The 143,770-nt window shown below is 44.0% G+C and overlaps 3 protein-coding genes and 1 pseudogene across 3 annotated transcripts; 2 read left to right on the top strand and 2 right to left on the bottom strand.

Annotated features, from left to right (window-relative positions):
* Positions 1–17,172: 17,172 nt before the first annotated feature.
* On the bottom strand, positions 17,173–17,749 carry LOC117028516 (60S ribosomal protein L9-like; annotated as a pseudogene).
* Positions 17,750–53,948: 36,199 nt separating this feature from the next.
* On the top strand, positions 53,949–82,819 carry CCND2 (cyclin D2). Its single transcript, XM_033117208.1, has 5 exons — positions 53,949–54,416; positions 56,194–56,409; positions 58,893–59,052; positions 68,284–68,432; positions 77,435–82,819. The coding sequence occupies exons 1-5, from the start codon at positions 54,222–54,224 to the stop codon at positions 77,582–77,584; spliced, it is 870 nt and encodes a 289-aa protein (XP_032973099.1). The 5' UTR covers positions 53,949–54,221; the 3' UTR covers positions 77,585–82,819.
* A 15,572-nt stretch (positions 82,820–98,391) lies between these two features.
* Positions 98,392–120,288, top strand: TIGAR (TP53 induced glycolysis regulatory phosphatase). Its single transcript, XM_033118172.1, has 6 exons — positions 98,392–98,539; positions 106,864–106,901; positions 110,982–111,103; positions 115,088–115,165; positions 117,558–117,668; positions 118,602–120,288. Exons 1-6 carry the CDS (start codon positions 98,508–98,510, stop codon positions 119,031–119,033), a joined length of 813 nt encoding a protein of 270 aa, XP_032974063.1. The 5' UTR covers positions 98,392–98,507; the 3' UTR covers positions 119,034–120,288.
* Positions 120,289–130,536: 10,248 nt separating this feature from the next.
* FGF23 (fibroblast growth factor 23) lies at positions 130,537–140,106 on the bottom strand. Its single transcript, XM_033117515.1, has 3 exons — positions 139,800–140,106; positions 133,948–134,051; positions 130,537–132,497 (listed from the first exon to the last, which is right to left on the bottom strand). The coding sequence occupies exons 1-3, from the start codon at positions 139,993–139,995 to the stop codon at positions 132,054–132,056; spliced, it is 744 nt and encodes a 247-aa protein (XP_032973406.1). The 5' UTR covers positions 139,996–140,106; the 3' UTR covers positions 130,537–132,053.
* Between the last annotated feature and the right edge of the window lie 3,664 nt (positions 140,107–143,770).

The following is a 143,770-nucleotide window of genomic DNA, read 5'->3' as shown; positions in this document are numbered from 1 at the left end:
ACACTTTACAAAGTACTTTTACACAGATATTTCCCTAATTTCGTGCACTATTACTTGGGAGATAGGTGTTAGTATTTTCGTTTTACAAAGGATACTGACATTCTGAGAGTTCACCTGGCGTGTGCAAAGTCATGGTGTTTACGTAAGCGGAGCCCAGGTCAGTGCGCTCCTAGCAGCGTTCCACCACTCCACGTTATCCATTATCCGTGAACACAGAAAGGACACTGTGTGTATTTGTTTAAATAAAGTATACTTCCTCACCTGCTTACCCCTCCCCTCCTGCCCCTGCATCATTTCCTTCACTCCATGCAGCTTCCAATTTTCAAATCCTTGCTCCACTGTGAAGCAGCCTCGATTCATACCTTCCTTTCAGACATCAAGGTATCCTGATCCGTTCTTTTCCTCACCTTTGTGCTCCTGACACTTAGCGCATGAGATGTGAGGTATGCACTTGTAGATTTCTATTTTATCATCTGACTTTAAAACCCAGTCCTCCGTGAATGATAGTCCCAGTTTTGCGGACTTTGAAGCTATAACAATTGGGGGGCGGGGGTCCTCTCTAGGAAAGAAAAACAAAATTCGGCACAGAGCCTTGGAAGGAGCCCATCTAAGTGAGGGGCCCTTAAAGCTCACGTTTCATAACCTCATAGCAGACTGATGGACTCCACCTCTGCTCTCAGGTAAGACACAACTCCAGGCTGGCTATCCTTTAGTGAGTCTACTTGGGGCCAAATGCTGAGCTTGCAGGCTTAGCCCACTTCACTCTCCAACACAGCAAAGAAGGTATGATGGGTCCCATTTTATAATTCAACTCCTCTGCAGCTTATTGTTTCCAACTCAAGTTTGAGTTTCTTGAACTCGGGGATCCTGCTTTCTATTTCTTGGTAGTATCCTCACTGAGCTCAACACTATTCTAAGTTCATAAATGTTTTATGAATGAATAGATGTTTGAACAAATGAATGAATAAAGAGTACATGCTCCATAGCTACCTGTTAAATTCATAGCAGAAAATCTAATGATTATAATAACTACCATTTATTGAATGTCTATTATAATCCAGTCCCTCCCCATACATTATCTTTAATCATAGCAAGCTTGCAGGGTGGGAATTATTATCTCTAATTTACAGCTGAGGAAATCGAGGCTCTTAGTGGTTAAGTCACTTGCCCGAGGTCAGGCTTGGAGAAGTTAAGGCAAAGCCAAATTCAGTTAGCTCTAAAGCCCAAGTTCTTTCCACTTCACACTGCATCTCAGAAGGAAGAACCAGGATATTTCAGTCAGGCGGACTGTGTCCTGCTTGGCTGGGCACCTGCTCACGGTGTCCACCTCACCTGTAAATGAGGAGGTGAAGGGAAGTCCCTTCCTGCCTTACCAGGCAGGCCTTGTTTTCTCCTGGTTCCCCTGTTCCCTGAGAACCTGGGACATGCTCTGCCCACATAATATACGAGTTGCATGAATTTGAACCATGGACGAAATTCTCCTAGTGTATCTGCAGTAGGAAGTAGAATTAAATAAAAGTTAGCGTGGCATACAGAGTAGCAAGCCAAGGAGACCAGGGCGCTGGGGACCGACCACACTGGGAACCACCACCTGGGCCTCAGAGAGGAGGAGGCAAGAGAGATACCTGGGGCTTTGCCTCTGCCCCAGGCTGCTTTGCAGATAAATCAGCAGAAAGGTGCCCTTTGTGGTCTCTTTGGACCCACAAGACTCTATGATCATAGGGGAATGTGAAGATAAATGCCAGATTCTCATCAAGTGCTGATAATGAGGAGATCTCTCTTGGGCAATTTTTATATGATGAAAATGTGATGGTGCTTTCAAGAGGTTTCAAGAGCCTTAGGCAAAAGATGCTCTGATAACTTTGGAATGAGGCGCTCAAAGGCTGGCTTTCCCCTCCATTATCTCCCTGAAGTCTCTCTGGGCCTCTAGGGCTAGGAGGCTGCAGTCCTAGTAATTCCCTTTTTATAGAGGGGAAATTGGAAACCAGGACTGTAGAGGCCAAAAAGCACTATATTTATTCTACATTTGGCTTAGCATGTGACTGCCCCAAATATAAGAAGTTTCTAGAGGACAGGGAAAACTAAAACGTTTCCTTTTCATTGCAGTATAGTTCAATCTGACATCACAGAGAATTTGGTATTTTAAGAATGCTGTTTGACGCTGAAAGATGATTATGTTGAAGAAGCCATGATGACAGTGACGCCTATGAGCACCCCCAGAAATCTGAATTCATTCGTGAATAACAGCACGAAGAACCCTGGAGTAGCTTGACTCTTCCCAAGTCCTGGGTACCGAGGCCCAAAGACTTTTCAGAGTCTTCCCAGATTGGTGACAAACCACTCCTGACATGAGCTGCAAAAATCGAAGGGGAAAGTGGGGGTACGGTGGGGGGAAGGGAGGTCAGAATCCACTTTCTCTTTAGTTATCGTGAGCTCTACAGTCTGCGGTTCTGGAATTCCAGGTGATTCCCTGAGCCAGCTCGTCAGTAACTGATCCCTATAAGGATGTCTGACTTTGTCTGGGGCACTGGCGGAGGAGGACATGTGCTGCTCAGACCCTCGTTTAAGAAAAGATGTGGGGTGTGACTAGCTGATAAGTTCCAGCTTTTAGCTCCCTCGGGGTCCACATCAATTTCCTTGGAGGGGGCAGGTGGGAGCAAGGAACAAGTACAGGAATCTGGAGATTTCTCTACCCTGGGGACCCCTGTGTAGGACAGGCTTCACTCTGCTGCTTCCTGCTGGCCTGGCAGACTTGGTTAGGTGTGCATCGTGGTCTTTTGGGTCCCTCTGCCCAATTTTGCTTTCTCCCTTTTTCTCTCCTAGGTCTTGCTCCCCCCAAAGCCTTTTGCACTCCTCGCTCTACCTCAGCTTGTACTTCCTGGAGAATCTTCGAGCCAACACACTTGCCTTAACCTCCGAAGCAAGAGGTACTTAGTGCCTGAACGAAACTAGCAACATCAAGATCTTGCATCTGATAGGAGGAAAAGGAAGAACACGGCCCACAGGTCACCTGGGGAAGAGGATGACTAAGTGGCTAGAGACCTGGATGGCAGCAGCTGGCCCCAGAGCTAAATCTGGCCTCTCTGGACCAAGCCATCAGGGTCCCTGCCAAGGCACCAAGCTTTCACCCCACCTTCCAAAGAGAAGCTTTTTGCAGTCTAAGTTACTTTGTTGAAGCTCGGGTAAATTGTTTTACTACTCTAAGCCTCAGATGTCCCATATGTAAAGTAGGACAAGTAACATGTGTTGGTAGGGTGTACTTTTCACTTGATCCAGAGATGATTCTCTGCACAAGGCCCATGTCTGGATCAAGTATCTCGGTCTTCTTGTCCCGGACTCTGTGCCTTGATGAAGAGACAAAGACTTAAGTGGGTCAAAAATGTCCCGTGCCACACATGATCTTTCAGATAGCTAACCCAAGTCTGAATATTAACCTTCCCCTCCATTCCACAACCTGAGTTTACCCTGAGTGCACGGAGGAAAATATACACCTACACACAGGTACACTCAGCACCCCTCAGTGTTCGACCCAGGGGAATTGCCAGGCTGGGAAGGAAAGCAGCTCCACTCTAGCTTGGAATCAAAAAGGCTTGGTGAACCCCAGAGGTGAACCCAACATGCGAAATACAGAATCTCCAGCACCCAGAAGTTCTGGTTTCTGTACTTTCAGGGCCGAGCAACTGTTATAGATACCAAGGATCAAGAACTGAGTGTTTGTTTAAAAACTCTGTTTTTATTTAAGAATGATGTATATTAAGAAAGTCCATAAATCTCAATATTCAACATCATTAGTTATCCGGGAAATGCAAATGAAAACCACAATAACGAGATACCACTTCTCACCCACTAGGATGGCTAGAATCAAAAAGTCAGATAACAGCAAGTTTTGGTGAAGATTTGGAGAAATGAAAAATCTCATACACTCCTAGTGGAAATGTAAAATGGTGCAGCCACTTTGGAAAACAAGGCTGGCTGTTCCTCAAACTGTTAATCAGAGAGTTATCATGTGACTCAGCAATTGCACTCCTAGGTATTTATTTGCACAAGAGAAATGGAAGCCTGTCTACACAAAAACTTGCACATGAATACTTATAGCAACATTATTCATAATAGCCATAAGGTGGAAACAACCAAAATGTCCATCAACTAAGGAATGGAGAAACAAAAGTGGTATATCGATACAATGGGGTATTATTTGGCCACTAAAAAAGGGGTGAAATACGGATACATGCCACAACATGGATGAGCCTTGAAAACATTATGCTAAACGAAAGAAATCAGTCACAAAAGTCTAGATATCACATGATTTCATTTACACAAAATGTCTAGAATAGGCAAATCTATGGAGACAGGAAGTAGATTAGTAGATGATTAGGGTTGAGGAGAATGGGGTACAGAGGAATGACAACTAAAATAGCTTTCTTCCTGAGGTGATGAAAAGGTTCTAAAATTAACTGCGGCGATAATTGCATATATTTGTGACGAGACCAAAACCCATTGAATTGTACGCTTTAAACGGGTAAATTGTGTTATATGGGAATTGTATATCAATAAAGATCAAGAAGTTGATCTCAAAAAAATTGAAAAATCGGGCTGCCCGGTGGCTCAGATTGTTGGAGCGCGGTGATTCTAACGTCAAAATCTCTGGTTCGATTCCCACATGGGCCAGTGAGCTGCGCCCTCTACAGCTAAGACTGTGAACAACGGCTCTCCCTGGAGCTGGGCTGCCCTGTGCTGCTGTGGGCTACCGTGAGCTGCTGTGAGTGGACCGGCGATGGGCAACCAACTGCCTTGGCCCCGGGGAGCCAAAGGCTCATAACACCAGCATGGGCCAGGGAGCTGTGTCCTACACAACTAGACTGAGAAACAGCGGCTTGAACCGGAGTGTGGGTGGCGGGGGGCGGGGAGGCAGGCTGAAAAAGGGGGGAAAATTTTAAAATGCTCGGCTCAACGAATTATTTAAAAATGAATAACTCATGTAACCATCACCTAGGTCGAGAAACAGAACATTCTAGAATCCCAGAGGTCTCCTTACCTCTTGTGAGGATAGGTATTTTTGTTTGTTTGTTTGTTTAGTCCTCTAGCTCCAGAAATCTTACTGCAAATCTCTGGAATTGGCCATTTGGTGTGATTGGTATTAGCTTCCATTGGGTTTGTAATAAAACAAGGTGGCTTCTCTGTTGAGTTTTCTCATGAAGCACAAAATTAAGCTCCTTGTGTTCCATTTTAAAAGGGCTACTGACAAACTTGGACTTACTCCAAAGGAGTACGGACAGCATTAGAGAGAACTAAGTCATTGGAGGAGCAGCTGAGGACCCAGGTCACTTAGCCTGGAAAAACACATCTCTGGGGGACCTAATTGTCTTCCCACATTAAAGAGTTGTCATGTGGAGGCAAAGTCACCTGTGCTGTCACCTATAGGGGAGACCTAAGAAGAGAGGAGGTAGTGTCAGTCCCAATATGTATAGCGTCCAGCACCACAAATGGCACTTGACACACAAACACCACCAAAATCAGTTATCGAGGGCCTAGTATGTGTCAGACACTGTGTGTTATCTCTACATCCTCACAAAGACCTTGTCAGATGGGCACAATTACCCACATTTTGCAAATGAGGACTAAATTGGGAGGAGGACTTGGTGATGGGGATAGATGGCACTAAGCGGACCTCTCAGTCCCCAATATCTTCATCCCACTCTAAGTGAACGCGCAGCATTGCCCCCAAAAGAGTCATAATAGGCCATCTAGAAGACGAGGGAAGAGAAACCCAGAGGGAGCAGGGAGCTTCCCCAGCTGGTTGTAGCTGTGGATTTTAGAGCTGCAGGGGCCCTTGGCCTGTCCTTGACCGCTCCCCAAACCCCCACACCCAAGCTCCAGACACTTTGAGCTCCACAGGACATTTCACCCCAAACACAAAGCCAGAATGCCCATGACACGGAGCAGGGGAGACTCAGGGAGACTGGTGGCTGCCAGGAAGGAAGGAGCTGGTGAAGGAGGAAGACGGAGCATACAGCGTGGCACAGAGAGCTTTCCCAGTGGGTGTCCCCCGTCCTAGGAATTCAGATTTCAGATTCTATTTGTCCTGAAAGCCTATGCACTAGGCCCTGAGCCGGATACTTTCCTCTGTGGTGACCTCCTTGGATCCCCATAGCGCCCCTGTGAAATAAGCAATATGTTGTCGGTTATAGTTTGGGATTTACTTTTGCACCAAGTATGAGACCACAGAGCTTCATCCTTATTTTGTGGTACCGCGGTTCATTAATTTTGAACACTGTGTAATATTCCATAGTGTGAAATAGTCATCTTTTAATCCATTCTCTTATTATTGCTATTGTGAGCAATGCTGCCATGAGACATTTTTTGGTGTGTGTGAAAAGTTTATGTAACACGGAGTGGAATTGCTGTGTTATAGAGGATGTGAAGATTTTCTAGTGTCGTCGTAACAATTTCCGCACCTATGAGCAATGAGAGATGTGTGGGCCTACATCCTCTCCAACACTGGGTTTGGTCAGACTTTAATTTTCCAGTTAAAGGGATGCATTTTTCTGAGCACTTATGAGGTTGGGTATCTCTTTGTTTGTTAGCTGTATTTGATTCCTCTTCTATGAATGCCTGTCCATGTCTCTTACCCATTTTTCTACTGGGCTCTGAATGCTTTTCTTACTGACTTGTGGGAGTTCTGTATATATTCTTTAACCCAATCTGTTTGTAACCTGCCTTTTGAATTTCTTAAAGGTATCATTTGATGTTCTTTGCTTTAATACCTCCAAGATTAATACTTTCCGTGTTTTGTTTAAGAAATCTTTCCCTGCTCCAAGGTCTGAAAGATATCCACCTATATTTTCCATTAAGTTTAGAATTTGAAATCGAAGCTTAAAATTTTTTAACTTTTCTTTTTGATAGTTAAGTCACATTGGAGTTGTTTATTTTTATATGGTGTGCGATAGGGAACAAATTTCCTGTTTTTCCCACATGTATAACCATTTTCTCAGCTTTGTTTGTTGAAGAGTCCTCTTTTCCCCTCAATCAGCGATGCCACCTCTGTCACATTTCAAAGTTCCAAATATGCACAGGTCTGTTTCTGTGTTCTGTGTTCTGTTCCCTCAGTCAGTGTGTCCATCCTGAGGCGCTGCCACAATGTCTTAATTACTCAAGCAGTATGACACTGGCCTCTTCCGGCTCCACTGCCCCCAGCCTTAGAAATAGCATCATTTCTCTCTAGAATCTTCTAGTCCCGATGAACTTCCTTTTCTCTGTAATCTGCTCAGTCACAGTCGGAGACCTGTTACACTCAAAGAGCCTCTACACGCAGGAGTTGGCAAGCCAAGAACTTGATTTTATCAGGCGCCACCCCTGGACGCTGCTCCCTGGCTCTCCCTACGGTGACCAGGGCCCAGAATTGTACCTGCTCGTCTCCAGCACCAAGCACTTCTGTCTAGATAACCCGACAACTTCTGTCACCTGTGGGAGCTCTTACATTGTCCCAGCTGGGCAGAGTCCCCATCTCCAGTTTTACTAAAACCCAGGGAAATGTGTGATGGAAAGATTAAAACTCCACAGCCTCTGGGATTGGCTCTGTTTCGTGGATGAGTGGGCCCTGCCTTCCTAAAATCTGATCCAACCTAAATTAAAAAAAAAATAAAACAGGAATGTCAGAGTTTCTTTGGCTGTTTGTGTACCTAATGGTGGAATACCTGGGGTTTGGGGAAACTCCTCAAAAGTATTTTCAGATGTGCAAAGAGAGATCTCAGAGCTCAGTGTGAAGTGGAGGCTAAAAGCAAAATTGCTCTGTGAGTTGCTTAACGGACAGTTTGAAGTTATACAGGGTTGACACCCTAGAAGAGAGGAGATGGGTACAAGTGTCTTCAGAAAAGGGATCCCCAGCAACCTGGAGGAAACATAGAGCTAAGTGGGGGCATGGCCAGTGAAAAGTGTTCCGTGTCAGGGAAGGGCCAATGAGTGTCTAGAAACGGTGGTATCTGACCTCCAATTTGTAGTTTTTTCCTGCGCTGTGCCACTCAGCCAGCTATTCCCGACCCTTGGGAAAGTCTGTTAAACACAATAGCTTTTGTGTTAATGTTGCTCTGGGAAGGAGAACGGGCCCTAGTCTGAACTCTGGACAAGAAAAGAATGAAAAAGAACAGCTGCCCCAGGGTGGGGGTAGGGAGTGGTAACCAAAATGTAAGGGAGAATCAAGAATTTCATCGGGGCAAGAAATAGAAGGCAAATACAACCATGAGAAGATAAGTCCCCAAGCAGAATCCTAGGAAATGTTGGAGAGGGCTCCGGGAAAGACTCTGGACTTCCATGGTACTGGAATGAATGCTCAATCCATATTATTTGGATATTAAACAAAGGTATCAACAGAAGACCAGAGGATGTGAATTCATTTAGTGATTCAGGGACAGCGGGGCTTCCCGGGACGTGAGGGTCTTGAAAACTTATCGGGCTTCTTTAAGTTTGGCCTGAGCCCCTCGTTTCACAGTTGCTTTGTAGAAGGAGCAAAAACAGCTAAGTGGGCAACCCCAGAAGTTGAAGGATTAACTTAATAGGGTTGAAAGACAAAAATCCATCCTTTAGGGGCTCCTATGTCTTAACCACAGGCCCTTTTCTGGAGCCAGCCAGAGTCAGATGTTGGTGGAGATCTTTCTTTCTCCCTCCTTCTTCTCTATTGCCCACAGTGTGATGACCAGAGAGCATTTGTCAAGTGTTAAGTCATCGGAGGGTAGGCTGTACCAAGTAAGCTTGGATGAAGGAAACAGTGGCACTGAGTCAGGGGCCCTCTAGCCATTCAACACTAATTACTGAATCTCTCTCTCTCTCTCTCTCTCTCCCCCTCTCCTTCTCCCTCTCCCTCTCCCTCTCCCTCTCTCTCACTTGTTTTTCTATTGTAATAAAATATACATTTTAACTATTTTAAATGTGTAGTTGAATGGCATTCATTATATTCACAAGGTTGAGCAACCAACACACTGTCTATTTCCAAAACTTTCATTATCCCAGACAGAAAATCTGTACCCGTTAAATAATAAACCCCCATAATCAATTAACAAGTAAATAAATAATAAATCTTCCCCCCCCACCCCCGCAACCCCCTGGTAACCGCTAATCTGCTTTCTGTCTCTATGAATTTGACTACTCTAAGTATTTCATCTAAGTGAAGTCATACAATACTTGTCCTTTTGTGTCTGGCTTACTTTACATAGCATAATGCCTTCAAGGTTCATTCACGTTATAACTTGTATCAGAACTTCATTCCTTTTTGTGGCTGAATAATAATCCCTTGTAGGTATACACCACACTTTGTTTATCTATTCTCTGTTGACGTAGACTCGCATTGTTTCTAGCTTTTGGCTATTGTGAATAATGTTCTTAGGAACACTGAGGTACCAGTATATGTTAGCGTCCCTGCTTTCAGGTCCTTTGGGTATTTAGCTAGGAGTGGTATTGCTTGGTCATATAGTAACTTTATGTTTAGTTTTTTGAGGGGCCACTAAATTGTTTTCCATAGCAGCTAGACCATTTTACATGCAATGCATGAGTGTTCCAAAAGCTTCATATCTTCTCCATCATTTGTTATTTTCCATTTTAAAAATAATAGCCATCCTCATGGATCTGGAGTGGTATCTCATTGTGGTTTAGATTTGCATTTACCCAATGACTAATGATGTGGAGCAACTTTTGATGTGCTTATTGGTCATTTGTATATGTTTTTAGAGAAATGTCTATTCAAGGCTTTTGTCCATTTTTTAATTGGACCGTTTTGTTGTTGATTTTTAGGAGTTCTTTATATAGTCTGGACATTAAGCCCTTATCTGATATATGATAGGCAAATATTTTCCCCCATTCTGTGGGTTGTCTTTTTCACTCTCTTGATAGTATCCTTTGATGGATAAAAGTTTTTAATTTTGAGGAAGTTCAATTAATCTATTTTTTTTCTTTTTGTTGCCTGTGCTTTTAATGTTATAGCCAAGAAACCAATGCCAAATCCAGTGTCATGAAGCTTTTCCCCTATGTTTTCTTCTGAGAGCTTTATAATTTTAGCTCTTATATTTAGGTCTTTGATTGTTTTGAGTTAATTTTTTTTTTAATATGGTGCAAGGTAAAGTTCTAACTGCATTCTTTTGGGTGTGGAAATCCAGTTTCTCCAGCATTATTTGTTGAAAAGACTGTCCTTTCCCTATTGAATGATCTTGGCTCCCTTTCCAAATATCATATGACCATACATTTGAAGGTTTATTTCTGGAGTCTCTATTTTGTTCCATTGGTCTATATATTGGTCTTTTTGTCAGTACCATACCATTTTGATTACTGTAGCTTTGTAGTAAGTTTTGAAATCAAGAAGTACCAGTCCTTCAACTATGTTCTTTTTCAAGATTGTTTTGGCTATTCAGGGTACCTTGAGATTCCATATGCATTTTATAATGTTTTTTTTCTATTTCTACAAAAAAGAAAAATCGTTGGGGTTTTGACAGAAATTACATTAAATTCTACAACTTTGCTGAATTTTGGGTTTTTTCCTTTAACAATTTTTTTTGTGGAATGTTTCATTTTTTACATATAATAAAATCTTGTCATTTGCAAGCAAATATCATTTTACTTCTTCTTTTCCAATATGTATGTCTTTTATTTCTTTTTCTTGCCTAATTGCTCTGGCTAGAACATCCAATAATATGTTAAATAGAAATGGTGAAAACGAACATCTTTGTCTTATTCCTGATCTTAGGAGTGAATCTCTTTTTTACTAGAGATGGGGTCCTTTCACTCTGCTATTAGTAACGAAGTTTTAAATACATCTGGGAAGGAACTTGGGGGCTAAATTCATGGTAACAAGTAAATGATTAATATTAAATCCTTGCTTTGGACCAGATTTTAGATTAGAATGTATGGGAACCTTGGGAAACATTGTAGCTAAATGCCCAGAAAGATGAAGTGACTTGCTTAAGCCCATGTAGCAAATTGGATACCAAGCCAGGACCAGAAGTCAGGACTTTGTCGAGTGTTATTTACATTATTGCATACAGCCAAAACACAAAAGATAGCTCCCTGCTGCTTTATAAATGAGAGAAGGGTCTCAAGAGAAGCAGTAGAGGCACAGAAAAGGGGTGAAGCTTCCGGGAGCCAGATTGGTTTTGAAGACAAGTCCTCACCACTTCACAATTTAGAATGTACCTAGGAACAAACTAAGTTGTACAATCCCAACCTGTTTGAGGCTTAGGTTAATAAATTCATTCATTCATTTAAAAAACATACTGAGGCCTACTTTGTGCCAAGTATCAGGGATATAGCATCAAACAAAACACACAACGTTCCTGCCCTCAGGAAGCTGACATTCCCAATCCCCTTTTTGACAATTTCCTTTCTTCTTCTAATTCTCCATGGGGTGAGCCATGACACACAAAGTAGGAAAATCCATCTGAGGTCAGAGAGCATATTAAAGGGTGGAACATGGAAATAGTAGCAACAGGGATAGCAGCTTTTAGGATTCTTTGGGGATGAAGAATGTGGTGGCCCCTGTCTTTGCCAAGGTCAATAAAGACTTGATGGTAAACCCATCCCGGGTACTGAGCAGTGGCTGATAACAGTGGCAGCAGTCCTTCAGCTCTATTTTTAGGAGACCTTTGGAGCTCACTCTCCCTCCTCAGGTTGAAGGTCCCACACCAAACTCCAGCTGAACCTGGGACACTAGTCTTTTTTCTGAGAAAGATGTGGCATGGATCTGAATGCCAGAAAATCCTGTTGTAGAGCTCATTCCTAGAAGCTACAACGAAACAATCACAGGAACCTTTGCCTGGCCACAGCCTAGTCTGCATCATCAGCATTCTTAGGGTTGCTCCTTCTTACAGCTGGTTCTCTCCACTCTGCCTGCTTCCATCTTGCTGGCCAATCTCTGCCCGAGTCTCAGCTCTGGAAGACAAAGAGAAAGAGAAGGGAGCAGACAAGGTAACAAAGCCCTCAGAGGACATGAGGTGCGTCCCTACTGAGGTTCAGGGGGTGGTCAACAGCAAGAGTTGGAAGACTTGGATTCTAGTTCCATTTTTTTCTTTAGCTAGTTTATGCTCCAAGAAAAATCACTTTACTGTTTGTGACCTCGGCTTGCTCATCTGAAAAATGGGTACATGTATTAGTTCAGCTAGCACTAGGTTCTATAGTGAGAGCCCCAAATCTCAGTGGCTTAAGATGAGAAGTTTATTATTCACTTGATGTCCACCTGGAATTGGGGGTGAGGAGCTTTGTCACAACATCGTTCAGGAACCCAGGCTGGCAAAGGTTCTGCCATCTTCAATGTGGCTTCCAAGAATACCTGGCTGTCAACATGCAGCTGCCAGACAGGGGAAGAGAAGAGTGGAGTGAGGATTTTCTGGGGGGTGTCTATGGACCAGGCTGCAAATAGCATAATCCCTCTGTGTGCATTCAATGCAGACATCTCACAGCAAGGTAGAGTGGGAAGCATAGATAAGCCATGTTCCCAGGAGGTAAGGGAAGCAAACAAATACCCTGCACTGATGGGGCTCACCTTCTAGGGCCTCACGGCTCAAAGTGTGGTCCATGGACAACCAGCATCAGCATGTCCCTGGAACGTATTAGAAATGCAGAATCTCAGGGCGGCTGGATGGCTCAGTTGGTTAGAGTGCAAGCACTTGACAACAGGGTTGCTGGTTGGATTCCCACATGGGCCAGTAGGCTGCGGCCTCCACAACTAGATTGAAGACAACAAGGGCGAGCTCTTAACAACAAGGTTGCCAGTTCAATTCCCACATGGGATTGTGGGCTGCGCCCCCTGCAACTAAAGATTGAAAACGGCGACTGGACTTGGGGCTGAGCTGCGCCCTCCACAACTAGACTGAAAGACAACGACTTGACCTGGAGCTGATGGGCCCTGGAAAAACACTGTTCCCCAACATTCCCCAATTAAAAAAAAAAAAAAGTTTAAAAAAGAGATGCAGAATCTTAGATCTCACCCCAGATGTACTCAACAGAATCTGCATCTTAACAAGAGCCATAGGTGGTTTGTGTGCATGTTTCAAGTTGGAGAAGAATGTCCTAGTGAGGAGAAATGAAGATGTTAGTCCAGCACCCCAATAACTTAGGGAACAGGGGCTGTGGAATGCGATGAGCCAGACTGAATCCTGTCTCTTCCACTTGCTAGCTGCTAGTTACTTCAGTCAGTCTCAGTTACTCCAATGGGAGTAATAACAGTACTTACCTCTCAGGTTTATTGAGACTGTCAAACGAGACAATTCACATACAATCCCCATTGCAGTTCCTGGTATATAATTTGTGCTTGATAGATGTTAACTAGTATTAATCTTCTTATGGCTGTTATTGTTCCCACAGTGCTGGTGCCTTTACCTTCCCTAAACCAATCCCAGCACAGGGATAGCAAGTACACAGCATGCATCTCATTAGTCTACCCCTCAGTGTCCTTGACAGACTTGCCAATCAATCAAGACAGTCCTTCTCCCAGAGCCCAGACTTGCCTGAGCGCCCGGCTCACACAAGGCTCCACATTTAGCTCCAATAGCTCTTACTATTAATCGACATAAATTTGCAAGATTCAAACCATTTGCCATGTCTGGTTGCCTGGGGCATTCCCAAAGACCAAATCTCCCCTTTATTTTCAGCTGCACAGGTATTCTTATTAATGATTGATATGGATGCAAGGGAAGGGAAGAGAGCAAACCGGCAGGACGTACCCAGCCTCGAAGACTGTGAGAATGGTGGAATCATTACAAAGGAGAGGACTGAGAGAAGGAGAAGGGGCTCAACTGGAGGTGTGTAAATCTGAGGTGTCTTTAAAACATCTAAATGAAACTATCAGAAGGTAGTTGAAAACACAGGATTAAAGTTAGGAGAAACATCTGGGCTGGAGACAAAGTTCTGGCTACCATCTGTGGCAGACACTGTTGATTACCCAATAACCATTTTCCCCTTCTTCTTTCCCACTTTTGTTCACACGTACAGTCGTCATGTTTTCAGAGGTTGGTGGACTCTAATTCAGCCTCAGACCCTCTCTCCCATTATGGGTGATTTTGATTACCCCGATACAATCATAGATAATTCCAGTGGTTAAGATAAGGAAAATATAATTCTGGACAATGAAATGAGAGGAGATGTCTACAAAAAGAACTCTAGAAAATTCTAAGATTTATCTTTCTTTTTTAAAAAGAGATGAAAAAAAGAATCTTCCTTTTGCCTGGCTCTAGATGTGTCTCTGTGAAGAGGCATTGCCTGAAGCTACTGAAGCCATTTTGTGACCATGAGGGGACAAGCCCGAGGGTAAGAACCGACATGCTAAAGACAGCACAGCAGAGAGGTGGACAGAAACTGGGTCTCTGATGATATCACGGGGCCATCAAATTATCCAATCCCAGAAATGACCTCAAGACTCCTTGCTACGTGCCAATGACTGTCCTCTTAGTTGAGTTAGTTGAGTCAAGCTCTGCTGTTTGCTGCCAAAAGCATTTCAACCAACACACCATCTATGCAGGTAAATGTCTGCATGAGAGAGGTGATCACAAAAGCCATGAGAATGTCTGTAACAATCAACAGAGTGTGCAGGGAAGAAAACAGCAATGACGAACGGCGATAGTGGTGTCAGAGAAAAAAAGAAAGAGCAAAGGAGACAGAGAAAGAGCATCATCAAGGGCAGGGACAGAATCAGAGCACCTGACGTCTTGCAAGTTCCTAGAAAGAGAGGTTTAACAAAGAATACATGACAAGTGGAACGAAATCCTGTACAGAAACCAAACAGCATTAGTACCAATAGAGTGGTGCAGAAGCCAGTGGGGAGAAGGGAGAGGAGATCATCGTTTGTTGGTTGACTGACTACCTGCACGATGGACGGCTTGTTTGAAAGCTCTGCTCACCGTCACCAGCTCCTCCATGGTGGCCGGCATGACCCCTCTGTCTAGGACTTGGGAAGCTTTGACCCTTGGGTGAGAAAGAAGCATCCCTCTGCAGATATGAAAGCCACATGCCCAGGGCTTCCGGGACGGAGGGGTTTACAGAATGCTGCCCATTGTCAGACCATGAGCGCTGACACCTGGCCCTGACCCTATCTGCTGCAGACAGAACTTGAAACACAGAGTTATGACAACATGCTTATCAGTTGCAACATGAGGGAAGTCACTTTGTTGCATTCTCGTTACCAGTGCAGGGAATAGCCCTTCCTGGTACTGTTCTCCCTCCTTCCTTCCTCCTTGCCCTTCAGTATACTCTATGCTTCCTGCCTTTAATCACGGAGTTCCCTCGCCATGATGCCCTTCCTCCTCAGCCCATCTCTACTTGTTAAGTCTCTCTTCCTGGCCTTCAAGACTGGCAACTCCTTCGTGAAGCCCTCCCTAGTCTCCCCAGGTAGAAAGCATCGCTGGCACTTAAGTGTTCCCATTGCACTTGGCTTGAAGCTCTGTTCTCCGAAGCACTAGGAGGAAAAGTATTTGGGGTGTTTGTGGTCCCTTGGAAGACAAGAACATAGGCCCAAAAAGAAAGTCACCTATATAAATAAACCCAAGGCCTACACAAAGTCTGTCCCATGTGTGTGCAGAGGGTGGGCACAGGGAAAGTGGGAAAGTGAGCAGAGAAGTGACCGGACCCTCTCCTCCTACCTACAAAAGACCCCTTCCTCTCTTGCCTTCTCAGATGCCATCTTGGGCAGAACAACCTTGGCAAAGCAGGCTGGGTAAGTGCCCAGATATCTGCTAGGAGCAGTGCTCCCAGGCCAGCCTGTGCACTACTTGCTTTCCCCACCTTCAGAGGGTCACGTGACCTCACAGGCCCCCAGATAAATGTCCGCTTCCTTTTGAGCCAGGCTCACTCTTTGGGCCTCCCCTCTGCTTGGCCCCTCTCCACCTCTGCAGCCTTCTCTCCTGGGCTCCAGGCCCAATGTCCAGCCACTCTCTTTCTGCTTATCTCTCTTTCTCCTTCTTTATCTGGCATTGTTTCTTTTCTCCGTCTGCCCATGTTTCTCAGACACTGCCCTTGTCCTGCCTCACCCCTCTTCCTCACTCTCTATCCTCCCTGACTGTCGTGAGGATCCTCCAAGAAAAACAAATAGGCTTCTTGCACACAAGGAGGTGTAGACTGATCCGGGGGCTAGGACACAGGTCCTAAAGAGAAGACGCTTTGGTGTGTCTGGTACGGAGCAGCTGAGAAACTTATACATGTTTGTCACACTTAATTGGATCTTGGAGTAAAATCACTGGTCAGGGTTCAAAAAGCCTGAGCCAGAAATGCACCCTGTCTCCTCGCCAGTGTTTTAAACTAGTGGCCGAAATGTCTTTGATTGTGTGCCTGTATCAGTTTAAAAAAGTTGAGCAGTGACCTCAATATATGCATATCTACCTATTTCTAAGTCATAAATTTAAAAAATTGTCAATTTTGACAACGAACGCTAGCTGCTTCCCTTTTCCATTCTTCTACAGTGTTAAACTCCGCACATTTGAGCTGGACCCATAGCCATCCAAAATGAAGACTATATTTTCCATGACCGAACACGGTAGAGACATTTGCATTAAGTTCTGGCCAATGGTATTTAAGGGGAAGTGATGTGTGAATTCTGGCCTCTCCCTCGCATCCCTCATGCTGCCCCCACCCACCCCCAGCATGGACTTGGTAGCAAGCCATCTTAGACTCCACGGAGCAGGATCTAAGATCTAGCTGTGGCGAGATGACAGGAGAGGAGGAGCTGGGTCTCTGGACAGCTTGATGAACAGAGACTTCGTACCATCCTGGGCTATCTGCCTGTAGACGCTTCTGTCTCATTAGAGTCCTGCTGTCATGCAGCTGAACCTATATTTTAACTATGTTGTACTTTTACGATAACGTGTGTCCATCATAAAGCATGTAAAATATAGACTATGAAAAGGATGACATTTTTAAAATAAACTTTTTATTTTAGAAGAAGTTGAGATGTACCGAGAATTTGTAAAGATAGTTTAGACAGTTTGTATACACCCCACACCTAGGCTCCCATATTATTAACATCTTAATTCAGTACGGAAAATTTGTCACAATTAATGAACCAATACAGACACATTGTTATTAAAAAGCCCCTGCTTTATGTATTTTTCCCCCCCGAATAATGACTTTTATTGCATCTTTAAAATATCACAAATAAGTCTGAGGAATCAGCTGACATCCTGGTGTTTCTGTAGCTGAACAACTTATACCTTATTCATCAGCCTGCTGAACTGTGCCTTGTTCAGAAACACAGATACCATCCAAAAATTTTCTGATACCCTTGTTTTTAACTGTTGTGGCTTGTGGAATCAAAGCAGCTGAATTTGATACAAGTTCAATATCATTTCCTTTAAGAATTAACTCATCTTTCTGGGCTTGAGATACTGAACAAGCAACACCTGACCTCATCCAAACCCTGCCGATGTATTTTTCACCCCAGAAATTTCGAATTTTAACAAGAGAACCATTCTCCTGAATAATGACGTTGATGGGGAAGTGAGCACACACAGACCTCATCATGTAATGAAAGCCCAACGTAACAGCCTTGGTCACGTTCTGTATGTGACGAGAGAGTGCAGACAGGAGCCAGTTCTGTCCTATTTCCCCACCACTGGCCAACCCGGAGCCTCTTCTTTTTCTTCCCATGGAGACTGAGTTCTGCATTGATGTGATTGAAGTCCCTCCACAGGGTGCCCTTGGGGCCCTTCTCAATACCAGTGTGTACCTGCAGAGTGATGTCCATATCTTCTGGGATGTCCACTGTCTGATTTCTGAGAACGGTCTTCATCCTCGCAGTAGATGCAGCAAAGAGACTACGTATTTTTTAAATCAATAGAAGTTTACCATTTTCTTCCTAACCCCATGCATCTTGAACACCCTCTGTGGATGTGTACCCCAAGGGGGACCATTGCTTTAGATGGTTCCCCGCCAGTTAGTTCTCTTGCTAGTCACATAGCACAGGAATGAGGCACTGAGATGAGAGGGGACACCAGGTGAAGGGAGATCAAAGAGTCTAAGTATGAGGGAGTATTGAGAAATAGGGGAACTGGTACCACCAAAAATGAATCCAGAAAGCTTCTTGGAAGTCAGGTTTTGCTAGGAGAAAGAGACAGGGACTGATGGAAAGAAGGGTCTGGCATTTCCAAGGTGGAGACTACCTGTGTGCAGACCCCAGGAGTGGGCAGGAGCAGAGACAAGGTAGGGGGTCGGGCGGTGAGGTGGGCTCTGGTTTGCATCGGGTGTGTGTGCAGGGAAGCCGCACAGAGCAAGGCTGAGTCAGGGCGGCGGTGGGCGGCTTCTGCCTTGGGTCCTGGCTACTTTCCTTGTTGCAGAGCTGTTTTTTGTTTGTTTGTTTGTTTTTTGATTGAGCCCAAGGCACAATCTGCTTTGCTGGGCTCTGTGTGTCCTGGCTTCTCATTAAAACAGTGGGATTTTCCTTGGCCCTTGGGAGCCCGTGTATCTGGAGGGCAGCCATAATCTTGGTGAAAATTCAGGACCGACCAAGAGATAAGAGCTTGCCTCAGGAGAATCAAGGCCTTTTCTGTCATATACAAGGAAGGCGCCTACTGCATACACTGCACATCCCTCGCTGGCCTTCTGTTCAAATTCTGATTCCCAGCAAGGAGCAAGCACCAGGTTTTACCTGGCAGTGCAGGGAAGATACCTATGGATTGAAGTTCAGGAAGCAGGGAAGCTGCGATCACCTACACTTTTTCTCATTTGGAGTGAAGCGAGCCCAGGGAGTCATGTCCAAAGTCCCAGCACCCTGGCCATAATCAAGGTCTGGCTTGTGGACACAGAGGTACAGAACAAGGAGATCACAGACACGGGTAGAAGGAATGTAAGGACATTTATGAAATGGTATTGAAGCAATCTGTTTATTTGCCTAACCTGTGGGCGTCCCTGAGGATAGGGAGTGGGCCTTATTCCTTTTTGATTTCCGTGTCTTGCTCAGTGCCTGGCCTGCTATAGGTGCTCAGTAAATGAATGTCGAATGAGTTGTCTGTCTAAACATGCTTACCTCATTTGTGACAGAACCGATAGTTAGAGCCTTGGGTCCTCCTGTTCCTTTCACTACACCATGTTACCAAATTGCTTCCGGGCCTCGGTCTGGTTAAGCAGAAGTTCAGGCTATTTTTTGGTTCTGCCTGCCACCTTGCTACTCCAACCCAAGTATGTCCACTCCTCAACTAGGCTAATTAGAGCCTCAAGCTAATGGACACACTTGCAGTCACAAGGTCATTGCTTGTCTGGGCAGGTTAGCTTTGATTCAGCTGAGCTCCTGGGTCCTGGCAGTCTTTCTGTAGATGGTAAGGTACAAAGAAGTACAGAGAGTTTTGTTCAAATCCGTAACACTCAGTGGGTCCATAGTGCATAAAGAATAAAATCCAGAACGTTAAGGTAAAATTCGGGCCCTCCATACTTTAGCTAGAATCCCACTGTATTTCCAACAACATCTTTCATACTCTCAGTTGAATCTTAACTCTACTCACCACTTCCTCCAAATACAGATGGTTCAGTCACATTTAATATTTGCCATTCCTTACACACAACATTTCTTGTTCCCAAGACTTTGCTCAAGTCTTCCTTTGCCTGGTAGTGCCACCACCCTTATATGCCTGCCCAAATGCTACTATCCTCCAAATTCTACATCACATCCCACCTCCTCTCAGCTTCCTGTTCCGCTGGCCACCTGTTGGGATGTGATGGAAATCTCCCATCCTCTATATGCTCAGAGCCACATTTACTTCCTAGTATCACCATGAGTTTTATATCCTTATGTGTCTCGCTGTGCAGAACACGCCTGCTGGCCCCTTGGTTTTCAGTCTCTCTTACCCTCATCTTCAGCACTGAATCCAGGAGGGACTCCTGGTACATCCTATGCTGAGGACAGGGAGAGTGGTCAGTAACATTTCCTCTGGTTGGAAGAGCAGAGCTTTCGTATTTGTCCACACTCTGAAGCAGAACATCCCAAATAGACCATCCTTCCTTAAGTTGATGAGGCCATTAGTGTGTGAGACGCGGTGTTGTACCTTGGAACCGTGAGATGAAGCAGGGATCAGATGAATTAGCCTGTCCAATGGCAGGAGGAGGAGCCTGAACTGGGAGAAATCGCTGGCCCTGTCCTTGGGAAAGGTCACTCACATCCCCCAAATGGGCAGCAGCCCTGGGTTATAGATTCCCAGGAGGCCCAGTGGACCCAAAAGAGGAGAGGGAGCAAGTCCGGACATGGCAAGGAACCACCCAGCCCCTCTTCCTGCTCCCTCCTCCTCCCGTATCCCATTGTTCTGCTTTTCCTGCCTCAAGGAGGAACGCAGAGGCAGGAGTGACAGCAAAAGGAAAAGATCATGGGCAGGAGGGTCTTCCTTTTTTGGAATCTTCTTCAATACCCTTGTCAAGATGGGCTCCAAATTTACCACCAGAAATTTTAGTTTTAATCCAGGGCAACACATACAAAGCTAATATTCTTTATAAACTATCTGCACCTAACCCAAATGAATGGTTTGTTAAATGAATGTTTAAAATTGTTTCCTCTGTGGAAAGGTCTACTGTAGCAGGCCATAAAGACTCTTGTTAGGTCAGCCATCCTATCAGGCAGGGTTCAGGGTCATAGTCCATGATCATCACTTCCCACCTGTCTACCTCTTCGCTCTTCAGGTCTCCAGAGAAATACCCGGGAATTCACTAGCCCAGAGCTTCAGCAGAGCTAGTTCCCGTCAGTGGCCTTTTCCCAACATCCTCCATGCCACCCCTCCCCCATTCTCCTCTGTGCCTTTTCCCTCCAAATGCCGCTGGGATCCTTGGATGAAAGGCGCTTGGCAGCTCCATGGGTTTCCCAGGCAGCTGCTACTCTCCTAGACTCAGTACTGGTAACCTTCGCCCCGATGCAGCCATGACCTTTGGGCTTGGAAGCAGAGTCATTAAATTCATCTCCCTCTTACTCTCCAAAGAGTGGGGGTGGGGGGCTGGCTTCTGGGAAGCAACCAGACTCCTCACCACCCTGTGCAACGCTCAACTTCTGACTCTGGGCAAGAGAAAGAAAACGGCCTGGGATTAAGCTCTCCATGCTTCCCTGAGGAGGGCCAGCTCACCTGCCTGTGAAATACATCCAGCTTTTCCTCTGTCATTTGTCAGGTTACCCACACTCCCAGATAAAAGTATGGGATCATTCATGCTATCGTACGGAAGAACTGGCCCAGATAATGCAAAATCATAAGGAACCTCAAACCAATTTTGTCTGGCTTTGGAGAACCTTATGATTTCTTTTTCTTTTCCTGCAGCTGACTTTTCTGACTCTGTTGAATATTAAAATCCATGCATTCCCTGGACAAGGATGGGGGAAGGTGATTCCTGATGAGACCTGGCCACAGATTCGTCTCAGAAGAGACAATCTGCACAGAAATGTCTGACGGGCTGTTCTCGAGTTTTTCAAAAGTCACAGGAATCAAAAAGAGTCTAAGCGCTTTATATGTTCAGTATTATCTCTGCTTTGAAAACAAAGTCAGAGTCATAAAGTATCGGTGCTGGAAGGAGACTTTGAGACCATTGCATCTTACCCCCACTTTATGTACATGAGGAAACTGGAACACATGTGGTGGGTAGGCTGCAGCTTAATATGGCAGCCTGTGTCCTCCTCTTCATCAAAACTCATTCCCTTTTTCCCAGAAACCAACCTTCTTAACCAGCTCCCCTCACCCAACAGCTGTTCAACTCCACGTAGAGATTTCTGCCCAATTGCTGGGTGTGTCCTTTTTGTAAGTGCCGTGTACATTTTAATGAGTTATTTCCCCTGTTAACCTATAAGCTAGAAAAAATTGAGTCCTTGGGTTTGTTCTTGTAAACTCCATGTTAACGACTCATTCATTGCCTCCTGACTTCTAACTAAGCACCTCCTGGTGGCGGTTCAGGTTCTCCAGCAGCTTTCCAGGGCTCAGGCCCTGACTCTGCTCATCTCCAGCCATGTGATCTTGGGTAAATGACTTAATTTCCCTCTAGAAGTGGCACCAAGGGAGGGCTTTAGCCACCCCCAAAACACAATGTGTAAAGTAAAAACAATGCATAGCAAAACCCAGCTTCAGGACAAAGCTCCTGGTACCCCCAGAACCTGATTATAACCCATAAATTAAATTGATTAAAATTCTGGAGCTGCCAGTGTCCCCTCCCTCTCAATTTCCTCATCTCGAAAAGGGAGAAGATACTATCTTACAGGTTTATAAGGAAAGTTAAATAAGATTTAACTGAAGTCTATGTAAAGCACTCAGCATTTTGAAAAACTGCTTAATACAAGTTAGGCCCAGGTACTATAACTGGGGTTAAGGAACCAATGACAAATAAAACCTGGTGCCTACCCAGAAATGCTCACAGGTCCATAGAGGAGACAGACGGATTGTTCAATGATGACTGCAATGCACGATGGATGGAGTAATAGCAGGATGAAAAAGACAGTGTTGACCACAGAAAGGAACAACTATCTCGGGCTGTTCAGGGAGGTCTGGGAAGATTTCACAAGAGATAAAATGCTTCAGCAAGAATCTGGAGCATGAATAGGAGTGTCCTGGGCAGGCATGTGAGTATGTCACTAGCCAGAAGGAACACCCTGCAAAAAAAGCAGAGGCTTTAAATGTCATAGCACCTTCAAGGTTTGTGAAAAATCAAATAAGGGAAGTGAGAAGTAGTAAGCAGTGTGGCTGGAAAGAGAGGCAGTGTGGAATGGAAGAAAGGGCATTGGAATCAACAAGACTGGGATTCCACTCATGGCTCCTTCACTAACCAGCTGTACGAGCAGATTCCTTTATCTCTAGGAGCCTCAGTTTTCTCATCCGCAAAAACGGCATGATAACTACAGCAGTTCCCCTTTATTTATGGGGAGTATATCTCAAGACCTCCAGTGGATGTCTGAAACCATAGATAGCACTGAATCGTATGCATACCATGGTTTTCCTATGCATATCTATAATAAAATTTAATTTATAAACTAGGCACAGTAAGAGATAAACAATAACTAATAATAAAATAGAACACCTATAACAAAATACTGTAATACAAGTTATATGGAGGTGGTCTCTCTCTCCAAATATCTTATTGCACTGCACTCAGCCTTCTTCTTGAGATGATGGGAGGTGATACAACGCCTACGTGATGAGAGGAGGTGAGGCGAACGACGGAACAACCTCAGTATACAATTTATTTTTCCTTAGGAAGTCAAGAACTTATACCTTTTCACTCACTTTACGGCTCCTCTTTGGCATATCTGAATTACCAGCATCACTACTCTTGCGCTTTGGGGCCATTATTAAGTAAAATAAGAGTTACTTGGACCTACGCACTGTGATACCATGACAGTCAATCTGATAATGGGAGGGAACCGGCTACTAAGTGGCTAAACGGCAGAGAGCGTCTACAGCGTGGCGACACTGGACAAAGGTACAGTTCATGTCCTGGGCGGGACGAAGCCGGACACTGAGACATTTCATCATGCTGCTCAGAATGGCACGCAATTTGAAATTTACAAATTGTTTATTTCTGGAATTTTCTGTGTAATAGTTTTGGGCCATGGTTGACTGCGGGTAACTGAAACCACAGAAAGTGAAACCGTGGATAAGAGGACTGCTGTATTACCAGTAACCAACCGCTGTTACTTAGTGGGTGGTACATAAACGGTGGCTTCTGTACAACCTCTCATGGTGGGCCTCAGGCTTCATCAGGCAGCCTGGACTTTGTCTGGAAGGCTAAGGAGTTTCAGGCTGGGCGAATGTGGGTCCCACAAAGAACCATTTGGGTGCAGTTCGCAGCAGTCAAGGGGTCATCCTTCAATGGCTTCAAAATTCCAGGGAAACACTGATGCAGGGGCTGAACGACTATTAGCGGTGGTGTGAATCCCAACAACAGGAGAGGGTCAAGAGATTTGTGAGCGGGGAGGCAAAATCAACAGTTCGGTGAAACTTAAATGAGGTGAGTGACAGAAAGGAGAAACTGAGGGCGAAGCCCTTACAAACTACAATCACATGGTTTTTTTGGTGAGGGTTAAAGGGAAAACGGGAGGGTACATAGTAAGATACACAGAGTCAGCATAGTTATTTTTGTTATTATTGAGTTTTCCTTTTGAACGGAAACCTGGCCCACCCCCTCCTTTTCAAGACGGAAAGCTGAGGTCCCGAGAGGCAAAATTACTTTCCCAAGATCATGGGTGGGGTTGGGGGTGCGGGTGGGAATGACCGCAGTGGGACTGAAACAAATATTGGGGATTCCTTGGGCCAGGAAACCAACAACATTGGTTCAATAGTCTCATGTAGCAATAACTGTACATTTTAGTTTTTAAAACCATGCTATGTGCAATTTAAATTAGTCTTACAATATTGTGCCCTGCAGTAGGGGACATGGATCCTTTTACGAGATGCCAGTGGAAGTCAGGGGCCAGGCTATAAAAACTGCTATTGGTGTCTAGGAGGATGAAACTGTCTGGAAGGCCGACCTGACAAGCTGAGAGCCTTGAGTGACAGCAGTCACATCTCAGGCAGACTTTTCTGTCAACTTCATGTCACTGGCCTGGGTGCTGGGAGCCGTCCTGCTCGGCTAGGTGGCCAGGCAGGTGGGAGAAGTGAGAGAGCAGGCACACGCGTGTGCCCACAGGAGCAACTTGGAAAGTCCTCTCCATTGGGGTGCCTTCCAGAGCTCCAGGGGCTGGAACTGTATGCGTGTGTCGGGAGGGAGGAGTGGGGGTGGGGGTTGTATGTCGGGCGGGGGGAGTGCGGGTGGGGGGAAGGGACACAGGGGACCCTTGTACACCAGGAGCAACAGGAGCATCCCTGTTTTTCACGTGATCCCAGCCAAGGAGAAGCCTCCTTTATTGGAGGGAGAGCCAGCCATGCACTGCCAGGCGGGACTTGGTCCCTCCTCTGGTTTCGACGGGCAGTGTGTGCCTTATGCCCTGCCTGCTGGCGCCACACCTCTCCAGCATCCCACACACAGGCTCCCCAAGCCTCATCCTGCCAGAGCCACCCACATTTGCCTACGCTGATTGTAGGTGGCAGTCCCCAGGCCTAGCACGGGCTGGCAGGAGAAGGGCTCTGACCCCCTCCAGCTTGGTACCCTCCAGCTGTCACTTCCCCTCCATGCCCACCATTTGGCAGAGTGCAGCCCCCACCCCCACCCCAGTCTGGTACAGCAGGCACAGCTTAAATTTCCACAGAAACTCTGACTTTCCTGGGGTTTGGAGAAGGCCAGGCAAGGAGGGAGGTCGGGTGGTTTCAGCTGGCCACAGTTCCAACTGCTGCTGGCTTCTGGAGCCCCTCTCCTCCCACAGCTTCTGGCAGGGTCTGGTCACTGCCACTACAGAGGCCTGGCAAATTCTGGAAGAGAAGGGTGGAGGACACTGCAGCACGTTCCTCGTCCTCCACTTCCCAATATCCAGAAGTACAACAATCACACTTCAATGTCATTTTTAAGCTTTCAAAGAGCTTTCCAAATTTTATTTCACTTGACTCGATCCTCATGATTTGCCTGTAAGGCAAGAGGGATAATTAGGATTTAGCCCTTTGGGCCAAAGGAGAAACAGAGCCCAGAGGAGTGACACGACTTGCCCAAGGTCCCGTGGCTAGCAAGTGGCATGGAACCCAGGGAGCCTTCCTTGGGCCCTATTGCCACCACCACACCCTCTTCAGGTGGCACTTCAGAGGTGACCTCTTCAGAGGTCACTGCAAAAGTGTCTTTGCACTTTTCATAGCCTCCCTTTGCATACAAGAACCGGGAGGTGCCCCATTTAAGGTGGGACAGCCTCACCACGTCTGGGCCCCAGCACCTGCCTTCCCTTCTCCCCCAAAGAATGAAGCCCGTCCCAGCCTTTCTGCAAACACGTGCTTTGTGATGATCTCTATGTCCTGGGGAAGTCTTTTTCTTTACCAATGTGAAAACCCCTGCAGGAAAGATACTTTGTCTGTGCTTTTCCATAGGGGTAAGGGGAAGCTTCAAAGGGTAAAGGAAATTAGAAAAGATTGGGAAGGATGAGGGCAGAGGAGGAAAAGGTGCTCACCATGTGTATGGCTGGAGGCAGAAGGATCTGGAGCTTGCTCGTATATGCCGCCCTCTCGGCAGATTCTCAGTGTGGACTTACTGACTTAACCCTAGTCTGGCTGGAGAAGGGGTGCTTCCAAGGGTAACCCGTGACTGCTCACTCCTAAGTGCACAGGACCCAAATCAAGGAGCCCGCGCCTCTCACTCGGCGCCAGCCCCTCCCTAAGCCCCTCCCCCCACCCCTCCAGCCCCAGTGATGAGTCTGAACCCTAGTCTTAAACACTTCCAGACATGGAGATGCCTCGCTGATCTTTTCCTACGGATCCAGGCTCCCGTGGTTTCGATGTGCTTCCTTGGGTCTAGCCTCAATTATTCCTGCTGCATTTTTGAAAGACCTCTTCTTTGGCTCTGTAGAGGAGAGCAGGCATGGTGCCAACAGGCAGGAAATGAAATCACAAATCACGCTGTTGGTCATTTCTCCCTCTTCTTTCCTCTTCTTTCCTCCCTCCTCCTCCCATCACCCCTCTGCCCTGCCCCCCTTGGGGCTGCTTGTCAGATGTTTTCGCAGTGATGAGCAAAGCCTGTGTGTACAGTGCCTTTATGTGTTATAGATTTTTGCCGTAAGCCTTCAGGCTTCTCCTTGCAGCTCTGACAAGGGAAATCCCATAATGAAGGATTTCACGGAGCTCCACAGGCTGGGAGAGGCTTTTCTTTCCATCTGTCATTTTACTTCAAGCCTTGACCTTTCTGTTCCCACGTAAGGCAGGACCAGGAAGAAGCTTGGACTGTGGAGCCAATGTCTGGGTTGGGATGGTGAACTGGGCAGTGAGGGAACCAAAGGCACGGGTCTAGGTGGCTTTAAAATGGGGAGTTAAGGATGACAGGCCCACTTCAGAGGGTGTGGATGAAAGGCAGGCTGGGGGTGAGGGAAAGAGTTTAAAGAAAGGAGAGCCTCTCGGGTTTAGAAGAAGGTCCTCCGTACAAGTGGGACACAGAACAGCCCAGGAGTCCTCCGTCTGGCCATACCTCACCAGACACTCAGGGGTGCCATTTTTACCAAAGAATGCAGAGGCTTCGGCCTCCCCCAAATCTGGGTTTAGATAGTGGCTCCACCCACTTCCTTGCTATGACCTTGGGCCAGTCACTTAAACTCCTTAAGCGCCGGTTTCCTCCTTTGAAAGTTAGAGGCCCTAACACAGACTTCACAGGATGGAATAGGATACTGTCTGGTGCTCAGCGTTGCACCTGCAGACAGGTAGCCCGACTCAAGGATGGCAGTCCTTTCAGATGTTGGGAAGGTAACGGGAACCAGAATGCCAGCCTTGTCCTCTCCTGCCGACCAAACTCCCCGAAACCCTGTAAAGGGGCCTCACCCCAGGACAAACAGCAGCTGGGAAAGCCAGCTCGGGGCTTTGATGCCAGCAAAGGGCCATCTTCTGACCAACTTTCCCATGTCAGGTCGATAGGGAGACTGAAAAAAAATCCCAGTCTCCAAGGCTCCACGACCAAATACCCGCCCGGCACGACTGTGAAAGGGCAAAGCCGCCGAGATGCACAAGGATTGTGATTGTTTGAAATGTTGGTAACATTTCATCTTCCCAGAGACCTTGTTCATTTATCAGGGTTCTTAAAACCCTTTTGTTCATAAGCTTGTGGTGAGCACAGAAAACATTCTATCTAATATCAGAGCACAGCTGTTCCGCGACAGAAAGACTTAGGGAGAAAGCCCTTAAAACAAGGAAGGGGGGAAATCCCACCAGCGATACAAACATGGGAAAAGCGACCGGGGGCAGAAAGAAGACCTCGCAAGCAACAGCTGCCTAACAAGAATATGCTGTTTGGGGAAGTGTGAGAAAAAGCACTGCCACACTGACAGTGGGCCTCCGAGCTCTCAGTAAACACTGTGACCAAGGCAAGCCCCAGAGCTGGGCTCCTCCTCTCTGTAGGGTTCCTGGCAATCAAGCAAGAGGCCCCACCAGGGCCCTAAAAATGTTTGAAGTAGGTGTGGAGCCCTGAGTAATATCTTCTTAGGGCCAGTGTGGCTGGAAAAAAAAAAGCCTTGTGGAAAACTGTCCATCCAAGGCCACAGAAGACCAGGAAATATTTTCTAAAAGGGCTTTGATTGCTCCTGAAAGCACAAGACAGCGTGAGCAGGGCCAGGCCAAGGCGGGGACTGTGTGACGCTCGCCATTGGCTGTGTGAGGTTGGGGCAGACAGGTCCGGAGTCTAGGATTTATTTGCACCTCTTAATTATTTAGTTGAGAGCTATATAGAACTTCCCAAATTCGGATAAACGATAACGATGCCAGTGTTTACGAGATGTCTGAATAGAGGAAAACCACATCCACGGTGACGAAGTAATCTGAAGGGTAGAGATTGTTTTAAATGTAATTTCATTTCATATGTAAAGCCGAATTCTAAAAGAGAAAAAAGCTAAGTCAGTCAAGGTAAATTTTCAACACCGAAAATTACAGTTGCCTTATAGTATGACACTAGTGTATTGCAGAAGTTGTGAGCATGAGCTCTGGAATCAGAAAGGCCTGGATTTACATGCTGGGGCTGGGTGACCTTGAGAAAACACTTCAACCTCTCTGTGCCTTGGTTTCCTCATCAGCAAAAGAAGAATAAAGGCAACTACTTCATAGGGTTGCTCTGAAGGTTACATGAGCTACTGGAAAATTTTTAGAAAGGGGTGGGAACCTATCCAGCCCCCATAAAAGTAGAAGCTATGATTGTAATAAGACAGGGGTTATAATGATACTTTGTTGCAATAAGAAGAAGGAAATTTGGGTGATCTCAGCTTGACCACTGATTGGATCCTGTAACACTTCCCGGCCTCAGTTTCCTCTGTCAGAGGCAAATGATACCTGTGCGCCCTACCTGACATGAATGTTGTGGGTCAAAGATGCGTATGAAATGGAAAGGCATATAAAATGTGATCTATGATTATTATAAAATATCCTTCTTATGCAATTTATTTCCCCACACTTGGCAAGCACTCTAATGCAAAAACTCTGAATGATCAGCTAATCATTCTACCTGACACCAGAAACCCCATCTCCAGCTTTGTTTGGATCCTGATTCTAAGAAATCAATTTTTGAGAAAGAGAAAAAGAGAGAGCGAGAGCGAGAGAGACAGAAAGAGAGAGAGAGAGAGAATCAGAGAAATTTGATGATATTAAGGAATTATTAATTTTTGTTAGTAGTGATAATCATATATCTGAGGGTTCTTACATGGTTCCACATGGAATATTTATAGCTGAAATTACCTGATGTTTGGATTTGCTTTAAAATCATCTCTGTGGGACGGGGATAAGGATAGGTATAGATAAAAGAAGATTGGCCATATGTTAATAATTGTAGAAGCTGAGTGAGGAGCACATGGGAATTATTTATATTATATCCTCTACCTTTATGTTTGAAAATTTTCCATAATAAAACGAAAAAATAAAAAAAAAAATCCAAGAGGGGGATCAATGATTAACTATCCGTGACGGCAGCTGATGACAAGGTAGAGAGCCCTAACGAAGGACAATCAGATATTTCGGATACAAGGGAGATGCACAGTAATGGGAGAAAGCTGGAAATTGGACAGCTTGCCACAGACAAAGCCTTGGGATGTGACCAAGTCACTTAATTACTCCAGGCTGCTGTTTCCTTCTCTTTAAAGTGAGAAGGTTAAGACTCAAATGCCTCTTTCAGTCTTAACATGATATGACTTTTAAGGATTTCAAAATCAAGCACACTATGCCTATTTTCTGAATGGAATATATACATCTCACTTTCAAGTGAATGAAATCATTTAAAATGTACCAGACATGCTCTCAATTTAAAGAAGCACTGTGAGAGAGCGTCTATCTGGCTTAAGCAACAAATCTTTCGGTGAAGTCTCTATCTTCTTCCCCCAATTTATTTGTAGCTTCTGATTCACTTGTTAGAGTAAAAGATCAATTATCAGAAACATAGAGTTTGGAGACGTTTTCCCAAAGTCCATTTTTATGAGCTGAATGTTAACTTGAAAAAAAATCCTTTGTGTTTCAATTCTTGATATAAAGAAATCTCTCAAAAACAGGAATCTACTTTCCCATCTTAGCAAGCACAGAAAAGAGACGCAACCTTCTTGGTGATGTGAGTGGGTCCGGGGTTTATTCTGGCTCGAGGTCACCCTGGGCAGCACGTCCTACTGCGCAGGACAGGAGAGGTACACAGAGGGGGTGGAGAGCGAGTTGGGTCCAGACTGCCGCCTTGGCATCTTCTGGAAGGAACATTGTTTTCAACATCAATCCTTGTAAGAGCCAGTTTTATATTGTCCAGCGAGTGAAGGACAGAAAAAGAAGAGCAGTTAATGAAGTGTTTGTGGTTGTCTGAGTCAATTAATCAAGATTTACTGAAATGGGTTGTCTCCCTGAACCCGTCATGCCCACCTACTTCTCATGTGTCTCTTTGCTACTATGAACTGTGCTTACTCATAAAACACTTCTGTGTGGGCTTTTTCACCACACCAACCAATTCTCCAACCCCCTGGACAGTGACTGGGTGTCCTAGCATTCAATTCAATCCTGACACTAAATACCTGGAGTTAGCATAGACCACACAGATTATGGGCTCAGTCCCCAAGGCTGACCCACCCTGGATGCCAGTCACAAGTCCCATGTTGCCACCTGGACTCCTGACTGACCAGCTACGAATTCAGGAGCTCCCAGGACCCCCTCCTAGGTTTGACAATTTGTTAGACTGGCTCACAGAACACAGGAACAGTTCACTATCCCCTGTTTATTGAAAGGATATTATAAAGGACACAGATAAACAGGACAAGAGGTACACAGCGTGATGTGTGGAAGGACCCCAAGAACCGGCACTTGTGTCCCACCCTCCCAGGCATGGTTGTCTCATCGTCGGCCACTGGTGATGAACTCAACCTCCAGCTCCTCTTCCCTCCGCAGAGGCTGGGGGGCGGGGCTCCAAGTCCCAACCCTTTCATCACAGAATGGTCTTTTTGGTGACCAGCCCCACCCTGAAGCTACCAGCAAGAATGGCCTCATTAGAACAAAAGATCCTCCTATCACCCAGGAAATTCCAAGGGGTTTTAGGAGCTCTGTGTCGGGAACTAGGGACAAAAACCAAAAAGATACCTTTTTATTATATCACAGCTACCCTAAAGGCTTGGAATCAAATTTGCTAGGACACTGCCTGCAAATCTCAACTCTTCTAAGAAGTACATGATTTTGTCTAGCAAAGATTCAACATGATTTTGCCCTCTCAAAAGCACCCTCACTGATGGCTGAAAAAGCAGAACATGTCTTTGGACATTGACCAAGCCAGCATTTATTGAACAACTACTATGTACCGGCACTTGCTAGGAGCTCTAAGAGGAGGCAGAAGGTCCCTGACTTCTTTATGTTGAGGACAAGAAACAACTCCCAGACTTCGATGCTTGAGGTTTCAACACTGTGTTCAAGTCCCAGCTTGCACCTTAGCTGCTGAGGACTTGGTCCTCTCTTTCCTTCTCTGTAATATGGTGATAATAATAACATCGACTCATGGGTCGTTGGGAGGATTAAATGAGATAATCCCAGAACAGCAGTTACAATAGTGCTTGATACATGGTAAGTGCTCAGTGTTGTCAGAGCACCTGAGAGACGCATTCATGCCAAAACTGCTGACACCAGAAGGCGCCATATCAGAGCGGACAAGACATCAAGCACCCAAGGCCAAATGAAGAGTAGGATGGGATTATTTGGGGAGAGTGCCTGGAACTGACTGGGCTGGCTTTCAGAGTGCCTGAGGCCTCTATCAGTCGAGTCACCACTTTTAGCCTCAGCTTACTGGGGACCCTTCCCCTGAATGAACATGGACTAGCCGGGACCTCAGAGTACCTCGGGTTTCTGTCCTCTGAACAGAACTGTGAGTTCAATGGATGTGTGGAAAATGGTAAGTCAGAACGGGCTTCATGGAGGAGGTGGCATTGGAGCCAAGGTTTCCGAGATGGATAGGGTTTCAGAAGGCCGGGGGCAGAGAAAATGAAGAGGTCAGCTTAAGGATGGCCATCTCCTCTCACTAGAGGTACAGGTCCGAGGCCACCTCTCCCTGAGTGAACACTGACTGTACTCTGTTGGGAATGTGCCTCTCCTTCTCCCTGAAATCTCGTTGCTGCCCAAACAGAAACCTACTTTTTCTTGCCTGGCTCTTGGGAGAGCTGCTACCTACATCCCCTAGGCCACAAAACACTCCTTCTCAGATCTGAGGGCTGAGGTTGTGCCAGCCCTTCCCTCTGGTTTTCTCCTCTCCCAAGAACCATGTTGGGTTCTTCTCCTAGAAGCCACGACTTGTCACTGTGAGCTGCCCTGCATGGGATGCCAACCCGCGAGGGAGCTTTGAGGCCTTCCCTGGCAAAAGCCCAGGCTTGTGGCTGCCGTCTCATCACCCTCTCCACCTCCCTTCATCTCCAGAGCTGCAGGGACGTGGTCACTGGAACCCCTTCCCAGTTCAGAACCCCTTCCTTTCTCTCTTCTCAGTAACCTGGCACCCACTCTGGGTCACCACAGGAGATTTCAAGTGAAAAATAAGACAAAAGCTGAGAAATGTTTTCCTCTTTTATCAGAAAACATAAGCAGTAAAAGATAATCCCAGCTCTGCCACTTACCAACTTGGCGAGCTTGGGCAAATTACCTAACCTGTCTGTGTCTCAGTTTCCCCCTCCGTTAGACAGAGATAACAGGGGTCCCTATCATAGCGTTATTGTAAGGACTGAATGAGTTGCTGTCAAAGAAGTATTTGAAACAGTGCCTTGTACAGAATGAGCATATCATTAGTATTACGTTGTCTTTGTTATTGTGGTTAGCAGGGCAGGCCACTGAATCAGTGGATACAGGAGACACCACTTAACCTCTCTGAGCTTCAGTTTCTTCATCTTAAAATGGAAAGACTAATCATACCCACTTCATTCAATCGTTGGACGACCAAAGAGATGTTGCTTGCTCACCATTTTATGTTAATGATTCAGCACCATACTTGACATGTAGTTAAGTCAAAAAAGGTTTACATTAGAAAAAAATCTTGAAAGAAAGAAAGAGAGAGAGGGAGGGAGAGAGGAAGGAAGGAAGGAAGGAAGGAAGGAAGGAAGGAAGGAAGGAAGGAAGGAAGGAAGAAAGGAAGGAAAGAAAGAAGGAAGGAAGGAAGGAGGGCAGGCCCTGGCTAGAAAGTAATGACCAAACTCATTAGAGATCTAAGACCTCGCAAACGCAGGTGGCTGCAACATTGCCTGCAGCCTGCAGCCCTCCCCCCCACCCCCCTGGGGCATCCTTGCTTCCCTGTCTGTGCCTAGCCAGGAGCCCTGCACCCCATAATCACTGAGGTAAACCAGAGTTGAATGAATAGCATGTTTAAACATGCCTACCCAACCCCCAGGAAACCAGGAGAGTAAAAAGAATCTCTTAGAATTTTCCTCTACTGGCTCAACCCACAGCGTCCCACCATCTGGGAGGCTGGCCGCTGGGGTGGCCGGCCCAGTTTGCATGAATGAGCCACATGACTTTGAGTGCGGGGGTCTGAAGTCCAGGCTTTGGCTTCTGAAAGACGGTGGTTCAAGTCCCTGCCAGTTACTGGCTGTGGGATTCAGGTACATTTCTTACTCCTTCCTAGCCTCATTTTCCTCCTTCGTGAAATGGGAATTGTTAAAAGCCCCTCACCGTGGAGTTGTGAGCATCAAATGAATTATTTGTAAGATGCTTAGCACAGTGTCTGCTCAATCGAAGTGCTCAATAAATTTCGGCCACTATTACCAACTCTGGATTTCTCAAAGCCCTGAAGACAACAGGGCATTGGGTTCAGGAAATAGTTTTAGGGAAACATCTGGTATCTGATTAATTTATCTGATTGGAGGTCGGGAGGAAAAGCATGTGGCCACGGCCTGAGCCCCTGCAATGCTTCTGCCCAGCGGCCCAGCACCACGGACCTGTGCCCATCCTGCTTTGGGGTCAGTGTCCTCCTCTGGCTGCAATTGTCATTCCCACTCCCATTCACACCCCTCCTTCTGCAGAGATGTGAACACTCTTGCATTGTTTGTTCCAGCCAATGGCTTTCTTTTCTCTGGCCTGTGATTGGTACCCCTGAGATTCCATCGCAATCCAGGCATGCCAGCTATGTCAGCGTGACTCAAGTTGTGTGTGGCTGACATCCACATGGCCCCGTAGAAGGCAGGCTCCAGCATAAGGTTATTTGGAATGCTGTTGAATGTTTGATGTGTGCCGAGTTATCTTTTTGGGGTTAGGCCATTACAGTCGCATCTGATGTTTTATGGAACAAACAAGATAAACTGCATGTTGAAATTCATGGGGCATGAAAAGAATTTTTATGGATATAGACACAGTGGTAGCTAAACGTAGGTGGGTTTTTTCCCCCCTAAAACTGTGTTGTTTTTCTTCCGCATGGATATTTCACTTGAATTCAAAGCGTAAACAACCCCTAAAAGTGAAGTATAGAAACTGCCACAGGAATAGATTCAGGAAAACACAGAGCTGCTGGGTCAACTCTAGAGAACATGGATCCATCTATCTGGCTCATATCATCTCAATCAGAGAGCTGTCTGCTCTGTTCTTAAATTCTGTACTCAACCCTGGTCACATACCCTGAAGAAAAATTCTTTTCCAGACAAATCTGAATCCCCCCTGGTGCTTTTCACTACAAGCCCCTGGCATCCTCTCCGCCCCCACCCCCGGCCAATGCCCTGAGGTGAGCGGTGCTCCAGGTACCCCAGCCATACCAGCCAGCTCCTGGCTGAGCATACTGTGCACGCCCCACTTTTCTTCCTGAACTGTGTCGCCTTTGCCAAGAGCATCCTTCCTTTCCATCTTTGTCACTATTCATCCAACCAAATGGTCTGAGTCCAAACAAATAACAGGCACATTGCCAGGCAATGAAGTGCCCCCTTCATGCAGACTTCTTAGTCATCCACTCAGCTGAACCCTCAGCCGCCCTCTTCCTGCACTCCCATAATATTAAGGGGACCTGATCACCCCCTCTCCTATATTAAAGTGGAAGCTATGTGTGTATGTGTTTGTTCCCTATAGACTATACGGTTTTTGAAGATGGGGACCTCAAGATGTTCATTTTCTATCTTGGACCACTTAATTTATAGAATCAAGACCTCAATATTTTTCTCCTACAGACACTCAAATGCACAAAGAAGCAAAGTACAATGATGTTTAATGGAACATTATTTAGAAAAGCAAAAAATTGGTGAGGTAGGGCACCCAAGTGCTATTAATTATAGGAAGTGGTTAAATCATGATGCACTCTTACTATTGAAAAACATTCTGTACTTACAATGAATGAAATAGATCTATATGTACTGGCATAGAAAGACCCCAAGAGATTATATTGTTAACCGAAAAAAATCAATTTACAGAACAGTGTGTTCGGCATGATCTTGTTCAGGTTTTTTAACTCTTATTAAAACAAAACAAAACAAAACCCAAAGTAGAGATCTCTCTGATGTGATTGAGAAGGTGGTGGGTTATCTGAAAATGTTGGGAAACTGAGAACTCATTTTGAAAAAGGCATACAAATTTTAAACGTTTCTTTGAGGTTAACATATATTTATTTACCGATTTCTTGATGTCAGTCCAAAGTCTATTTTTTAGCATGGGTCTGAAGATTCGAGTGCTAAGTCATCTTTTACGTGTAAGCCACACCCATAAGGCATTGTTTAAGAGTTCTAGCTTTATTTTCTGAAAAGTGGAATGAGAACTTAAAGACACGGATACAGTACTTTGAGCTCAGGATCTGAACGATGCTATGTAGAAGTTGTGTGACCTATACAACTTCAAGAACCCCTCTAAGCATCAGTTTCTCATCTATAACAAAGGGCATAGTCATAGCAGCCATACAGAACTCAAAGGGAAGAAGACGATTGTGTGTGTACAAAGCCCAATGCTCAGTAAAGCTTACAGCTGATTTACAAAGGCTTTTACTTCCTATTATTATAGCACAGTAAGAAGATGAAGAAGCAGGAGAGGACTACCTACCTGCTTTTAGCCACCTTTTCTCCCTGCCTCAAAGATGCTCACGTCCATGATCCTAGGGAGAAATGAGTATCGTAGTTTGAAGTGCAGGTGAATGAGAACCTGCCATGTGACAGGACTGGACTGGGTAGCGTGGCAACATAGAACTCAGTGAGTTAGTTTCTGTCCCAAAGGACACTACAATCGAAGGACAAAGGGCTGGACATACGTGGGAAAGTAATAGTAATAATAATGTAGAGTATCAATTATGATATTTTCAGTTGCAAATGAAGAAAAAAACAACAAAGTAGTTTAAATACTACATGTTTTAATTGGCTCAAGCCGTGGAAAATTCCAGAAGTCAGAGGAACTTCAGGAGATACTTGATCAGCCCTCTGGTTCTAGTTTTCTTCGATTTTTCTCAGCTCTGCCTTACTACATCTGTCAGCTTTGTTCTCAGCCTGGCTTTCTGCTAGTTAAAAAAAAAAAAAAAAAAAAAAAAATTGGCTCTAGTAATTCCAGGCTTCACATCTGAGACTACGTCATCAAAATCAAACTGCAGCCTGAAAGTCACTCTGGATTAGTCAAATTCATATACCTATCTATAACTCAGTCAGTCTGGCAAGATAATTGGAAGTATGTTGATCAGGTTGGGCCAGCGGGGGCTTACCCCTAGATCTGGTGATGGAGTCAATTTATTGAGTGCTTCTTTCATTTGTCAGGCACTGTGCTACTTGCTTTTACACATTTATCCTCACAACAACCCTATGAGATAAGTGCTACTAGCATTTTCAGTTTGTAGTTGAGGAAACTGAGGTCCAGAGAGGTTAAGTAATTTTCCCAAGGTTGTAGAGCTAATATGCATTAGACTCAGATTAATACTTTGGCCCTCTGACTCCAGACCACTAAACCATAGTCTCTCAAGGCATCAGTCCCATGGGGGTGCCTGATGTGAACTGCAGATGACACTTGCTGGGTAAATTGAGAGGGAAGAGAACTTAGCCAGGCTGAGGTGATGAGGGAAAAGGCAGGGCTTGTGGTAGGTCTTAAGCAAGTATGTGAAAATCAGATCAAGTGAACTTTCAGGCACAAGAATCACATTAGAGCAGAAATAAAGGCAGTGGGATCAGATAGCTAGTTACGTATGAACTGAGTGAGCTTTTCCAAATTACGAGTATTTGACTTCTCTGAACCCACATGTGAAATAAGGAGCCATCAGAGTGAATCAAAGGGCCATGGGGAGACTCTAAAGAGAGAAGAAGGCCGAGAATACACTCCTGGAAACCCTGAAAGGGACCAGTAAGAGTCAAGCCAAATCCTATGGAAAATGGAAAGTCTTTTGGGAGGTTAGAGAGTAGGAAGCCACAACCCATGGCCTCACTATAGTGACAAGTCTAGAACAATTCTACAGCAACATTCCCACTGCCAGCTAAGAAATAGGAAAGAGGGGGACAAAGAAGAAGCCTCAGGAGATATACGCATATCCTAAGATAGCTCCTTACAATCACCCAATTCTAGAGCTGGATGGGACGATGGACAACATGTAGCACAACCTGCTTATTTCACTGATGAGAAAGAACACATCTGATAGAGACACATCTGATGCATTATATACAGAGGCTGATAAGTAAAATGCCTAGCACAATGCCGGAAAACAGTAGGTGCTCAGTAGATACTAGTTCTTATTTTTCGAAGTGACTTATCCAAGGTCTCAGAAGTTGGTTAGTGACCAAAACACGTAAGAATCCGTGTCTTTTAATGTCCAGTGTAGACTTTTTTCCTCGTAGCTTTTTTCTTCTATGGCAAATTCAAGATGAAGAATGCCAAATACTCACTAAAAGGAGGAAGAAAGAAGAGTTATTTAGTCTCTCTCTCACCCTCAGTCAGCAACCCTCGTTAGTACCCAAAGTAGGGGAAACTAGGATAGAAGAAAACAGTTGGGATAAACACTACACAAGGCACTTGGAAACCAAGATGATGGATATTGGTCTGCCATTAACCAGCTCAATCATCTGTCCAGCATGGGAGCCAGCTTACTCATTCATATAATTAGAGATTTGGAAAAACAATGTCAGTTTCTTTCCAACTCTGGAATTCTATGAAAGTAGCTTCTGCTCTTAACACCACAGTAGCTTTCTTTATAAGAGAACATAATTGAATTCTAGGAAAAATTTTATAAAGATCACATAAAAAACTGAAAGTGAGAATAGGCATGAGAGTTGGCTTCAAATATTTGAAAAACTCTCTATTCACATAGCAGTGAGACCTATTTTGTGTGGAGCTCTACAGGGCAGAAATAAGACCAAGAAATGAAAGCAACAGAGTCAGGTTTCTGCTCACTACAAAACAGATTTTTTTCATGTATTTTGGGGGCTCTTTTATTAGGTGTATATATGTTTATAACTGTTAGGTGTTCCAGATGAATTGACCCTCTTATCATTATAAAGTGTTCTTTTTAACCTTAGTAACAATTTTTGTCTTAAAGTCTATTTTGTCTGGTATTAGTATAGCCACTTCAGCTCTCTTTTGGTTAGTGTTTGCATAATATATATATATATTTTTCATCTTTTTACTTTCAACTTATTTGTATAGTCTTTCAATCTAAAGTTTGTCTCTTGTAGATAGATCTAGTTGAATCATGTTTTTAGAATCTATTCTGTCAATCACTTCTCTTTGATTGGAGTGTTTAACCCACTTGTATTTAATATGTTACTGATAAGATAGGACTTACATCTGCCATTTTGCTATTTGTGTTTTATATGTATTATGTCTTTTTAGTTTTTCTTTTTTCCATTAATATCTGCTTTTTATTAAATAGTATTATCTAGTGTGCCATTGAAATTCTCTTATTGTTTCATATCCTTTTTTAAAAACTATTGTTTTCTTAGTGGGTGTCCTGTGGATTACAATTAACATCTTAACTTAAAACAGTGTAGTTTGGATTCATACCAACTTAACTTCAATAATATACAACATTTTGACTCCAGTGCGTACTGTTCCTCTCACTCCTTTGTGCTATTATTGTCAATCAACTTACATTGTTATACATTATAAGCCTATCAACCCAGTTTTATAATGATTGATTTAAGTAGTTGGCTTTTAAATTAGATAGAAGAAAATTGTTACCAAAAAACCCCCACTACATCTATATTGTCTTTATATTTACCTATGTAGTTACATTTATCAGTGCTTTTTATTTATTTGTGTGGATTTGAGTTACTGTGTAGTGCTCTTTCATTTAAACCACAAGAACTCCCTTTAGTATTTTTTACAGAGGTCTGCTAGCAACAAATTCACTCAGTTTTTGTTTATCTGAAAATGTCTTAATTGCTCTTTCATTTTTGAAGGATAATTTTTGTATATAGAATTCTTGGCATATAGATAATTTTGGATAATATAGAATTCTTGGTTGACAGTCTTTTTCTTTCAGTACTTTTAATACTACCTTCTGGCTGCCACAATTTTTGATGAGAAGTCAGCTGTTAAACCTATTGAAGAATACTTGTATATGATGAGTTGCTTTTCTTCTTGCTGTTCTCAAGATTCTCTCTATCTTGTGAAAGTTTGACTCCAATGTGTGTAAGTGTGACTGTCCTTGAGTTTATTCTATTAGAGTTTGTTGAGCTTCCTGAATTAAAAGATTAATGGTCTAAAATAAATTTGAGGAGTTTTCAGCTATTATTTCTGCAGATATTCTTTCTGCCTCTTGTTCTCTCTCCTCTCCTTCTGGGATTCCCATTATGTGTGCGTTAGTATGCTTGATGGTGTCCCCAGGTCTCTGAGACGGCTCATATTTCTTCATTCTTTTTTCTTTCTCTTTCTCAGACTGGAAAATTTCCATTGACTCACCTTCAAGTTAGCTGATTCTTTCTTCTGCTAGTTTAAATCTTCTATTGAGACCCCTATGAATTTTTCATTTTTCTACTCCAGAATTTGTATTTGGTTGTTTTTAATAATTTGTCCCTTTTTTTTATATTCTCTATTTTTTCATACTTTAATTCTTTAGAGATGGTTTTCTTCAGTGCTTCAAACATCTCTACATTTTAAATAACTGATTTAAAGTCTTCATTTAGTAATTGCAATATCTGGGCTGCCTCAGGGATGGTTTCTGTTGATTGTTTTTTTTCCTGTGTATAGGCTGTGCTCTGTGTGTCTCATAATGTTTTGTTGAAGACTCGACATCTTAAATAATATAAGGTACTATCTCTGCAAATCAGATCCCCCCACACTTTGCCAGGTTTATTGTTGTTTGTTTACTTAGTAATTTTCCTGCACTGATTCCATAAAGTCTGTATTCCTGCTCATGTGCAACCCCTGAAGTCTCTGTGAAGTTTGTTTCATTCAGCTAATGATTAGACAGAGATATCCTTAAATGCCTTCAACCAGTACATCTCCTAGCCTTTGCCAAAGGACTCTAGGTGTATGTGCATGCCTTCAGCAATCTGGAAGGCAGTTTACAACTCTGCCTTAACTATCACTTTCTTTTTTGACAGATACTCAAGGACAGTTGGTAGTGAGCAATCAGGGCTTTATCAGGTCTTTCCTGGGCACATGTACATGCATGCCGCCTTCTAGATTCCCAAGAACACATGGGAGCTTTTCAAAGTCCTTACGGACAGCACATTTCCCAATGTTTCAGTTTAATTTTTTTAGACAGCCTCTTGTTAACCCCAATGGTCTTGCCATCTCATGTAGTTGAAATGTTAAACACTTGCTGCTGATTGTTTTGGACAAACATGCTGGGGATAGGGATATTCTCAGAGAGCAAGCTATGAGTCAGGTCAAATAATAACAAGCTATGAGTCAGGTCAAATAATAACAAGCCACAGAGAACGGAGCTTTTCCAGAGAACTGCTAGATAAGTCAGATAAGGACATTTCTCTGCCTTTAAAAAGGCATAAAGTTTGGAAAGGCAAGTCATAGGCAGTGGTACCGTACTTCCTCGAAAATAAGACCTAGCCAGACAATCAGCTCTAATGCATCTTTTGGAGCAAAAATTAATATAAGACCCGGTCTTAATTTACTATAAGACTGGGTCTATAATATAATATAATATAATATAATATAACATAACATAAAACTGGGCCTTATATTAATTTTTGCTCCAAAAGATGCATTAGAGCTGATTGTCCAGCTAGATTTTATTTTCAGGGAAACAGGGTAGTCTGGTAAAACGCAAGGCACCCAGTCCAATAGTCCACAGTAGGAAAAATTGTTAAAACAGAAATGAGCAATAACAAGTATTGAAGGCTATTCAGGGAACAGAATGTATTTGTGAAATAGAAGAATATAATATTGACAGAAGGAACAGGAATAATGTGCAAATTGTGACAATATAGTTTAAATGAAAAGAATCCATGCCAAGTCTTAACTTCTTTAGTTTTAGGAGTGAGGAGTACTACTTTCATCCCAGCACTGCCACTGCCAAACTCTGTGTGATTGTGAGCTGTTGTTCCTTAGTCTTCTAAGGAAGAATTGAAGTTTATTTCCCAAATTTTAATTATTTGCATAAAACCTTCCTGATTTTTAAAACCCATATTTACCAAGGGTGCCAAAAAAATGTATACACCTTTAAGAGATGTTAACTACGTATTTCTTTTCTAAGTTGAATTGAATTACGGTAGCAATATGTAGTATGACTTTCACTCAAAAGATGGCATTAATCAAATGAATGCTAGCGTCACCATGCGACAGGCAGAACAGTCAAAGAAAATGGTGGAAGCACAGTTGTCATTCGAGGAGCGCAAATACCATTTTGAAGTGGTATTTGAAATTCGGGAACGTTGTGGAAGTACAACCACAATGGAGATGAGAGTATGCTACAGAGCCTCCAACATGCCTAACAGCTGCATGCATTCGTGGTAAGTTTGAGACTCATGGTATTGTGTGAAAAAATAGAAATGGCATGAGCAGCGATACAAGTGGACACTTTTGGTCAGCGTTGCTCACGCAGTAGTTCGCCATATTCAGAAGTGTCTGGACGCTGATGGGAACCACTTTGAGCACCTCTTGTAATTGCAGAAGTCAAACGTGACTTATATTCATCTTTTGTTATTGGTATATATTGAGTAGTACAATTTTAATACAGTTTTCCCTTTCTTAAAATGTGTATACATTTTTTTTGGCACCCTCTGTATATGTCACTTCTTAACTTAATTAAAAAAATTAATTCCTTTTTGAAACTTAAATACCATTATATTTGTAAAATTATGTTTGATATCTTACTTTTTTTCCTAATACTCATTAAAATAAACCTCATACCATTAAAATACAAAATACTCCTCCATGTACCAACTACCTCACTTTGGTTAACAATGGAGTCAATGTGTAAGGTTTCTTTCACTTCTGGAATTGTGTGGATGGGTTTTCCCCTGTTCCTTTTTCTCAGTTTACCTCTTAGTATGTGTCTCTCTAAGGACAAAGTAATCTGGAGGTTAGAAAGGACTGGTTTGAGATTAAACCAGCAGACACTGAGTAACTGACCCATGGTGGTGGTAAAGAGTGGGTAAGGACAACCCAGAGCTGAGATCTGGTACAAACATGTCAATACTTTCATAGACTGTCTGAAATACATTAATAATCCCATGAACTCCTAGAGTTCAACTCATTGTGAGAGAACAGAACAAATAGAGATTAACAATAATACTAAAACCCACTTAGCTTTCTCTTAGTGCTTACTGTATGTTAGGGCACTGTCTGAACACACAACAAACATTTACTCCTTACAACCACTCTGCTCGGTAGATATCATTGCCATCTTACAGATGTGAAAACCAAGGCTTCAGAGAAAAGAAATAACTCATCAGTCCCCTCATACACATCCCGAATGAGTTACCATGGTCTTTTATTTTATCACAAAGGTAACTCTTGCCGTGTTAGGATGGACTGCAGAGGAAACTCTTATATGGGCAGAAATAAACCTCCTTCTAAAGTTTTATCAGAGACACTAGTTCTGTTTCCTGAGGTCCCAGAACACAGGTAAGGTAAGACCATCCATAGTTTAATTCAATTTATAGATGAGAAAATGGAGTGCAATGGGTTTTATTAATAAGAGCCGCCTCTAGAAGATAGGGACCATTTTGTCTTCCCTGTCCAGCCTAGTGGACCCTCAGTGGTACTGGGAGTGCTCGCTTCAGGAAAACGGGGCGAGGGGAGACAAATGGCCGTCCGTGCGCCTAGTGTGTTTTGCTGTAATCACCTTGATTGTCTGCAGGTTTTGAAGTTGTTCCAAGTTGCTTTCTCGTTAGCCACAGTAAGAATACCACACTTTGATTAAGGATACCATACTGTAAGTTGGATAGCCATGCACTCGTCGGGATCCAGAAGTGGGTAGCCTTCTAGTGAGGAGCTAGTGCCCCACTGAGTATCTGAAGAGAAAAGGTAGTCCTAGCCTGGGGGAGAATGGAGGAGGGGATAGCATCCTCAAATATCTGACCAACTCTCAGCATAAATGAGGGAAATGGCTAATTCTGCTGTTTCAGCGGCCAGAAACAGCATTGGAGGGCAAAAATTACCAGGAAGCAGGAAGTTTGGGACTCCTAACTAACTGAGTGCCCGTCATTAAGTTACTAACCTGTCTATCCTTCAGGATCCTAATAGCACGTGATTCTTGGGAAGATGCTGTAAGGCAATGGATCTGGCTCAAGGCCCAACAACAGTCAGCAGACACCAGCGTTGCTAAGTTTAGATGCTGATAAAGCATCCAGTTCAACCAAGAAAGCAACATATAAACAGAATTGATAGACAATGGGGTTGCGTTAGAGGACATGAGTTCCTTATCGGAGAAACGTTTGAGCGAAGGCACCCTCTCTATCTGTCAGGAATGCTCTAAAGGGGTTCCTCTGTGATAGATGGGGGGTATGGGCTTGGAGACCCATGGGATCCCTTACTACCCTAAAATGTTGTATTCTTATGCAAGTCTTGCCCCCCATTACACAGCTTGTGACATACCGGGGACTAGAACCCACCTCCTCCAATCCTAAATCCAGTGCTCTCTATATGACACCATACATGATACATTTAAAACAATTATATGGAATACTGTCCAGAACCCATCCCAAATGTAATTGCTTATTAATCACTACAATTTTCTTCAGCCCCACTTTAAGAAGGCAACGTGTTTACAAATATATATATTTGTAAAGTAAATAATTAATATCTAAGTGGATTTTATTGGAGTACAAAGAACCCTGATGCATGAAGTTTCTCACATGTTCAAAGAAATGAAAAGTGAGAAAGAAAAGTGAGTCACAGCAGAAAGCTTTGCTTGCTGGTTCCTACGTAGTTACTAGGACATGCCAGAAAGCAAGCAGGGATGTCTTGTCTAATGGAGCAACTCTGGGAAATGTGCTTTATTCCCTTTTCACTGAAGGAGCCACCTGATGTCCCATGAGTTCCATGTAACTCCGAATGAGCCTCTTTTATAGAGTCCCACAGTGGCTCTGAGCTGTCGCTTAGTCACCTAAAGAAGGATCTGCAAATTAGGGTCTATGCAAAACTATATGTCAATATGTGCTCCAATGGGGGCTGTGTTTGAACTGTAGGAATAAGCATTAGGTGAGTTTAACTTACGTGCTGGGATTGCCTTAAGCACCCTGGAACAGTGCTATAGTCTATATATTTTTACAGTCCATATATTTTTGAAGACTGCCATCCTATTCTATTGACTTAGGATAAGGAAAACAGCACTCTCCATCAGCTGGCATACATGCCCACCTATCCAAGGAACTGGATTTTAAATGGGATTTCAACCCATGATGGGTTCTTATCTCTCAGATACCTAGAGTGAGAATATACCTACATCCGCAATTTAAGAATCGTTACGTAAAACATAAAATATATAAAAGATGCTAAAGATATGAGTATTTTTATGATGATGATGATGATAACGCTATTGGAACTTTAGAAATCTAGAGCTGAAATGGAACTCAATGTCATCTACTACAGCTAGCTAATTTTGTAGATGAGAACTTTAGAGATGGAAACATTTACGCTATCCTCAAGTCACCGTGCTGGTTGGGGGCAGAGTAGGAACCAGAATGCAAGTATTCTAACCTCTAGCCTGGTGCCATTTCATCAACGTGATGCCAACGACAAGGGCACTATTTTCTGCATCAGTTTAGGAGACATTCATGCTAATAATCAGATATATTCTGCTCTGTCAATGTTTGGGTGACCCAGGACAAGTAAAGGAGCTATTCTGACATCAGCTTCCCTAACCAAAGGAGTGAAACACCAACCAATACCCTGTCAGATTCAGGGTGGGTTCATTCAGACAAGAAACAGATGCTCTGGGAAATACAGCTACTCAGAGAAAGGAATGCGCCATCATTCTGAAGTGATGGACCAAGAAAGCTGCTCTATCTTCGGCTGCTTTAAAAGGACGAATAACTAAATCCCAAATGTGTGACCCAGACATCCAATCAAGTAGTAGTTTCAAGAGATGATAAACAAATTAAGAACATAATTTAAGAACATAATAAAAAATACTATGCAATTCAAGTGATTACTTGATTAGGTTGAGTTTTAAAGAGAAGGTAAATTTCCATGTCCCTGGTTTAAGGTAGGTTTTGTAAGATGGATAAAACATGGCATCTCGTTCTTTGGTTTTATTATGTTTTGAATGCATTCGGTTATGGGATATCAATACTTTCCCATTCTTAATCACCAGAAAATGTGCTGCTCTGGGACAGAGACTGTATTACTCAACTCTTTTTCCTTCCTGCCTGCCTTTCAAAACATTTATTGAGTATATAATTACTTGTCCACTACATCCCCCATGCTTAGCACACTGTTTGGTACGTGGTAAGGACTCAGTTTTTACCAAATGAATGAATGAATAAATCACAAAAGCCAAAGTCATGACCAAAGCACACAAATCTCAGCGTGTTTGACTCCTCCATTAAAACCATTTAAATTCTACCTTACAAATCTGAAGTGTGCCCCCAGCATGCTCTGATGTATCTGTGCACAGACCTGTGATGTTATCAGTTTAACACATATGTGATCGCTCAGCATGAATAACCTTGATGAATACTATATAGAATTTCAATCGCAGACTCCCAGACACAAAAGACATATTCTGTGACTTGCCAAAATGGCACGAGGTTCTACAGGCGATTGCCCTGTTTCCAAACAAGACTGCATCTAATCTATGGTAGAGAACAAGGCTTTCCTAGATCTGACCGATTTCCACTCGTGAAACTTATAGGTAGCTTAGGTAAAGTCTTAAGAGTCTAAACGGAAGGTCAGACTGATTTCTTGAAGTAAGTATGGTTTTCATCCCAAGTGTAGCAAATTTCACTGGCGTTCCATTACCGACTTACTTAAATCATTTGCTAGATGACATAAAATTGTTGGTAATTACACTACAAAGAGTAATTATATGAACTTTTCTTGTACAAAGGCAAGTAAATTTAAGTCTTACTTAATATTATGTTAGGGAAATTTTACATTAGATGTACCATTTTATTTAAAAAGAGAAACATTAGAAGAATATTTATTCAGAAGTACGGGATAGGAAAATTTGCTATTTACCAGTTAATTGGAATCACAAAATAGAGATCTCATGTGCCGCTACTTGATAAAACCAAATTTCCTGAGTTTAAATGATTTCAGGAATACTCACACACAAAACGGCCTGCACACATCTTGTCCATGATCTAGATTCCCCTCTCTCAAAATATGTTTTAAAATAATGTTTTATGATCCTGAAAGAATTGGTGTTCGATGCCAGATGTGTGACATTTCATCTGAAATCTTATGTAAACTAACCCGAACCACTCCATTACAGAACATCTTCCTTGACACCAGGAGAGAAAATTCTGGTCCTAGATTTGCATTTGCCCGATTGACTGACTAGCTGCTTTCAAAAACCGAAACATGTAGGCATGATGAAGGAAAAGAATTTGAAAGTTAGGCAAAGGAATTTTCTTATTTCTTTTTAATCCTGTTTTTTTTTTCCTTCCCCTAAGCAATAGGTACACTAAATTTTGGTGACTTTTTATTTTCAAAAGAGGGAAATTGAGTGCTTTTGATGTTATTTCCCAGGACAAAAACCTAACTTCAGTGTCCATAATTTTTTTACCATTTGATGATGATTTTTTAAAAAAAATAAAGTGAAGGCTCAAAGGTACATTCATTGAAAGAAGGAAGAGACAGAGGAATTATCATCATCATTACTAAATAGGCTTGAAGGAACTTACCTCTATACATTACAAGGAAAGAATTATTTTGCTTATGGCTGATGGGACCACAATGAAAGTGTTATTTGAGATGACTAACTGCAGAAATAAATTAGAATTTTTTTGCTCTAATTTCACCTTCCACATAAAACCCTCTGCTCTGGATTTGTGTTTCTCTAAGTTGTTTACATAATGCATAGGCACACACTTTGTTTCAAGTTCATGTTAAGAGCAGATGCCCTTACTTTAGGCTGAACAAAGAAGAAATGCATTCTTCCTAAGAGTCTAAATCCAACCTAGTTTGGACAGTCTAGCATACTTATACAAAATGCTTGCTTTCAGATCAATCCCAAAATAGAAAGAACGTATCTCTCTAGAAGTGCACATTTTGAAGATTATAAACATTTAAAAACAACCTGTTTCACATTTCAAGACTCATTCCTCTTAATGCCAACAAAAGACCACCAAGCAAATAATTTTAGAAAAATTTTCAATTTGACTCCTGATGTTTGCCACGAGGGAACAAAAAAAGCCTCAACAAGAAAACTGTTTCTTTGGTTTTTATTAATTAGTTTTTTAAAGTTTGGAGACTATGAATTCAGCATGTTGTAGAATGGGAATGTTATAAACTGTGCTAACAGATGCTGGTAATCCTTGAAAAATAAAACATGAAATGAGGAATATTTATTAGAAATATTTTCTATTGCTTGTAACTAACACACAGCTGAATAAAAGCAAAAGAATGTTCAATCATACTGAGAAAGTGGACATTTTTAAGGGAAATTACTGTTTCAACTTTGACAAAATCAAAGTGTTTAGAAAAATAAAAATGACTATTGCTCAAAAAAATTATTGACACTTTATTAAGAATTTAGATCTACAAAGTGCTTAAACTTAACTTCCTATAACTTAAATGTCTGAAATTAAGCAGGAGCAAAATTTAAAGAACATTTGTCTTTTGGGTTTTTTAAATACTTCCTTTGGCTCCTACTCCTACGCCCCCTTTCCAATAGTTTATCCTATTTTTCTACCTTTGTACACACAAACCAAGTGTCCATCAAATCAGGCACCAAAAAGCAAGCATTCTTAAATACAGTTCACTCAGGCTGAGCATCCACAGCAAGTATTGATATTTTATTGATAAAAAAAAGTCACTTGAGTCAGATTAGCAACCATCAAACGAAAAATAAATAAATAATAAGTTTAAAATGGAGGGACCATGTTAAAACGAAGGAAGAAAGTACTGCTCATAACCAAACTCTTGTCATTTTAAAAAAGAAACATTTCTACACTTGATATCTGATTCAAACAGCAAGCTTCTCTTTTACATTTGAAACAAATAATTCCACCTCAAATCCACATTTTCAAAGAAACCCCTAGCTTTCTGCATCTGATTCCTGCAAGTTTCTTTACTTCATTGAGGTAAAAGCCAGTTCACATTTACTATTTTTCTCCCAACATTTCCCACTGAAGCTCCTTGTAAATTTCAGCATCATCTCAGAATTGTCACCGTGGGTTTAGAAATGACATATTTCGCATATCACTTCCCAGATTGAAAGATTAAAAAACTGCGCAAATTTAGGGGAAATCAAGGTGCGTGGGTTCACTCCGAAGTTGCAGTTTTCAGCCCCTGCAGTTTAGAAGGTTCTCCATGAGTACAGATACCACGTGGACATCCAGCAAGTGGAAGGATGTCGCCCCTGCCCTTTTTTGCCCATCTATTTGTGGAAATCTTTTGACAAATATATTTTTACACGAGCTTGCTCCTAATACAGCCAAGTTGATCCAATGTTGCTCACATCCATCCTCCGAAGATAGATTTTATATTAATTATCACAGTATCAACCAATCTAGTTGGTATTTAAATAGTGAGTGGGGAGAGAAGCAGAGGAATAGGTCGCGCGTGAAACACTCCTGGTGTAAAAGTAAATGCAGAACTCATGACCCGAGGAACAGAAAAACACATTCACGTCTCCCTCACTGGAGACAGGGTAGAAAGCTAAGAGACACTGCGTCGCGACCAGCAATCGCGATATTCAGGCTGAGGTAGCTATCGAGCGGAACTGGACCACAACCCAAAGAAATAAGCCTTTTCCGGAGTTAAGAGCTGCTCCCGATTTTAAAGTAAAAAGTAAAATAAAATAAACTCTTTGCGGGGGGGGGGGGGGTGGTGAAAGATGGCGGGGGCCGGGAAGGTCGGGGGCAGGGCCACCACTTCGACTCGCGGGCGAGCGAGCACAGCAGCCTCCTCCAGCCCGCGGGCCGGCTGAGCCAGCGACACTGCCGGGTCCGCGGCTTGTGCGCCCACCGCGCGGGGCCGGACACGCAGCCGCCGCCCTGCGTCGCTCCCCGCCCGCCGGCCCCCTCCCCCGCCGCTTCCTCTAGCTCTCCCAGCCCCTTCCCCCACGTGTGGATGACGTCAAAATTCCGCGAAAAAGCCGCGTGGTGGCTCCCCGAGCGGAGGCGCGATTCAGCCGCCCAGCGGCCCCCTCCCCGGGCGCCTGGGGGAGGGCGAGGGACCCACAAGGCCCGTTCCTTTTCCTCCCGGGGGGGCAGGGCCCAGCCGACGCCGGGAGCCAGACGCCCCCCGCCCCAAATCATATTGGAAAATTCACTTTTATAAAGCTAATGCATTTCCAGAGCTATTTTCGGCCTCGTGAGGCGTGTCCTGCAGCTGAATCAGACAGGAAGAGGGGGAAGTTCGGGTCTTTTTACGTTTTTTTTTTTCCAAGGGAGGGGCGTAAGATGCTAGGTGGGTGAACAGACGGCAGGCGCAGTTCTTCCTAACCCACGCCTATCGCATCTGCCGCCCCAGGCACACAGCCCCGGCGCAAGCTGCAGCGCGCCGCAGGGGCAGTCTGAATGCGCAGGCCAGGCCGGCCTGTGCCCCCGGCTGGAGCCCCAGGACGGGCGGGGGGGGCGGCGGCGAGAGGGCCCCGGAAGCTTATTCACACCTGGAATCGCAATGCCCAGGCTTCTGGGAGACTCCTGTCGGCTTGTTCCTACCCACTCCCGTTCCCTGTGTTCTCCAGTTGCCGATCTTTCCTTTTCCTTTCGCACATTTTTCTAGTTTGCTCTTATTCCCTTCCTATTGACCCCCAATTCCTCTTTCTGTACCTCCTTCTGTTCCTTTCTGATATTCCGGGAGCTCGCAGCCAAGACTGGGACACTTAGACATCCACTTTCAAGTAACTGTCGGGTTTTCGGTTTTGGTTGTCTGACCATTCATCCCTCAGTGGAGAAACATATACATAGTTCTACGCTTTGGAGGATGTAGGGGGAGGGCAATGGCCCCCATTCCTGAGCCTAAACTCACTCCCCTCCCCCAACACGGCCTGAGTGCTGGGACGCGGAGGGAGCCGGGCTCGAACTCGCGCGGCTCCAAGGTTTGGAGCCGACGGCGCGATCACCTGGCTGGCCGGCATCCGCCAGGTGAGCTTGGGAGTATGTATGCTTAGCGTTGCAGGTTCTTGCAGAAATGTACCTATAAACACACAACACCCGGCTGCACCCTGCACCTACAGGGTTTTGTACACTTTCCAACCGAAACTCCAGAACGCGGGGAGTAGGGGTGGGGAGCCGGCAAAGGAGGGAATAAAAGTCCAATAAAACTTGCGTTCGCTCAAGTTTATCACTGATCCTACAAAGGACAGGATAGTGTGGGGTGTTTTTTTTGCCTTGAGGGGTGCAAAGGGGATAAGAAAGAACTAACAGTCTTCTTTCTCCCTTCTCCCCCCCCCCCCAACAATGACCAGTTTTGACTTAAAAGCCAGAGCACAGGCTCTTCTTGGTTTTTCTCCATACCTAAGTCTACTCTCAAAGAAAACGCGCACTTTTGCCCAGAAGGCAACGTGCGTTTACCCGCGTGGCTCCGGGAGTGCTTTTTACCCAGCAAAATTAAGGATTTAACACACAGTCGGAGTGGCGACCGAAAGGGAAAACTCGGTTCCCAGTCCAAATCTCCCAGAGACATTCCTGCCAACCTCCGCACCCTTTCGCTCCCCACCCCGCGTGTTGGAGACTGAAACACGACTGGGGGACCGATTCGTGGCGAAGTTGATGTTCGGGAGCATTCCGTAATAGGAAGGGGAAGTGAACGGGGGAACTTGCAAAGGCCAGCCTGCCACGCGGGAAGCGTCCGAACTCGCGGATCTGGGTAAATTGAGACAGGGACATCCGCCCGCTCCCCTCCCCTACGCCGGCACCTCTGCCCCCCAACCCGCCGGAATTTCTCCGCGAAGCCTGACGGGGGTAAGGGTAGGAGTGGAAGGGGCTAGAGGGCCAGGGACTTGAGCGTTCGCCACCCAGGCTTTCTTCCCAGGGTGGGCGAGGCCCCGAGGACGACCACCCGCCTCTTCCCCGCCCTCCTCTCCCCTCGAGGAGACCCAGGGCTGGGGATGCTTTCCCTGCAGGGAGGTGGAGAGGAGACCGCGCTCGATTAGTTATCAAGTGATGTCAAGAGGCTGGAAGCCCTCGCCGGCTCTGTCCTTGCCTGTCGGGGTAGATTTATACTTTAAAAACACCTCTCCCCCCTAACCCCCCAGCAGCTTGCTTTGATCCATTCAAAGGTGGCTGAGGTGAAGTTTGAGTGATTCTTTTATGGGGGTCTTAAAATGTAACAATGTATTTACCCGCAGTGACTCAAAAGCTTGAGTCGGGAAGTCTGAGTAAAATCAATAGGTGATTGTCAGGGACCGACTCTATTCCGAGGAACACCGTACTCAGCTGGAGTGTCATCACTTTTGAGTTTGTCATCGCCGAGTGTTTCATTTTGAGTTTGCAACTTGGGTTTTTCAGTGAGCTTTTTTCCTTCCCGAAAGCTAATGGCTTCTACAGCAATTAGACATTTTCCTCGCCCGCCCCTTCCCTCCCCTTTCTATACAGGAGATTGGACACTAATTCCCGCGGCTATTGATAAGGTCGGAGGCGCCCGGCCGCTCCCCAGCCTCGCCCGCGGGTCCCTGTTCTCCCTCCGCCCAGCCTAGGCTTCCTTTTGATGTAGCGGGGAACACTACCAACTGAAAAAAAAAAAAAAAAAAAAAAAAAAAAAAACCCAACAAAAAAAAAAAACCAGAAAAAAAAAGAAAAGAAAAAAAAGTAATCTGCCCGGTAACAATCAGCGCGCAGTAGCAGGAGCCCCAGAGCCATTGGCTATGCAAATAGAGGGAGGGGAGACGGCGCCCCAAACTCTTACTCACCCTTTTAAAGCGATATCCCCTCCCCCCACCCCTTCCGCCCCACCCTCGTTTAAAGGGGCTGGCCCCCGGGCCTGAGTTAATCGCTAGCACCTCTGGTTTATTCACTGCCCGCCTTGTCTATTCCACCTCCCCCCTCCTTTCAAGGGAACAGAGTGAGCAGCTCACTCAGCCCGCGCCTCCCCCGCCCCGCTTGCTCTCGGGCCCCCTTTTTCGGAGAAGGAGGCACTCTGCGGACCTCGGTGTGTCCAGAGCCCGGACCCACGCCATGCTCACTGCACGTGTCAGCTCCACCAACACGCGGGGGTTCTGGGCTCACTCCCCTTCCTCCCAAAGTGAAATAATTCTGAAAGGCAGGGTGGGGGGGTGGCGGGAGGAAGGAGGTAAGGAAACGCCACCATATCCCCTGTGAAAGCAGCCTTGACCCGAGGATGCATTTGAGCACGTGTCATAGCCAACTGCGCGGGCAGCGTCTCCACCGCAGTCCCGCTCCGGGGGAGAAAGCCTGGCTGGCAAGTGAGGCGTGAACCCAGAGGGGTCGGCGAGGATGCAGGCGAAGGACCGGGGGGTGGAATTCAGGGGCCTTGGGGTAAAGGAAGGAGTGGTGTTGTTTGCGCAGGGGGGGTGAGGGGGAGCCAAACCTAATCCCTCCTTCGCCCCCCTCCCCTCCCCCTCCAGGGCTATTTCCTAGAAAGCTGTATCAGTGGCCACGCTCGCGGCAGACACCTCGGGCGGCTTGTCAGCAGATGCAGGGGCGAGGAAGCGGGTTTTTCCTGCGTGGCCGCTGGCCGCGAAGGAACCGCTGGCAGCCCTGCCCCCGGCCGCTGCAGCTCAGGGCGCCTCGCCTTGTCTCCCAATGGCGCCGTAGCGCCCCCAAGTACAGGACGGTTCTGCTCAGGGTCACATTCTACCACGTCGGAGAAGCCGCCCCCTCCCTCCTATCGCCCTCCCTTTCCTCGCCACACACTCTGCGGAGCGGGGGGGCGGTGTAGGGGGGACATTGTTCTGGTTCCTTTGATTGGGCTTTTGAAACAGCTTTGAAATGATCAGGAACATAAATATCAGGAACACAACCTTTATATCTGGGTATGCGAGGTTGCAATTTTCTAAAATCGCCCTCCTTGTTTTTCACTGAAGGGATCTATTTCTAAATTGTCTGAGCCCACCCCATCAAGTATTCTACCCATCATTCCTGAATCTTCAATACGTGGGCAGGAGTGATAGGATGGGTTTTGAAGAAGCCAAAGTTGGAGGGTCGTATTTTGGCACGATACATTACAGAGTGCGAAATTAGAGGGAATAAGTAGGAATCGGTGGGTTTTTTGTGGGTTCCCCTATCAGGGGCCCCTGGCATGCGGGGCTGGATGGAGGGAGAGGGCCTCGGAGAGCTAAGGAGAAGGGTGGGGGGGCGGGGGACCGCGTTTGAAGTTAGGTCGGGCCAGCTGCTGTTCTCCTTAATAACAAGAGGGGAAAGGAGGGAGGGAGGGAGAGATTGAAAGGAGGGGAGGCACAGGAGGGGAGGAAAGGGGGAGGAGGAACCAGAGAAGGGAGCGGGGCGAGAGGGAGGAGAACTGCCCAGCCAGTTTGCGTCACTGCCTCGGAGAGCAGAAGAGGAGAGGGAGCTGGGGAGAACGAGACAAGTTTGGAGGGGAGGGCAGGCAGAGTCGGCAGCCCCCGAGGCTCTCCTCTCCCACCGCCCATCCCTTTCCTCTCTTCTCCCCCAGCTCCTCTCTCTGCCCTAAACTTCCCCCCCCCCCCGAAAACCCCTATTAGCCAAAGGAAGGAGGTAAGGGGAACTCTCTCTCCTCCTTCCTCCCAAAAAACTTTTCCATTCCGGAGAGAGCAGGGACCGAGTGGGCACCCGGCTGGCCATGGAGCTGCTGTGCTGCGAGGTGGACCGGGTCCGCAGGGCCGTGCCGGACGCCAACCTGCTCTACGACGACCGCGTTTTGCAGAACTTGCTCACCATCGAGGAGCGCTACCTTCCCCAGTGCTCCTACTTCAAATGCGTGCAGAAGGACATCCAGCCCTACATGCGCAGGATGGTGGCTACCTGGATGCTGGAGGTAGGTCAGCAGACTGACGCTCGGTCTGTCCCCACCCGCATTCTCGGCCCCCACTCACGTAGGGACCCTAAAACTGAGGGAGGACAGCCTCCGCGCCCGCCTCCCGGCTCCCGTGTGCGAGGTTACCTCGCGCTCTTTGGCGAGACGCGTGGCTGCTTTTCTGTTCTTTGCAGGATGCGAGATTAACTGGGGGAGGGGAAGAGGAGGGAAGAGGAAAATCTGGGAGAAACGAGGCTGTCCTGGGGCGGGGGTGGGGGAGCATCCCGAGCGCGTGTGCCCGCATGTGGCTGCCTCTTCTTCCCACCCCCATCCCGACCTGCCCTCTGCGAAGCCCGGGTTGCTTTCTGTGCAGTGAAGAAGGGAGTAGGACCGTGAAATCGGTACCCAGAAGTAAAAGGCAGCCTCCCCAAAAGCCAGAACAAATTCGTCCTAGCCTCAGGTTCCCGCATGTGGTCGCGACTCCGCGTTGGCACTAAGGGGGGAGGGGGAAGGAGGAGGGAGGAGGAGAGAAACGGGGAATTCAGGAGCCCCGGAAGTCACATTGAAGAAATGTGTGTTTTAGGAGAACCCAAAAGAAATACTTCTTTACCCTTGCTCCAAATCTTTGCCGAGAGCAAGCCGTGTGCCCACGTATGCACAGCTCTGGACCTGCCGCGGTTTCGCCATGTTGCTTTGCAAAACTCTGGTTGGAAAGGCTGGAAAACGTCGCCCGCTCCCCTTCGCACCCCATTATCTCGGCCACCCCACTTCTAATAGTGCCCTCTCCCCCAACCCCCACTTCACAATGGTTACTTACAGTTTGGCTTTCCAGTTTCCTCGGTGCGGAGATTTGGGTGGGGTAGGAAGGGGGGGAGGAGGTGTGTGTAGGGGGAATATCGGGGCACCCCTAAAGGAGAGATCAGAGCCCCCGTGCCTCTCTCCGGCGGCTCCCGGGTCCTCATCTTTCCCTCAGCTCGTCACCACGTCCCCTAGTTTTCTGCCCTTGTGGGCCGCAGCCGGACACTCCCGCCGCGGCGCTCACCCCTCCAAGTTTCCCCTCGGGATCTAAAGCCCCAGGGGTCAAGATACAGACCTTTCTGGCACCCGAAACCTCCGTTTCGGGAAGCCTGGATCCTCCTTGGGGTTTTCACGCCAAAAGGGCTTTTCTAGGATATTTCCTCGATTTTTAATTATTTTTTGAAACCGTCCCCCCTTGCTCCGACTCCAGCCGCCGCGGCTGCGGCGCTCTTCCTCCTCTGCGCCCTCCCCCTCCCTTCTCCACCTCTCCCCACCCACCCCCCCAATAGCGGCGCCTGGGCCGCAGGGACCCCCCCGGACATTTTTTCTAATTGTCGGGAATGATAGAGCAGAGTCTGGGGGTCCGGATGGGGCCAAGAAGGAGACCCTCGGAGCTTCCAGAATATTTTTATTGATTTTTTGAAAAGATGACGAAATCCAAAAAAGAGAGTGAGTGAGTTAGAGTGAGCGAAAAAATGAGTAGGCAAAGGGAGCGGCGTGGGGCTGCGCTGCTACTGCGCATTTCTTTGCCTCTCGGTTTTGGATCTTTAATTCACCTCTTATTTTAGTTTCCTGGGGAATAAATACCACTAAACAGAGAAGCTATTTAGATTTACCCCAATTTCCTCATCTTTATTCTTACCACATATTCTACTCCCCTCCCCCTCCCTATAAAAATTAAATATTTTTATTTCCATAGATTGTGCTTTTTCACTTTTTTCTCTTTTCCTGATACTATTTTCTCTCCCTCCCCCCCCCCCAACTCTTTCCCACATTGTAGGTCTGTGAGGAACAGAAGTGTGAGGAGGAGGTCTTCCCTTTGGCCATGAATTACCTGGACCGCTTCTTGGCTGGGGTTCCGACTCCCAAGACCCACCTGCAGCTCCTGGGTGCTGTCTGCATGTTCCTGGCCTCCAAACTCAAGGAGACCATCCCTCTGACTGCAGAGAAATTGTGCATTTACACCGACAACTCCATCAAGCCTCAGGAGCTGCTGGTAACGACTGTCCCCTTTCTGCCTTTCATCTTGTCTCTCTTCACGCTGTCTCCTGGCCTCTTCTGCTTTTACCCACTGCTCTCCAAACAAATTCTTGGGATGCAAAATTACCCACCACTGGAATTTTCACATTTGTGGGAGATATCTCTTTTAAACTGAGGTTTTTTGTGTGTGTTCCTACTGTGTGCCAGACACTATGCTAAGAAGTACTGACTGAGGCTACATCCACGAATGAATAAGCTCTTCATGGAGATAACATTTTAATAAAATTGCAAATTTTCCATCACTGAATTCTGAGAAAACAGTTCCACTTTCCACATGACAGGAATGTGTTCACATGATAGGAATGTGTTGTGGTGTGTCCCCTAAGAACCCGGAGGTCAAAGGTAGTGACTTACATATTTATAAAGTCTAAAGATACCTGCACGTAGATAGCCATTCACTAAAGATCAGCTCACTGACTTTTGCACAAAGTCAAAATGTGGCCCTCATTGGAGGAAGCTGAGGCTTGGACTCCTGCCTCCAGTGGGGCTGTGACCTCTGTACAACCACAGGGGTCCTCTCTTGACTGGTTTCATGACAGCAAACCCTTTCCCCACCCAATCTAACTCTTTTTCCCTGCAGCTTCACACTTAGGACGTCCATGTTGCAGCAGTGGAATGGTAGAGCGGCTCAGCGGCCCACCTTCAGTGGTCTGCATACCTTTCTCTGCACTGTTCGGAAAAGGGGCCCCCCCCCCCGCTTACCGTCCTTTCCTCCTCTTTACTGACAAGGCCTCCACTGAGTCCGCAGGGCTGACTGGCTGCTAGTAGGACCGAGCTCTTTGTGAAAGGCCTTCCTTTCTGGAGCTGTGCTGCCATCTAGTGGCAGACATGTGCAAGGACGGGGGAGAATTGCCTAGAATGTAGCGGGGCATGAATGACTTCACCTTTGAACCGCTGCCAGATTTCGGCTGCTTCTGGTTTGCTCCGAGAGGCCCAGAAAGGTGCTTTCTTCTGGGAGATCTGCTTCCTTTAATAATGGTACAAGACGAGTGGTTTATACTCACATTCCGCTGTGAGAAGGAAGGGCTGGAATTTCAAGACATCTTAGAAAACACGGGTTGTTCAGTAGTCTACCTGGATTTTTTTTTTTTTTTAAACCCCAATCTTCTGTGAAAAGCAAAGACAGTCTTTAAAGCTTGTCAAAAAAAAAATTGTTAGAATTGACACAAAGTTTATTTTTCTCACGGGAGACCAGGAAAACGAATCTTCCATGTGGTTCGTTCATTTGTTTCAATGTAGTGGTGGACAGAGGAGTTCTTCAGGACACTCCAGTTTTCCTTGAACCAGCCAGGCTAATTTATGGTACCCCAAACAAACCTGCCTTTTTCCACTCCCTGTCTCTTGATCCCAGAAGGCCCTGGGAAGGGAATCCTCCCTGGCCACAAAAGTCAGTGCTGCAGGAGGGCTGGGGCCCAGGTCCAGCCTAGCAAATGTCCGGGAGTCAGCTTCCTTGGGGAGTGGGACAGCAGGTTACACTGAGGAGCCGCGCTCTGCCTCTCATGCTTCTGAAGATAATTGAGTGAGAGGCCGATTTTTCCCTCTGATTACATGTTCTTAAGGTTTTCTTTTTTGGCTTGTTTCACTTTGAACACAATTCCCCAGAAGTATCTCAACAAGGGAGAGAAGCAAGGTTTTTTCCTATGTGGGCTGCTGGTGAAAGGCCCAAAAGAGATGGGGTTCTATTGGCCCCCCTCAGCATTTGCACAAAGGGATTCTGTGACCCTGGACAAGCAGCTTCACCCTGCCCTGAGTCACCTCCAGCTACATACACGGTGGGGTCGCTAATACCATCCTGGTCTTTCAAGTCGTGATGGCGAAGGCCTGTGGAACACTTAGGTGAAAGGCTGCCCCAGGATTTCTGTATTATGTATCAAGGGGAAAGTTTTAACAGCAGAGAGAAAAATGGCACTGTTTGGCACCAACTACAAGCAAACTAATTGGTTTGCCAAGGATTTGGGCCAAGGAACCTTATTTTGAGCTTGATCTGTGTGCATCATTTTTCCATGAGGATTAAAAAGACTATTAATCCAGTGATGGAGACATATACAATAAATTACTCCCAAAGGGCCACAATGACCTTGGCAGTATCTTACTGTAGGTTCAACTTTCTGGGTGGGCAGGTTAACAGCATTGCATGGAAGTCAGGGTTGGGTGGGGGTGGGGGAGCTGGAGAGGAAAAGAAATAGAAGAAAGTAGAATCTTGGCAACCGCTACCTGGGCTCATTATTTTCAGTGGAGCTTGACATTTGAAGCATAAGAAGAGCCGTCAGCAACTTCAAAGCTTTAGGGGCACTTTGACAAATAGGCCGCCTTACAATCTCGTAGCTTCCTAATGAGCGCCATTAAAACTGGTCTGGATCCCAACCGTTCCCCCGCCCCCCAGTGCCAGCAACGCCCAGTCAGCCTGTGGGTTTTATACTCTTCTCCCTTCCCCACCAGGAGTGGGAGCTGGTGGTGCTGGGGAAGTTGAAGTGGAACCTGGCAGCTGTCACTCCTCACGACTTCATCGAGCACATCCTGCGCAAGCTGCCCCAGCCCAGTGAGAAGTTGCCTTTGATCCGCAAGCACGCCCAGACCTTCATTGCTCTGTGTGCCACTGGTAGGAGCTGGCTGGATGGGGTGGGGGGTGGGCAGGGCTGAAGAGCCCCTGTGCCCTTTGGGGGTAGTGGGGGGCAGACTGAGGTACCACCTTCCATGGGTTTGGGGTTTAGGGGCGGGGTGGTCTCCAATAATCTAGAGTCCAGGGTTTCATTCGTGGGCTGTTTTTTCTTTATCTCAGCTGGTATATTCTCTTCGGTGAACTCATAAATGGTTTATGAGGACAGGTGCGTAAGAGAAAAAAATAGTGCCTGTTAAAATACTCTTTATGATGTCTAAAGTGCTCTTTGAAGATTATGTATACTGCTCTCTGGTTGTGTTTAAATCTTTAATCTTGAGGAAAGGGATGGCTTGGAGATAAGCCCAAGAGGAAATTTGGGGGGTGGGGACGAATACAGGTGAAAGGAACACTGTCAAGATAAATATACTGCCTGCCCTGATAAGTAGTGAGGAAGGCCAAAGGAATTCCTTTTACTCTAGGGCACTCATTGCCTGCTTCCTAGCTGTTCCCTCTGCTGGATGGGGGGATGAACCTGGCTGGCTCTCTTGGGGTTCTGATGCCCCCCATATGCTGCTGCACCAGTTGTACCAGTTGCACCTTTCATACAGCTTTAAAATAGCAACTAGTAACAGGCTTTTTCATGTTAAAACCTTTCCACCCACTATGTTTATTCCACAATTGATACGTAGTTCTTATGGGCCCATTTGCTTTGCGTTTTTCTAATAAACTAAAGGCGATGTGGTTTGATACTGTCTCATGAAACTGAACATTGGCCAATTTCTTTTCTTTTCGGTAGTGGCCATGGGAGACAACCTGGAACCTTAATCATCCAGGGGAGAGATTCAGGAGTTCATATTTTCACAGTCAGAGTATTAGGTAAAAGATCTGACAGATCTTTTGTGGGGTGGGGATGCGTGAGGAGGTCTGGGGGAGGGGTGTAAGTGGGGCAAAGAGTTCAGCTCAAGTTTGCCAAGAGTAGTACAAATTGTATAGGTGATACTTAACTTTTTCAGTATCTGTTATATGTTATTTGTGAGTATGTACAGATGATCTTACAATATGCAACAGTGTATATGCTTAGTGTTCACGGTCAAAATGGTCAAAAGGCCAGGCTTTGCTACTTATCATTGGGTGACCTTGGACAGGCTGCTTAACCTCTCTGAATCTCAGCTTCTTCATGTGCAAAGCGTGCCTGTTGATACACGATGCTACAGCCTTTTCAGGGTACTTAGGAAGATGAAAATCAGAAAGACAGGATATGCAAGGAGGTCCTTTGTAAACCAAGGAATGTGTATGTGGTTCAATGTGCCGTGGTACTAATTGTGAAAATGCTACCACCTCCAATTTTAACTGTTCCAGCTGAGATGGATATGATTACATTTCCAGCTGCCCTCATCCAATTCCTGTGGAACCCCTGTGCTTTGCCCTCGCTGGTTTGAATAGAGGATTCCATGCCATCCACATCTGATTCGAGGGCTCATGATTCCTCTTTAGTCCTTCCCTTCCAGGTCCAGAACGGCCTCGGGCCTCGTGGTGTGTGTGTGCCCTGTGCCCCCTGGTGGGAGAGTTAGCCGCCCTTCCTGCAGCCCTGTGGGCCATTCTTTAGAGCCTTTGTGGATCCTTGCTTCCTTTAGACAGTAGCCATTCTTTTGCTTCCCCCTTCTCCTGCTGTCTGGCCTGGGCCCTAGAGGTCAGGTCTCATTGACTTGTCATTTTGTCTCCCAGGCCCGGCTGTCCCTTTCCTCTCCCTTGTCATGATTCACTGTGTTGGGGGGAGGGGGTCCACCAATCCTTTTTTTCTCTGGCCCTAGGACAGCTGACCCCGACCCTAAGCTCCCCCATTGCCCAGCTGTTGATAGCCAGAGTTCTGCTTTGACCTTGTCTCTTGACTGCCAGATCTTTTGGGGTCTGTCTACCCGTTCCTCCTCTCTCTGATCTCTGATTGGGGTAGGGCTGGTGGGTGGAATTATCCAGGCATGGGTAGATTCCCCAGATTCTGTAAAGGCCCACTCTCTAAAAGTGGAGATCCCATCCCCCACACCTGGTCTCCTTGCCCAGATCCTTGGGTTAGCTGCCAACTTTGGGGCCAGAGTAGGGAGCCTGGGATTCAGGGTCTGAGAGGAGGCAGAGGAAGTCATGAAGATTGCCTTTTGGAAGGCTTAAGCTGTCTTTGGGCAGGGGGGTGGGGACGGATAGGAGAAAGAACACCTCTCAGCAAATGAAAAACCATGTGCCAAGTACTAAGTGTCAGGTGTGGAGTGGCCAGAGCAGAGGGAGGTTCTCAGAAGTGTCCTGGGTCTAGAAAGGATGTGCCTGTCTTGTGAGGCATTTCTTTCCCCATTGCCCTCGAGTTGGTATGAACGACTGCATCATACAGAATCCCCATGAGTGGAGGTTTATGCAGTCAGCCTGACAGTATAAAAGCCAAGGGCTGCTTTTCTTGTAGGAAACACACTCCAGGTAGATGACATTCCACATTCCGGGGCAATGGTGTGACGGGTGGGTGAGTGCTCAGGACTATGTGGCCCTTAACTGAGAACCACAGGTAGGTGACACCAAGCCCCTGCAACCTGTTCCTTACACTCACACCTCCCTCCCCCCAGTCCTGGATCTTCTACCCTGGAGCTGAAGAAGCACCTGCAGTCAAGGTCTGGAGGCCCACAGGTGTCCAGACGAGATGGCAGCCAACCCTCAGGCTGTGTGGCTACTTTATGGGAAAAGCTGGTTGTGAAAGAGCTGGCAGTGGTTGTGCAGTCTGTGGAGAACGTGTGTGTGTGTGTGTGTGTGTGTGTGTGTGAGAGAGAGAGAGAGAGAGAGAGAGAGAGAGAGAGAGAGAGAGAGAGAGAGAGAGGAAGGGGAAGAGAGATCCACAGAGTACAGAGGGGCCGAGAGAAGGGTAGTCTTACTTTTCGGGGCTGGAGGGTAAGATGGTGGACGGACAGAGCGATGCCTGCCTTTCCTTCCCTGCTCAGCCTACAGTGGCTTCTGGAAGAGAGACTGCCTCAGATTGCCTGGTATTCCTTTACAAGCTGTCCTAGTCAGTGGAGGCTTTGGGGTGAGGAGGAGGCTTTTGGGGTCAGTGGAGGCCTTCATAACTACCAGCTCTCGGCATTCCCTCTCCTAGAGCTTGGATCCTGGGGAAGCAGAAGTGAGCCTCAGCATGCCCCTGGTCGTAGCTGTCATGGTGGAGCCCCCCAGGTCTGCAAATGAGGAAAGCAGACGATTTGAGATGACTCAGGACCTCACTCTGGTGTTCGGAGATTCTTGACACATGATATCATGCTCAACAGATGATTCCAGTTAGTCTAGAAGAGCCAATGGCATTGGGTTTGAACTCGGTGTGGGGGCGGGGGTGGAGGTGCTTAACCTCCCTTCCATGGCACCCCACATCTTCGAGCTCTTTGTCTAGGAGCCCCACCTCAAGGCACTGCTCTGAGCTATTTTTGCCCTGCACAGGCAAGCTCCTCCAGGTTCCTTACCAGAAGGCCTGAGCCCAAGTGGGGACGATAGCCATGCGCTATCCCAGCCCTTCTGGCTTTACCAAAACGTGTTTCATGACTTCCCATCACCAGGTACAATTATAGCGAGACAGTGGAGGCCCAGAGAGGGTAGGTGCCTTGGTTCCTGATCCAGAAAGGGGTGGCGGTCATGGCTGCCAGGAAGGAAGAATTGAAACCACCTTTCTGTCTTTGAGTCTCTAGCTGCCTCCGCAGCTGAGAGGTCATGAGGCTGAGGGGAAGTGGCGTGTTGAACTGGGAAGAACCCTGAGTCTCAGTTCTTCTGTAAGTGCGCCCGTGGGGACAGGCAGTGTGACGTGGGCTCTCTCACTTCCCATCTGGCTGTAAGATGAATGAGGAGCAGGTTGCTTGCCACTCCAGTCCTCTCCCTCTCGTCCTCCTCCCACCTAGGCCTCTGGAGTCAAATCGTCGTTAATGTGTCACCGTCATCCGTGCCTCACAAGGACAGGGTGTGCTGAACTTATTCGGGGGTGGCAGGTGAGGTGCGTGCTGCCCACGTCATTCACTGGCCAATGAGCGCCCTGGATTCTCTGGCTTTAAACTTCCACCTGACTGCAGGTTGGAGGAGGGGGAAAGAGGAAAACGCTCCAGCGTGTTTCTCTTCCTCCTCAGAACAAGTCTCTCCCGCCCCCTAGTGGTGAGCAAAAGCAAAGCCGCCGCTCTTGTACTCAGGCCACCAGACAAAACCTATCTGTGCTCAACTTACCCCGCAGGGCCATGGCATTCATGGTTTTACACCTGTTTAGCTCAGAACTCTTTCTTCAGTGAAATGTTACCGAGAAGTGCAGATACCAAGCTGACGAATGTGGAGCACGTCTCACTGCCCTTGGCCAGGAGCCCAAGGGCCTGAGAAGGCCCTGTGGTGACCTCGGAAGGTTAGGCAGCGTGTGCAGGTCGCACAGCTTTCTGGGACTAGCAGTACCCATCTCTTCAACTCCTGAGCCAGGGCTCGCTCTTCTCGACTTTTCTTCCACTTCTGATAGGAAAGAGAACCCTGTTCTTCAGTGGGATGTGGGAGGTGACCTTGAAGAGTATCCACCTTCTGGTAAGTTTTATAAAGAGCACTGGGTCCAGAGTCCAAAGGTCTCGATCTTAACCCCAGGTCCAGCATTAGACACTAGAGAAGTCCCTTAACCTCTCAAGATCCCATTGCTTTACCTATAAAAGGAAATGTTTTGAAATACATGAATTTTACATTGTTTTTTTTCCTAATACTACCACGTGACGAGTGAGCAGACAGCTCCAGAGCTGCCTGCACTTGTCGCTAGAGCTGGATTCCTCTCAGGTGTGCCCCTTGCTCCCACCGCTTTACCAGGAGGGGGAGGTCATGCCAGATGCTTCTAATGTATGGGCATTATTCCTTGGCCCTAGGTGAATCACACCTGGATGAATATGGGCTGTACTGGGAAGAAAGTTGCCACCGTCTGTCTTTCATTCATTGTTTGCTTGTGACCTCTTTCTGTTTCCCTGGGGGGCCTCCGTTTCTCCCACTCCTGACAAATCAGTGGGAGACATCAGGGACTCTATGAGGTCATTTCTGGGACACATCCACAACTCTGAAATAGTGAAAGATTCTTCAGGCAGCACAGAGCACTCTTTCTCCCCGGCCCCTGCACATTGGGCCTGCTCTCAGCATCTGCCTGCAGGCCAGCGATGCTGGGCACCTTTCTCCTCACCCTTGCTGAACAGACTCTCCAGCAGTCAGAATCCATCACAATCCCACAGGAGGTTCCACTGGTAAGAATAGTGGTGGTGACGACAATGATGGTGGTGGTGGAGGCTGATAGATTGCTTATCACGAGCCAGACATGATGCTTTTACATGGATTATTTTAGATAACCCTCAGAACCACCCTGTGAGGTGGGTATAATCATTATCCTTATTTACAGGTGAGGAAACAGGCTCGGAGAGGTCAGGAACACAGCTTCACACATCTGTTGGTGGTGGGATATCAGCCTCCACGTATTCTACCTTCCAATTCTTGGAGCTTCTTGGCTCTGCTCTCCAAATCCTGCCCATCTCCTTGGAGAGTCCTCCTGAGTGTCTCCAATACTTCTATCCACTTGAGCACCCCCTTTCTTTGAAAAGTTTTTTAAGAAGTTACCCACATAGTGTGTAGCTAGCATACTGTTTAGAATGCAGTGTGCTGTGCCGTGTTACTGTGATCTACCCCATGTGGAAACCCTCCACGTTGCCTGGAACAGGGAGAAACATGTAATAACTCGATAAGAATGGATCAGTTGCTTCTCACTTTGCTTCAGAAGGAGGGGTCTCAGAAAATCACAAACATCTCACCTTTTTAGGCGGGCAGCCGAGAGGAGAGAACTTCACCCTGAGTGTGCCTTCTGCACCAACATACAGCTTCTTGGCATTTTTGACTGAAAGACTGAAGAGATTTCTGAGAGAATTTTATTTGTTTTTTATTTGCTAAAGTAAAACAACACTAAAAGAAAATTGACAAAGTTGTATTTCCCCCACTTAATGGTAGGAAAAATTACATGACACTTTCGGTGTGTCTTCCTAGTTCATCCCTAGTGGATGTATATATGTATTTATATATTTACGAAAGGTTGTAATATTGATCGTAGCACCCATATATGTTTTTCTACCCCCTTTACCCAAGTGGATATCGTCAGCTTTTCTCAATGCAGTTATATCGCCAAAGTTTGAAGGTTTCCAGGAATGGCTGAATGGGGTGGCTGGAACTTTCCAGGGGTGAGTGTGGGGGTTGCCTAACCAGAGCTAGTGCAAGATGTTTCATTCTAGTGTTGTTTTTCTCTGTTGTTTCCCCTACGAGCAGGGGGGGTGTCCCTGAGTTGGTCCTGGGACAGCCCCTGGTGCCATGTGCAAAGGGGCACTGCTCCGTGGACAGAGAGATACCTTGTGACTGCTGGCTGATGGAAGCCATGCTATGTATAGTGTTTCTTCCTTCTTTTTTTCCTTGGGAATCATTCTTATTCCAGATCTCGGAGGAAAAGCAAATTAGAGCTGGAAGGCACCTAGGAGATTAGCCAGCCTAATGTCTCTATAAACTTTTTGACCTAAACCATGAAGGAAATACATTTTATAACAGTTACTCAGGGTACACCTAAGTGTACCTCTGACTGATACAAAAGTTTCTCAAAATATTTACTCTTACTCCATGCACTACTTCCTGATACTTTCTATCCTGTTCTGTTCCATTAAATGGCAACAAAAAATGCTGGGCATGACCCACAAATGGATTTCATGACCCATTAATGAGTTGCAACTGGAAGTTCGAAAAAAACACTGATCCAACCCCACCCCATATTAGACAAATAGGACTGCAGCGGCTCAGAGGGAGGAAGTGACTTGCGCAAGGTCCCACAGTCTGGACCTGGCTTTTTAGTGCGAACGCCGCCTCCTGTCTGACTAGGTAGAGGAGAGCTGGGCAGTTGCTCAGGGCTCTAGCGGAGAACACTGGTCTGCTGTCATACAGGGTGGCAGGCAGAGGAGCGGTGCAGTGGCTGGCCTGGCCCCCAGCGGTTCTCCTGTTGCCATGGGAGCAGTACCTAGTCTGTGCTACTCGGAGGTGCCGAGAGGCAGCCACATTCATGCACACAGTGCTCCCCAATTCTGGGAGATGGGACAGTGTCCCTAGGAGGATTCCCCTCAGCATGTTCCTAGTAAAACAAGAAGGGATCTATTATAGTCCTCGGGGCAATTCTCGTGGCTGTTGCACCCCAAGACCACCTATGTATGTCCCTCCAGCTTCCAGAAGTTAATTAACTTAATAAAACAGGAGTTGGTTTTACGTGCAGAGGGACAGCAAAGGTAGGCACGCGTGTGGTGTGCTTCCGGGTCTGAGGCCTGGGCAGACGGAAGGGAGGCCAGGGATCCACTCCTGCCCTTCGCTGCCAGATGCTCCCACCCAGGCCTTGTGGGCCCAGGGCCATGGGCTGGCTGCCTCCTCTGCAAGATGAATATCACAGGGGAGAGCTAATGAGGTTATTGGGCAGAGAAATGCTCCTACGACCCCATGTGGAAGAGACCTACAGCAGAGCAGGAGGCAGGGAGGCTGGCTTCGTCACCGTCCATGGGGATGGAGATGTGAGGGGTGAGTAGACAGCAGGCTTTGGGTAGAAGATCATAATACCTGTCCCTCAAGTGGTGGAAATGGTGAGTGGGCTAAGGAGAGAAAGCCAAGGAGAAAGACCGTCAGACGGCCAGGCCGCGCTGTCGGTGGGATTCAGCCGAGATGTGCCCGGTTCAGCAGCGTTTCTAAGGACACCGCTGACTGGATGCTGGACAGTGGGGTCACAGATAAAAGTGCTTCTGTGGGCTGTGTTGTAATCAGGCACTGGATAGGAAGAAGGGGAAACACTAGGTTGAACTGTTTCTGTAGGTTCAACCTAGTGCTTATGCTGCAAGTTGAAGTGCAACGCGTGGCTCCCCTCCGCACCCCTGATTCCTGCCACTTCTACGTCCAGCAAATCCACTGGAGTAATGCTAACCCTAGACATAGCACAGCCCAGGACCGTGAAGGAGGATGAGTGACGGAACTCTGGCCTCTGTAACGTATGTCCACAAGGCAGGAGTAAGGCCAGCGCAGACGCTCAGAAGTCTCGGGTTTGCCTTCCACACATTAGGTAATAATTGTACTTCTTGTGTGGCTGAGTGTGGACTAAAGGGGATATAACGTGCAAGGGGCTGTAGGTGTTGTAGGTGGCAGCTGTGACCAGGAGCAAGGTGTGGGTGTCCTTACCTCCTCTTGAGGGACAACAGTGGCGGTGTGTGGCCACGCAGCCCCTTTGGGGTGGTGCTCAGAGGAAACAGGTGTTCGGGCTCCCAGGCTGAGCACAGGAGCACCATTTCTCTTGGAGAATGGAAGTGGAGGGGGTTTGGACCCCTCAAATTTACCCTCATTTTCCACTTCTATTTGTGAACCACTTTTTTCCAGCAAGGAAATGGGAGTTTTCAGGCCCAAGAGCCATACACTCTACACCAACTCCTCCCTCTGCGTAGGGCGTGGTGGTTGCTGTCGGGTGCTTGGTTACATTGGTCTGCTTCTCTGTGTCCTGTGGGTCCTCGGCTTTGGGCCAGATGTTGAGAATTGAGTGAAAGTTGGCCTCCATCACCCCATCCCCTCCACTGCTGCTTCTCTCACTTCATTTCCTTTTTTAAAGAAAATTGTTTGTTTTTGTTTGTTTGTTTGTGGCCATGTTAGTCCTTGATATCTGTCCAGAGAATATGGCCCAGTCACATCACTGTTATTTTTCATAACATTTTACCAGCTTGTACTTGTCCTGCCTTCTAACATCTAGAGCCCTTTGTTTGTCTCCCTGGGATGGCACATGGGTTATATTATATGCGCTGGTCTCAGACCTCCCGCTCTGCTCCTGCCATCAGCCCCAGAGGGGACCGTGTCTCATTCTTCCTGCTCCACCAGAGCTGAAAACCCCTCACGGGACTGTGGCACAGAGGGGTTGGGGACCCGGGCCCTCTGTGAAGTCACTGAGTGCACTCTACCTTCCCTGCCTCAGTCTGCTCATTTTAAATCTGGAACTGCCACACTGATGGCAAAAAAAGAAAGGGCGCTCAGTGAAGGAAAAACGTAGGCGAGGTCATGTATGGGGTCAGGTCACTTGTGCCGCTGACCCACCGCCACCCTATTTCTGAGTATCTTCAGCTGGGGAGCTCCTGGTCCCAGTTCTTCCTGTGCCCTGACCAGCCTTCTGCCTCTCATTTTCAGATTTTAAGTTCGCCATGTACCCGCCATCGATGATTGCAACTGGAAGTGTGGGAGCTGCCATCTGTGGGCTCCAGCAGGATGACGATGTCAGCTCACTCACTGGTGATGCCCTGGTGGACCTGCTGGCCAAGATCACCAACACAGACGTGGTAGGTGGCGGCCAGATTCTTGGTGAAAGACCAGACGTCTCTTTTCTCAGCTCAGGGATGGAGACAGTTGGTTTGATGATGTGTCACAGGCATTTTTTCTGTTGGTTTCTGTTTTCTGAGATCAATATCCAGCTAGTACAAAATCCAGCAGGTGAGGCTTCCTCAAGAGCCTGCGTGCCATAAAAGAGAGAAACCTTGGCAAACCAATACAAAGGGGGAGGGGAAGGCTGGTTACTCATTTTCCTTTATGGCATGGGCTTCCTGATGGGTCTGAATTGTCGCTTCATTTCCATTTCTGTAAACGTCAGGCTGCCTCTTCACAGTGTGGAGCTTTCCTGTCTGCTCATGCTGAGGCTGGAAGGCACAGAGAGGACAGGGGACAACCAGAGCAAGGGTCTGCTGCCCGGGAGGCAGTGGAGACACAAGAGGTGCCCCTCCACGAGAATGGGGTCCCGTCTTGAAAAACCTCTCCACCCCGCCTGTCTCTCACTTCCTTTTTGTTCAGTGTGGTAATGGATTAAAAAGCACTTTGAAGAGAAGAAAGTGCTATACAAATTCAAGGCACTATTATTAGCTGTAGATTTTTCCATGCTGAGTGCCCTGTGGAAGGCCCAGAGGCTGTAATTCTGGTTGCCAGAATTTGAAGCTCCTTAGAACAAAGGTTTTGAGACAGAGCAGGGTCAAATGAGGCTCTAATTCAGCTGGTACGAAACTGCAGTCCTTAGAAGGTCCGAGCCAGGGTGGTTCTGGGAGGCTGGGGAGGTGCAGGCCCAGGTAGCCAGCAGGGGGCGGGGGTGGTGGCAGTGGCAGTGGCAGAGCTGGGACTGGAGCCTGGAAGCTCTACTGCTGGGTCTAAGGACTTTGCATTCCCCCCTTGCTGCAGCTCTGGGATCTTTTTGTTTGAAAAAGGCAACTCGAGAGAGGGGTGTCCACGCTGAGGCGTGCTCCTGAGTCACCACGGAGAAGCTCAGGAATGCAGGGGAACTTCACGATGGCTCCTCTGGGCGGTCAGGGGGATTCTGAATGCCCTGCCATGGGAACATAGTGAGTTAAGGGATGAGTGGTTAACAGGCCTGTGGCCAGTGCCTTCACCAGGGACGCTGAGCAGAAGGTGGAACCTCAGAAGAGCCTAAGGCACCTGCTTGCTGGCTTTCTCACCCACCACCTATATTTATGACCATCTCCAGGAAATGATGTGGGGAGGTGTTGAAGGGTGAGATGGAACAAACCCGGGTCCGCCTCTGAAACAGTTCTTAGCTGTGCTTTTAAAATGCTGGCTCCAAAACATAGGCTTTTAAAACATGGTTTCCAAAATACAGATCGAAAAGACCCCTACAGTGCAGCTTCAGGTGAAGAATGCTTTTTGAATCCTCTAGAGACAAATTTTGGACAGAATTTAACATTCATGGAAATGATGTTTCCTTTTTTTTCTGACTATCTCCTATTAAGGCTGCCTTGCAACTGGGAGTCCCAACCAGCTTCAGACAAAGACCTTCCACCATCCTCATAGACAAAAATGTCAGTGATAAGAGTTTGACCCCCAGGCATTGTAACCTCTTTCAAATATTTATAGTCCTGCTCTGATTGGCTGATGGCCCACCCCTCAGTCTCTAGCTTTCTCCCATATCTCTTTGTCACCTCTTATTGGTTTCAGATGGACAGAGGTCACTCCTGGGCTACCACGAGTGACCCCAGGCTGTGCCTTGCTTTCCAAGACTGCAAACCAGTCTCTCATTTCATACTGGAGAAACTATTTCCCCTCTTCAGATACGATGTAGCTAGTCACCTGTCAGATGGATACAAAACTAGCTCAGAGATTGTCTATAAATCCCAGCTATATACCTAGAGATGCTGGGACATGCCTCCTTGTCAACGGCTGGGCCCAGAGTTAAACATTTTCATATTAAAAACCAAGCATGAACCTAGTAGAATATAAGATTCATACCACTTTTTCAGGTAACAGTTTGAGACCTCAATAAGTCCCCAGCTTACCTCTGGTCCCCAGAGGTTTGCTTACTCTCTCCTCGGAATGTTCTTAGTGGAAAGGCTTGAGCAGCTTTGGGCCAGGCTGTGTGTGGAACTTCCAGGTGCTAAGGCACCTCCTATCCATCAGCCTGTATTTTCTGATGAGCTAAGTTCAGAGTGAAGGAAAATACGAGGATTCGAATTCAGAATGGATTAGCTTTTGGAGGGAGGTGAGTTTGGCTTCCCGAGCTCTGTTCACCATTTTGAGAATCAAGAAGTGGTATATTTCAAGCACTAACTAATTCTCCATTCATTTCTGGAAGTATTTCTTGAAGGTCCACTTGTTGCAGACTTGCATTAGAAGCAAGGCGTAAGAGATGAGCAAGGCCTGGACCCCAGGCGCCGTGGCAGAAGTTGGGGTGGGTGGGTAGGGCGTGAGGCTCCAGCCTGCAAGGAACGTAGTAACTGTAGGGAGAATCAAGAGTAAAGTACGTAAAACTCTAGCAAATGAAGATCACGAATGAATGCTGAGTCATATGTTAGGAACTGTAATTGCAGTAGAAAATCAACTCAGAGGCAGGTGCTTACCAGGCCTAATGTAATATAAAATGCAGGCATCCCAGCACAGCAAACTTGGTGATAGAAAATGTCCTTGGAATGGAGAAACAAAATGTGTGTGTACATGCAGTGGAATATTATTCAGCCTTAAAAAGAAAGGAAGTTCTGACCCATGCCACAATGTGGATGAGCCGTGACAACATGCTAAGTGAAGTGAGCCAGACACACAAAGACAAATATTGTATCATTCTGCGTATCCGAGGTACCTAGAATAGTCAAATTCATAGAGACAGAAAGTGCAGTAGAGGTTACCAGGGCCTAAGTGTAGGGGGAATGAGGAGTAATTGTTTAATGGCTGTGGTGTTCCAGTTTGCACTGATGAAAAAGTTCCAGAGATGGAGAGGGGTGATGGGGTCCTAACAGACTGAATGTACTGACTGCCGCTGTACCCCTAAAAATGGTTAAGATGGTAAATTTCGTGGGAGGCGTATTTTGTCACAATAAAACATACGTAGTACACATATACATACAGTGTCCTCAGGCCACACTATGAAATGCCCACAGGTGTGTGTTGAGTTCTCCCATGGGGAAGTCCATCGCACAGGACCAGCGTCTACCCCCTGGCTCTGGTGCCCTGAACAGGGATTGGGAAGAGCCGACATCTTACCCTGGCATCCCCACAGCTTTGTGCCTGCCCCTTGCACCTTGTTATTTGTGGTCCCTTTGAGCTTACAGTGTTCTCTGTGCAGGGATGGTCAGGGGTCAGACTATAGAAAGAGGGTCCCCTTGATGGGTCTGAGGCAGACAGATGCGCTTCTCTGGCTCCCTGGCCAGCAGCAGATAGCTTTGATAGGAGGGACCCATGTGGCTCTGAGAAAGTTGGTCTTTGTTGCTCCTTTTGGTTGCCAAAATAAATCGGAACGCTTCATTCCAAAGAGAAAGCTGAGTGAGAAGCCTGACAGTTTTACAGGGAATAAAAGTCCCAGAGGGTGGCATATTTTAAGTACTTTTTCCTTCCACTCATAAGTGTTGCTAAAACAGATGCCAGCCAAAGAGGCAGTTCTGGCTTTTGGGGGGAACCTCTTCTGGGCTGCCAGTTGCCAAGGGTAAGTGTGAGAGTAGGGATCACTGTCCTGGTTCCCCTGTGAACCTTTCCTCAGGCAGAATTGGGGTTCCTCTTCCGTCCCGTGGGCACTCGGCTGGTGCCCTGTGCCAGCGTTTATCTCACTGTTCACTTGTCTATGGAACCTCTTGAACAGGACCCAGTTTTACTCGGCTCTTTCTCCAGAGCCCCTGGCAGAGCCAATGGGGAAGGATGCTGAAGAGAAGAAGGGAAGGAGGAAGGAAGGGACGGAGGACAAAGGGTGGGCAGATGGGTTTCAAGTGTGTTTCTAATCCTTTGGTCACTCCAGGTCTTTTCAAAAGCTATGTATTTAACATTAATTATGTCAGGGTCCTCAGAGTTTTACGTGACTTTACCTTAGAGCAAGTCACTTCATTTTCCCATGACACGATTTTACTGATTCACTAATGCAGAAGTAGAACTGGGACTCAACAGGCCATAAAGATGTTGTGAAATTATTGGAAGATATTTAACAGAATAGACATAGCCTGTTGTCATTTGGGCATTATATTTATCCTTTTCTACCTAGGTTATAGCAAAGATCTCTGTCATTCTAAGAGCTCGCCCAGGAAAGATTGATGGCGAGCTACTCCTTCCCTATGCTCATTGGGGCATATTGTGATCCTGATTCTTCGGGAGCTATTCAAACACAGCAGGGAAGTGAAGGAAGTCTGGATTTTGACTACATTATTCATAGGCCCCCTAGCATTGTGTCTTGGCCCTCCGTAGCTGGAAGTACCAACACTTCCTAGCACACCTTATCCTAAGGGCCAGGCTGTCCTTTGTGGACTGTACAGGGGCCTGTGATCAGGAACCTTGGGAAGAGTGGCTGGAAGGGAAGCTGGGGGTGGGGAGGTGGGAGGAATAGAATTGGAGGCTGATGCTTCCCTCTCTTGCCTTATTTTTTCTCTGGGCCTCATTTGGTATGCAAGGAAATAAGCCAAACAGCCTGTGAAGAAAGGAAGAATGAGATAGTTTCCTAAGTTGTCTCTGCCTGAGTTGGCTGCGCGTCTGGGGCTCATTCAGCCCTTTGTCTCCCTGTTGGGTGCAGTGCGTGTGTGGTGACAATGCAGTGATGCAGTTACACTGAGGGCTGGTGGTAGGAGTTCCGTCAGCCCATTCATGGAGGCAGAGGAGGGTGCAGGGCACGGAGCTGGAGCCAGCAAGCGGAGGAAGTCGGAGGCCTGCGGAATGAGCTGGAGATCACAAACAGTGCTGTCAGGGCTCCGCGGCGGGGCGGCGTGGGCAGGGGCGGGGGCATCATCCTGGAAGTTGGAGGCTTGCCCGACCTCCAGCACTGTGGAGTGCCACCTGTCCAGGCTGACAGACGAGCATTATGGCTCTCCTTTTAATCAGCTTAATTTGGGGCATCATAACACAATGGGTGGCGCTTTTGGAAGCTGCCGGAAAGCAGAGGTCCCGGAGCCACTCCACTGTACATGTACATTGCGTCTTTCCGTGGGAGGCACTGTCAGTGTTTTCCAGCCCCTTTGGCTGTGTCTCCTTTCCTTGGAGAATCTTGGGCCTATAAGTCTTTACTTGGAGCTGGGAAGAAAAAGAGGTACGTAGGGAAAAAGAGTTCTGAGGTTTGCCTTTTTTTTAAGGCCAGTCTTAGCTTTTAACTGGATGTAACTGGGGGACAAGCCAGGCTTCAGTTTCTAGCTAGCTATCAGATGAGGGCATTTGGCTGTTTGAGCTCCAAAAGCCCTTTGGACCCGCAGATTATCAGATTCTGCAATTGTCTGTATGTCGCCTTATAATTCTGCCCTTTGAAAATAACTATTGCCTTCTTTCCCAGCTTTACCCCCTTTCCCCTCCAAGCTCTCCCCTCCCCTCCCAATAGAAAGGGCTCCCTTTCTATTTCCTTCTTTCAGCTCAACTTCCTAGCACACGCGGCTTTGCTGGATTGGAGATAGGGCTTCTCTTTCCTCTAGGGTGCTGCCTCCCCACCCCAGTCCCAGGCACTGTCTGGCACTGCTGCTTCGGAAGTTGGGAGTCCTTCGGGCAGGAAGGGGACGGCTTGGCACTGGCATGATGGTTGTGGGTGATGGCAGTACCACTCATTCTCTTCTTCCTTCACTTCCCACCAGCTCACAGAAAATTCACACACTCTTTGGAAGTCCAAGGAAGGTTCCTTGTGATGCTAAACAAGAGTGTTATACGCAGGGAGCAAACTCTGTGTCAAGGAAGGGGATGCTGAGTTTCTCTCCACCACCAGAGAGTAGAACGTTTGACCTCGTTTATACAAGACAGGCTTTTGCCCTTAAGAAGCTTTTCATCTAGCTAAGAATGAGAGATGCGTGCCATTGACACTGACAGTTGAGCTGACAATGGCCAAGTTGTGAAGAAGTGGTACCTGAAGGAGGGTGAGGCAGAGACCCCTGGGAGCTTTTCAAAGAGGTTAGCTTCCTGCTCTGTCAAAAATTAATCTAAAAAGGAGCAGGGAATGTTGTTCAGGTTCCCTCGTTTCAGGGGTAACTGCTTTAGCCATCACTTTTCTCTTCAAGTAAGAGGATCAAAGGTCAAGAGCTGGCCAGAGTCAGTAATGGTTTGAATAAAGACTAAAATGAGACTGAGGAAAGGGGAGAGTATATGTTTGGTATGAAATCTTCCTTCATTTTATTCAGAAAAGCCTGTGCACGTGTTCTTGGCTGGAACTTACATAGATGTGACACTCGATGCATGTGTTAGTTAAAGTCCCCTGGCTCTGAGAGTCCAGAAGTGACTGCCAAATTCCCAGCCCTCCCGATAGGGTTTTCTCAGAAATGTTCCTTTCAGGGCTCAGGCTGCTGCAAGGGAAGGCTAATACCAGGAAAAGTAGGAACATTGGTGACCCAAAAGAGACGACTCTGCATGGCCCAAAATCAAGTTCTTTAGCTTTCTGGAGCCCTGTCTCCCCATTTGGAGGGCCATCTACCTCAGGGATGCTGGTGTGGCTAACGCACTGATGGTCATATTTTTGGGATAAGGGACGTGCTGACCAGATTATTTCTCCACGGGGCCAAGATGGAGCCTCTGAGGAAGGAAAGCCAGTCAGAATTGGCCAGGAGGCACGGGTTTCTTGTTGGGGGCAAGGTCTTCACCAAGTGGCTGTACCATGTGAAGCCTTTAAAGAGACCTCATTGCTGACACCTACCAGGCATTTCATTCTGAATTTAATGGTGCAGAACTATTGTCTGTCTATACACACAACATACATGCACATATAACATGCATGCACACAGGTCCCTCAGTAAGCTGAGAATTCTGCTGTCCTTTCTTGCTGTATGCTTTGGGTAGGATTTCTCTTTCATGGAGGCCACAGTTTCTATCTGTGTGGTTTAGAAGGGTTCGAATTCATTCCCCCTGCCTCCTAGAAACAAAAGTTTAAACATATAACCTCCAAGTTATTGTCCTTCAATCTAGCTGTGGAGGGCGCAGCTCAGCTCCAAGGCCAGTCGCCATTTGCAATCTTTAGTTGCAGGGGGTGGGGCGCAGCCCACTATCCCATGCGGGAATCGAACCGGCGACCTTGTTGAGAGTTCGCGCTCTAACCAACTGAGCCATCCAGTCAGCCCAGTTTTGACTTTTAGATTAATATTTTTTTAGAGTATAAGCCTTCAAGGTTTTCAAATATCTTCTACTAAAGTGCAAATGCCCTTAGAAACAGTGTGCCTTTAGGGTTCACCACCTAAAGCTTTTGGCAAGTGGTGAGTGACCTGGGAGCACCCGCGCTGCAGTACGGCGTTGGAGGAGGACCACAGAGAAGGCCCGAGCAAGGGGGCAGGAGGGGCCGGTCAGCTTTCTCATCGCTGGGAATGTGGTGGGCGTGGGGTCAGACAGGGTCGAGGGTGTGACCAGGAGAAGCCACAGGAAAGTTGCCAGGTGTCTGTGGGTCCTTGATTGCCAGCCCCTGACTCCTCTGCTTGTTCAGAGTGGCACGGGGACCTCTGCAGCACTCAGTGCCAGGTGCCCGTCACACAGTGTCCTTTCACCCGTCCTGAGCAAATGCTAATGCACACTTAAATCTAAAGAATTCTTTCAGGTTCCTGGGCTGATTGATTGTTATTCATAATTAATGATTATCATTTATTTAACTGCCACTTAGCACTTCATACATATTATCTCTGCTGATCTTTACAAACATTATCCTTATTTTACAAGTGGGGAAACTGAGATCAGAGAAGTTAAATGACGTAGGTGCTGCCCGCAGGTAGGAGGACAGCAAATACCCACCCTTCCTCTTTTCATTCTTCTTATGTTCTGGGTGATATTTCATCGCTGCCCAGAGCGCTCGTTGGCTGTTGTTTTAATTTTCATAAACCTGTAGTTTGAAATGTGGAATGGAGTGGACGAGAGATAGGAAAGGAAAATTGGGGGGCATGGAAACTTTGTTCCTGAGTAGTGAACTCCAACTTTATTTTAGATCTTTGGAAAATAAAGACAATGCTTTTGTGCTTGGCAAACAGTAACCTCTGGGCAGTGAAAATTGCACAGTGAAACAAATGGGAAGCATATATTAAACTGTGGAAAGACCCAGGCAGAATCAATTTAACATATTTTCCATATGTCTATGCAGCTGAAGAGAGTGCAGAAAAGCAGCCTTGCAGGGGAGAGAGGATTGAAAATATCCACTAAGCCATTTCTTCAGCTCCTGCCCGTGGGCTGGCAGGAGCCTGAGTCTCTCCCTAGAGACACCCATGACTTCACCATTGTCTTCCGTGTCAGCTGCTAACAGACGCGTCTGCCTGGGCAAACACACTCTAAATTTTCCCTACCAAATATAGACTAATATCAGAGCAGTATGGCAAATGCTTGCTTCTACCCAAATTGGTCAGTTCAAGTGTCCAGAATTTTGTAAACATTCTGTGTCGTGTTTTTATGAGAGTTAAGGGAATGGTAAATAAACAGAAAAACAGAGATTTTTGTTTGTAAGCACTCGGACAGTGTATGTGAGGGTCAGTGCAGTTCAGTCCATTCCCTTTTTTCTTATCTGTTCCTCCGGCGCTGCGTTTGTCTAGTACCATAGCTCTGTCCGTAGTACCGGTCTTCCCCTTTCCTGTCACTGCCCAGCTTCCCCAAGCAGAAAGCACCTAATGTCCCCCAGGTTATCAGGGACTGCAAGTCCATCCATGGCTCATCCTCCATGCCCATGCTTTTCAGATGCTCCTGTCCATACCATCCGGCATTTCTAACAAGTTCCCAGGGATTGCATGGCTTTTCCAGAACACATCTCCTGCCCTTCACACTGATTTCTCTCCTGGAAAAGGAGCATGGGATTATATGAAGGTTGAACTGTGTAAGCTTTCTTCAGGAAGGGCTCTGCACCCTGCTGACGTTGCTAACAGCTCTCTGGTCTGGACCATTCTCCTTCCAGGATTGCCTCAAGGCCTGCCAGGAGCAGATTGAGGTGGTGCTGCTGAATAGCCTGCAGCAGTTCCGTCAGGACCAGGGCGATGGATCCAAGTCGGAGGATGAACTGGACCAAGCGAGCACCCCTACAGATGTGCGGGATATTGACCTGTGAGGATGTCATTCGGGCCGAATGGGAGAGACGTGTTCAAATGTGCTCTCTCTCCTTCTCTCTGGTTGTGTTTTGTTCTTTATGTTTTAGGATAAAACTTAAAAAAAAAAAAAAAAAATTCTGTCCCCACCTAGATCATATTGAAAGGTCTTTTAGAAGTGAGAGAAAAAGGTCCTATGAAAATGGAATAATTAAAAGCATTTGGTGCCTATTCAGAGTACAACAGAAGGGAATCCCTTTGTGTATGCGGACAGTTATTATTTGATTATGTTAAAAGCAATAGTAAGATGCTTACAGGAGAACCTGCAGAGTAGCTAGAGAAAATGTATGCCTGCAATATGGGAACAAATTAGAGGAGACTTTTTTTTCATGTTATAAACTAGCACATATACACCCCTTTTAGGATAATTTCAAGGAACTGCATATGCCATTTATGGCATGATTAGATTGCAAAGCAATGAACTCAAGAAGGAATTAGAAATAAGAAGGGACATAATGGGGAGGGAGGACAAAGCAACCTGTCAACGTGACTGAACCATTTTGGATGTAGAAGCACCTTTGCTCTCGACCACCTGTTACTTACGTCGGGAGCATTTCTGGGTCTCTAATTACAAATTCTTGCTGTCTACAGTAGCTGCTACCTGAAAAAGAGGTTTTATTTCCTGGTTGGACACAGGTGATTGAATCCTGGGTTCCATGTTTTTTGACATCTTGCTTCTTCCAAACATGGTTCATTGTAGACATCACCATATTTTTATCTAAAGGGGCAATCTAGCTCTGGACCATTACCAAAACTCAATACGAAACAGAGGCAGATGGAGACCAAGGGTGGGATCTGGAAGGACATCTTTTCTCGTAACATATTAAAGAGCGTAATGTGACCGTGGCATCCCTTATTAGGAAAAAACTAATTTCTGGTGCTGGTTGGTATGTCTGGTCCACAGTTTAGCATTGTTATAAACCATTCCCTTCGAAAAGCACTTTGAAAAATTGTTCCGGAGGGGTAGATGGGATGGTTTATGCAAATCATGCTGAATAGACCCCTCCCTTCTCCTCTGGTGCCCCTCCCCCCACACCCTCAGTCTGGGTACTACGAAAGAGCTTCTGGTATCTGCCATTGTCGGGTCCATAGTTCTGGTGTTCTTTACCAGGACTCCAGAGACACCCCTTTCTGCTGACTTTCCCATCACCACATTCCTCAGAAAAGCCTAAAAACAAAGAGCTGTTACCATTTTTCATGGCACAGAAAGAGCTTAATTCCCACCCATATACTTCTCCTTTGGACGTGGAAAGAAAGGTTACCGCTGGTGCAAAGACAGCTGAACGTCAGGGGGGCATTCTGTTCCCTTTCCGTTTTCTGTTCATTTCATTGCAAAGTCGTATTCAGTGTACTTGAATGTTTTTCCTCTCCACTTCTTAGACACATACAGTTAGCAAAGAGGTTGGAGCAACAACATGTTTTTTTTTTTTTTTTTTTGCACAATTATAATTGACAGGTAATGAAGCTATTTGTTAAAATGTTTGCCTTTTAAGTAAAAAAGAAAAATCAGAACAGGGCTACTTTGAAGAATTATTTTATACACAGATTCTGCCTTGTTTCATAGTATGAGGGTTGAAGATGGAGAAAAATCTAAGGGTCTCTTATTTTTCATTTTATTATGTTCAGTTTTTTTTTATTATTTTTTTTTTTTTGCGCTGCTAAGAAGCTAAGATCATTCATCCTTATTCACATTAACAGTACCTAGCTGTAATGTTTTTCACAGAGTGTGCTGCTATTTTATAAACATTTTTATAATATATTATTTTACTGCTTAAATACCAAGTCCCAAAGTAGATGGTTGAGATAAGAGTTCTTTGTACTGGAAAAGCCCTCCATAGTTTGTTTTCTTCTGGTAGCGTATTCATGGTTGGTTTTTTTCCTTTTTGGGTTATTTTTTTCTCTCTCTCTCTGATTACATTCTTCAAAGACAGAGTATTCTTTACCTCAGGTTTACTGGACAAAGTCAATAGCTACAAAAGAAAATGATTCACATTTTTGTTTTCATAATACCTCACAACCATACAGTTTTCTGCTTGGGAGCCCGTGAGTGTGTAGAAAGGTGAGGAGGTGGCTGCATGCCCTCTCAATTGAAAGGTGAGGTGGGTTTGGCCCAGGGTCTCACCGCAGGGACCTTTTCAGTCACAAAGGTCATCAGGCTTCCATTTTGACTCCGGTATCCTCATCATGATGGAAAAAATACAATTGAACCAAGGGATTTCCCCTCCCCCCCCCGGCAGACATTCAGCATAGTGGACGAAGAAGTCATAATTTGCACGTAGGTATCAGGAGACAGACTAAAGAGTCCCAGCAGGCTACTTGGAGACCCTCATCTTGCAGCCCTTTCTAAAGCAGGGCTCTCATCGCTTAGGGTCCTCTCACCTTGAAAGGACGTTCCCTTCCCCTTCTCTTCCCACATGGGCATCCCAGTTTAGGATGATTGCAGAGATTTTTCAGTCTGAATCTGCAATATGCAGTGTTTAGGGGGTTCCTTCCCCCACTTGTCTCCAACTGTGGCGGCAAGCACTGTATAAGGCCAGGCCCTTTGCTAAGCGGCACTAAATGGTTTTTAGGTTTGAACTGTATTGAAGTGGCATGAGTGGAGAATTAGGTCCGATGATTACTGGATGGTAGTTGCAGGGAGGGGATGAGGCTGCCGCTTTACGGAGATGGACGTCCAGAGGAGTCAGTCTCGTAGGGTGTTTAGAAGGGTCCAGGACTTGGTTAGCATGACCCTAAATTCTAGGGAATTTCTGGTGGGGTAGTGGGTGGTGAATTCTGAAGTTTTGGAGAGGAAAGTGGAGAAGGCGGTATTTTATCAAGAGCCCACTTTGCACAGGACACGCTTTTGGGCCCTGAGACGTTCCATGGCATGTAAAGAAGGCAAGGTCCCTAGAGTTCTTGGGGATCTCGGAGCCTAAAAACAAAATGAGGTACAAACTCATTCCATAGTGACAGGCCCTTAAGCTCAAACAGAAGCAGCAAATGAAAGAACCTGATAAATAAGGGAACAGGCCAACAGACTCCCTGCTGTCTGTAACTTCCCACTTTTCCTGGAGCCCTGGGTGCACTGGGGCCTTCTAGTTTTTTCTCCTTCCTGTCTTTGGGGCCTAGCGGGATGGTGGGAAAGGTGCTAGGTTGTCTGGATTTTTCTGCCTGTTCCCTCCTTAAACAAAAGAAGGAACCCCAGATTGCTTCCGTGGCTGATACCCTCTCCTTGGCTCTTGGTTTCCTTGGTGGGAGGTTTTGTCCCAGAGGAGTTCAGTTCTCCTCGTGAATTTTTTTCTTCCTCACCTACTAAAGGGGTTCCAAACCTATTCTGGTCTTTTTCTACTTTTTTTTGTTTGTTTTTTAAATCTTTACTTCCTCCTCTTGTGTTTTTCTGTTTTTCTCCATCAGTGGGGGCTAAGTGGTTCCCCTAGCCTGCCAAATTTTGTTTCCTTCCCCTGTTTTGGCCAAATCCTAGGGGGAAGAATCCTAGTATGCCAAAAATATATGCTAAGCATAATTCAATTCCATGCGGGTTCCTAACAGCCAAGAAGCCTGTAGGTTGGAAGGAAGCAGGGGACAGGTCCCACAGCAGAATGTCTCCCATGTGCTGAGAGGACAGCCCCTCAGAGAAGGGGCTGTTCTTAGAGGAGGCTTTATTCGGGACCTGCCCCGGGACCCCACTGAAGAGCTCACCGTGTCTTAACAGCCAGGTCCCCTTTGGTCTATGAGCTTTGTACAAGAGGCTCTGTTCTGCCTCCTACCAGCCAAGTCAGGGACGCATGACTCAGAGACCTGCAGGAGCTTAAGTGACAAGGCTAGAGGAGGAAACAACCCTGACTGCATCACACTGCATCCCTTCGCTAGCAGGGTGGGCTTCTCTTCAGAGGGAGCTGGAGCTTTCCTGAGGTCCAGCCCCCTCAGTGCCTCTCCACGCTGCCCTGGGACTGACAGGTTAAAAACATTAAGCAGGATTGGATGACTTTTCTCAAAGAGGGCAGGGGAATTTTCTCTCCGTGGGCCCCAGGGGGCAGGGCTGGGAGAAGAAATAGACTTGCACCTTATATCATGTAAATAATGATTTTCTAGTTCAAGAAGATGCTATTGGTAGTGTGGGAAGGGGAGGTAGGAATGGGGAGGAAGTCTGAGTGAGCCAGTTGGCTTCTAAGCCAAAAGGATTCCTCTTTGTTTATCTTTGAGACAGTCCAACCCTGAGAATAGCTTTAAAAGGGAAATTAATGCTGAGACAGTCAAGTCCCCTTAAGCCAACAGCTATCACCAACTCTAGCTATAGAATGAGAGCAGGCTTCTACTGGTGTGGGCTTGGAGCAGTTCTCAAGAGCTGCTCATGCCGTCCATTTGTACAAAATAGGGCAGGAAGACTCAAGGATGTTTATGACTTCTCATACCACATGGCTTTTCATGATTATGGATTCTGAACCCAGAGCAGTCATTTCAGCCCGAACTATTCTACATTAGTGTGTGTCTGCTTTTAGACTTGGCTGGGCTATCAGACCTGATTCTTGGCTCAGGTTTCAAGAAGCCATCGACAAATGTATCCATGCATGCTGTAGCTGCAACATTTATTCTTTGCCTGCAGCCTACTTTGGGGAAAAAAGTGCCTTACTGACTGTAGCCATTACAGTATCCAGTGTATTTTGACAGGTTCCTGTCCTAAGAAAAAAAAAGTTTTTGGTTTTTTTTTAATGGGTTTTAGTTTTTATTGCTGGCCAACTCTTAAATCCCCAGCAATTCACCAGACCATTGGATTTTTTCCATTATGTTCATTACCCTTGTACCATGTACCTCAGATCTCTGTTACAGTTTCTCGTCTTGGATTTCTTTTATTATTATTATAATTTTTTTTTTTTTTTTTTGCTTTAAATGAGTGTGATGCCATATCAAGTCAATGTAATTCTCACAATGTACTCTATAAGAGGTGTGGGTGTTTATTTGGTCGGGATGCTAGCAAGTGCTAAAGTAGCATGATCAGTATAAACAAAAGGTTTTTAGGAAGTATGGAAAAAATGTTTTATTGGCTACGATGGTGACATGGTATAGTCAGCTGCCTTTTAAGAGGTCCTATCTGTTCAGTGTTAAGTGATTTAAAAAAATAATAATAACCTGTTATTCTGACTAGCTTAAAGATGGATTTGAAAATGGTTTTGGATGCAATTAGGTTATGCTATTTGGACAATAAACTCACCTTGACCTAAATTCTCTGGCCGTTTTGACTTATTTATAGGCCAGAAGTCCTCAGAGTGGCATACATCTTTCTCATGTCAGAACTCTGTTGGCAACAATTACTAGTGGTGTGAAACACAAATCCTAATCTGGAAGGACACCTACATGTGCATCTGTGTTACTGCAACACAAATAATTCATGACTCTTTTTCTTTCTGGGTCACCTCTTCAACCCTCTTATCAACTAGAAGCCTCAGCCCACCTTCCTAAGGTGGGTAAGTCACTGCTGTCATGATGAGGCCTCACTTTCTGGCCCTCGACTTGCCATCTGCTCGCTCTTGGCTGGGAGTGAGCATCTCTTGGCCTGGGAGATGTGGAGGTAGGGGGTCTGTGAGAGCCCGAACCCTGCAGCTTTTCCTGGCTCCCATCTGATTCCTGACCTCTGTATCTGTCATGCGAGGACTGGGCCACAACTGCCCTTGGTGGAGGGGTGTGAGGCAGAGCTTGGGAAAGGGGTGGGAGAGGCGGACTTAAGCGAATCGCCAGGCCCTGGTCCCAGCTGCTCGTAGACCTTAGTGCCTCAGACCCGCTTCCTTTCTGGGAGTGATGGGTAATGCAAAAGGCAGTGGCTTAATAGCCATTTACTTTCTCTCTAGTTCTCTCTCAAAGTCACGGAAGGCTGTTTTCCAGTTTAGTTATGACCTGAATTGTCAGCAGTAAGATTAATGCTGCTCATTGGGAATGTCCAGATTAAGACATTCCCTGTTAAGTAATTCCACCCAATAAGATTTTTAATCCTACAAGGACTCTAGAAATTCTCCTTTGTCTCCATCCCCCACTGACCTCACTGTTCTTGCAGAAAAGCGGGGATAACTTCTTGGGTTTCTGCCTAGTGCAGTCTGCTGGGCCTCTGGGAAGTTGCCACTCTCACCCATCCTCGGAACTGCCTCTGCAGCATCCAACGACCCGCGGTACAGCTGGATTCCTCTCCCTCCCCACCCCCATCTGCTTGCTTGCAGTACTGGGGCTGTATCTGATAACACTACATCTCCACTCCTCTAAGTACCGTGTTTCCCCGAAAATAAGACCTAGCCAGACAATCAGCTCTAATGTGTCTTTTGGAGTAAAAATTAATATAATTAAATTTTACTATAAGACTCGGTCTTATATAATATATAATATAATTAATATAAGATAATATATATAAGACTGGGTCTTATATTAATTTTTGCTCCAAAAGACCCATGAGAGCCGATTGTCCGGCTAGGTCTTATTTTCGGGGAAACATGGTACCTTTCCGTAATACCAGGGGCATGTTTCTTTCAGAGCTATGGATGTTCAAGGCTGGGAAGACAGTGGGCAAAGCAGGTGCTCCACTCCACTCACCTGGCTAGTGTTACATCTGATGGTCCCTGTACCACTCTTTCAGACCTATTTGACCTTAACAATTGGAAAATCTCAAATGTGAGACAAAAGTGCCCTTTCTGAAGGTGAAAATCATTGATGGAGAGAAGACCTAGAAATCCCAGGTCTTTTGTTTGTGCTCCAGTGAGCGCTTTGTATTTCTAAAGATTTTCTAGAGATCTGGAACTTTTCATTCGGTACACAGCGGTAACACCAAAATCCAAAATAAAACATTTCACTGGGCTTAGTACTATTCTCAACAGACTATCATGAAGCAAGTATTCAAAGCTGAATGTCACACCAGATTCTTTCTCCCCTGCTCTTAGAGCAACGTCAGGGGCAAAAATGCTTGTAGTGACTGTGGGTGTGAAGATTCAGAATGTCAAGAAAAGGACAGCTGAGTGTCCATAAGCCACATTAGTGTGCAGGGCCTACATCGGGCCTTCAAGAAAAAGCAAAGAAAACACACCCATACCCCATGGTGCAAGAAACTTTCCATGAGGAGACCAAACACAGGCCCATGAAACTGCATTAGAGGTATAAAGACAATTACTTGGCAATGCCTACAGAGTAAATTGATGCCCATTTGTGGGAGGGTGCTTTCAGAAAAGCAGGGATAGACTTCCTCAAGCAAACGAGTTTTAGGAAAACAGTTTTGGTAAGATGCAGCATAGTTTATAAATAGTAGAAACAAAATTTATTTGACCTTTTCCAAAAATAAAGGGATGGGACGTGATCTTAAAAATGAAGGGAAAATATTCAAATAGCTTGATGAGCACACAATAAAATGGATTTTAAACACTATAAACACAGATGTTGTCCTCATGAAACAGGATAAACAGCCACAAATACTAATTTGGGACTCCTACCTGCCTAATTTCTCCCAAGGCTTAAAGAAATAAGGTTGGCATTGTCGAGATGATGACTTCAGTCATGACTTCCATATCCCCTCCTTCTCCCACCCCCCACCCCGCGCTCTGGGGGCCTCCCGCCCGGAGGGGCAGAACTTACCAGCTCTGACTGTAGGCTCAATCAAGCTGGAGTGGGTGGCCTAAGAAAACAGCACGACAGAGCCCCGCTGATTTCTCTCTGACCCTGGAATCCCACTGCAGCTATGGGTTTATGCTTATCCAAAACACGGCTTCTATTTCGTTTGTGGTGATTTACTTTGGCTCTGGAATTGACTTGTCGCCCTGGTCCCCCACCACCCTCTGGCCTTTGTAGGACTCAACATGGAGGTCTAATCATCGGGCGCTTCCTGGGAAGTCCACTAGGTGGCATCAGTGCCACAGACGGTACAACAGAAAAGGGAGCGGTGCAGCCAGCCAGGTGTAGGACTGCCCAGAACCGGACACCTCCCTTCCTCAGAGCTGCAGGACCAGCTGTCCCCTTACCTGCTTCCCTCTCCGCACTACCACATCCTGACTCCATCTCGGAGTGGCTGCTGTGATTCATGACTTCTTCCGATTTTTTTCAGTGTGTATGTCATCCAGAGATGGCAAACTGGCCGCCTACAGACCAAATCCAGCCTGCAGAGAGGCATTTAGACTCCCACCGTGATTTAAATTGCCTTGGACTTTATTACTAATGTAAGATGAGAGCTTTCACATACATGTCAGGATTTTAACTACTTGGGAAATCTACGTTCTGGCAACAACGGGCCTGAGAGGCAATAAGAGCTGCAGCTGAGGACGTCCTGGCCCGCTTTTCGGCTCCCCGCCCCCAAGCACCTACGAACCTGCTTCACCTGCCTGTTCACTAAGGAGTTTGCATCTCTGCAGCCTAAAACATGTCTCTTACCTCTCTGGCCATGAAGTAGGACTTCTGTAAGTCCCAGGTGGAGCGGAAAGGCCTGAGACTCTCCCTCCACTTTTCTACCCCAAATATAAAAGACCCGCACTCCCCACTAGGCTTTGTAATCTCCTTTATCTCTTTATGGGTTTTCAGTCATTAGATAACTGGGGCCTGGGCCAGATTTTTGAAATTCCTTTGAGAGTAGAGTTGTCAACCCACATTGAAGTCACCAGGTGGAATGGGTTAAAGACCATTTTTTTCCCCCTCTATTTGTTTGTTTTTGCAGTCGCTTTTAGTTCTCATGGCACCTAATGAGTCCATAAGACAAACCTGTGAGACTTTTGCATCTGTTGAAAAACTACAAATCCCATGGCTATGCATCAATCATCCCATCCATCATGAACGATGACTTCTCGTTATCCTCTCCCCTTATGGGGCTCCTGGGCTCCGCTCATTCACTCAACAGAAAAGGGCTGGTTGTATGCCAAGCGCTCTGCCCCAGACACCTCATTCAATAAATGTTTCTTCAGCTCCTGCTTTTCCAGGCACTCCTTGATTTCAATGGCTAATGGCAGAAACAGACAAGAAATTACACGACGACTGCTACTTAATGTGGTGGTAAAGAACACAAGGGCTCCAGTGGACTGCCTGCTCTAGACACGTTACTTAGCCCCTCAGTGACTGGTTTCTTCATCTGTAAAATGGGGTTAAATAATAGCAATACCGCCTGGGTTCTTTCATCTTAGCACTTCCACGTACCTGGACATAGCCAGAGCTGGATAAATGTTACCTGTCATCACGGCTAAAGCAGAAGTCCAGAGAGGCACCTAATTCAGTCTTTTTAAAAGTTAATTTTACTGACAGGTACCAGTCTTTTAGCTACTCAGTACTGCCAGTTTAGGCATTGAGGGGAGGGAGACTTTTTAGATAATTAGCAGCTAAGTGCATTTTGTAGTGTTAAAAGAGCTTTTTCACAAGTGTTTCATGTAATACAACCCCCTCGTGAATTTGAGACCTAATTTTATAGCTGAGTAAATTGAGGGTCACGTAGCTCACACTATGAGTCAGGCTGGGACTGGAACACAGATCTGGCTGACTTCAAATAATATGCACCACAATAATCTTGCACCACACAGGAGTGCTTGATTTATTTGTACTTTGTTTACTGAGAATTGAGCTGAAAGAGTGAGGCGTTCAGCCAAGGTGGGGTGAACTGGATGATGATATCATTGAAATCATCGGAAGATGGAACGTCACCTTCAATGTAGACAAAGTCCAAGAAGAAAGAAAAGAGCCTTACAATCTAAGGAGAAGTTTGTCGGTGGGTTTATAGTCTGGAAGTAGCATTTTCTTTCCCGGCATTTTTGCCTTGCTTTTTGATTATTCTTCACAGTAATTCTGTTCAGGTTTCTTCCAGGACATGTGGCTTATAAATGTGTAGCCACTATAATTCTCAGCCCGATCTCACATGTGCAAGAATGTCACTGTGGGGACAGAGTCCCAGAGAAGTTTCCAGGCTCTCGGCCTCACATGGAAAGGTGCTGGCTCAGGTAGTAGACGGCTGTCAGCTGTGACTGGTTGGCCATCTGCTGTAACCAGTTAGCCAATTAGCCACTGAGATAACTGCCGCGGCTGCGTTGGTTGGTCGGTGGGTTGGCAGGCAGAGAAGCAGACAGCAGGTTGCAGGTCGTGTGGATCCAGCCTCCAGTGAGACTATAGTGGTATGACTCCCCTACCTATAGCTCCGTGGGTGTTCCTTTTTGGCCTAGCCATATCCTGTGTTCTTATGAGGTGAGCGGGACCAGAGACCCTGCAGGCCGCCTCGCATGACGAATGGTGCAGCGAGCTGCGTCCCCTGCACGACAGTCACTCTTCTCCCCTGAAGTTCTTTTTGACTGGAAGAATCTGACTCTCAGGCCATTCACAGTTTGTTCTCCCTTCTCCCCAGGTCTGCATTCTAGTTTGGGTTCGCCTGGCCAGAGCACTCGGGGTGGATGGAGGGGCTAGGGTGGGCATCCACTTCGCCTCGTATCCTTTCTGTCATGTGAGATACAAGAGAAATAGGCAGCCTGTAACCAGAAGAGGGCTCTCACCGGAACCTGACCCTGCTGGCAGCCTGATCTTGACTTCCAGCCTCCAGAACTGGGAGAAATGTTCTTTGTTCAAGCCACACAGTCTGTGGCATTTTGTATAGCGGCCCGAGCTGACTAAGGCAGAATGCTTGCAGCATCTAGGGTATAGCTTATCTAAATCACCCACATAGCTATATATTCTGACATATTTTAAGGAAGATTGCAAGCCTGGAGAGCCCCTTCAGGCTTTTGTGTGTTGACATAAGTAAATTCTTAAATTCTTTTGGCCGGTATTTGTAGTGACTAAAAAATTTAAAGTGGGTGAGCATTGGCCACTCCCTCACAAGTTTGCTATCGACTTATAATGAAAGCAAAGCTGAGACTACATTTGGCACAACATCCCTACAGACTTGTAGCGGACCAATGCAGGCCCTAAACATTTCATGTTGTCTGCGCCCTCGTGCTGTGACAGCCCAGGGCTCTGTCTCCACCACCACCTTGTATGAAAGGGTCACTCGTCCAGGCAAATACATTTCCAAGGTAAGATTCTCTTACCTTCAGAGTCTAGCCACAAGTAACCCGAATGCCTTCTGGTCCTGTGGCTGGATGGAGGGTTGTGAAAGAGGCAGGCTCTGTCAGGCCCCAAGGCTGCAGGCCAATGTCCCTAGATTCTTCACCCTGTTCATTCAGAGGTCAGGAGTGGCTCCACAATGTCTAAAGAAGCCAGTACACCCATCTTGATTTCATTGAGGCCAATTTCTAACTTGCATCTTGAGAGCTGACAGACTGTTGTTTTCAGCAATAAAATCTCATCTCTGAAGTTTAGGATACTAATTAATAAAGTATTATCGATCAAGATACAGATAACAGAAGTTCTTGTAAACTTTTGTTTAGGACACCAGTGGACCATTCTTAGATTGTACATTCTTGGTCAGAATACGTTATGAGCTGAGTATTTATGTCCCCCCAAAATTCGTATGTTGAAAGCTAAGCCCAGTGGGATAGTGTTAGGAGGTGGGGCCCCTGGGAGGTGATTAAGTCATGCGGGTAAAGCCCTCATGAATGGGATTAGTGCCCTTATAAGAAACCAGAGAGCTAGCTCACTCTCTTTCTGTCATGTGAGGTACAAAGAAAAATAGGCAGCCTGCAACCGGAAGAGGGCTCTCACCGGAACCTGACCCTGCTGGCAGCCTGATCTTGACTTCCAGCCTCCAGAACGGTGAGAAATAAATGTTTGTTGTTTAAGCTATGCAGTCTATGGCATTTTGTTATAGCGGCCTGAGCTGACTAAGGCAGAATGCTTGCAGCATTTGGGGTATAGGCTGTGTACTCTGACATATTTTAAAGAAGATTACAAATGTTGCAACTGTGGCTTTCTTGACTTTGTTTTTCCTCTTGGATGTAAAATGCATATTCTGCTGCCCCCACATCATGCTGGGACTGGGAGCCCAAAGGTTGTCCCAGTTGAGGATGCTACACAGCCACCTTTTCTCTGGGGTCTTGCCATCTCCAGGGGACTGCCATGTGGGAAAGGGGCATGGGTTCTGATTTCCTCCCAAACCCCAACATATGTCATTTAAAGAAAACATGACGTCTCCAGTTTGTCCCTGTTGCTCAGGGGCCCACCAACATCTATGCTCATATCAAGTCTTTCCCAACACCCCCCCACCCCCATTCAGCCCAGAGAATTGTTCTGGTCCAGGGGGCAGGGAAGCCCCTGTTCTTCTCATCCCAGTCCCTCAAGCATTTGTTTATGTCAAGATTCCTTTCGTTATCTTCTGGGGAGACAGATTCTTTTCCTTGGCTCTTTTATTGTCACCTTCCCTTCCCTGAAAAAGGGGATACAGAATAAAAGGGTGAAAAAATTCAGGGCAGACATACTGGAGGAAAAACACCGATTACTATTTCAAAAAACATCCTACAGCGGATGCAATATCCTGAGGTCCTGCAAGCGCTCATGCCATTCTTACTTGAGGATCGCCCTGCCCATGGAGGCGTTAAAGTAGTTAGAGAACGCTTGGCTTCCGCAGGTTTCCATTCATGACTCAGTTCAATGAGCCTCTGGTCACCTTGGTCAATAGTTTCCTGGAAAGTCTCAATGCCGAAGATGTGTAATAATCGGCAAGCATTCACTTACATTTTCCATATGTCTCTGTGAAATCAAAATGAAGGCACAATGGGAGATTTGCTTTGATACGGTACTTCCTACCACCTTACTCGCTTTATTCCCTAAATGTTTTCAGGAACTAGGGCCAGGGGACCAGGATTTAAAGGCCCTAAAGCTCTTCTCTTTCCTTGGCATTCTGTCAGGGCTGTGGCAAAAGCAAGGGCCTTAGCCTTCCCAAGCAATACCCTCCAGTGCATGCTATCTGCTTGGAGTACTGCTGACTTTCTCATACATTTATGTATTACATACAAATTGTCACAAATACTGTGACAGGGAGAGTCAGGATGCTGTAGTGGAAAGAGAGTTTCACTTAAGCAAGATCTGGGTTTGAATCCCAGAGCTGCCACTTACTGGCCTTAAGAGCTCTGAGCCTCTGCTTGTTCTTTTATAAAATACAAAACCTCGCTGGATTATTAAAAGGATTAAATGAGATAGTCTGTGCCTCATTTAGTAAAGTGCCTAATACATAGAAAGCTTCCACAAGAATATGTGCAAACACATCAAGTACTGTGTTAACTATTTTTAAAGGAGTTATGTATGCAAACGTTAACAAAAAGGCAGAGGTGGAGGGGATATCGTTTGTCTGCGGATTCTGATGGAGGAGACTGCTTTTGATCCCATGGGACTAAAACCACAAGCATTTACTACTTTCGTAGTATGCCCTTCATGCTTTGGCCATGCTTCCAAAAAGCAGTGAACTTGGGCTTGGGGAGAGATCTTTTTTCCCACTAAGTGACAGGCTAAAAGGCAAGGCATGAAAAGGGATTAGTGGATGCATGTATTCAAATAAAGGGGGGTTCCCCAGAAGCACGTCAGGCTGAGAAGGCATCCTTCGACAGTCCATCAGCAGAAAAGCTGTTTGACTGGCAGATATGAGTTTTTGGAAGTAGCAATAATGGGGAACTATGGGTGACAGATGTCAGATGTTGGCAGGGTGGCTGCCAAAACAAATCTCCCTCCACCTTCAGACAAGAAGCTGATGGAGGACTGGCCACAGTTGGACTGGCAGCCCCTTCTCGCTTGGATCATTGGTCACATTATTATTTCTCAGCCGCTGGACAAAGCAGATGGTTTACCATGTATTTGTGATTTTCTGTTGGCCGAGAAATTCTGTTCTTCCATCAGGGTACAGCATGTAATCAATTATGACAGTGGGTAGAGCAAGAAAATCCCTGCCAGGAAAAGTCCAAGACTTTCCCTTTTGTTAAATTTGCATAAACCACTACAATTTCCAACTTAAAAGCAACAGAAGAAAAAAGCAGAGTAGCGGTGTTAGAAATAACTTGGGTAATTGCAAAATCACAATTCTCAGTTGGTCCCAAAGACTCTCAGTCGATGTGAATATCTGATGTCAGTTTTGTCCATTTTTAGTTTTAAACTTAAAATCTCTTTGTCTCTATCCTTGTGAGTCTTAAAGAGCTTCACCTTTGGATCATAAAACAACATACTCAAAAGTAAACAGAACAAATGCCAAGAACACATACCCATCAACTAAGAGTTTTTTTGACTATTCAGAGTTGTACTCTATTAAATGGTAATAAGAAGTTGGCTTGTGTTAGTAGTTATGAGTGGTCACATACATAGAACAATATATGTATTCTCCCCTCTCCATCCTCTGGACAATTTTCTTTGTGAAAGAAATCTTGCTTAATTACATGCATATATCACTGGAAACAAACCCTTCAGTAATAAAACAGCACAAGCATTTTGAACATTATAAATATTATCTAGAGAAATCCTTGACACAGTGACTTTTTTTGTCTTTTAAAAAATGTAGGAGTTGGGAAAGAGCAAAGATGGCGGAGTGAGGTGTTCCGTGGCACTCCGGCCTTTGGGCCGGGGGTGGGCCGGCCCCCGGGCGGTCAAGTGCTTCTGCTGGCTCGTGCGAGGAAGAACCTTTTCCTTGACTTTTAGGTACTTTTATATTTATCTCGAAAAGAAAACAAAACCCTGAACTCAGGATTTGGCAAGTATTTCTGTGCCTGTCTCCTGGAGTGGATAGTCCTGCTTTGTTTATCCAGCCACTTTTTCTAATCTTGAAATACGGATGTCTCTTCTCTACACTTTACCTCCATGATTTGGATTGGAAAAGGCTGCTTTTCTTTTGTTTCCACCTCTCAAATTCAACTCAGAGAAGATCCTAGGGTGCAGTTATCCTGCAGACTTCTCCAGGAAGAAAGAAGCAACTGACATGTGTCTTCTGCTGCTACTTGCTTAATTGTAAAGAAATTATCTTGCAAACTGAAGGCTGATGTTTAATTTGAAACAGATGCTTAGATGGTGGTATTTGTGAGTTCTCTACCTTTTGTTCCCAACAAGAAGACTTACATATAAATAGCAAGTATGGATGACATTAGAGTTTTTTTTAATGTCTTCCAGTTTCAGCCACTATCATGATAAGCACAGCTGAGGCTGCAGTAGCAAATTCCAAATATGTGTCGAAATCTGAAATGAAAGAGATGCTAAAAAATTACATATGTACCTAAATCCTGGCTCATCCTGCGATAGATTAACTGGATAAGAACAAAGGTCCCATTTTGCAGTAAAACCTTTGATGTGATCAAGAAGCATAAAGACAAAATATTGCAAGGTTAATTTCATATGTGAATAAACCATCACAATCTCTGTATAAATACATATTTTTACATGTGTAAATCCACATTTTTGAATGAGAAGAGGAATTTTTCTCCTAGAAAAAGAAGATGTTCTTTCTCAGAAGTCTTTGGACATTTGGTATTTTTAAATGTTTTTTTCGTTCTTCGAAGGACCACATTGTGCAGCTGCTAACTCTATGAATGCATGCTTGGGTTTAGTGAAAGGTTGGTAAAAGGAAACAAAAGTTTTGAGTCCAGTGATGGAACCCTATTCACCTCTGTAGGATGAGAGGCTGCTATATTACCAATTACTTCATTCTTTTTTATGGAGTCCTATATAGCTCTTGAGATGGTTTTCTGTGCTGCTAGGCTGGAAGAAAGGTGACATGTGGTTTTTCTGCTCTGAAGATGGGATGGACCCTACAGTATAACCTGCCTTCAACTTTGGACACGGAGGAATGGGGGGTGGAGGGGGATGAGAAGTTTCCATATAACTCCCTTCTCCTAAGAAAAAAATGTGAAAATGCCTTATGCAGCTCAACCTGACTTAATGGCATTTTACTTTCTATAGCTCTGTTTTTTGTAAAATCTTAAATAACTTTTTTCCTTTGACTCAAAAAAAAAAAAGTATGTATCTTTTCTTATAAAATCAGGCTCATAGTGAATAGGTTTTTGTCCTACCTTTTATTTTTTCATTTAATCACATATCTGGGGAATGCTATCATATCATTAAATATTATTTAGAAACATGATTTGCAATGATGGCAAACATTGATTGGGCTTTCATAGTGTGTCTGGCTCTATTCCAGACACTGAAGACATGGAAGAGAACAAGACAGTCCCTACCCTCAAGGAACTCACATTCTAGCAGAGAGACAGGCCGTGAACCTGCACAAATAGTAATTGGCATAATTTAAGATCTAAATATATAAAACAGGAAGACAGTGACTGTGCAGGCTACTTTGCTTGAGGACAGGCCTTTTGAGGAGGTGACTTTTGAGTTAAGCTTTGAAGCCTGGCAGGAGATAACCATGCAAATACCTTGGGAAAGAGCTCTGTAAGCAGAAGGAACAGAAACTCCAAAGGCTCTGAGATAGGAATGATCATGACGTGTCTAGGGACAGAGAGAAGCATGATGTCTGGAGTTTGGTGAAGAGGAGACGTGAAGAAGGAAATGGCACTGGAGACCTCAAGAGGCACCGTCAACAAGGCCTTACAGGAGTTGGGACTTTATTCTAGTTGGCAACAAGAATCCACTAGAGAATTTTCCAGCACATAAGTGACATGATTATAGGGCTATCACTTTGGCGGCTGAGGAGAGGATGCTTTATAGGGCACGAGAATGTGGGCAGCAGAGCTGTGTTAACAGGTTGTCACAGTCATTCAGACAAGAGATGATGGAGGCTTAGCATAGGATGTGGTAAGGTCACAGGAGCAGTGGTGGACTCAAGACGTGACTTGGTGTTAGAGCCCACAGAAGCTCTATTTTTCTTTTTTTAGTTTATTTATTTATGAATGAAAGTTGGAACACCACAATAAAAAAGCTTGGTTTTGGACATATATAGAACTCCGCACCAAATAATGAGTGAATCACATTTTTCCCACCCACACATGAAACATTTCTACAAAATGACCATGGACTAGCCCATAAAAGAAGTCTCCACAAATTTCAAAGATATATATCTTTAAAGATCTTTGAAGTCCTGGAGATATAAGTCTATAATAACTATTTTAGTCTCATGATCGGAATAAGAAAACTTTCAGTTAAAAATTATAAACAAGAAGGATAAAAATTTCACTGACTGTGATTAACCAATAGGCCAGAATTTGGTCACAATAGAGTTAATTTCACCCTTAATGCCATTGTTGAAAGTATTTAAATGCCTGGGGAACTAGTGCCAACCCACACTCTCCTCCCCAATCCCACATTCCAAGTAGATCAGGTATTTTCATACTTGGCTTATCTTCCGTGAAGACTATCATTAAATCTTTATTTGAAAACATGAGTAAAAGTCCAGCACTCACTGCATTATTGTACCTACAGAAATTTGTGATGAATTTGATGGGGAGTATTAGGTCAAGGTGAAGAATCAAGGATCACATGAGCAGAGAGGGAGATGGTTTTGCCATTTACCGAGCTGAGGAAGACTTGAAGAGGAGTGAGCAGTCTTTGGAGGTAAAAACTGAAGTCTCTGTGTGGACACAGTTAGCTTGGGATGCCTACTGGAGATCCAAGTGAAGATACTGAGTAGGTAACTGAATAAATGAATGAGGGGATCAGGGGAAAGTTGCAGCCTTTGGATATAGATAAGGTCTATGCACTGGATAGGATCACCTAGGAGACTGCCTGACTGAGGAGAGAAATGAGCCCAGGGCAGAATCTCAGGATGCTCCAATGCACACAGTATTTGTGGCATTGTCTACTCACTGAACATTCATGTGTTCCCCCCACATGTCCCACCACTTTTGCAGTTAGCAAGGGCCATGTGAGTAGCTCTGGACAGCAAATAAAGGAAGCATCTAAGGACTGGTTCAAGACACTGAGTCATTCTCCTCTCCTGCCCCAGTAAGTATGAGTCTATGTACTGATGTCAATGTGTTTGTCAACCCTAGTCCCTGAGTGACTGTGTGGAACAAAGCCCCTTTTTGATCCATGTCAGGCATGTAGCATGAAAGAGAAACAAAATTTTATGTGTTAAGCCACAGACATTTCAGGGTTAATTTGTTACCCCCACATAACCTGTACTATCCTCACAAATTCAGATTTCCATCATATGAGGTACCACAACAAAGCACCGTTTTTCATTAAAAAAAAAAAAGGCATGTGATTTGATACCTTGTCCACAAAAGTGTATCAGTGGTTATTTCTAGCTTCTATCTAAACAAAATTTAAATGAACTTCCTGGTCATTTTACAAGCTGAAAGAAATCCCTGAACCATTGTGAATAATGCAGGATAATGTTCACTTTCAAAGATCTGCATTTTTCAACTACCCACCCCCGTCCCCAATTTTTAAAGTTATGAAGACATTGTTTTTACACATATTTCTTGGATAATTTTTAAAACGAATATTGGTGTTTGATAATTTCCCAAATTTCTCGTAAAGCAATCCTATTTTATCAGCTCCTTTTAGATGTATGGTTCATTTGACAAATTGATCATAACAGATATTCTTCATTCATTTAACAAATTTTAATTGAGTCCATCCCTACTATGTTTCAAAGTTTTGATTGGAGCCAGGGAAATAATGAAACAGAGCCAGTACTTAGCCTCATTGTTATCGTTTTGCTACCACCTGGAGCATACTTACCTGGGGCCAAACACAGTTCTGAGATCTTGAGATGGGAGATCAGTTAACCTTTGTGTGCCTAACTTCTTCATCTGTAAAACTGAAATAATTCATACCTTGCAGAGTTATTGTACTAAATAAGACAAAGTGGAAGGCTGTTTTTGGTTAGGCTTTAGAAATGCACTCAGACCACCTTAAATAGAAAGGTGTTTCATTGTAAAAACTAGAACTTACAAGGTGTCTGGGCCTCTGGCATCTTGAGGGAACAGGGACCAGGTAGTCTCTGCATTACTCACTTGTACCTTTTTCTATGTGTCTACTCAGATCTTCCGTTACCTTTGTTGGTCCTTATCCTCCACTCTACAAATCTGTCCTCAAGCTTGTATTATTTGTGGTTTCTGTTTTTGAATTGCCTCAGTCTACATGCTCCTTCATAGCTCTAATATGTCGTGGTTTCTCTCTATGCCTTCTTTCTGTTTTAGACCTCACAGATAACTGCCTAATTCATTTCATTTTTCTAGGTCAAATTTCCAGGAGAATCTGTTGGACTGGGTCATTCATGCAATCATTCAGAACATGTATATGGAGTCTCCACTATGTACAGGCAGTGTACCCCCATGGCAGTCTGGGCCCTACTATTTAGGGGCCCCTGAATGATCCCTCCACCCGCATCCTGAAAACGCCTCATTTCCCTGGGAGCTTGTTAGAGATGCTGAATTTGGCCCCCACTCCAGACCTACTAAATCGGATTCAACATTTTAACAAGATCCCCAGGGGATTTGTGTGCGTGTTCAAGTTTGAGAAGCACTGCTTCAAACTTCTAGCTCTTAAAACTGGCTGCACATTGGAAACAGCTGGGGATTTTAAAAAAATTGTTGATGTCTGGGTCCCTCCCATTGAGGTTCAGATTTAATGTTTCTGGGATATAGCCTGGAATTAATAATGTCCTGGATGATTCTGGTGTGCAGGTAGGTTGGAGAATCTTTGAATTAGTCCTGTGTCACCACTGACCAGCTTCGAGCTTAGACAAATTGCTTAGTTTTACTCTAGGCCAGATTTCTCATGTCTTAAGTGAAGATAATATAGCCTGCACTGTCTTCCTCGGAGTTGTTCTGAGAGCTAACTGGGATTATAAACGTGCAACTGTTTTGAAATGTGTGCCTGTTGAAATGTGCCACGCATGACTTAAATTCTCTAAACCCATCTTCACATATATAACTGGGGATTCAAGGAAACACGTTATTATTAAATATGAGAATCTAGGTAAAAAACCAATGCATGGAAGAGAATGTAAAGGTCGCATTAAGCTTTACCAATGTACAGCGAACGTTATTCAGCTTTACCTGTGTGGTGACTACTGTTATCCCATGTTACCTACCATGTAGTTGAGGGTGTGAGGGGTTAAGGAACTCTCTCAAGGCCCTGAAAGCTATTAAAGAGAACTCATGCACTAGATGCTCTTTAAAAAACAGCGGGAACAGGGAAGATTCCACTCAAGACCACTGCAGTAGGAGCAAGACTATTGCAATAGGGGAAAGAGAGTGAACTTAACTCCGGATACAACAGGGACCAGTGGAAATTGATAGCCAGGGGTCGGGGTGAGGGAGACAATGGAAAAGTACTAAGAGGAACTTGGTTCAAGATCATGGCGGAAGAGGAGTTGGATTAGAAGTCAAGGTTTGAAGCGGACACCAAGTGTGAGGGGATTCTCAATAAGCTGGCTTCGCAGGATCCTTTGGGAAAAACCGGGCTCAGCAGGCCAAGAATGAGGCCTAGTATTTAGAAGAGGGTTCAAAAGAGCCAGACCGAAATTTGCTCCGGGCATGCCTGTCAAGGCGGATTGGGGACTGAAACTGCGTCCACAGACCTTGCTGATCCGACGTCTCCCGTGTTAGGGGTGAACAGCTAAACCTCCTAGGGCCCAATTCGTCAGGCGCTGGACACCCACGAAGTAAGAGTACTGGCTGTGTCCCAGCCTCAAATCAGATCAACCCCAAATCCGAGCTTTGGTTTCCATATCTCTACTGAGCCTCCAACAGACAGGCTTGGTGGGGCAAGAGTCGCCTCCACCGCAGACTGCAGGGCGGGCCCCGCACGCATCCACCGCGCGCCAATCACAGGCCCGCGCGCAGGGGCGCAAGCGCTACGGCCCTGGGCGGGGCCTCAGCTCTCACCAGTCCCCGGCGGCCTGCCGGCCCCTCGCCGCTCTGATTGGCCTTCCAGAGATGACGTGAGCGGGCGCCTCGGCCTATAGCAGCGGAGCCGGCTGGCTGGCGGGGGTTGGCGGAAGTGGTGTGGGCGAGGTGAGCGTGCAGTGCAGAGAAGCGGCGCGGCGTGGTGCAGGGTACGCTATCCGAGCTGTAGCCATTGCTTCTCCTCGCTCTGAGCTCCAAGAAGATGACGCGCTTTGCTCTGACCGTTGTCAGGCAGTGAGTATTGCAGTCGCCGGGTGCCTTTCTCTCTTGTGCGATGAGTATGTTTTGGAGTCATCCCTTGACTCTTCCTGATTGCTCCCCCCTCGGAGACTTGGCTGGGACGGGCTATTTTCTAGGTGTTTTCGTCCGTGCTATTTCATTTCGACTCCCTCCTCCTCCCAGCAACGCTGAGCGTGGAAAGCAGGTGTCAGATAACATCAGTCCCGTGTTCCAGATGAGGAGAGTGAGGTCTGGATAAGTAAATGATCAAGGTTCCTAGCCACTTGGTGGCAGAGCTAAAATCCGGAGACTGCCTTGTCTCCGGACTTCTCGGTGCACCATTTTGGTTCTTAGCAGATTCCGAAGAGTTTGCAGAATAGCTCGTCCAACGCTGATAGTTTTGATGCTGGCTGCCTTCCACTATCCCCTTTCTCCGTCTCTGCTGTTCCCCCTCATTTCCCCCTCGTTGGCCAGGACCGTCAACCCCACAGACATGTATCTGAGATTTATTTCCTCCCTCCAGAGGTTACATTACTGGAAGAGAAAGAAAGGGCCTTCGCCCTCATCTCAGCCGACCGCATCACCCGGGTCAAATAGTTTTTATTATAACATTACACGGAGCTAAATGTGGTTACGTCTTTATGTCTTTTTCCTTCTTAACACTTACTTGCCGACTATTAATGGGAAGTGAAATTAGGGTGGTTAGGAGCAGATTTTTCAAGCAAGATAGACCTGGGTGAGAATAGGGGCTCCAGCTAGGGCCTTGTAACCTGGCTCTCTTGTTAACGGAATCTTTCCGACCTCAGTTTCCTGATATGTAAAACGGGGAAAATGATGTATAAAACTCACTGCGTTAGTGTGAGAATTAAATGGGAGAAAGGTAAAGTGTATATAGCACGATGGCAGGGAAGAAATATATCTGAGAATTAAATAACTTCTCTTTCTATAAGGACAGCTCTAATAAAAATATAGTCAATCCCCAAATATGTATGTGTAGTTTGTCAGAGCAGCATTTTGAGTAGGTACTGTGTACCAGTGGACTGAGTTACACAGGTAAATAAGATGCCATTTTTGATTTCATGGAGCTCACAAAAAGCACTAATATGGTTTAATCTTGTCAAGCCGACTTTAACTGCTATCGTTTCTGTCCTGTTCTTCTTTTACAGGAAGATAATCTTGGGAGTCATCTGAAATTGCCCCTTTAGGATTCACAGGATTTTAATGAGTAAACTAGAAATGGAGTTCCTCTGTATCTCTTCTTCCCCATCCCTCTTCATTTCATAGAAGACTTTCCAACCATTTATCACCTACTTAAGGTCATACAGCTAATCAGTAGCAGAACAGGAACTAGAGTCCTGATCGCCCTTTCTCCCAAGGTTGGAGTGCTTTCTGGCTCCTTTGATCCAGGCAGCACAGTAGCTGGCGTATAATTGAAGCCCAGAAGTTGTAGGAAATCTAGGCTAAATCACCCCTTGAAAACTCAGGTGATCTCTGTTTAGATTTTTAAAGACAATACTTATATGAATGCGGATTTTATTGCCTCCCTGATTCTTAAAAGGGGCTTGGTTTTTTTTAAATTGATTCATTGTAGGAGTTCTATAGAAACCAATTTAAAAATGCCTTAGTAAATTATGTGCCAGGCACTGTTGTAATTAAAATTTGACAACAATCCAGTGAGGTAAAGATTGCTCCTCAATTTGCAGGTAAGGAAACAGGCACAGAAGGCATGTAATTTGCTTAAAGGCAGGATTTGAACCAAAATAACGTGACTACAGCCCATCCTTCTAACCACTGTACTCTTCTTCCTATTAAGTTAAAGACCAATATTTGTAGATTACTTGACTATCACCAGCCATTTTAGAAGATGCTTTTTATTTCTCTTAATATAATTATGAAGGGTGATAAGATTAGTTTGCGTTGTTCTGTTTTATTTGTGGGAAAGTTGAACAAAAGTGTTGACATAACTGATAGGATTACGGTAAGCTGCCTTCCTGTCTGGACCGTCTGTCTTTTCTCCTGCAGAATGCTCAAAGCTAAAAATTGATGATTCTTTCAGGAAAAGAAATTTCAAACATGGTTGATAGTCACCATAGTTAAATATAATGACTCTTCTTAGAATCAGCAAGATTGGGTCATTTAGCATAACATTGGGAATAGGCACTTGAGTGTTCTGTTGCCTGATTCTGTATAACTCTGTAAGATAAACACCTTGAAATATCATGATGGCATGGTCAATATTTTATAAGAGTTGGATAATTTTATTCAACAGTACCTCCTCAGGTAATGCAAGAAAGCTTTTTAAAAGCAATTTCTTTAAGTTCAACCAAATCTTTTATGAATCTTGTGTTGTTCCTGTATGTGTGTTTACTTTCTTCATCAGACTTGGAAGTGAAAGTACGTTGTGTATCATTTTTGAAATAGAAAGCCCAAGATTGCAAACTTTTGGTCTACTAATGTTAAATGGTAACTTCTCATGATCTTACAGCATGGCATTGTTGGAAACTCCAGTATGTAGGTTGGCATTTCTTCCATCACCTACACAATGTGTTGAAGGCCCTAGTTCCCTTGAAATGTTATTTGTAGGTGTTTGCAATCAGTTGTCTACAAACCATCCCATTTCACTTCCATGTTTAATTAGCTCTTAAAACTTAAAAATTTTTTACAAAAAAATTTAATGACTTAAAGATGATGGATTAGTAAACTTATTTATGGAATGACTGATGTTTTCCTTACACTAGCATCAGTTCACTTTTTGTTGAATGCTAATCATTGTTCTGGTCTTAATAAAGCAAGCAAAATAAATATTAGATCACCTGTAAACTTTTATAAAGATAAATTGTAGTTGTTATGTTACTGTGATATTTATTTCCTGTGAATGGAGTTGATCCTAGTTTTTGCACTTAGGACCAATCTATATATAAACAAAAATATATCAAGAAAAATATATCATGAATTGGGTATTATTACGTTCTTTCCCCCCTTAAAATATCGAGGGAAAATCTTCATGTTACTAGCCCTTGAAATCTACATGAAGATTTTCCCTCAATATTTTAGGGGGGGAAAGAACATTTGTGTGTGTGTGTGTGTGTGTGTGTGTGTGTGTTTTATTTTTGTTTTTTAAATTTTATTGGGGAACAGTGTGTTTCTCCAGGGCCCATCAGCTCCAAGTCGTCCTTCAAACTAGTTGTGGACGGTGCAGCTCAGCTCCAAGTTCAGTTGCTGTTTTCAATCTTTGCTTGCACCATCCCATAGAACCGGCAACCTTGTTGCTGAGAGCTCGCACTCCAACCAGCTGAGCCAACCAGCTGAGCCATCCGGCCGCCCCTCTGACAGCTCAGCAGCAGCTCGTTGTCTTCAATCTAGTTGTGGAGGGTGCAGCTCACTGGCCCATGTGGGAATCGAACTGACAACCCTGTTGTTCAGAACTTGCGCTCTAACCAACAGCCATCTGGCTGCCCCTAAATCTTCTATATTTTCAAATGAATTACTTGGTGTAGAGGACTCAGGATAAAGCTGTTCATGATAAATATCAGGTGAGGTTTTACATTTCCATGTATGCGAATGAAAACTTGCCCCAAATATGCACTACTTTCCCATGATTTGTCTCTTTTGGCACACTGAGTGCTTGTCTGTTGAATTTGAATTCTTTAAAAGGATATACTTGGGAAATTAAGCTTTTTATACGATTTCTAAAGAAATGCCATAGAATATAAACCAGAGCTAACAAAATCAGATACCTTTTTAAGTGAAAAACAGTGTCATAATCTACAAAGTGAATGATATATATTTGTAACCTATAAATGGCTGGTCATAAGACTTAACTTCTTGGCAGAAGCGTTGGATTCTTGCAGAGTCGGGCGTTCTGTTTTGGAAATGGATCACGCTGCAGATTTTGAAAATGAGTGGTGTTATTCCTGACTCCTTCAAAACATAGTCCTCTGACCTTTCAGCTCCCTCTACCTTCTCTGCCGCTGTCACAAGCCAAACTTTGGTTAAGGGAAACAGCTTAATAGTAAAACTATTTTATCCACCTACTTTTCTTTCCCGTTCCCAAAACAAACTAAACAGTTGCTTCAAGGATTTATATAAACCTCTTGATAAAGCTGATAAAAGCTGTAAAAGTAAACATTTGTGAATGTTTTTGGGAAAAAATTCTATTTCTAGATTTCTACCCTGTAATATTTATAAAGTGATTTGAAGGCACAAATGACCAGTAGAATGCTAGTAATTGTTAAAAATGCAATAATGTCTGCAGCAGTATCTGTTGACTTATAGCTGAATGAAATCCGTTATTAGATCATAACTATTTTTTTTTCCTTTTGCTAAAAATGGTTTGATGGTGGGGCAGTGCCATTGCAAAACTGTCAAAGTACTGGGATTCCATTTTTTTTGCGGGATGACATTTTGATGATGGAATCTTTCATTCTGAATTTTATCATATCAGCTCTTGGGATTAAATTAAAATCTTGAGCTATCTTTTCGGCAAGCATACAAAAAGTTATCTGAGTTTGTGATTTGTAAAGACATAGGCTGGCAAAATTATTAAATTTCTCCTCACCCTTGATTTTAAATTTATAAAATGAGTAAGAGAGTTTGTGATGCACATAAACTAGGCAAAACCTTTTGAGGTTCCTGTATAAAACTAAATATGGGATGAGGGCGTTCTTTGAATTCTGCTGGAAATTGAATTTGGCTACAAAGCCACTGTCTCGAGAGGATGTCACTTGTGTTTAAACAGCAGTTTTTTTATTCTTGGTCTCAGCAAGATTACGAGGCTGGGACAGGAAGTGAATCCAATGTTTGAGAACCATTTTCTGTATTAGAAATGACAGTTTCTAATGGGATGTTTTATGCGTCTGAATGGTAGAGGTTAATATCCTCTTTCACATCCATTTCACATGGTTCTGAGTGAAGCATAAGAAATCTTTCGTTAGTATTAGTTGCAATGCTAATGGCAAATCAGTGGTAAATCGTTCTGTGTAATTTCATTTACTTGTCATAACATTTTTTTAAACTAATAAAACACACATATTTGGAAATCCATACAATTCTCTCTAGTCTTCCTGTTCTCACTCCATAGACGACTACATTTATTAGTTCCTTGTGTAGCCTTCCAGTATTTCTTTGTGCATATCCAAATGTTTATTCTTATTTCCCTCCTTTCTAAAAAGCTGGATTTTTAAAAATTCTGCACCTTGCTTTTTCCACCTAATAATATATCTTGGTGATCTTCCCATGCAGTCTTTCTCTCCTTAGGGGACACGGTTACGTAGTATTCCATTATGTAGATATACCAGTGTTTATTTGTTAATGTAACCAGCTCCCTGTTAATAGACATGTAGGTTATTTATCATCTCTTATTGTTAGAAATAACACTGTAACAACTATTCTTTTAAGTATGGATGAATATAGGTATTCTCAGTAATAGGGTTGCTGGATCAAAGGGTAAACAGATTTGTTATTTTGATAGATGTTTCCAGGTGAGGTGACCCTCCAATGGCAGAGTACATTCACTGAGGTTCTGTTACTTCCCAGGATTTTCTCCGTATTAGGATGATATAACATCTGGCTGCGTCTTTAAGGAAATGGAGCCAGGGAGACAGACAGGTAGAAAGTTCCTTATCATACAGATGATAACTTACATTAGAAGTGCCACGGTAAAGTGGGAGCATGGAGTTGGGCATTTAAATGGGATGGTAGGTGGAGGATGGGGCCGGAAGGGAAGCCCTAAAGAGCTAGCTGCCTGTGTTGGGTCTTGAGGAGTGAGCACATGTGCACATACGCACACGCCAGGTCTGTGTTTTAGTAAGCCCATCAGGGTATTCTAATACACACTCCAGTGTCAGAACCACTGCTCCTGGCAGAGGCTGGCAACTATGTTTTTGTGAAGAAGGGACAAGGTTCCAGGCAGATCTCAGTTGTGATTCTGACTTTAAGGTCCGTTGGAGTTCCTTTCTGGATCTGAGTAGCTCAATCCCATGTGAGTTTTTTTTTTTTTTTTAAACTAGTGCTTCACTTAAAAACAAAGGAGTTACCAGCCTTCATTAGTGATCAGAGAAGTATAAACTAAATTTAAGGTGAGATCAACTCTTCTGGTGTCGGATTGGCACAAATTGAAAGCTCTTACAATATTAACTGATGGTGAGGATGGGGACACTGCCGAGTGATATAAATTGGTGTGACCACTTCAGCGTTACCTAATGGAGCTGAGTGTTGGCGCACCCCATGGCCGAGCAATTCTAGTGCCAGGTGTGTATCACTAGGTGTGGGTGAGCAAACTTTTAATTAAAGGACCAGGTAATAAATCATTTAGGCTTGGCAGGCTGTGCAGTCTGTTTGAACTTAGCTCCACTATTACAGTGTGAAAGAGCCATAACCATATAGGTATATACAAATGGGTGTGACTGTATTCCAGTAAAACTTTATTTACAAACAGAGTTGTTTGCCAGTCCTTGAATGGTTCTCAAACATAAGCATGCATCAGAATCATTTGGTGGGTTTATTAAAATACAGATTGCTGGGCCCTAGCCTCTGAGTTTCTGGGTCATTGTGTTTGGGTGGGGCCTGAGACGACATTTCCCACGAGTTTCCAGGCAGTGCCACAGATGCTGGTCACGGACCACGCTTGGAGAACCACTGCCCTGGAGAATCTGATGCACTGTGTACAAACGTATTCCCAAACTGGAAACACTCCAAAGATCTATCAATAACCAACCATATAAAGGGATTGTGGTCCATTCTTACACAGTAATGAGGATTACACAGTAATGAGAATGTAAGGAGTATAGCCTCAGTCGGAAACATTGATGTATCTCAAAATGTTGAACAAAAGAAGCAACACACAAAAGACAATGTATAGTAAGAAGCATTCATTATAAAGTTCAACAACAGCTAACCTAATCTGTGCCCTACATGGGTGGGAAGGCTGTGAAGAAAGGCAAGCAAATGAGCGGACGGCCAGATAATAGACCCCCTGGGATCCCCTGGGGGCGGGAGGACACTGATAGGAAAGAGGTCTAGGAGGCTGGCAGTGATCTGTTACTTCGGGGGTGTTATGTGTGTGTTGGCTTTACAGTTATTTGTTCACTGTTTATTTCACAATTTTTAAAAGGTTAGAGAAGTGCATTGTTAAATCTTTGATTTCTATGAAGCTCTGTGCAAAAGTGACTTAAAAATATAACAATTGAGTGGTTACTAAAAGCTAAGCAGTATTCTAAACACTTTACCTATATTCACTCAGTTATTACAAGAGTCCTGTGAGATAGAGACTTTTACTCTCCTCGTTTGACAGACAAGGAAACTGAGGCACTTGAGCTAAACCCAGCTTATAAGTGTGGAGCTAAAGCACTTTTGTTCCTGAGCCCAACATATGCAATGAAGTTTACTTTAAAGATATTCACTTGTCATTGACATAGAAGGCTATAAATATGGGCTGTAGACATTTGATTCCAAATGAGAAAATAACTTGTCCTGAAGAAATCTGTCTCCTATTTTTACCACCCATTCCCTATTCTGTGTCCAGTGTCTGCACAGAAGAAGCCAACTCCTTTCTCAAGAGCAGCCACGGACCATCTCGTCACAGTGCCTAGCTCTGTGCTTAGCGCATAGAAGAGCTCACTGAGGTTTCCGCGGAATTCTCCTTGACAGCTTTTCGTGTATTTGATGATGGCTTTTACTGTAGTTCCTCCTTGTCATTCACTCTTGTCCGGGTACCCCTGCATTTCTCCCCTTCAGCCTCCATTGACTGTGATTTTGTGACAAAGTTTCCAGTCCTCTGACCCTTCAGGTTGTTTCAAAATTGGTTTGGTTTTTTAATTCTTAAAAATGTATTACCCAAACCTCAGTTCTTCAGCGGGGCCTTCAAGATACAAAACGGATGACCTAGGCCCAGGAGGAGAGGAGGCAGGGGTCTGCAGGCTTCCACGCTTCTTTCCCACGCCACTCACTGTCGCTGCACGTGCTCGCTTTCGCGTGTTGGTCTTGCGGCCTGTGAAAGTCCTTTTGGTCAACATACTTATTTTAACAAGAATATTTAACAAAATTAATATATACGTATATGTTTTTAATAGAATATTCCACCTGCAAGTCACCTAAGATTGATTCATGGTCTATACATTTTAATTTCGGCAGTTTGAAATTCTTAGCTCATCAGTGAAGTACATTAAATGATTGCAAATACTAGTTCAGAATAAATTTCACAGGTTAGATTATGAAGTATGTTACAAGGTTCATCTCTATGAATATCGTTGATGTTTCATTGCAGATCTTTTTTTCTCATCTCAAAAATAACCTAATTTGGTAATAAAGGTGTTTTTTTCCCCCCACCCTCTCTGTTTTAGTGGAGAAACAAGACTGAACAAGGAGAAAATAATTCAAGGTTGGTATACTGTTATTTTTCAGTTCTGTCCTTTAGTGTTAATGTGATATATGAGTTCATCAGATTTGAGCAGGGAGCAGGGAGCCCTGGGGGCAGCTATGCATGGTGAGTGGGGAATTACAGAAGTAAAGCATCATAGTCACAGAAATACGGTCAGCGCAGATGGTAACCCAGAGAAATAAGACTCCTAAGTGAACGGGATGTAAAAAGCAATACTCCACGTTGATTATGGGTCGCTTCAGAATGGCCCAGGCAGCTGATTAAACCGTCTTAAAATATAAGTGCGGGCCTTTAAGATGATTTTATATTTGGAAACAAAGTTTACTGGCTGGTGTTAATGGTGTTCTTCTGCTAAGATGTTTTAATTTTAGTAGTAACAGGAGGTTTAAAAAAGAGAACTCCTGTTCTCACATGGGATTGTTACTTTATTCTGAACAGATTCCTCCCTCCCTTGTGTTAATTTGGGCTCAGATCTTTTAATCTCACTATGATCCAGCTAGTCTGGCTTTTAAAGAATATTTTGGTGAACTTTCAGCTAGACGTGCTATTTCTGTGCTGTGATTATAAAAGGAGTTTTTGTTTTACTTTTTTGGTTAGGGACATCTGGGGTTTACAGAAACCATTTTCATACCCAGAGTGCCTGACTCCCTTTTCTGGAAACTAATAATTACCTAAATGAACCTTTGTTTTCAAATGACCTGTGACCTTGCCAGCCTGTTATCCTTTAGACTTACATCCCTGACCACCTTGTCCTTAGGTACTGCTCATTTGTCTCATTTTTGTTGGGTTCACACTTGTATTTTTATTAGATTGGTGCAAAAGTAATTGCGGTTTTAAAGGCTTAAAATAATTGCAAAAGCTGCAATTACTTTTGCACCAACCTAATAGGTTTGTTTTGTGTTCTTTTTCTAACATTGTAAGTTAGATGCTTAGTTCTTTAAGTTATAGGCTTTTTTTTTTTAATCATTCAAGGCTATATGTTTCTAAGTACCATTTTGGTTGCAGACCTACAGTTTTAATATGTAGTAATTTCATAAGTATTCAACACCAAGTATCTTAAATTTCCATTATGATTTCTTTGTTGACCTGAGTTATTTAGAACTATTTTTTAAATTTCCCAGTGACTGGGCTTGATTGTTATTGTTGTTCTTCATCTTTTATGATTGACTTCCAGGGTAATTGCTTGTATTCTGACAGTGTGGTTTATTTGATAATGCTTCTTTGAAATTTCTTAACAGGGTCAGTTTTTATAAATCTACCTTTGTGTGCTTGAGAAAAAAAAATCTGTTTTCTAATTGTTGGGCTTGAAGGTACATATCAAATAGTCAACCTTGATTTTTTTTTTTTTTGTTCAAATGTTTTATACTTTACTAATTTTGTAAATTTACTGATTTGCTTTCATGACCTAAATATCAATTTATGACTGAGGTATGTGGAATTTCTGACTGTAATGGCCAATTTATCCTTTAATACCTGAAATTTCAGTAATTTGAGCTTTGCATGTTCTGCTTTTACATTGTTAGAGGCTATTTTGTTAGGCACATACACATTTAAAGATTGTTATATCTTCCTAGTAAGTTGGGTCCTCAGTATTTATAGTGATCCTCACATTCCTTGCTAAGATTTGGTCATCAAGTCCTGCATTGCTGGGGTTCAGCTGTTTTGGGGTTGGAATTTGCCCGCGATACATTTTTCCATCTCTTTCCTTTCAACCTTTCTGTGTACTGATACTTAAGTGTTATTACTTCATACATACTACGTAGGTGATTTGGGTTCTTTTTTTAAAAAATTTAGTCTGTATTTATTGGCAAGAATCGTCTATTTACTTTTGTCTGGTTACTGATAGTTTTGGCCTCTTTCCTTTGGTGTTTTGTTCTCCCTTCTTTTTCTAGTTTTCCTTTTTTCTTTTTACTTGCTTTTACTTCTTAAGTGCTTGTTTCTTTTCCTTATCCAACCACTTATTATCTTCCTTACTGGCTTTGAAATAGTAAACCATTTCTCTTCTTTTAATGGGTACTTTCAAATTTTTACCAAAATTTAAGTATAACATTAATACCCCCTCTCATGAAAAATACAGAGAACTATTGTTTAGTATCTTAGTCCTATGCTTTTTTAACCACAGGACTAAGCTCTTAATATTTAATTTGTTATTTAGACAGTGTTTGTTCACATTTACATATATATTTTCCAGTTTTTCTTATCATTTCTTTTGTATCCCAGACCTTCATTCCTGAAGTATCTTCTTTGAAAGTTCCCCTAGTGTAGATCTGTTGATGGTAAAGATAGTTTCAATCATTTCTATTCTACACAGTTCTGGTTTTATTCTCTTTAATCACTTTTAGTCTAGATAATTCTAGAATGACAATTCTCTTTGCACTTGGGAGATATTATTCTACTGTTTTTCGGCTTCTATTGTTCCTGTGAAGAAGTCTTGTCAGCCAAATGGTGTTCCATGGTAAGTGATTTGTCTTTTTCTGTAATTGCTTTTAAAATCTTGCCCTTGATTTTGTTATTCTACAGTTTCCCTTGATATATTTAAGAGGAATGGGAAAAAAATTATCTTACTTGATGTATATTTTGTTACCTTTATCTGTAGATTTCTGGAAAATTCTCAACTATTATCTCTTCATATTTTCTCTCCTCCATTTTCTTTCATCTCGCTCTGGAATTCTAATTAGATGTAAGTTAGGAATGCTCATTCTTTCCGTCATGTCTCTAATATATCAGAGACGTGTTCCATCTGTGTCCGTGAAGCATTCTCGCTAATGACGTCAGGCCTGTCTTGGTGTTTATTAAGCCTCCCTGTGACTGGATCTCCCTTTATCCATTGAGGGAACTTTTTCTCCCTTAGCAATTCTGCTTTTCATTATTAAAAGATCTATTTGGTCTCTTTAAAGCTCTCTGGTTGTTTTTGATGAATTCTTGTTGTGTGCTTATTTTTGTGATTCTGCCTTTGTGTTTTATCCATAGTTATTTTATAGTCTGTATTTGCTGATTTCAATGTCTGAAGTGTTAATGGTTTGAAATTTGTTACTTATTGTTTGTGTGACTTTCATTCATGATGGATTAATTTCTTGTGTATTAAATCTTTGAACTATTATTTGCTCTAAATTAGTAAAAAAGCTTGTTAGCCTTTATTGAGGATGATTTGCTCTGAAAAGGATTTGCATTTGTTTTTACCACTGACCTGAGACTACATTAGCCTCTTTGTAGGATTCCTGGCTTCCAGGAATATTGGGTTTGGTTCTCCAGTTCTCTCACCTTGCTGATTCATGCAGCCCCCAACCTCCAGCCCCCCACCCAGCAACTCCATTTTCTCATGGTAGTGTTCAGGTGTCAGCTCAGGTTTGGTTTTGGTTGCTTTGTTTTGTCTCTTGGAGATTTTCTTTATATCCTGTGAGCCCAGGAATGCAATACACACACACACACACACACACACACACAGTTCTTTTATAGTAGGAGGAGCCTTCAGAGTATTCTAATCAGCCTTTCTCCTGGAAATAGTGGTTCCAAAGTGTTTTTTTAAGTGAAAAATGAAAAGGAAGCAAGGAAAGGGGAAGGAGGGAGGCAAAGTAATATAATACAGAATGTTTGGACAATGGAGATAAAGGAAAAACTTTCTTAGGTAATGATCCTGCTACCCAAACATCACACCTGAGTTGAGAATATAAGACCAGAGCCAGCATTAATAAAATATAGCTAATAAAGGGATGGGTAAATGTGAAAGGGGAAAGCCTAAGACAGTTGAATTCTTATTATCATCTAATTCCCATTAGGCAAACATTCTTTTGGGGAAACATTTGAATATATGAGCCTTTATAGGATTATAGCTTAATTTTACTTGTCAGTTCTCTGAAAAGTTATGTAGAAAAACACCCAAGGAAATATTTCTGTAAACTATAGATAAGTGCTATTTATATTCTCTTAAACATGATTTAATTTGCATATATGTACACATAGACATATATATGTATATATATGTGTGTATATATACACACACACACACACACACACACACACACACACACACACACACACACATATATTTGAATGGTATTGTTTCTTCTCTTAATACCACAGGACAAGGAGTAGATGCACCTATTTCAGAAACTGGATTGAAACAAGCAGCTGCTGCTGGTTTGTTTCTTAATAATGTGAAGTTTACTCATATTTTCTCCAGTGATCTCACAAGGACAAAGCAGGTAAGTTTAGAGTCAAGGTTTAGTCTAATAAGTCAAAATTCTCAACACTTGTAACTTTGAAAAATCTGCCATCAGATTTTGTAGGGAATTAAACCACATAAAGGCATCACCTCCAATCCTCTTTTCTTGACAGAACTTTTTTTTTTTTTTCATTTTACACTATTTCATTTTGGTAATTTTTAAATTAGAGTCCTTGGGAAAAAATGTCTAATAAAATGTTTAAAGAAAGACAGAGAAGGTGTCATGAGAAAGAGTCATCAGAAACAATAGACAGGAGAATTTAACTTACAGAGGCCCCACGTATTAGAATTACTAGATACTGTTAAAACAAAGAAATACTACTATCAAAAAACAAAATGCATGTTTGAAATATCTTGAGGAACAGAGTTTTAAAAAGAACTAAAGCAACTTCTAAAAGCTGAATGGGAGGAGACTTATGACAACTATGAGGGAATAATAGGGTTGGAGTTTAGCCTCCTGCCATAAACAACTAGAAAACAGGACAAAATTTGTGACACGATTCTTTTCAGACGTTGGACTTCAGGCAGTGTGGGTATGATCGCCAAATGAAGTGAAATGAATGAGGTGAGCCCTAGGGTTGTCCTGGATTTCCAACTGAAGCAACTTCCAGACTTTGGTAGGAGAAGCCAGATAGAGCCCAGTGGTCTCAGTGAGTTTAGGAGACAAAGCTTGCAATTAGTGAAGGTTAAATAACTAAAATTTGTGGGGCAGAGTACCAGAGAGAGCCTCATAAAGAACTCTAGAAATACGTACAGGTTCACCCTTAAATCTTTGGTGGACTATTCACCTGACATATGTAGGGTGAAACTGCATGAGTCCAGGCAAAACACAACTTCAGGGGAGAGAGCGATTGTTGGGAAATTGTAGGCTGAACAATTACTAGAGCTCACATGGTTTGGAAATCAATTTGAGTTCCCACCAGCAAAAGAAGAGAGATTTCATCAAATATTTAGAACATACAGTGGAGATGTCACAAAGATTACACCTTAGTTATGAGGCTAACCTATCCTTAGGGGAACATAATCAGGAGAGAAATAGAAGATATAAAAAAAGAACCAAATTTATTTTCCAGAGATCAAAAATACAATATTCTGCAAAGGAAATTTCACAGGATTGGATTAACAGCAGATTAGACACTAGAAGAAGAGGTCAGTGAATACGAAGACATATTAGGTTGGTGCAAAATAAATTGTGGTTTAACAGGTTAAAAGTAATTGCAGAAATTACAATTACTTTTGCACTAACCTAATAGAAACCACAATACCCTAAAATGATAGGGGAAAAAAAGACTAAAAAAGGAAAAATGAAGAGTCTCAATGAAGTATAGAGCAATGTTATGCAATTTAATATACATGTAGTTGAAGTCCCAAAAGGGAAGTGGGGGTGGGGGATGAGTATAAAGACAAGTAGAGGGACCTAAAACAGACCCACACTTACATGGTCAGTTGTTTTTGGGGGGTTTTTTTTGGTCAGTTGGGTTTTCACAGTGGTGCCAGGGGTAATTCAGTGATTTAAAGGGTAGCCTTTTAACAAAGGGTGCTGAAACAATAGGCTACCCATATGGAAAAACATGAACTTTGACTCTTACCTCACATAATACACAAAAATTAACTTGTAGTTGATCATAGAACAAATCTAAAAGCTAAATCTATAAAATTTCTATAAGGAAAAACAGGAGAAAAATATTTATAAAGGTTTCTTGGGATGAAGCATATACATATACTCAATAATTAGACAAACACCTCACTTTAAATGGGCAAAGGATTTGAATTTGACCAGGCACTTCATAAAAAAAGATACATAGGAAGCCAATAAACATGAAAAGATGCTTAGCATAATTGATCATAACAGAAATATAAATTAAAACCACAATGAGATATTATTATACAAACATTTATACGGCTAAAATTAAAAAGGTAAAAGGATGTGGAAAAACTAGAACTCATACATTGCTAATGAGAATGTAAAATGGAACAACTACTTTGGAAAACAGTTTGACATAACATACACTAACTATATGATCCAGCAGTTTCAGTCTCAGGAGTTTATCCAAGAGACATAAGAACATATGTCCACGCACAAAGACTTGTTCACAGCTGTTTAATATCAGCTTTGTTCATAATAGGCAAAGAGCAGAAACAACCCATGTCCCCATCAGTAGTGAATGGATAAATGAGCTATGATATATTCACACAACGGAATACAACTTGGCAGCAACATGGAAGAATCTCAAAAATAATATGCTGAGCAAAAGAAGCCAGTCACAAAGGAGTACCTACAGTATGATTCCATTTACATGAAACTCTAGAAAAGACAAATCTAATCTACATAAAGCTGATTAATGCTTGCATGGGGCCAGGAATATTACATTATAGGTTTGATACAGCTGAAATGATCATTAACTTATAGATAAATATAAATAACCAAAATGTAGCACAGTGTGATAAATAAATTAAAAGTATGAGAGTTTAAAAGACATGAACATAATAAAAAATCTAATATCTTTCAAAAGCAGGTATCAGAGAGACTGGGAAAGAGGCAATCTTCAGAGGTCACAGTTGATAATTGTACAGAATTGTTGGAAGATAAATTATCACATCCAGAAAGTGTGGCAAATTTATCAGGATAAATAAAATCACTTCTATACTTATAGCATAATTGCAAAACTCCAAAGAATAAGAAGGAAAAACATCATCTACTAAAGACCAGTATCAAATTTGTCAGTATCAATAATAATTTCTTTAATGTGCTGAGAGATAATAGGATTGACCTAGAGTTTTATACCCAGCAAAACATTTTCTAGAGTGTAGGTAAAAAGACATGTCAGATAAACAGTCTGTAAAGAGCTTTCAAAGGATAATTTAAAAAGGAAAATAATTCCAAAAGGAAGGTCTGAGTTTCTGAAAAGAATGGTGAGCAAGAAACTGGTAAAGGTTTAGGTAAATAGAAACAACTATTAACATAAAACAGTAGTGATGATAATGTCTAATTTGTGGTGGGGGATTAAAAATAAGGCAGGTTGTGGACTTAAATAATTTCTACAGTTTTGCAAATACAGTGTCTCTTGTCGATCAGCAATAACCACATAATGAGAGAAGGAAATGAGCACAAACAAAAGGCAGCAGAAACAGCCATAGGAGTTATCTGATACCGGGGGTTATTAGATATAGGTTTTAAAATAACCATTTAATGCATAGGTAAGACATTGAAAATTTCAGCAGATAACTAGAAACTATAAACAGGAATCAAATGCACATTCTAGAACTGAAAACATAACAAATTAAGACTCAGTTGATGTGTTTAACAGCAATTTAGACACACCTGAATGGAGAATTAGTGAAGTAGAAGCTTTTCTGTAAAGGGCCAGATAGTAAATATTTTAAGTTTTGTGGGCCGTATGCTCTCTGTCAGAGATCAACTCTGCTGTTGTACTGTGAATACAACCATAAACAATACATAAATCGCTGTGTTCTAATAAAACTTCATTTACAAAAGCTAGTCATGGTATGGATTTGACTTGTAGGCTGTAGTTTGCTGACCTTCGAACTAAAGATAGGGTAGAAGGAAATACCCTGTTTCCCCGAAAATAAGACCTAGCTGGACAATCAACTCTAATGCGTCTTTTGGAACAAAAATTAATATAAACCTGGTATATTATGTTATGTTACATTATATTATGTTACATTATATTATATAACACCAGGTCTTATATAAATTTTTGCTCCAAAAAACACATTAGAGCTGATTATCTGGCTAGGTCTTATATTCAGGGAAACAAGGTATGAAAAACTGGCAGGAAGAGAAAAAGGACGAGCAGTAAGTACAAAGAGGCAACTTCTGCAAAGCAAAATTATTTCCAGTTTTTTTTTTTTTTAAATTCACTAAGAAGGCATAAATTATTTTAACATTTTGGCCAGAATGATTATTTTTATGAGAAAAAAACAGTTGTCATTCGATTTCCAGACTGTGCATGGGATTTTGGAGAAGAACAAATTTTGCAGAGATATGACAGTAAAGTATGATTCAAGACTTCGAGAAAGAGTAAGTAATTTATTATTCTTTACCTTAAATTATCAATAACCACATCCGTTTATCACATGGCTAAAAATTAAATGCATTCCTGCTGGGAATATGGAAACAGCTAACATCTGTTAACAATCTATGATGTAACAGTCACTGTTATGTACTCTCCTAGACAGTATCTTATTTAATTATTAAAATCAGATGATATACATCTTAAATTATAAAAGCAGGTTTCCTTGTAAGAATTTAACACAGTATAGGAGAGTTTAAACTAAAAGTGAAAATTTCTCTCCCAATCCTACTCCCTGGTTTTAAGATAAATAGCTCTGGTCATTTAAGCATAAATAACCAGAAATGAATCTTTCTGAAACTGATTTAGTGAAAGCCATACAACAGTTTACATCTGAGAGTGAACTCCAAGTCTCCTCCTAGAGCACTATTTTTATTATGCTCTGTAACACTGACGTATAAGCTGGTGAATGTCCCTGCCAGCCCTGTGACTCCTTCTATACAGAATTGTATCAGAATTGCCAAGGCATCTTTAAAGAACAGCTTTTCTTAACTTGCATGTGTTCTCTGTTACAGTTCAGCATATGTACTAGAGCTGTAGCATAAATACTGCTTGGAAAGGCTCACTCTTCCCGAGAATGAATGCACAGATGTCAGACAAACATGTCCTGAGTTCAGTGGGACACTGAACCCGTCGTATCAGCACAGGAGTGTGTTACCAGCACCAGGCAGGAGCAGCTCTTCTGCCCACTGTGCACTCTCCCTGAGTAGTTCCATCTTCTCTTACGACTTCAGTTAAAGGACTGATGATTTCCAAATAGGTATTTTTAGCTTAGGTCTCTTACCCGATCTGCACACTCACATGTCAAACTGCCTGCACTTTGTATCAGTTAGAATGCCCACAGCTACTGCTCAGTGGATAGTACTCTCTCTTTCCACCTGGCTCCTGACAGGTTGCCCAGATGCTCCAACTATTCATTCTTCATTGTCTCTCACACTGCACAGCCTGTCATCATCTCGTCAGTTCTTCCTCCAAATAGTTCCTGAATCCTTCATTTCTCTGCAGGCCCACTGCTGCCATCCTATTGCAGCTCAGTGTCATCTGTCACCTAGATCACTGGAGCAGGATTCTCCTGTTTTCACTGCGTGCCCTTTTCTAATCTAATCTCCACACCGCAGGCCAGAGTAATCTTTAGAAAATGTGGTTGCTACACCCCTGTATAAAACAGTTCACTAGTTCTCTTTGATCTTCAAAGGTTGTCCAGGCTCTTCCGTGGCTCTTCTGTGCTGTGGGATCTGATTGGCTGCCTCCACCTCTCCCTCGTCTTCCCTTGTGCTTAGGACTCAGCCTTAGTAATAGTGTAACGAGCATTTACTCGGGGCTCACCACATTCTGGCACTGTCCCTAGCGCCGCAGGTTTATTAATCTTCACAACAGCCTGATGTTGTGGAGATTTAAAAACCTCATTTTTTAGCCCCCATTTTACAGATACAGAAACAAAGGCACAAAGAGGTCAAGTTCATGCTCAGGGTCACAGAGCTGGTTTGTGGCAGAGCTCAGATTATCATTGAGGCTGTCGGGCTCTGCAGTCCATGCTCTGGACCACTGGTCACGTGCCTCTCAAGGATCTCCTTAGAGTTGCCCAAATACCCCATGCTCTTTCCTCACTGACCTTCTGAATCTGTACCCAGAAGCTGGAATGCTTGCTCCCTAAACCTGGCCCACTTCCACTCAGCCTGAGGCTTTGGCCGTGTGTGATTCCCAAGTCCAGATTGGACGTCTGCTGTGTGTGTGTGTGTGTCCAGGATTTCCCTGCCTTCCCACCATTTTCCCACTACTGTTCCTCGGTTAGTACCCCCACCAGACGGTGATCTCAGCAGGGGCGGGAGCCGGCCACCCTGCTGTCCTCCATTCTGGCCTCATTGCCTGACGTGCTGTTTCAGAGTAGCATTTGGAATATTTAACCAATGGATGTTTTCATTCTCGAAAAAAACAAAGCAAGTGATGATTATTGATGTTTCTCTTTGTAGTAGAGGTTGCTCCAGGTATAGTTGAGGATGTAAGAATTTGGACTTGAGGATTTGTTAAGAGCACTGGGCAAAATATGCACATACTCTCATAAAAAATAATATTTTACTATTGGACTCTGATGGTGGTGTTAGAATCTTCTAGTGTCGTTGATGCCAACCATAAACAATGATTTGTCTCTTTAAATATTTTATTATACAAGTAATCCATTATCATCATGGATAATTTTCAGTTCAGAGGAGATATAATACAGTAAATAGAAGGAAACCACACTGCTTTCTCGGGTGATTGTTCCAAATTTGCCATAAACTTGTACTTAATTGTTGTATTGCACATTCACTGGAGGCACTTTTATCTACTGGACCATTGCAGAAATACGGGGTTGCAGAGAGCCGGGCGCTGAGTGAGCTCAGAGCGATGGCCAAAGCAGCTGGGGAAGAATGTCCTGCATTCACACCACCTGGAGGGGAGACCTTAGACCAGGTAGGTACTCCTGGGGCAAACTCCCAGGCCGATGAACTTGCCCACTGTCACAGGAGCTGAAATCTGACTTGTTTTTTGGTAAAGTAGATGTTCCTAAATTTTAGCTAGGCAGTTTGAAAGTTGTTTGGTTCATAAAAGAACTCTGTATGACATCATTTTTTAAAAAGCTATCCTACCTTTCTCGTTGACTGTTAGTTGGCACTCGTAACTGATAATGGATTTAAACGATGTGTCATTAGATGTTCCTGTTAAGAAAACTCTTGAATATGAAGCAATACTTCAGCAGTGGTATGATAGTCAGTAAAGCAAGTGTGGTGCCATTCGAGGAGAAGGATGCGCAAACCACTTGACAGGCCAAATAACTCACGAGCGGAAACTCTCTGGCCTCTCCTGCCCCCAGCTGTTTGTGGCAGCATCCCCATGCTTCTGTCTTCGGAGCATTCTGCTTTTGAATTGCGTTCTTGGTGGTTTTTCCCCCCAGTCTTCATTTTCATAATTTTCTTGTAAAGACTTTCTATTCATTTATTAAAGGAAAGATCTTTTTTTGTCCTTGTCACCCTAACTGAACCAAGTATCAGATATAGTTTCCTAGTTAACACTGTTTTATGGGCCTCTGTTTACTTGTAGATTTCCCTAACTAGACTCTGAGTGCTTTGAAGTCAGAAATTAGGAATTGTATCTTACTCATCTTTGTCCCCAGTGTGCTTCTGCAGTTCCAGAAATTTGGTGGGCACTTACTAATGTCTGTGGAACTACTCATTGAATGAATAGAAATATGGAGTTTCTATTAGAAATATGTAGAAATACTACATCTGCTTATGTAGTACTTACGTTGACATATTAGAAAAATCCAATCATTTATGTATTATGTTTATGTTTTAAGACAGCCATTAATGTCACTTTATTTCACGGTTTTTTTTTCTTTCATTGTAGGTAAAGATGCGTGGAAAAGACTTTTTTGAATTTCTTTGTCAATTGATCCTGAAGGAAGCAGGTCAAAAAGAACAGTTTTCCCCAGGAACTCCAAGCAACTGTCTGGAAACTTCTTTGGCAGAGATATTCCCTTTAGGAAAAAACTATGCCTCCAAATTTAATTCAGACAGTGGCACTCCAGAATTAGTAGCCAGTGTCTTAGTTGTGAGTCATGGCGCTTACATGAAAAGCCTGTTCAATTATTTCCTGACTGACCTTAAGTGTTCTTTACCAGCAACCGTGAGCGAATCTGAGCTGATGTCAGTCAGTCCCAATACGGGGATTAGTCTGTTTATCATAAACTTTGAGAAAGGAATGGAAGCTAAACCAACAATTCAGTGTGTTTGTATGAACCTACACGATCATCTGAGTGGAGTGACTGAAACTCACTAATTTTAAATCTACATCAAAATTAACAATTTTGAGCCTCTGAGGGAGGGCGTGCCTTTGACTCTGTTTATTTCCATCCTCTGCTATTGCTGATTTGGAAACAGTTAAAAAGCTATGTGTTACAGCAGGTTATAAAGCTTGAATGGAATCATAGCCACATAAAACACTAATGGAAAATCATTTAGAAGTGACTTCTTTTGTCTGAGCTCCAGAATACTTTTACCACCCTGCTTAGATATATCTCTAGATTGTAAATGGATGAAGGAACTCAGTATTGCAAATTGGGGGATTAATAATCTGGTTACTGTTTTATTCCCTTTTTTGTGTTGATATCTTTCTTTCATATCTGAAAAATCTAGCATTTTATTGGCTCTTGTTAAGATACTGTATGTTTTGTACTTTCTCAGTCCAGTGCTTGGAAAAAGGAACTATTTGTAATTCCCACTGCATATTTATAGTGACAATATGTTATATTTTAAAAGTCCATTAAATGAAACATGCTTACCCTCATAAGTTTAGGTAAAGCAAAATGACACTAAATTTTTAATATAGAAATCAACTGTTGGAATTGTTTACTCTAGAGGGATGAATGCGGATTATGATTGCAGAGTGGTCTGGTGAGGAAGAAGTTAAAGCATCACTTAATTTAAAAACATTAAAGAAGGAATCTGAACAGAAGATAAAGCCCTTTCTTATCTAACCTGTAGGCTGAAGAACGTAGTTTGAGGGAGGCTCTAAAGAAAGCAAACACTTACTAGTATACTGCACAGTAACCTCAGAGTAAAAGCGGGCGCTTCTTTGGAAAAAAATGGTGCTCTGATAACCACACCTGGGGGGGTGTTTTGTGGAAGGTACAGATGAGGTTGCCTCTTTTCTCCACCAGATGGCACTGGAGAAAAGGGATTTTGGCTAACGTAAGTACATATGATTGGGCCTTCAAAAGTCCTTAGCTAAATGAAAAAGGGTTTTTACATGTGGTTTGCCTTTCAGTTCTCATGTTGATGAATGCTGTGAGTCTCAGCTTATAAGAGTATTAATGCTAAAGTTTGTCAGTGAAGGCTAAAATCACGTATAGTCAACATTTACTTTGAACATGACTTAAATCATATGTAATGTTCGGCTTTATGCTGTTCTCAGTGTGTTTAGCACCACCAGTTTTCCTGCCAGTATTGGAACACAACGTGTGGGTGAGCACAGAGGAAGTATGCTGTAGATGGAAATTTGAAAAAATAACCGAAAAGGGCAATTGATGATAAATGTCCACATTCCCACCGTCTTACTTTGAACATGACTTAAATCATATGTAATGTTCGGCTTTATGCTGTTCTCAGTGTGTTTAGCACCACCAGTTTTCCTGCCAGTATTGGAACACAACGTGTGGGTGAGCACAGAGGAAGTATGCTGTAGATGGAAATTTGAAAAAATAACCGAAAAGGGCAATTGATGATAAATGTCCACATTCCCACCGTCTAGAAGTAATACCACCCCCCTTTTATGAAATAACAGGTTGGGATGTAAGTAAAATTCCTTCAACCAGCTCTTGCAGTCCTGTCCCCCTATCTTGTACTTATAGAGGCAACCACCACAATGAGCCTGTATGTACAGGGTCCTTTCTTTGTTTTCATCTGGTATCGTAAGGAAACAGTATTGTTTTGGTGTTTTCAAAATGTACACAAGAATCATCAAGCTGTGTCTTTTATTTTTACTTATATCTTGGGGCTCTATGTATGTTGATATGTATACATCTGTTTACTGATAACCACTGTATTCTGTTAAATAAATATGGCAAATTTTGTTTAATTAGTCTCTTATTAGTGAATATTTAGGTATATTCAACATTTTCCTACGCAAACAGTGCTGCAGGGAACAGCCTTTTGCATCTCTCCTTACGCTGTGGCATAAAAAATGTGCATCTTCAGTTTGAGCTAAATGGTTCTTCAGAATGGCTGTACTATTTTTCAGCCTCACCAGCAGTATTCAAAAGTTCTTATTTTCTACATCTTTGTCAACATTGGTACTATCTGATGAGAGTTTGTTAATCTGACGAGTGAAAAATACTGTCATTATTTTAAGGAGCTTTTCTGTGATTGCTAATGAGTCTGGGCATTTCTTTTTTTCATGTGTATATTGACAATTAGGATTTCTTCACTGGTAAATGACCAGTATATATTTTTTGCCTGGTTTTCTCTTGGGCTGTTTGGCCTTTTCTTAGTTTACTTGCCTTTTACATATGTTTATCATGTGTTTTTTTCCATACAAGTATTTTTAATTTTTAATTCCTTTATGGTTTGTGGGGTTTGTTTTGGTGTCTTGAAGAAGGCTCTATCATGAGGTCATATAGTAATATCTTTTTCTTATAGCTTTAGAGGATTTTTTGAAAGTTAAGTTTTTATTTAAATTGTCTGGAATTTATTTTTGTATGGTAAAAGGTCAGGATTCAATTTTATATATTTTTTTCCATGTGGTGAAACAGTGACCCCAATGCCATTAGGAGTCTTTCCCAGTTGATTGGTGATTCTACTCTGTCAGCCCCCTACACACCCGTATTTGCTGGAGTCTGTCTGTGGACTTCGTTCTGTTTTAGTGATCTATGTATTCCCATAGCAGTATCAGATTTAGTTACTGTACCTTTGCAACTGAATATCTTGTCGGTGAGCACCCCCTCTTTTTCATTTTTATGGTAGTCTAGCTATGGGTGCACCTTTATTCTTCAATATATAGAGTTGATCAATTTCCAGAAAAATTCTGTTGCATGTTAGTTGGAATCACATGCATTTGTTCATTTTATGTAGTCATTCAATAAATATTTTTCAAACATGGCATACGCATGCCAAGCTATTATAAGAACTATTATGAGAATTGCAAATATACTTGTATAGCAACAAACAAACAGATGAAGTCCCCATCCTCGTGGAACCCATATTCTGTCAGGCAAGACAGATAACTGTAACATGTCAGTGTGGGTCAGTGCTGAGGAAAATGAAGCAGAGTAAGGGGACTCCAGACGAGGGAGGAGTGCTGGCTGCTTTATTTAGGGCAAGAACAGAAGGGCTTTCTAAGGTGATAGTGGAGGGAGTGTGAAGGACCTGAGTGCACTGTGCTGATCTCTGGGAGAGGAGCACCCAGACAGGAGGAGAGAGTGCAGAGGCCCTGCCTGAGGAGGGGTCATGCTTTGCATGTTTGACCTGTGCAAGGGGAGTTGGGAGAGTGACAAGGGGAAGGGCAGAGAGCTAAGGGAATGGGGAAGTGTTCGTGGTCTACGTGTATGCTTAAGACGGGTAATCGGTTGGTTGGTTGTCTTATGGGAGTGGGCAGTGGCACAGGAAAGGTTTATTGTCAGAAACCTGCATTCAAGTTCTAAGCCTGCCTCAAACATTTTGTGGGGGCCCGGCGGGGTGGCTCAGGTAGGGGGAGCGCTGTGCTCCTAACACGGAGGCCGCCGGTTCGATTCCCACATGGGCCAGTGAGATGCGCCCTCTACAGCCAAGATCGTGAACAACGGCTCTCCCTGGAGCTGGGTTCTGAGCAGCCTGATGAGGCCACAGGCCACCTTGTGCCGACTCCCCACCAACTGCCTCAGCCTCAGCCTCAGCTTCAATACCAGCATGGGCCAGGGAGCTGTGTGCTGCACAACTAGACTGAGAAACTACGGCTTGAACTGGATGTGACGGGCGAGGCAGAAGAAAGGGGAAAAAAATAGTTTTGTGGCTGAGAAAGTCTCAATGAGCCCAGGCTGTCGTCTCCTCATATTAAATAGAGAATAATTACAATGATGTGTGTGTGTGTGTGTGTGTGTGTGTGTGTGTGTGTGTGTGTGTGTGTTTTGCTAACCTTTTGGTTTTGATATATCAAAAGTCTACAGAGAACTTGCAAGAATAATACGAGGAACTCCTTCCTGTGCACCCTTTTACCTGGATTCACCACTTGCTTGCATTTTGCTTCATTTGCTTTGCTGTTTGCGCTCTTTCTATGTGTACGTATATGTATGTGTGTTGTATGTATGTTTTACCCGGAGACATTTGAAAGGAAGTTGGAGATACCATGCCTTTTTTCTCTGCAAAATTTCAGTGTGTTTCCTAAGATCAAGGATGTTTAGTCACAGAATAAATACCAAAATTAGGAAATTTGACACTGATTCAATCTATTATCTAATCTGGAGGATTTTTGTCAACATGATACTGTCTGAAATTTTTTAATTTTTAAAATTTGTCAGTTATTCCACTGATGTTATGGCTATTTTTTCCCCAGTCCAGCATCCAATCCAGGACCAGGTGTTGCATTTAATTGTCATATTTCTTTATTCCCCTTCATTCTGGAACCATTTCTTAGCCTTTCTTTGTCTTTCTTGACCTTGTTTTTTTTTTTAAAAAAAAAGTATCGGCTAGTTACTGGGTTTTTTCCCTTGATACTCTTCATTATTAGATTCAGATGATTCATTTTTGTCTGAAGCCCCTCAGAAAAGATGTGTCTGGTGAATCTCGGCAGAAGGGACATGATGTTGTATCACCATAAAACTCCTATTTATCTGGTTTCTCATTAAGTTTTCACCCACTCTTTTAGCCACCAGTGGTTATCTCCTAACTCTATTTGCGTATCCATGTTCATTAGTTAGCACTATGCTGTAAGGAAGCATGTTTCCTTCTTCCCTACTTACTTATATTGTATGAACTTGGAGGTTCTCATTCAATGACTTCAAATCAGTGCTATTATTATCTTATCCATCAGATTTGTCCTGTGGGAACCCTTTCAAGACGCTTCTTGTATTCTCTTGACATAGTCCCATCATTCTTTAAGCACTTTTTTACTTTCAGACATAACAAGATGCTCCAGACTTGTCTTATTCTTTCCCAGCCCCAGTCTCAGGAATCAGTTTTTTCCCCAAAGAACCTGGTTCCTTTTAGTAGAAATGACATTCAGAAACCAAGATCTGGGTGCCAGGTGTGCTCATGGCTAATCTAGGTGTTCCTTGTTATTACCCTGAATTCTAGTCTATGACTACACTGCGTTTATTCTATTGGTGAACACATGCACTGCATCCAGTTTGGGGCTATTTTGGAAAAAAACGGCTATAAATCCTTTTTTTAACTAGTCTTCTTGTGGGCATATGTTTTTCTTTCTCTTGGGTAACCATCTAGGAGTGCAAATGCTGGGTCATAGGGTAAGTGTGACTGTATGCTCAGTATACGAGAAACTGGTCAGATCTTTCTCCAAGGAGGCTGTACCATTTTATGCTCACCAACAAACTACGAGAGTTCTGTGTGCTCCACGACTTCACCCACTTTTGATGTTATCAGCCTTTAATTTTAGCCCTTTTTTGAGTGTGTAGTAGTATGTCATGGTGGTTTTAATTTTTCATTTCCTTGTTAACTAATGATGTGGAGCATTTTTTCACATACTTATTGGCTATTTTATAGCTTCGTTTGTGAAATCTACTTTTTAAAATTGTATTTGTCTTTTTATTGTTGAGTTTGAGTTCTTTATACATTTTGGAGATATAAGTCTTTTGTCAGCTATATGTGTGAGTGTGTGTGTATACATTATTTATAACTGTTTTAAAATAAACAATCTATTTGTTATCAAATATAATTTTCCCTTAATAGTGTTTTTAATGAGAAGTTGTTAATTTTCATAAGACTAATTTACTATTGTGTTTGTTTTATGGTTATTGCTTTCTAGTCTATCTAAGAAATCTTTGCTACCCCCAGTTATGGAGATAATGCGTTTTCTTCTAAAAGCTTTATAATTTTACCTTTTATTTGATCCATCTGGGATTACTTAATTGTGTATGGTGTGAGGTAAATGGGTGAGTATCATGGGTTTTCACATGGATATTCAATTGTTCCAGTGGTATTTATTGAAAACACTTTCCCCCAGAATTGCTTTGGTTCCTTTGTCAAAAATCAATTGATTATGTAAGTGTGGGTCTATGTGTGGACTCCTTATTTTGGTTTTCTTTTGCTGTTGAAGGTTTTTTGTACATATATATATATATATATATATATACACATTTAATAGACTTCATTTTTCAAAATAGTTTTTAGATTTACAAAAAAATTGAGACGATAAGAGTTCCCATATTCCCTGCACTAAATTTCCCCTATTATGGACATCTCGCATTGGTATGGCCCACTTGTTACAATTAATGAATCAATATTGATACATTATTAACTATAAAGTGCATGGTTTATTCAGACTTTCTTAGTTTTTAACCTAATGTTCCTTTTCTGTTCCATAATGCCCAATCTCATCCCATACCACATTACGTTTAGTTGTCATGGCTCCTCTTAGCTGTGACAGTCTCTCAGACTTTTCTTTCTGTTTTTCTTTGTTTTTTTTTTTGATGACCTTGGCAGTTTGGGGAATACTGGTCAGTTGTTTCGTAGGATGCCTCCTTATTGGAATTTGATGTTTTTCTTCATGAGTAGGGTGGGATTATGGTTTTTTGGTAGGAAGACCATAGAGCAAAGTATCATTTTTATCACATCACATCAAGTACATACTATCAGCATAGCTTATTTGATTTGTTTATGTTGACCTTGATCATGTGGCTGAGGTCGTGTTTGTCAGTTTTTCTACTGTAAAGATATGCTTTCCCCCTCCTTTCCATGCTGTATCCTTTGGAAAGAAGTCACTGTGTACAGCTAGGATTTATGCTGCCCTCTCTGAGAACAGAGTATCTACATAAATTATTTGGAATTCTTCTGCTTGAGAGATTAGACTCTTCTCCCCTACTTATTTATTTATTCAATTACTTAGGTTTCTTGGTAAGATTTTGAACTTCTGAGTTAATTGAGACTTCTTTGTTGGCCCAGCATATGATCTATATTGATGGACATTCCAGTTGTATTTGGAAAGAGACTATTTTTCAGTTGTTGGGTTTAGTGTTCTATTAATGTAAATCATATAAAGTTCATTACTAGTGTTGCTCAGCTATCTCTGTCCTCACTGTTTCTTTAACTATTTACTTAATTAATTACTGAGAGGGGTGTTCACATTTCCAACTATGATTTGCACTTGTCTTTTTCTCCCGTCAGTTTTAGTTCATTTGTTTTGTTGCTCTGTTTTTAGAAACATAAACATTTATGATTTTTATGTTTCCCTTATGAATTGGCCCCTTCATCATTATTAATGTTCCTCTTTACCTATGGCAATATTCCTTAATATAAGGCTTATTTTGTATGGTATTATTTCTTATGCTTACCGTTGTCACTGTATATATCTGTTATGGATTGAATTGTGGGTCCCCCTCCCCAAATTCATTGAAAGGCTAGCCCCCAGTTGAAGCCCTAGCCCCAGTAACTCAGAATGTGACTGTTTTTGGAGATAGGGCCTTTAAAGAGGCAAGTAAGTGAAAACGAGGCCAATGAAGTCCCTAATCCAACCTGACTGGTGTCCTTATAAGAGGAATTAGGAAATTTGGACTGACTGACAGATACCAGGGATGCACATGCACAGAGAAAAGCTGTGAGGACACATTGGGAAGGCAGCCACCTGCCAGCCACGGAAAGAAACCTCAGGAGGAACAAAACCTGCTGACATCTTGCTTTTGGACTTCTGCCCTTCAGATCACTATCGTTTAAGCCACTCAATCTGTGGTATTTTGTTAAGACGGCCTGAGCAAACTAATGCAACATCTTTCCAGCCTTTTCTTTCCAGTGCATCTTTTATAGACAATATATAGTTGGGTATTTTCACTTGTTCCAGTCTGTCCCTTCCTGGCTTTAGTTGTAGTGTTCACTTATCTATAATGTAGTTATTGGTATGATTGGTATTAGTTGGTCATTTTTCTATTTGTCCCGTTTGATATTTGTTCTACTATTCTTCCTTTTCTGCCTTCTTTGGAGATAATTGAATATTTTCCAGTATTCTCTTTTAATATTTTTATCAGCTTTTTGCCCATATCTCTCTGTATTATTATTATTTTGGTGGTTACTTTACGAATTACAATATGCAATATCCTTAACTTGTCACAGTTTACTTAGAGTTAGTATTGCATGACTTTCACATACAGTGTTATAATCTTGCAGCCATGTTGTTTCATGTACCCTTCCCATCCTGTGTGGTAATTTTTCATGTGTATGACACCTACATATATTACTAACCCCACAGTACAGTGTTCTGAGTTTTGCTTTAAGCAATATTTTAAAGCAATCAAGGGAAGAAAGTATTATTTATATATATTTTATATATAATATATGTATTTCAATAATTGTTGTTTAAATTTACCCATATTTTTCCTATTTTTGATGCTCTTCTTTCTTTCCTGTAGTTTTTCCATATGATGTTACTTCTTTTTAGCCTGAGAGGTTCTCTCAGTTTTTATTTCACCTTCATTTTCTTCCACCTTCATTTCATTCACGTTTTTGCTGAATATGTAATCCTGGGTAGGTAGCTTTTACTTTCTCTCAACCTTTACAATGTGCCATCCCATTGTTTCATGGCTTCCGTTGTTTATGATGACATTACCGAGCAACGGCTCTCTGCCTGATGCCCACAGAAGCCAATACTACGGGACTGGCTTTTCAGGAAAAAAAAAAAAAAAAGCTTTTTTGTGGGATCGACTGGCAAGGAGACAGGAGGCAAGGCTCAAATTTGTCTCCCGAGTCCAGAGTTTAGGGCAAGATTTAAGGGGTTCCATACCAGATCTTCCTGGACAATGGACCCTTCACTTCTGAAATGGTTCAGGGTTTAGGTTCCAGTAATGTCTCAGTCCTTTGGGTCCATTGGGGGGAACAGGTAAGTGTTCAAAAGTGTTATTCGTAAGTGCTATCTCCAAGGTATAAACTGTGGTTCCAGGCTTTGTTAGAAATAAGATAGGACCCGTTGGAGCTGGTTCTGTGGTTACAATGAGAAATCAGCCATAATTCTTATACATGTTCACCTATGTGTAAAGTGTCATTTTTTTCTGCAGCAGCTTTCAAGATTTTATTTCGGTTTTCAACAGCTTGACTGTAAATATTTCTAAATGTGGTTTTCTTTGTATTTATCTTCCTTTAGGTTTGCTGAGCTTCTTGTATCAGTGCATTAGTTTTTCATGAGTTTGAGGAAAATTTCAGCCATTATATTTTCAAATCTTTCTTATTCCTAAACCTTTTCTGCTCCTATCCTTTTGGTGTAGGCGGTAGCCATGTAGCCAAAACCTGCACTGGAGAAGCAACCTTGAGTCATACTTTTCCACCAATAAAAAACAAGAACGGTTGGAGCAGTAACTGCAAAAGAGATATAATCAGATTTAGGAAAGGTCCTCATAACAGCACCCGAACACCAGTAAAGGAGCTGTGCTCTGGGTGGCCTGTCCTCATTACATACTAAATAACGCACACAGCAGCGCCATGACAGACCTGGAGCAGCCCATATAAGACCAAAAAGAGGGTGGCAACCTAATTCTCGAAACTCCCTGCCCCATTCCAGGAAAACTCATGAATATTCCTCCCCTCAATCAAAGCTAACCCAGCCCCTAACCTGAGGGCATCTAAAAACGCTATGGCCCACAGACCTCAGGGAGCCACATCTATTCTCTTTTGGAGTGTGCTCCCTTGGTGCATCAAGCTTTTGCTTTAAGAAACTTTTCTATCTGCAAACTGTTTCGCCCACTCTCTTGACTTGTATCCTGAGAGGGGCAAGGACCCCTGTGTGAGAAACACGGGGACTCCACTTACACATATTTTGGATGGTTTGATACTGTCCCACAGATCACTGACATTCTGGTCATTGATTTTTAAACTTATTTTTTTCTCTTCAGATTAGATAACTTTCTTTATATTAAATGGCTATATTTCTTCTTTCGTCTCCAACCTGCTATTAAGCCCATTTAATACATTTTTCATTTCAAGTATTGTATTTTTCAATTCTAGATTTCTATTTGGCTCTTCTCTATTATTTGCTTTCTCTCCTGAGATACCTAATTTGTTTGTTCATTATGATCAAACTTGCCTTTAAAATCCTTAAATTTAGTTATAATAGCTGCTTTAAAATTCTTGCCTGTTAATTCCAACGTATGGCTCATCTTATGGTTGGTTTCTAGTGACTGTATTTTCTCTTGACTGTGGGCCATTTTCCCTTATTTCTTTTCATAAAATGTGGATGATACCATGTATTGAGTCTGGATTGTGTCATCTTCTGTTAAAGGAAGTTCAGTTTTGTTCTGGCAGACAGTTAAACTAATGGAAGATTGTCGTGGTCATGTCAGGCTTCCTTATTTATAATTCTCTGTTAGAGCAGGTCAACTTCAGTTTTGAATTTAGTTTTAGGGTGCATTCCTTTTTCTGGGGCTTAGGCCTTCCTTCTAGGATGTGGTCTCAACTAAATGCTGATGCACTCAGTAAGTCTCTTCACCCTGGCTTAGTTGGATTTCTAATGTTTCTCAGCATTTCATGGCCTCTGCCATCACTCCCTGTTCATCTCCCAGTTCTGTAGCAGATGATCTTTGTTAGGTCTTGCTTACTCCTTCCCTGTGCATGTGCAGCCCAGTCCTTGGCCAAAGGCCTGCAGTGAAGGCTCACGCAGACTTTTGAAATCTCCCCTTTGCACAGCTTCTCTTTCTCAGCTACCCTACCCCACAAAGCCCAGCTGCTTTCTCAGCTGGACAGGGAAATGTCTATAGAATATCTTTTTTTCTCTACAGTGTTTTATTCTCCTTCTACAATGGAATGAAGTCTTGTTTATTCCCAAATGGTGATTTTGGTGTTGTTCCATTCCTATGGATTATCGATCTTAAAGTCCTCTGGGTGAGAAAATTGAAATGCTATGGATTCATGAACCTTACAAGCAGAGGCCAAATTATCTGTTAAAAAGATCAAAAAAAAAAAAAAAAGACTAGATAGAACTTTTAAAACAATAATCTTCCTTTGTTAAGTCTGTTTTGGGTGATCAAAGAAATATAGCATTTGACCAGCACTCCTATATATATCATGATGGCTATCCAACCTCTTTCTCTATAGTACATTGGACTTTGTTATTCAGACTCTTAAAGGGACATAACCAGAAGACAATCCCCTTTGTAGATTTTGTCAGGTCCATTTGAACAGCAGTCAAAATAGTGAGTCTTATACTAAGTTCTTTTACATTAATTGTTGAAAGGGAGACGCTGATGGCTAAAGTCAGGTAATGAAAAATTGTAAGCTTGACTGATGTAAATTTGAATGCAGAGAGATGTAAATGTGGAATAGGCATCTTTGCTTCCTGTGTTTTGGTAACTGATAAGATAGACATTAAAGAAGGGCTTCTGGGGACACCAATTTCAAAAAGAGAAGACATGTCTATTTATTATTTTGTTCTGCTATCAAGTCTCACAGGGCAGTAACATTGTGCTAAGTACATAGCATCCGGTTTACTGGGATTGTGTGGTTGTGTCTGGGTAGTCTTCAAATAAAAAAAATTTCTCTCTTTCAAGGAAACACTTTAGAGTAAAGGGATCAGAAAGCCAATATCAATGAAAAAAATCTTTATTTTTAATAATTCATTAAAATTGTTTTCTACTTATAAATGGAAAAAACTGAATGTCTTAAACTGCTGATATTCTTTTACAACTTTGCCTTCTCTGCATTTTCCCAATGCTTTCCTCCTATAACCCCTTTTATTCTCACATTCTGACATGCTTTGATGTAGTGATACAGAGAGGAGAAGCTAACAGAAGTTGAGGTGAATTTTATTTTTCTTTTAAACAGAAGAAAGGAAAAAGGTGAGCTTACATTTTTATAAATACATATAAATATAGAGCGATAGGCAAAATCTTCCAAATAAATAAATAAATATTGCCACATGCTAAGGGGCATAGGAAATTGTGGGGGCTACTTTGGCTCTGCCAAACAGAAAACCCCTGATAAATGGTGCTGAGTTTGTTAGGTTACAACCAGTTTTCTACCTAAATCCTTTGGGAATTTTCCATCTAATTATCAGTATTGAGGAGTTTCCAATAGCTTTTATACAGTATTATACTCCAACGGGAAATGAAAACTATATAAAGAAAATATTTGCCATGCACTGCTATATAATATTAGAATCTTAGTGTTTCAGAATAGGAACTAGTCCTTCAAGTTCAGCTTAAAACCATCAGGTGAAAACAGTTGCCCGACGTTTCTCTCATAAGTAAAAAGAATGGATCAGTTTCTAAGGGTGTATACATGGTAGCACTGGGGGGAAAAGGTGAATGCGGAGAAGCCGTTGTTTAAATCTACTTTGCTTCCTAATATCCTGCTCGAACAGAGGTAGGAAAATGGGTCCCCTTGTGGCAAGACCCTAAGTCACAGGGTAAGGGGAGGGTGAGGACTGAGCAATACTCCCACCTGTCTGGCGCTCCTCAGCTATTTGGCAAGTGAGGTTTGGTTTTCCTCAGGGTAGTACTGGGGCTCCTGGGCCTGAAAGCTCTCTTCATTTAATGCCCCCAGAATTTCCAAGTGGATTAAGACTCAGACCTGCCGGCCTAGGAATGTTTTAACTAATTCCCTAGCCACTGCTGCAAGGTAGTAAAGAAATCACAGTGAAGAGCTGACAGTGCGGTCTTTGCATCACTCCTACCAGGTGGTGCCCTGGTTACCCAGCTGTTACTGCCCCAGGTCAAGGTCATATGCTCAAATGTCACCAGGGCCAAGGTAACCACTGCAAGGACAGTGGAGAAGCCGCTGGTATTGGCTCTTCCTTCACTTCCAAAGTGGTGAGCTCACTAAGCCATTGCTTTGTTTTCAGTGCTACACTGATTAAGAAGAGAGGCACATAGAAGGGAAATAAGGGAAGGGGAAATTCCACCTCCCTTCCTTAGTGAGGGGAAATGTCTGGTTTACCTATGGGGGCTTCTCAGTTCAGAAAGGTGGTATAGGTGGGTTGAGGAAGGCGGTGAAACTCTCATTTCTCAGGCCTCAAAGGCAGATTCTCAGGGGCTTTCCTGGGAAAGGACATGGAGAGGAGAGGCAGCTAATTCCACACATAAACGCACCTTCCCTCCCGTGGCGTGTAAAGGGAGCTGGTCTCTTTCAAAACAGTTTTCTTTTCTGAAAGGTGGTGGGAAAGGATTTCTTTCTGGTGTCCCTAGATAACCTTCGGGAAGGGGCGGCACCTCACCACTCCCAGCCCCCCGCCGTGTGCGCTGCCCCTGCTGCCTCTGAGCACCCCTAAGGGGTCGCTGGCCGCCACGCTGTTGTCCTCGGCGCTGGGGAGCTCCTGGGAGCAGGAGGCCGGGGCGGGGGTCATCCGGGGCCGGGGCTTCAGCACGTTCAGCGGGTCGGGCTCCGAGTCGTCGTCCTCGGCGCTGCGCGTGTGCCGCCGCGGCCGCGGGGTGTTGAAGTGGAACAGGGGGATCTCGTTCCTCCGGGACAGGAACTGGGAGTAGGGCGGGGGGTTGGTGCCCGGCAGGAAGGCCCTCTTCGCCCGGCCCAAGCTGACGAGGAAGCGGTGCTGGGGCGAGTGGTACACGTCGTAGCCGTTCTCCAGCGTCCGCTGGCGGAACTTGCAGCTCTCGGGACTGAAGTGATGCTGAAAGGGCAAAACGACCCAGGTGAGGGCCCGTGAGGGCGGCGAGGGCGGCCCCGCGCCCCCAGCCCTGGGCCCCTGCTCCGTGCGGACCAGCCTGAAAGCCTCGCGGGTAAGTTGGTGATGGCAGGAGCTTCATCTCTCCCGACAAGTCTATTAGGTCGGTCGGTGTCGTTAAGCCCTCTGTGCCCAGCTGGGGACACGTGCTTTCCAAACGCCCACTCCCCCGGGAGCAGCAACCCCGGGGCCGCACGCTGCCTGGACGCCTGCTGGCTGGACGTGCACAGGGCCGCGCTGCCTGCGCCTGCTGGCTGGAGCGAGGGCTAACTTAACCGTATCCTTGTCCTTCCGAGTTTCTACCTTTTGAACGCTCTTTTGGCTGGAAGGTGGCTTGGGTCTGTCTACTTACCAGGAGAAAGGAGGTGGGACGGCGATTGCAGGATCAAACATAAGTGAGGTAAGGTCACATCAGAGAGGTAAGGCGGTCTGGGAATCAGGGACATGAACTTTGGCAACAGATTGTCCTAGTTCTGAGCCCTTAGTCTGCCACTAATTAGTGCCAGCTTTTATGGAGTGCCTGCTAGGATCTTTGCATATTACTTCCCTTAATCCTCAAACTCCATGAAGAGGTATTTCACAGGTGAGCTCTATATGCCTGTATCTGGTCAACAGGTCCGTCTGTATGTACATATGTACGTATTTATTGTCCGTATTTCTTCAACAGGTATTTATCTGCTCTGGGCCAGATACCACTACAGATGCTGGGACACAGCAGTAAGCAAAACAGAAAGTCATTGCTCCTGGAATTTCTAGTCGGTCTGTCTGGTGTAAAAGGCTCCTGAGATAAGCAGTCCTCCTATTGTACTATCTCAAGATCCTTTGGGATGTGCTCTGCAACCTGTAGTGTGGGAAATCCTTTGCTTACCAATCTGAAGGACCAGCCATTGCAGTTGGGGCAGATAATTAATTAGAGATCTCTAAGTGGGGGGTTGAGGGAGACCCAAAGGGTCCGGGGTCCATCCCACTTCACTTTTTCCAGGTGAGGAAAGTTTAGAGACGTGAGGGGACTTATCGAAGGTCAAGGAGGTGTAATAACAGAATCCAGAAGAGGCCAGGGCTTCTCACCCTTTCTAATGCACTTTGCAACATGCATTTACCAGACTAAAGGACACACCAGCTACATACAAGGTGTTGTGCTAGACACAAAAATGGGTTCTAATGGGCAGTTTATAATAGAGGTTAAGAGTCTGGGCTCCAAAACCAGAATGCCTGGATTCAAACCCCAGTGGTGTAAACCTGAGTGTTTAATACTTATACTGAAAAAAAGTACTCAGTGAAAACAATCATCAAAGTATAATGCAAATGGAATCTTCAAGCTGTAAACATCTATGAGCTGTCAAAAAAAAAAAAGTTAGTTATTTGCAAATGGTGACCAGCACAAAAAGAAACTCACTGAGCCAAAAATGTTGCCTCTGAAGTCCATGCAGAGGTATCTTCTACTCATCACCCCTGTTATCACCACAAAGCCAGCATCCTCTGATCTGATCATCAGGGCACCTGTGGAGAAAATCATTTGGGTCAAGTCTGCTGCACGCCCAATTCTCACCTTCACGCACTTCCTGAAAACCCACCTTCATGAATCCTCCGTTGATTTATTTTAATGGTGGTGATGATTTCATATAACCCTCCACTTGTACTTACTTGTTCAGCATCATTTCTTCTAATTCCCCCTCCTCTCCCTCCAATTGCCTCCTTCCTCATCCTCTTCCTGATGGAGCACTCTGAACTCCTGATGTTCTTTTACCTGCGTTGTACATGTTTCCCGGACTATTTCTCCCTTGCCTAGCTAATTCCTCTTCATGTTTGTGGTGTTGGTCATGTTCTCCCAAGCCTTCTGCCTTTGTGATTTTAGAACCTGTACCGAGATGTCTTTCAAGGGTCCAGCTTGCATACAGAGCCTGATTTTCCACCGAGGTAGCTGTGCAATAGTCACTGATACATCAGTCAATACCCATCATACGCATATGTCAAGAACCATATTAGAATTGTTCTTCCCCTCCCGGTTCTGCTTGTTGCAGTCACTCACCCTTCAGGGCTGGGCTCAGATGTCATTATTTCTATGGAAACTTTCCTAATATCCCTAATCAGCTCCCTCAGAACCATGCCTACCCCTCTGTTGTATGATAGCATGCATTTCATTCACCTTGCTTAATTAAGTTCAACTACCTAGTACTTTCCCTAGAGGGAGCTACTTAGAAGCAGAGGGTTTATGTTTCCGTGTTGAATAGATACCAGGGATGGATGGAATTTATTCTTGGGTCTTTATCGCTGTTCTTTGTCTTTTTTTCACTTAGTAGTGTCCCCTTCAGGTTCAGTCCCTCTTGGTCTTTCAATGCCCCTCTCAAAAATAGTTTCCTAAAAGGGATTGAAACCCATTCGTACTACCTACACCTTAAATAATCGATGATAGCTTTAAGTATGACCCCCTCACCCACCCTCATGGAAAAGTGTGAGTTTAACAAGTGCCAGTGACCAGTCAAGTAAAGTCTAAAGCTCTCTCTTTTTGTGGCAAGGGTACAATTCAGCAAGACTTCTGCCCGCCCCCCCCACCCCCCCAGTACTGTTTAATTACCTGACATTTTCTGTGGAAAATCATTTCCTAGTCTTTGGGACCACTTCCATTTGCCTACCACAGAACTTCCCCTTGCATCTCCTTTGGCCTCACGGCCTCAAGTAAGGAGCCCAGGTAGGGGTTTGAATCCCTTTTCTAGAAATGTCTTGTGCTCAGTAAGTGGTGGAGCCTCGTGGGGTGACTTACAGCCTGTCTCCTCCCTAACCCCATGTAGGCTCAATACTGGACCTCCTAGGAGAGCAGCTGGCAATACTTAGACGTGAGCTGAGTACAGGTCTTGATATGGACTGAGGCCTGAATGCTGTGGGACAGAGGGAATGAGGTGGGAGCAAGCCCAGGAAGAAGAGAAAGGCAGCGGCCAAAGAGAAAACTTCATTTGTTTCTAAGTTTGGATGAGGGTTAGCTTTGTGGGAAGCTTCTGGAAATGGGGTGGGGTATGGGTGGTGTAGAGGATATTTAAATTACTCCATAATGGGGTCTGCCTATATATCTCATATATGTGGCTAATTTGGTGGTAACATAAGCCCTGAGAAAAACGTCAGAAACGTGTGGGAAGTAGTTTCTGTCCTAATAAATTTTCAATCTAATCAGGAAAAAATTGCACTGAGTAGCTGTTTTTGAGTGATTGTGCTCTAAGTACTTTACGTATTTTAAATCCTCAAAACAACTATTGTACTGTTAATATTAATAGTGGTAGTAGCAACATCCCCACTTAAGTGATACGGAAACTTAGGCAGGATTCAAACTCAGATCAGTGAGTCTAACACCCTCTTCCTGCGACCCTTCAGCTTGCCTCCAACAGAAATTATTCCCAGCATGAGAAGACAAAATCCAGTGCCAGAAAACATGCTGCAGGCCATGAGAACCCCATCGCCGTGCCCCGAGTGGGTCAGGGAGAGGGCACTGAACCGGGAACGGGGAACGGGGGTACCTGGATTCTGGTCCCAGATATGCCCTTTACTAACTTTGTAGCCTTGGGCAAGTCATTGCTCTAGTGTCAGTTTCCTCAGATATGAAAAGAGAATAATAATAACTGTCCTTCCAACATCATAGGGTTATGATTAGAATCAAATGGGATGGTGGCTGTAAAAATGACCTGAAAGTGTTGAGCAACTGGAAAGCATTATGTGGTAGGTGCTGAGCTGCCACTATGACAAGCCCATACTTTGGCAGTCACGCTGCCTGATGCTTGGGGTCACTGTGGACAGCGTGCATGGTGCACACACTCCTGGTCTCCGGGGCCAGTCCCCACAAAAAACAGCCTGCAGAGGAGCAGCGAGCAGGTGCTATGGAGCACATAGCACCAGGCTTGCATCAAACCAACATAAGCCAATGTGAAAGTTCAGGAAATGTAAGAGACAGAGTTCCTTCCCTCTGCAATTTCAGAAGACATGTTTTCACAGTCTGCACAGATTCAAGGGCAGAATTCAGCGGAAGGAAGGAACACGTCACGGGCTGCTTAAGCTACAGCCTGTTGGAGCAAAGCAGACTTAATGGTTGTTCCTTTCAGCGACAGCAGGTGGTACATTAGAAGAAGCAGAGGTTTGGGGTCAAGGTGTCCTCTAGGTCATTTACTACCTATGTGACCTTGAGCCAGTTATTTAAATCATTTAACCTTCGTTTTCTCCTAGTATAGAGTAGAATCATTTACCTCATTTGGTTGTCTTGAGGATGTAATAAGATAATATTTTAGTCACCATAAGAGCACTTTCTAAATGCCAGTAATTGTTATATTACCACTTTATCTCCACCTCTGCTGTCAAAGTGGAAAATTATCTGCTCCTGTTCAAGTGTCACAGCCAGTCAATGACAAATGAGATGATGGATGTAAAGTGCTTCAAACTCTCCAAAAGAAAGATAAAATTTTGAAGGATTAAATAGCCTAAGGACAATTCAGCTTCAAGTAAAGGAAAAGCTATGGGGAAGCTGGAGGAAGTCAAAGTACCAGGACCGAGGAAGTGACATTAACCAGGGGTGAGAAGCATCTCTTTTCTGCTGCCTCCAAAAATGGGGCTAGTGGGCAATGGGAGGGTGGTGCTGTTCACAGTAGGACAGCACATGGGGACACGGGAGAGGCTCCCAGACACGAGCGCTGTGAGTCTGAAAGGAAGTTATAGAATCTTGTCGGCAGATAATGTCACAGTGACCAGCAACCCGAAGACCGATTGGGCTCTTGACTATTAATCAAGACTTTACTAAAAAGCACAATAATCAAACGAAACATTTCACTGGAAGTCTATAAATAATTAGGAGGGGAGAAAACCATTCCACACCTTCCTGTTGGTTTAAAAGTATTGCTTTATGCTCGCTGAGGCGGTAATTATAAATCCTCTGTTAATTAGTTGTGCTACCTACCTACATGCACCAATGTTTCCTCTCTCCTTTTGATAACTCTTCATTTCAGGATATATATATATATATATATATATATATATATATACACATATAATTTTTGGTAATGCACATGATAACTGATTTGAATAGCACAAAAGAGTATATAAATTAAGAAAACTGTCTCCCTCCACCACCCTGACCTGAGTTCCCCTCCCTAGGTTTGTGTTGATATCCAGAGGCACAGTGCTTAGCTAGTATCTATATCTGACAAAACAAAATCACTTTTCTGTCAAAAAAAAAAATCTGAAATCAGTTCAATTCATTTCGCTTCTTTTCAGTCATTTTATTAGGTTGGTGCAAAAGTAATTGCAGCACCTGAAATGTATGTAATTTTACTAACAATTGTCACCCCAATAAATTAAAAAATAATAATAAAAAAATACTAAAAAAAAAGAAGTAATTGCAGGTTAAATGTTTAAAATAATTGCAAAAACACAATTATTTTTGCACCAACCTAATAATTAATTCCAACTAGTGCTCAGTGCCTCTTGTGGGCCTGCGGTCCATGGATATTTGAGGGAAAGTTCTACAATTCTGCCTGCCTGCTCCCCGGTGCTTGCCTGGGCCCCACGCTGCAGCAGTGAGCCCATCACAGCTGGCACACACTGTTCCTCTCTATGTCGTGTTCAGGAGGACATGTCTTTCAGTGAAGGGAGTCCATGATTCTGGACAAGTTTCATCAGCATTCTCTAGTTGTATGAAGTCTTTTCCATCTATGGGAATCAAGATAATTTACCATAATTCACTGTCATGCATTTTAAATCACTTATCACCTTGCAGTGGAAGTGAGGGTGGCCCGCTATGCTGTGTCTTCCTTTGTAGTCACAGAGCTTTGTATGATGTCACACACATCACAGGTTCTGTTAACTATCCACTGGATAATATGACTGGCACTCTGGGTGCCTCAAGTGTATCCAGATTTATTGCAGGTTTTTGCCGTTAGACTCAAACTTGGCTTTCAAGATGTTGACTCCTGAATTCTACTGTATCTATGTGAGTTCTGGAATCTGTTTGGTATTTGGACAGACCTTTTCTCCTTCCTCTCACCTCCTATCACCACTCATTGAACGCTTGCAAAAGTTTGAACTGTTGGCTTTGCATGTGCATGTATCTTGCCACCAGGTTTAAGGACCTTTGATTCTTAGCAAAATTAGTGTCTTGCATACAGCAAGGTCACAGCAAAATTACTGAGTAATTTAGTATAATAATGAAGAGTAAATTGGTATTCCTATAAGAAGTTTTCTTTGAGTAAACAGAGACTGTGATTATTCTTTTGTTCCTTTAATTTGATCTATATTGAATCAGTGTGCATTTTTCTGTTTCCTTAGAGTAATTTTTACATATTTTCATAAAATAGAAGATCTTGTCTTTTTCAATATCCATCCTCCCTCCTACCCTGTTATCTTTTATAAAGGTGCAACCAAGAGACCCTCATTTGAATAATAAATAATTGACTATTGTGGACGGGTGAACCAACTTTCAAAAACCTAATCTTTAAAAACATTCCAGTTGTCTTGTGTAGGCAAAGAGTTTCCAACTAGCTTAATCTGCTACTGAATGGACCTGTCAGCTCCACAGAGAAGAGTCAGTAATTCATACCAAAGTACCTCGAAGCTCCCAGTAAACCTGTTGGATGGATGGCTGGACGGATGCATGCACGCATGCACAGACAGATGAGTGCATGAATGGCTTGTATACTTGATCAGACTCACCAAGACAATATACCTGGATAGCCTGTCTTTAATACATTTTTCCTGATAACTTTCGTAAGGCCAGAATACAAGAAGCTCAGAGTTGGAGTTGCAAAGAGCCGCTGAGTTCATCTATCCCAAACCTTGGTGTGGAATCTTCTTCACAACCTCCATTGCTAACCCAGTCCAAAGTTCATGAGCTAAAACTCAGCGTTTATTGACCTATCTGCCTTTTTTCTCTTAGCCTTCTTGCTGCTCTTTCTGCACATTTTTTGACCTCTTTGGACAGGACAAAGAGAAAGTGGCTGCTATTGTGGGAAGAGGGATTTTAGTTAAGACAAATTATTCATGTTGGGAGAAACCAGTAAATACTAATTAGGGAGGTGGCAGAATCTTCTCCCAAGGTTTAAACACACACACACACACACACACACACACACACACACACACACACACACACACAGGTCCTGGGCAAGAAGCTAGGAGGCTGGATTAGCCCTCTGACCTAATGCAAGGTATCCCCAAGTCCCTTGTAGGTGGATGGACAGAACCCCCCTTCTCCACAGCCAGAATGAAGCCCCTACTCACTGTATATGGTCTGATGGGGTGTGCCATCCACATGGCCGTCCTTGTGGATCTGCAGGTGGTAGCTGTTCCTGGCTGTGGCCGTGTACAGGTGGGTCAGGCCACCCAAGCTGGAGCCGAGCAGTGGGGAGGCATCGGGAAAGGCTCTGACTGCACTGCACAGGATGCAGACCAGGAGCCCCAGGCTGGGCCCCGACATCACTGCTCTCTGAGTGGCTGGCACAGAATTGAAACCTGACACTGCCCCCTGACTGTGGGCTGGCCTCCCTGGCCTTTTTCTCCTCTTCTTCTTTGTGGGGATCTGGTGTGAGGATCCCAGGCTGGGTTCCCTCCTTTTTTCCCTCGGACTTTTAAAGGGTAGCAGTGTGACATCAAACAGGAAAAACTCCACTGTCCACATCCTCTGTGTTGTAATCAGCCCATTTGAAGAAAGTGCAGAGACCTCTAGGGCTCACGGAAGGCACGTCGGTTCCAGAAACACAGGCACACAAACCCCTCAATTTCAAGCCAACGCTCCAAAAAGTGAATGATGTGTGGGCAAAAGTTATCTACGACTCTGGGTTGTCTGTTGTTGACCTGTCCCACTTCCAGCAGGAAATGTGAAGGCAGCCAGTGGTTCCGAAAAAATCCATCTTCAGTCATGCGGTCAACAGACTCCTGTGCAATTAATCTCCCATTGAGTTTATTCATTTTGGTTTTCTCAGTTCTTTTAATCCATTCGGCAACTATATGTTCAGGGCTTTCTCTGTGCACAGCACTAGCTGGGTGTTTTGAAGGATACAGAAATAACACAGGGCACCATCAGGCAAATGGTACCCTCTGAGACCCATCTCCTCCTGAAGACATGGGAGCTATGAGTAGAGGTGCAAAAACCAAAGTTGCCATTTTGGGAAGAGTTCAAAATGGGAAGAAAGAAACAACGCTTTGAAGTCACTGCTACTCTACAAAATGCTGAGGTTTGATTTCTCAGTGTCCCTGGTTTGGACTGTCTAGGGCAAGTATTATGGTCTCTCCAATAGTTTGGAGACTAATTCAGAGACCTCATGAAGATTGGAAGACCGCTGGCTGAGCACAGGAGGTCAGAGGCCAGGAAGGACCCAGGAGTGCAGTAGCAGGCTAGGCTGTCCCCACAATGAGTGTCCTATGGGTGTCTGGCTCCTGGGACTGGACCCTTTCTCACAGATGCTGCTCACAGGTGTGTCCTCTGGGAAGCTGCATCTGATGTGGAGGGATAGTCCTAGCACATGCAGTCCAATGCGGAGCAAGCCACTGGAATGCATACTCGAAAACATACACAACAGGAGGTTGTGGCTCTCCCAATTTCCCGTTTGATGCATTCATACCATGTGCAGGCATCAGGCTAGACATCGTGGTTGGTAGAAGAGCGAGCAAGATGTGATACCCGCATACAGGACCTCACAGGCTCATGGAAGAGGCAGATAAAAATAAGTAAACATATACAAAACATGATGGATTGTGCAATGATATAGGTGCAGGACACAGGACGTGTCATTTCTCTTAGAGTTTCTATAATTTACAAAGCATTTTCTCTGTATTAACTCATTTGAATCTTACTGCCATTCTGTGAGACAGGCACACCCGGCATTACCAATATTTTAATTTTATACACAAAGAAATGGAGATCTTGGGGTTCATATGTCCAAAGTCACAAAGCAAATAAATGGGGGAACTAGGACAAGGTCTTCTGATTCCCAAAGCTGTTTCTCCAATAATAACCATAGTTGCTACTAACATGTATCGAGTACTTAACTAAGTGCTTTATTGTAGTAACTCATTTAATCTTCATAATAACCCGTTAAAGAGATGCTGCCATTTCCTTCATAGAGATGAGGAAACTAGTGCACATAGTTTAAGTAATGTGCCCCAAGGTGTACAGCTGATATGTGGAAGAGGTCCAATTGGAATCTGGGCAGTCTGACTCCAGACCGTCTAAGCACTTTGCTAGAAGATGTATGAACCCCACAACATGTTAAGAAAAAAGCCAGAGAGCTAAGGGCTCGGTAAGAAAGTGCAAGTAACAAAGAGGCATAGTATGCTTCAGTTTTTCTCTAGCAAACCCAAGCCTTTGCCCAGCATGTGTCTCTACGGGGCAGGGTGCAGTCTTCTCGGGTTAGATAGGAGATTTAGGACATTTAAATGCTCATGGCTACAACAGTCTTCTTTAAAGGTGTTCACAGAATGATCCTAGGTGTAGGACACTGTCTTGTCTTCCAGCCCCCACCCCCCAAGTGTTTGCTTTGTCACCTGCTACACTTGATCATCCACCTCACAGTTACCCACCTGTGAATGGTGCCTGGAAGTGTTTAAATTCTCTTCTGGCTGGCTCGATTCTCTTCCCCTGCCTTGCTTATAATGTCCACACTGGATTAGGGATAAACTCAAGCAAGGCAGATGCCTTTAATATAATATTTAATATCATGTATGTAATTATATATTTTATAATTTAATATTATAGATCATTATAACATCAGTGTCAGCCCAACAGATGTAGTCAAAAGGAAATCTAAACATATAAATAGAGCCCTTATTATACAGTCTGAAGTGAAATACAAATGACTTCTGTAATATTACAGGATCCGTGCCACTGCTATCTTGCCTCTGGTGCCATAACCAGAAGCATATTTTGCTGGACACAGAGGGGTTAGAGCACTGCAGATGCTTTCACTGGGGAACCCCAATAAATTAAAGGTCATAGAAGAGCTGGAGGGCAGAGGACACAGGAGAAGTCCAAGCGATTGATCCCCAGCTGCAGCCCCAAGCCCCTTTCCTTCCCCACCGACCCCCCCACCCCATTCTCCACTAACACCCTTCTCACTGGAAACCCTCTCCTGGCCTCCACCTCTACAGCTTGGGGGAGATAAGGCGACATGTGTCCCAGGCTGGGAGAGGCCAGGCCCGTGTGAATGATTTCACAAAAGTTTCACTTGGGTTATGCTTGTTTCCCTCAGAAGAAAGCCACACGTGGGGTGGAGGTAGCGTGTGAGACACAGCTTTTGAATTAATGATTCTCAGTGTAAAGTTTATGAGTTTGTACCTCCTTCCTCAAACCCTACACATACTCACATTTCCAGAGGGCTCCTTGACTCTCCTTTGTTTCTCTTCAACACTATTTACCTTCCAAGAAAATGTTTTTTACTTTATAGAAATAGCACTTTTTAACTTTTCAAAATACTTTCATAATGATCGTCTCACACGTCCCTTACAGAAATGGTCTCCTTGGAGGGGGTTGCTCCCAAACTGTTACTCCTGCACATATCCCTGTGGCTTGCCAGACCTCATAGCCTGGGCACTTCATGGCCCTTGCTGGGGTAACTGAGGTCCCAGCTTTCCCTACCCAGTCCCCCTCAGCACCCGTCTCCTCTTTGTGCCTTTCTGAATCAGAACCCCACCTGGCGTTTTCCGAGCTTGGGAGACTTACGAATTGTGAATCCATTCCCTTTCCTCTTCATTTTCTTCCTCTTCCTCCCCTGCTAACTCCCCCAACCAGCGTGATCAAAAGGTCTCTTTTTCCCTCACTTTCCTCTTTGTGTGGGTCATAGAAACGTAGAATCTCATAATTGGATGTTGGGAACTTAAGAAATCCTCATTATTTTCTGTTTTTACAATGAGGGAAAACTGAGGACCAGAGGTGACTTAGCCAAGGTGACACTTAGTATCAGAATCAGGCTTCTCACTGTCAGCAGGAGTCCCCCCACCACACCACAGTGACATTTATTCATTGGAAGGGAATCAGGCCACCTGGATTCTGAGCCTGCCTCAGGACCAGCTGGGTGACTCTTTTCACCTGCCGTGCACAGTTCGCTCCTGCCTCGTCGGTAACACTTGGAACATGGGGTGCTATGGAGAGAAAGGAAACGCCCGCTTTGCGCACACATGCCTCCCTGCCTCCCTAGTCCTCGCACTGGCCCAGGCATGGCACTGCTTGGCTTCCCATAGTTTTATTTTCCCCACTT

Source organism: Rhinolophus ferrumequinum, chromosome 10 (assembly GCF_004115265.2).
Source record: "Rhinolophus ferrumequinum isolate MPI-CBG mRhiFer1 chromosome 10, mRhiFer1_v1.p, whole genome shotgun sequence".
In the NCBI taxonomy this organism is placed as follows: Eukaryota; Metazoa; Chordata; class Mammalia; order Chiroptera; family Rhinolophidae; genus Rhinolophus; species Rhinolophus ferrumequinum.
This window is presented reverse-complemented; position numbering and strand designations above follow the sequence as displayed.

Excerpts from the sequence above, each read along its gene's own strand:
- CCND2 (XM_033117208.1), top strand. The coding sequence starts at position 54,222 with ATGGAGCTGCTGTGCTGCGAGGTGGACCGGGTCCGCAGGGCCGTGCCG. Across the intron at positions 54,417-56,193 it reads TGGCTACCTGGATGCTGGAG|GTCTGTGAGGAACAGAAGTG; the intron begins GTAGGTCAGCAG and ends CCCACATTGTAG. Across the intron at positions 68,433-77,434 it reads AGATCACCAACACAGACGTG|GATTGCCTCAAGGCCTGCCA; the intron begins GTAGGTGGCGGC and ends TTCTCCTTCCAG.
- TIGAR (XM_033118172.1), top strand. The coding sequence starts at position 98,508 with ATGACGCGCTTTGCTCTGACCGTTGTCAGGCA. Across the intron at positions 98,540-106,863 it reads GCTCTGACCGTTGTCAGGCA|TGGAGAAACAAGACTGAACA; the intron begins GTGAGTATTGCA and ends TCTCTGTTTTAG. Across the intron at positions 117,669-118,601 it reads GAGGGGAGACCTTAGACCAG|GTAAAGATGCGTGGAAAAGA; the intron begins GTAGGTACTCCT and ends CTTTCATTGTAG.
- FGF23 (XM_033117515.1), bottom strand. The coding sequence starts at position 139,995 with ATGTCGGGGCCCAGCCTGGGGCTCCTGGTCTGCATCCTGTGCAGTGCA. Across the intron at positions 134,052-139,799 it reads ACCCCATCAGACCATATACA|GTGCCCTGATGATCAGATCA; the intron begins GTGAGTAGGGGC and ends TTTTCTCCACAG. Across the intron at positions 132,498-133,947 it reads GAGGCAACATTTTTGGCTCA|CATCACTTCAGTCCCGAGAG; the intron begins GTGAGTTTCTTT and ends TTGCCCTTTCAG.